The sequence below is a fragment of the Ricinus communis genome, chromosome 5 (assembly GCF_019578655.1).
Source record: "Ricinus communis isolate WT05 ecotype wild-type chromosome 5, ASM1957865v1, whole genome shotgun sequence".
NCBI classification, from domain to species: Eukaryota; Viridiplantae; Streptophyta; class Magnoliopsida; order Malpighiales; family Euphorbiaceae; genus Ricinus; species Ricinus communis.
In genome coordinates, this window is record NC_063260.1 from 22,986,760 (window position 1) to 23,106,345 (window position 119,586).

Below are 119,586 nucleotides of genomic sequence, written 5' to 3' on the forward strand. Positions count from 1 at the left end.
AATAGAATTTAAATTCTCAATAAAATTAAGCTCTAATATGATTCAGTTGCAATTTTATGTTAAACATAATATTAACTCATATTATAGAATATGAGATGTAATTTTTATCAACTATAAGGCTTCCAATGTGATTTTCATACACAAAATATACAATTATAAATTGCTAAATTACATTTTGAATTAGTGAAATGCTGTCGTGTTTTTATGTGACATGGTCAAACAAGGCTTAAAAGTTATGAAGCTTGTCTTATTTATTTATTTTTTATAATTTTAAGTTTGATTTCCTTTTTAAGAAAATAAGAAAAAGAGAAATAATAATAAGAATACGAAGTGAACGATGTCGTTTCTTTTAGCCGCAATTACCTCGAGAGTCTAAAAGAATTGATGTCACCATTTTCGTATAATAAAAGAGGCCTGAACCAAAAGCAAGAAGCAAACACAATCGGTTATATATTATTACAAGATGATGTTGATTCAATTCTATCCACAGCCAAATTCCTAGTCTGAAAATCAACGGACTCTCCTCTGTTTTTCTCTCATGGGTTTCCCCGAAACCGTAAACTTTGCCCGCAACTTCGCCGTTATGGTCAGAGTCCACGGCCCTGTAAGCTTCTTTTTCTTAAAGTTTTTTCCTCTCTGTTTATTATACACAACTAAAAGTGCTCAGTTTTTATGCGTTGTACTGTTTTAACGGAAGCTTTTTTAAAAAAAAAAAAAAATTAGGACCCAAAGGGGCTTAAGATGCGAAACCACGCTTTTCATCTATATGCGTAAGTGAATATGAATATATTTTATAAATCTTTAATTGGTTTGCTGCTTTTGGCTTTAATTTAGTTTATTGAATTTCTCTTTTTTGTTATCTGGGTTGATGTGTAGTTCTGGAAAGACAACACTTTCAGCTTCTGGGATGATATTGCCTGATACACTTTTCCATTCAGGCTTAGTGAAGCAAATATTAGGCAGTAATGGCTTAGAGGGTCAGGTTCTGGTGCTCGTTGTGACTGTTGCTTCTGTTGTCGAGTCTTTTTTGTCATTGCAACAAAGAGAGAGCATGTATCAGGTTCAGATTACTAATTAGCTTAACAAAATAACTCCCATAATTGGATTGCTTTTGCTGCTCTATTTATTTTTGTTTTTACTCTTTGATGTAGTTGTTTGTGGTATTTGTGGTTTGTTACAGGGCCAACCTGAGATGATTGCTGGTGCTCAAATTGATGTTATGTTAGAGGTATGAGATAATAGTTATTTGTTATTACTTATTTGAAATGGTTAGTAGTTGGGGTTTATTATGACACACTGAGTATGTTGATTTTCAGGAAAGGTGGGGGATGGAGAGAGTGGCTGAGGGGAGTTTGGATAAAGGAACTTCTTACTGGCATACTGCTCGACTTATAAGATTGGTAGGTACATATATTACTAATCTCCTATGCTGGAGCATCAAAAGAAGCTCAGGCAAATATGCAATTTTATGCTAAAGCAGCTGGATGGAGTGTTTGTTACTTCATTATCTTGAATCGCAGCACCAAGATCAACTAGTTTTTGAACCTTTTTAAGTTTCAGTTATTTCCTTAGGTAGTTTTGGCACTTCAATGGAATTGGCTGGGAAGTTTACATGAGCATTGCATATGATTTTTTTTATATCTTGCATTGTACCCTTAATTGGAGATAGCCTGTAATAAGTCGGACTACTGAGGCTTATGGAAATGATAGTGAACTACTTAAAACTCTGCTGTTTCATAAATTTAATATTGGTAGCATGCTATTGTTGGTTTTTTCCACGATGGTCATAAGTATTGATTTCTCAAGTTTTTTGATTTAAATGCAATTTTTTTGTGGAGGCCGAGATGCCAAATGCACCTTGTAACTTTTACTATGATTTATAAATATGAATTGATGGTACGTTTTGGCATAAAAAAATTGCTAGATTCTGCTGAACTACCTCCATTTAAAGTTTCTTGTTGGACTTAACTTGGTGCCCATGCTTAATGATAATTAGCTTTAGCTTTTTTTTTTTATACTTGTTCATTTGTGGAAAGAAAATGATTGAATATGTAGATCCAACATGTTATTGATTCACCCATTCAAAATGAAGGTCGATGTAGCTGAATCTTCCTTGGCTCTCCAATCACTTGTAGAATCCTCTTTAGGCTCACTAGATCATGGATGGGAGATCGGTTGGTCTCTGGCCTCGCATGATAATGGTCATCGAAATTCTATGGATGTGATTCAGACACAGGTGAGTAAGGCACAAGGTCTTCTTTTTTTCTTTTCATGTCTCTGTCTTCTGCTAGCAATGGTATTCTGGAATTTATCTCAAGATTGTTCTCCTCTTACCCTTTGTGAAGTTCATCCAACTAAATTAAATTATGCAGCAAAAGAGATCACTCCTTCTAAGAACAAGCCTGAACCCATTAACTTGGTAAAATAAGGCAGGGAAAAACATCTTTGGAATAAACTCCAGTTAGGAAAGGAAATCCACTTAGAGATAAGCTGCCCATAAGCATCATGGCGTTAAGCCAAAAAAATTAATAGAGGAAGCAAATGCAGTCAGGGATTCTGAGTCGGATCCTACTAATGAAGAGAATGGACTTTCTTGATCTCTTTTCATTTGTTTTAGGTATTATACCAGAGTTTGTAGATGAAAGTTTTAATAAGTTTTGTTGCAAGCATTGATTTGCTTAAGCAACTTCCATGCACAGTATGATATTGTGGATTAACAATGTCAAGAATGATCCTTTCAGACTGAGGATGGCAATTCATCTTTCAAGCTGGGCCAAAGGCATTTGACAGTAGGGGAATCTGGTAATCCGACCCTTGTGAGCAAGACAAGTACTAGAATTGCCCTTTTGGGAGTCTCTTTAAATTTAAAGGTGTAGTTTAAATGGCACCATCTTTATCATTTTCATTATGTCGTGGCTTGTTGGCGTAAGCTATATGATACAGATACAGATATGGTTATTGTTATTTAGGATCTGCCAATCATTACAATATCACCTTCGATTATAAGGGGGGACTCTCTTCTAACAGTGGGTTCTCCTTTTGGTGTCCTTTCACCTGTGCACTTTTTTAACAGGTAATTTTTCTTAATTCTCTCATTTGCTTTCTCATTTCCATGTTTCTAATAGGGTCTCATCGGCATCATATGATGATGCAATGGACATTTTAAATCTACAATTATTTTTATTTAATCCTTCACTTTCTGAACCAGCTTGTCGATGGGATCTGTTGCCAACTGTTATCCAGCTAGATCATCTAATGTTTCTTTGGTGATGGCTGACATTCGGTGTCTTCCAGGTGGATATTTCTCTTTAGACTATGACTGGGTTATTTGGTGCTACTGAATTCTGATTCTATCTTTGGCACTAAATATATCAGGAATGGAAGGTGCTCCAGCTTTTGGTGAATGTGGAGATTTCATTGGCATTTTGACTAGACCTTTGAGGCAAAAGAGTACTGGTGCTGAAATTCAGGTAACTGGCGAACATTCTCATTTTAAATTGTTTAATAATCTGGTGATTAATGGATCATGCAAAATTCTAGCCTTGGGTAACAGCTGGTGATTCCTTGGGAAGCCATTGCTACTGCTTGTGGTGACTTGCTGCTGAAGGAGCCTCAAAATGCAGAAGAAGGGATCGCAATTAACAAGGAGAACTTAAATGCTGTAGAGAATGCATACAGCCATGAGTCAGATGGACCCTTCAGTTATAAGTATGAGCATTTTAATTCTCATTGCTCTTCAACCCTGCCAGTTGAGAAGGTGATGGCTTCTGTTTGTCTTATTACCATTGATGAAGGTATATGGGCATCTGGGGTTCTTCTCAATGATCAAGGCCTAGTACTTACAAATGCTCACCTGTTAGAACCTTGGAGATTTGGAAAAACGACTATAAATGGTGGAAGAAATAGAACAAAGTCGGGAGCACTTTTCCTCCCACCTGAAGGATCTGTGATTCCTGGGCATTCCAATGTTGATAGCTACAGGGGGAGTCAGATGCCATTAAATAAAGCTAAGATCATGGATTCCTCTGTATTTGATCAGACCAAGGGAGACCAATTGAGTTTGTCTTACAGTGGCCATCGAAACATACGAGTTCGCTTGGATCATTTTAACCCATGGATTTGGTGTGATGCTAAAGTAATATATGTTTCCAAGGGGCCTTTGGATGTTGCCTTACTGCAGCTTGAATATGTTCCAGATCAGCTTTGCCCTATCAAGGCGGATTATGCCTGCCCAATTTTGGGATCAAAGGCATATGTTATTGGACATGGATTATTTGGACCAAGATGTGGTAACAGCCTTTAAACCTTATATATCTGTTTAGATTGTGAACAACCTTGAAAAAGAATCCATATAGTTAGCATCTTACTTAAAACTTATTCATTTTGTTCATTGATGTATTTTCTCGTTCTTCTTATGTTCTCTTCAGGAATGATGCTTTCAATTATTTAGCATCAGAATTTTATTAGATTTTGTTTCTATTATTATTTCATTATTACATCTAAATATTTTCTTGTTACTTTGTGACCATTCTTCTAAAGTCATTTGCACTTTAAACAATGCAGGGTTTTTCCCTTCTATTTGCTCTGGAGTGATAGCAAAAATAGTTAAAGTGGAAGCACCTACATTTTATCAATCCATTCAAGGGGACTCGCATATTCCTGCAATGCTCGAAACAACAGCTGCTGTCCACCCTGGTGGCAGTGGCGGTGCTGTTATCAATTCAAGTGGTCATATGATTGGACTTGTTACCAGGTGTAGTTTAAAGTGTTGCAAAAACGTTCATTATCCTGTATAGGTTATGTCCCATGATTGTTGTACTTGAGAAGCTACCAAGTTATTTTATTGGCAGAGTCAGGTGGGTCTTGACCTGTGAATAAGTCTAAGAATGGCAGAATGCTATTTTCTACATAATCAAATGGTCTATTAAAACTTGAATTGGTCCTTGGATATCTAGTGGGGATATGTCAAACAACATGGTATGAGCATTTATCTTTCCTTATTTGATGTTTGTGCTGCATGCGAAAAGATTGGTATGATGGGATCTATCGTGAACAGGAGGCAAAGTTACAATAACAGGAGGCAAAATTACAATCTGACATATCATTCATCTATACTTTCCATCTTTATGAGCTCCAAGTACACAATTTCTCCTAATGAAGTTCTTCAGTGGCTGCAGATCGGAGTTCTGTATTTTAATGAGATGAGTTTCTTGATACAGCAATGCGAGGCATGGTGGAGGGAGAGTTATACCACATCTGAATTTCAGCATTCCTTGTGCACTATTGGCGCCTATTTTTGAGTTTGCAAGAGGTGGTTTACCAGAACAAATACTTCTAGAAAATATTGATCATGAAGTGGATCTAATCTCAGTTTGTTCCTGCATGAGGCATTTGTTCAATCATTTCTTAATGTCACAGGCTCTCGTGAATATTGAAAGAGAAAGGTTTTGTAAATGATATATGATAAGGTTCCTGTCTCCTATTTTGAGTGAGTAAAATATATGACATATAAAACTTAAATTGAAAATGTAAAAAACAAGACTCATTCTTTGCATGTTGCCTGAACTTTTATAATTTTCTGAAGGTACATGTGCTTAGGATTTCTGATAACCTTGTTTTCTTTTGACAGGTACAAAGGATATTTCACTTCTGCAGAATCTTGATCGACCAAATCAACAACTTTCCTCGGTGTGGGCATTGATGCCATCGCTCTCCCACAAGCCAAGCCCTCCTCTGTCTAATCTGCCAGAGTCGCTGCTGGAAGATCATGAAAAACAAGGAAGGGTTTCCAAATTTGCAAAATTTATAGCTGAAAGAGACGAGGTTTTGAGAAGCTCGACTCGACTTGGGAAGGTAGGAAGCTTTTCAAATGAGATTTCTCCTAGTAAGTTATGACCTTATGCCAACCTGTAACGGATACCAAATGAAGGAGATATCACCAGCATGAAAGTGGAATCAAGCATTTCCACCTTTTATAGCAATGGCGTTTCATCTGCTTCACCAAAGATTGAAATGGTGGGGTGGATTGGGGGGCGAGACTGCTTTGTGGGCTTGGGATGTGTAATTTCTTTAAATTTGTATACAAGCAAAATAAATATTCCTGCACACAGGATTACACTTTGCAATGTCAATACACAATATTCCTGCTTTGAGGTTATCTTATTCTTGCTATTTTATTTTTCTCATTATTGCCCTTTTAGTTTCAAGAAACATGCTATTTCTTTTCCAAAACCTAAATGCAACTTTCTTAGATAATTTATTTTTCTAATTACTTTAAATGATATTTTCTCTGTCCGATAATAATATAATTCTTTTTAGCTATTAGTTTAGTAAGTAATTATTAAATATAACTTGACCAATTAGTATAAATATTAACACATACTGTTGATTTTTACAAATTATATTGTTAAATTGTAGTTTTACAAAAAGTTTAATAAAGATATTTCAGAGAAATAATGATAAAATGATATTATTAATCAAAAAATTACATTTCATAATTCAAATATAAATTGAAAATAAATTATTTTTCTAGGGCAGATAGTATACTTATATTGAATGGAGTATCTAGAAAAATTTATAATTTTGAAATAAAATTAAAAATTTTAGATGATTCAAATTGGTTGGCATTTTAAGAAATTAAGAGATTGTTTACTTGTAGGGCTTTCATTTTTTAGTTCTTTAGAAAAATGAAATATTTTCATTTTCATTGAAAATTTATAAAATATGTTTGATTTATAAAAGATATTTTTTTAATAAATCTAAGTAATATTTTAAATATAAAGAGTGAACTTGAAATAAATAAAGTGAGAATTTCTTGTTTTATTTGAAAACAAATGATTTTTTATATAAATAAGAATATAAAAGTATGTTAAATTTATTTTTAATTTTTTTAAAGTTTAGTTATAATTTTAAAAACATAAAAAATAGTTTTTTATTTTTATTTGGAAAAATAGTACAATAAATACAAAATTTTATTTTTTAATTTTATTTAAATTTTTTCTGGAAAACTGATATAATTTTCTATAAATAAACAGATTTTAAAAATATTATTTTTCAGCTTCTATTCATTATAATTGAATGCAGATGAGAGAGAAATATAATAAAAATGAGATATTCTATTTACAGTAATTTTGAATTGATAAGTAATGAGTTTTTTAATCTTTGTATAAAAATATTAAGTTGACACTTCTTTTGGAATGAAGTAGTATTTATATATACAAGTGACAGATTTTTTTATCATTAATTATTTAATTAATAATTAAAAATAAATTATAATTTAAAATGGTAAAGAAATTTAAAGTTAATTTATTTTATTAAAAAGAAAGCCATTATTTTTTTTTTAAAAAAAACCAACATAAACTGAAAAATAAAATAAAACTCTTTATAGTCATATATTTAAAATTAAATAAATTAACAGAAATTAAAATATTAAAAAATTATATTTAATATTTAATTTTAAAAATAAAATGATATAAATGAGTTGTAAAATTATATCAATATTTTTTTATATTTTATAAATAAAAATAATAATAGATAATATTATAATAAAATAAAATATAGTATAATATATAATTTTAAAATTATATATAAAAATATTATTATATAAGAAGATGTATTTTCAGCATAAAGTATTTATAATTTATTATAATAAAAATTATTTTTATTTATAATTTATTATAATAACAATTTTATTTTTATTTATAATTAATAAAAATTAATACCGTAATTCTTTTATCACCCTGTACAGAGGTTTTACTTTAGTTGTTAGCAAAGGACAAGAAACTATGCCATCGCCCGTAGTAGAGCTTCCGTAATGGACAGTGATTTTTTGAAACAAGAAACAAACGAAACAGATGGTGCTGTCTCACAATACAAACATTTTTGAGTTCTTGAATTCTTGACCTAATCAGTCACTTATTCATTCTCTTTTCTTTATCAGTACATTTACATTTATACATCCCCATCTCGCATCTTCAACCTCTCTTTCTTTTTATCAATAGATTGGCACCGTTTTTAGAGACAAGACAGAGTATAAGTATAGTGGCTGACTGGCTGATGACTAAGACCAACCATCACTATACTTTTCACTATTTAATTTGCAAGGTATAGGGGTTTAGAGAAAGAAAGAGGAAAAAAAAAAAGAAAAAAGAAAAAAGAAAAACGGAAAAGAAAATGGAGCAGACAGTGGCTTACAAGGAGTACTTAGCCGGTTTACTTGCCGGAGTTGCCACAGTTATTACCGGTCACCCCTTTGACACAGTCAAGGTACATATATCTGATCTGGGTATCTCTTAGATTTTGCTGTTAATCCAATACTTGAAATGGGTTGTTATGTTATGTGCTTAGAGTGTTTTCAGGAATTTTGGATTTTACTGAAAATTCAATTTGTGTTTGTAATTATTTTTGTTTGTTTGTTCTAATTTGTTAGGTGAAGCTGCAAAAACACAATACAGAAGCTCATGGAATTAAGTATCGAAATAGTCTGCATTGTACTGCTAGGATTCTACAGACTGAAGGAGTATGCTTCTTTTTAACAATTTCAAATTAACTCTGTTGTTTATATTTTTAATGTAATTAGAATTCTTATGTATATGCATGTAAGTAGAAATATGGATATTTCAGCATAGTGTAAGACACAGAACAGAGCCCTTGCTATCGTGGCCACCAATTAAATATCTGATGGTAAACCCAGATGCGTTGAAACATTTGCAAATTCTGATGTCCTTGTTTTCCTCTGGCATTATTTTATCAGCATCCATCAATTTGTAAATGGGATGTGATTGCTACATCTTATTAGAGAGTCCAGTCCCATACTTTAAGGTCATAAACTGCTCCAGGTCCTCATTTCAGGTGCAGGGTCCTGCCAATATCTGAGGAAGTGGCATGGAGGTTTTTGTTATTTGAATGCCATGAAAAACTTTATCTATCATAGTACAAGCTAGTGATTTTTGTCTTTTACAGGTTAAAGGACTTTATAGGGGGGCAACATCATCATTTGTTGGGATGGCTTTCGAGAGCTCACTTCTTTTCGGTGTTTATTCTCAAAGAAAGCAGTCCTTGCAGGTATGTAAGTAAATTGGATGAACCTGTTTGCCTATTTCTTTTGGCAATAATATGCAAAATACATTCTGCTAGAGATTGTTGCAAACCCTTGTTATGATGATTTTCTGCATCTTAATTTTACAATCATATTGAGTATATTACATACTTGGATGTAACTCTTTTCTATTTTTGTTACTCATGGAGGGAGGACTGCATAGTGATGTGCCCATTCCCCAAGTTATAATTCCCTCGGCAGCTTATGGTGGAGCAATTATCAGTTTTGTATTATGTCCATCTGAGCTAATAAAGGTCAGGGTAGAGTTCATAAGATGCTGTGGTAGCTCCCCTTCCTTCTGCCCTTTGTCATCTTCTATAGCATTCTTATGAAACTGAGTTTTTCCAGTGTAGGATGCAAGTTCAAGGCACTGATATTTTGGTTCCAAAGTTCAGTAGATACAGTGGCCCTCTTGATTGTGCTCATCAAACAGTGAAACATGATGGGGTGAGAAAAGCGTCTGGTTTTTGGCTGCATAATGTGTGAAATGGTTTCTGGTCTGATGGAAAACCTTTCAGGTTTCAGGCATCTTTCGAGGAGGTCTTGCGACATTGTTAAGAGAATCTTTTGGAAATGCAGTCTTCTTTAGTGTCTATGAGTATGTCCGTTATTACATGCATTTACAATTGAAGGACTCTTCATCTAACCACAGCCACTTGATTGACATGGGAATTGGAATTATGAGTGGTGGCCTTGGTGGTGTAGCTGTAAGCATTGAAACAGGCTTGCATATATCTATACTAAAAAAATCTCATATCAGATATTTATTTTGTTCCTTGCAACATTCTATCTAATGTTTTTCATGTTCTTATTATCCAGTTTTGGTCTGCTGTTTTGCCATTGGATGTGGCAAAAACTGTTATCCAGACTGCTCCAGATAAAAGCTTCACCAGAAATCCATTTCGAGTACTGAACTCCGTAAGATGTCCTTATTTTCTTAATTGTTCATGCGTATCATTGCCAACCTCCTGCACTGGGGAGGATAGAGAAGTTAACTGAGTGCTTTTTGTTAGATTTACAGGAGGGCTGGACTTAGAGGATGCTATGCAGGTTTGGGTCCAACAATAGTGAGAGCATTTCCTGCTAATGCAGCTGCAATTGTCACCTGGGAGCTTGCCATGAAAGTGTTGGGGATCAGGCATGATTAAGTATGTTTTTAGTTACCTAAGTCATAATATTTAGTACCGTTATTAGCTTTGCTGGTTAGCAAACTTTTATTTTGATCGACAAAGCGGACTACAGACTGGGGTGTAACTGATATAAAATTGAAACTTCACTTATTATATCTTGAATTAGAGTGCTCTGACATATTGGTTTGGCAGAGCATCTCATATTACCCCAAATTTTAGTGAAGGAGGTTTGCAAACTAGAGTGTAGTCTGGTTTAAGATGTTGATTCCTGCTAAAGTACATTAACCTAGGTTGTGGGAAGGATTTACACTAAATTCAAATTGTAACAACAAGCACTTTTTTTGTTATCATTATTGATTTTCAACAAGTTTGTATCAGTGCATTGCAATTGTAAAGTTTGCCTTTTAAATGCTGGGATGATATAATTCATCTGTGTGTGTGTGTGTTTTCACGGTAGGAATCTTGTCTAATCTTGTCCCTATTTATGAAATCTGCTGTAGTAGGGACATGGAATTGTGTCCTCATGCAATAGTTGTTTTACAGTATATAATGAAGGAATCTAGGGATTCCAGTTGAGTTAATGTTGTCTTTCCTTATAGACCATGAAAGCAATTATGGATATATGCCTATTGCCTTTGGTGGGGTTTCGTGAGGTGCTGCATATCTAAAATAAGACGTAGACACTCCACCACTATACTATCAGATTAAGGTCCACCAGACGTAGTATTAGAATTTAGAAGTGCAAGCAGATTGATAGCGACTGCAATAGACGGTCATGCCTGCTGAAAATCAGATCAGATAAGATAATACCAAAAAGATTTATTTTCAGAAAAGTGGTCTACCTGATGATACATAATTTAAGTTTTGTATGTTAAATTGACAGAAGAGAGAGAGCATTGGTAGATACTTGGGTCTAACTATCATCTCGGAAGAGGCAATTTTATTGGGAAATAATCTAAATTTTTCTCCCTCTTTAGTAGAAAGCCTATACCTCTCACATCCGGTAGTAAGTCTTTTATCAAATTGAGCCTTCACCATGGTATTCAGATGAGCTTTTTCTGCGCCTCTCGTTATGTCCTGCTAAGCGCCTTCTGCAACTTCTTTTGGTGTCATCAAACTCTGATACCTCATGGAACCTGCAAAGTTTGAAGACACATCCAAAATAGAGAAAGCAAAAAAAGAATGAGATTACTCAAAGAAGGGGAGAAAAAGATATCAATCCTCAACTTGCTATGCCACAAACGCTATTTCTCGTAGCAGATAGAATCCATCTAATATTTGGTTGGCCACTAAGAGCGACTCATTCTAAAAGTATACATCGAAATGAATAGGTAGTACATTAGTGCTGATTAATTGATACTTATTTAAACTAATATAATTATATGATTAAGCCATGCATTTAGAGTAGACAAGGAACAATTGTGCTTTTGTATGCATGATAAATTGCACCCAATATAGTAATGCAGATATATATAGTTGCTTGCAAGATCAAAAGGAATATTCATCTATATCCTGTCACAAACTAAAAATATATACATATAAAGAAATTAGACATAATCTCGTAATCAAGGAGCACATCATTAGTAGCAGTAATTACGGATAAGGTTTCTATAAGTAGAATAATTAGTCTGTTCTAGTTTTGTTTGATAAAGGTAAGCCCTTTTCATTAATCCAAATATGTGTTTCCTTTTCAGGATAAATCAAATTTCTTCCAAGAAAAACCACTCGTAGCTACAAACTCACTATAGCGTATTGGATTAGATGGATTAAAATCACCAACAAACCTCTATTTCTTAATAAAATCATTCTATCACATATGATATTGTTTATTAATTACTATATAGATTAATTTTTTGTTTTAGGTAATTAATAGTAATAAGTAATTCAACCAATATAAATATTATATTTAATAGATAATACCATAAATCAATTAATTCCATTTATTTACAGTGATAAATTAAGTTTATATAAGAATTGCTTTTTTTCCATAAATCATTGGATTTTTGTTTTTTGCTAATGGGGATTAAACTAATACATTACTCAGAACGATTCAGTAATATTCAAAATTCTAACAGAAAAAGAAAGACATTGCTAAAAAGAAATAAATGCAAGTGGGGTTTATCGTGTGCCCCTTTTAATGCTTCTGGAATGATTCATAATTGAATTGTGATCTCCAGCTCAGATACCCATCTTTTTGTTACTGTTTTGTCATGCGTGAATCCTGAGTAATTAAGGGTTAGGTCTCATTTCATCCGATGAGGTACGATCACTTTCTTAAGTACTATAATATATAATTTTGAATTACTATAAACGTTTCATTCTTATTTTCTTGTTCAATTACTTTCATTACTATACGCATAATTCATTTCATTATACTTTATAAATAAATAGTTATAATTAGAATAAAATGTATAATTAACAATGAACATATATGCTATATAGATGTGAGAGTGTTAAATAAAGTAAATTAAATTCTCACCCGAATAGTTTTTAAATGACTTATTCTTAATTAATACATGCGCTCTGTAAAAATTACAGAATTTAGTTTGAGAAAATGAGAATGGTGTTAGAGAAATACAATTACTTTTGGAGTCTCACTTAATAGATAGAAAGATTTTTTGACAGGTTGAAGCATGCAAATTTTAATATTAAGTTTATTGTAGGTATTAGTTTTTCTTTTCAGACCACTCCCAATCATTGTTTTACCCCTTAACTAGAAATAGTCAGTGAAAGAGAAAATTTCCTTTTTCTTATTGCATCTATGTAATATACTATATGCATAGCTAGATAGTAATATTTGTTTATATATATATTGCCAATATTCATGTTCACTCCCTTTCAAAAAAAAAAAAAAAAACAACAACTCATGTTCACTCAACATCATCCATTAATCTTGGGTATATATATGTCTACAACAAGGTACTATATTGTCAAGACTTTTACCTAATTTTTATATCTTTTACTATATTATGTATTTTTCTTCAAGCATCCGTTTATGTGGAAAATTATATCCAAATTAATTATAAAGTATTCACTTTGATTGAAAAATTTTAGTTAAATCTTTGTTTAGGAGGCACTCCAACAATTAAAAGTTAAAATACAATCTGAAGATGTAAGATACAATTCAATTAGAGATGGAATTATCATTTTGATTTAATAGCTATCTATGAAAAAGAGATACAAATCTATTAAATTAATTTAAGTTTGAATTGCATAATAAAAATTGGTTTCATGAGCGGTCGAATTTATGAAATTTAAAAAGTTGTGTCTGAAAAATTAAAGAAATTTTTTGTAATGATTTAAAAATTAGGGTTTTTGCAGTATTACAAAATGACTTGTAGAGCATAACCATATTGGAATTAAGACTAAGACTGTAGTGCGTTGAGTGAGAGATTAGAAAGGAAATGAAAAAAAAAAAAAAAAGAATAAATAAAAATTAGGGTTTATCATCACCTGCTACATTGCTGGCAAAAGCGTTGATGGATTCCAGAAACAAGAACACAAGGAGCCTTGGCATGGTGCTCACAAACTTTATGGCGTCTGTGGTATCGCTTGGCCTCGGTCATATCAAATGTGCAATTCTCTGCTTGGCAAGAAACTGGTGGCATTGACCCACTAGCACTAGATCCTTTCTTGCCTTTCCTTTTCTTTTCATCTTCTGAAAACCCTAATCCACAACCACCATCTTCATCATCTTCCTCTTCTTCATCATCCTCCATCTCCTTCAAGCTTCTCTTTCCCTCAGCTTTGCTTGTAGCCATACTGAGAAGCAAAAGAGAAGACAAAAACAAGAAGGAAAAGAAAAAAAGAAGGAAACTTAAAAAGAGTCAGAAGAAGAAGAAGAAAAGAAAGAATATATACAAAGACCTTGATAAATGAGTGAGGACCACACCAGATTTCAATTTTATTCTCTATATATCACAATGAGGGTAACAGTGATACGATGTGGTAGTAAAGTTAAGTTTAGGCTTAAGTTAATTAGCTTCAGGACAATTAAAGACTTGGTTTGATAGCTGTAGAATACATCAACAACTGTTTTCTTTGTTATTAGCTGTATTTATGTTTAGGGTTCGTACGTATATACTCTTCCATCATGTGATTCATGACAAAAGTTGTCATGTTCGGTATAAATATAGATCAACACTCTGCACTATTTCGGATAATTTTAATTAATTCCACTTAATAATTTTGACTTTTCAAATGATCAACTTGCTATTAATTAGTTTGTTTAGGTGATAATATGCCACATAAACCTCTCCATTTAATATGTTGTTAGCTTCTCATTACTGCTATAATGTCTGATTAATTAAATAACTCTTCTTTTTTTTTATTGTGGGACATAACATTCACTTCAGTTATTTTTCTGTACTATTTTATAAATATTTAATTAGTTATTACAACACTGTTGATGCAATAAGTTATATTACACTAATCAATTATTATGGAATGTCTATTAAAACTTGCAATATTTTTTGTTGCATATGGAACAATGGTCTGCCAACTATAGGAACATAATTTACACTATAGCAGATTTCAAAAAAATAAAAATAAAAACTATTTGGAATAAGACTGAAAGCAGAATTATGTCATAGAATGTTTTGATTAAACGACTGCAAATATGCCTGAATTAAGATCAGCTATAGAAATGTCTTCTAGACTTCTACTAATTTGCCGCTTTCTTTTCCTGCACTATATACATTAATATTCCAGCTATTTTCCATTATACATATCAACATATGGAACCTCTCCGTAGCATCACAAACATACCCTTTTGTTTAAGAGATCAAACTATTGCTATTCATAATGGAAATGAGCATTTATCTATTTATATAACAGATCATACGGTGGGCCATAAATTTCTGCAGTTTAAGTGGTATTATTGAGCGTGGTATTATTGAGCGTGAGAGGTGAAAACCTAATGCTCAATAATTTTCCAAACTTGTCTATCAAAGATTAGATGCGTATGGTACGACCATTATCTCTATTATATGTCCTTAGCATCTAATTCTTTCTTCTTTTTCTTCTTCCTTTCTTTTTTTCCCCACCTTTCTATATATCCTTTGTTCTTCACAAATTTGCTGTAGCCAACAGTTTTTAAGCAAAGTGGGCAGGCACCTATCTATTGTGCATTATTATTGTTTTCCTTCATCAAATATAGGACCACGTTCCTACATTATCATCTATGTTGGTCCCCCTTTGTACTAGGGCAGTTCCACTGTACGTACTGTGCAAAGGGCATCCAAAATTGAAATGAAAGTGAATTTATTTCGAAATCTAATATCTTCATGTGTTTTTCTGCTCACATACAGAATTGAGTACAAAAGCAGAGCACCCAAAATATTCAGTGCGGATCATGGATTCATCAAATCTTTTTTCTTTCTTCTTTTTTTCCAAACTTTCGAAGCAAATGCCATAACCCTACGTACCAAGTGGATCAATTCATATAGGATATTAACAATTCTCTTATGATGCCAGCTTTTGCATGAGAAGAATTTGGGCTAAGGATTAAGTTTTAGAATGTAAAATTGTACGGACTATTGTATTAGATTTAATAATCAATTTATGGATAAGACAACCAAGGATCTGCAGAGAAGGTTGATTCTGAGTCGACTATGGTGGCAATCACTGAGGAACACTTGGCTTTGAGGAAATTAGATGGTTTCGTCAAGGTCTTGGATTAAGTGATGGACTTAAACCAAGTTAAACACAAAACTAACAGTGCCATCTTTTTACCGAGAAAAAGAATCTTTTGAACCTATTAATTAACAGTAGCAGAAAGAAGGAACAAGAATTTGAAATTCCAACGGTACCAATAAGTAAATTAAAAATTTTCTTCCTCAATTGGAAGAAATCGAGAATAAATAAATATCAACATTATTACTTGGGGTGCATGCTAGTTAGCTACCTCGAACTCCGCACTTAGACATCAAAGAAACGACATTAATAATGTCCTTTCTGTCTAGCAACTCGAAGAGATTAAAAAAAAAAAAAAAGGAAAAGCTCAAATGGCCTTTTGAAGGTTTGTTGGTCCTTTTACGGATAACATTGGACTTCTAAGTTAGGCACGTTCTCGGCCATAGACTATAGTCCAATATTGACCTAATTGTGCACCAGCATGGAGCAGCTGCAGCTGCAGCTTTTACCAACAGCAATGGACGAAGCTGCATTCATCACATGGGAGGATAGACCAGGTCTGTTTGCGGGGTAGAGATCACCCAAGAACAGTCATCCTCCGCAGAATCTATAGTTTGTGAGATGCTAAACTTGTTTATTGGCAAGCAAATTAATGAATGTTCGCCTCTTTTCTCATTGAAAACAAGTTCCAAGAAAGCAAGGAGTTCGGTCCCTAATCAAGGATCAAATCCCATGCTGATGAACTACAAATAATTTTGTTCCATTTGATTCAAAGCTAAAATACATTACTGAAAAAGCACAAGGCCTACTGCTAATGCAAAAAGGTTAATAACTTGGTTAATGGCTTCTGAGTTGTGTGCCAAGATTTCATGACATATCTCCAAGGAGCCTATCTAGTATCTACCAAATAAACCTTTGGACCCCAGTTTCATGGCTCCAATAGAATGGTCGAAATAAGAACATCATCATGGTGAAGGAATTGATTACAAAATACGTCAGTCCCATAAGGATCAAACTTTGATTATCACTGATATTGGAATGAAGCATCAAGAAATAGAATGGTATGGTATAGTATCTGAACTCAACTAGTGGAGCAGGAACTAAAACTGCAGCTGTAGCCAGGAAAAATGCCAACACCCACATTTTTTGTCGACTTTTCCCTGCCAGTAAACGATATAGATGAAAAATTAGTGAAGTTAAACACATAAAATCCAGAAGGATGAAGAGAGACAATACTAACCCAATATGCTAAGGATTGAAAACCATGAATAAATATAAAATGGAACCAACAGGTACTTCATTAACCAATGAGCTTTGATGACCTTCCTCCAAAGATAGAATGGGTAATGCCGATTGTCAGCAAGTAGATAGGGGTGAGCTATGCTGAAATAGTAGTGTTAAACACTATTATGGATCGGTGATAAAGAGTATAAAAAAATGTTAAATAAGCACTGAGCTGCATGTTTGGAAGACCAAATCACTACGACGATGTTTGTGTAGGTAACGTTCCATGGTGGTTTGAAACACTTTTATCCCTCCTTTCTCTTACTAAACAAAGCCAAAGATAGATGAATTCAAGCTGATGCTAGACACAGCTCAGACAAATTAATGTACGAAACTAAAGTGTGACTTTTCCACTTCCTTTCCCATCGCTGAACAACATTATTTCTTTACAACAGTCTATTTTCAGGAGTTGTGACAGAATAGATGATCTTTGTGTTTCATTTTCTCAGCTATAGATGACAAGCATCTGAACTGACCTGAAAAAATGTGCTGAGATGAAGCCAGCAGAAAGAGCCACTACCCACTGACAGAAACTAAGGACCCTGCTTTTCCAGAATGACTGGAACATATCTGCCCCACGACTTAATGAGAAATGCAGAGGAGCTGCTGCCATAGTAGAAATAAGACTAAAATACATAACCTGTGCAAAATGCAGTGAAACTGCATGAGCTTCTTTTGCACCTACAACATTAAGAGACAGTGAGAAACAAACTCTTAGAACATCAAATAGACCATAACAATATGAGAGGTACCTAGTACTACACTCCCATTCCATTTGACAAAAGCAGCAAAGGCCACCAATACAATAAAGAAGGGGCTAAAGGATAAGAAAAATCTCCACTTCATACGACATGATATCAAACAGATTTCCTGTATCTCATCAAGAAGACCTGCAATAGAAGGTAAAATGGTGCAATCTTAGCAATGAGAAGGAAGAAAACACAAGGTGATGCAGGACAGACCAAGTTGGCGAGCTCATTTTCCAGTCCCATAAGTATGGGAGTAAAATTTGTGAAATACAACTATGCAAAATTGAATAGTCACAAAAGCTTAATCATAATGTTCAGATGAAAACCTGTAGAATCAGTTCTTGAAGAGCTATTCATAGTGGTTTTCAAATATTTGCTGGGATCCACAGCCCTACTAGGCTTTCGTCTTCTCATGTTTGAGCCTGTTGTGACTGAATTGTAGGGAATTAAATCACCAATTTCTTTTCCTGATTCAATTAACACATCCACTTTCAAATTTTTTGTTTGATTGTTTAGAGTAAAATCTATGATGCCGCTGCATGCGACAAAAACCATCCATATAACATTCGTTTGCCGAATAAAAACTGCAAAGGCTCCAAGCTGAGCAAAAAACGAAACAAAAACAGAATAAGTTCCAAAGGACAAAGTAGCATCCATAATGTTGACACTTTGATAATAAGCCTTTTGAGGATGAGATTGGTTGCTTTTTCTAGAAAGGAATGCACAGTGTGCTGGTGTTGCTGTGTAGGCTAAAGTTCCCAATGCATAGTATATTGATGTTCTAAAAGTTATGTTTTCCTCATTCAACTTACTTCAGATAATTTCTCAATCCACTCTTCCAATGCAATATTCTTAAAGTTTATAAACAACATCTAACAACCACTTTTAAAAAAAATAAAAAATCAAAGGTTACTGAAATAATTGGGAGGATTTTCTATTGTTAAATGAAAATTAGTCTAAGGAAATTCATTTTTACCATGATATTTAAATCTATATCTGGAAAAATAACCAATGTAGATGACCAGCAAAAGTTTGAGATAACTCCTTTACCAGTGCACTGAAGTGGTATTTCTTCTTCAAGCATGCAAGGTACATAGCAAGCACTGCAGTGAGTGATGCAACATCGGTATAGTACAGAAAAGTGAAAAACCAATGGAGTGGGTACAGAGCTAAGATCACAGCAAGAAATGATGCTTTTCTTTCATCAAGAGTCGGCCTCAAGTGGGTGATTATCTCATATACAACAATGCTGCACAATACCGCTAAGACACCATTTGTAGAGCGGAGAATTGCAGTGGAGCATGCTTCAGAAAATAATGACACAAATTGCACAAGAAACATGCCTGGAAACAAACAAGCAACGTGGGCAAGTGAAACAAAGTACCTGCAAGAGTTTTGCACTGCATTTTATCAACTGCTCTAACTACATAATTTGCATGAGAGGATTACATTCCACCTACTTATCAAAAGCTAGTACAAATAATAATTAGGAATTACAGTGTTTGAGAAGCCAGTTACTTAAACGCTATAGGTGCTAGAATTCAATTCTTTCAACTTCAAAATTAAATTAAAGAGAACAAAACCAAAATGCTCATTAACAATGTTCATATAGATACACAACCGGATAATACACAGAATTCAAACGAACATAATTGGGAAGAGGTAGCAGAAAGCATACAATCCAGGTGGAGTAGTAATCATGGGATCCCAACTAAAAAAATTGCCCTTGCAGTACTTTTGAGCTTGAGGTATGTGAAATATCTCATCCTGCAAATTAATTAACAGGGTTCTTCAGATAACATTTTTTAAGAAAATAATTTTAAAAAGAAAAAAGAAGATCAAAGGTTTAGAACTAAAAAGAACTCTTATTACCATGTAAGGATCAGATACAATTTGATTGACAAGGATTGAAATTGGAATTACCCACAAGCTCACTATCGTTGCAACTGCTTTTCTACCCATCTTTCCTTCTATCTCTCTCTGATTTACTCTTCTCTTTAACAGAGTTTAAATGCAAATTCTAACATAAAAATCTATAATCTCCATGTAGCTGCACTACATGCAATCAAATATTTTTCGTCAGTAATTAAGTCGAAAAATTGGAAGTCGGGGAGGAAGAGACTGTCAACTAGAAATCACCAAGAAGAAGATGATAAATCCGACGTCGTTCCGAGAAAAGTAGCTGGTCCAGCGAGGTCCAACAACACTCTCAAACTGGACCAGTAAGGTCCAAAAACAGATTCGAACTCGATTATAAGCATCTCCAAGGGCCCTTTGATTTTAACGAGCATCTGATCTTTTATTCGGAAAAAGAAAAGGGAAAATCTCTCAATTTGGCCCCTGAACTTTTAGCTCAGGGCCAATTGGCTGAATTTTGACCTTTATGAACAAATAATTGCGGACTGTCATTTTTGGGCATTATTAAACACATTTTCTAAAGTGTTTAGGCATGAGTGTTATTATCTTAGTGATCTCACCTCACTAGAAAATAAACAAATATAAATAATTTATAAAAATTAAAATTCAACCAACCAAATGGTTAATTTTAATTATTTTTATATTAGTTGAACGCAAACCCAAATTTATTAATTTGGCATTAATGCTTTCATTCATTTAGTTCTTATTTAATATATTCAATTCAATCTTATAATATGGAATCAGAGTAGGTCGGATTCGGTTCTTTAATTTTCTGACCTCTTATGTAGATGTCCAATCCTAGCAGCTCGGTACTGTATTACAATTGTTTTTCAATTTAATTTCAAATATCAGGAAAAAGGTTTCAATTTCAAATGATAACTGAGCATCAAAATTAAACCCTAATTATACTTAAGTGGAGTTTTAGAAATCCAATATCACTGAAAAATAAAATACATAAACAATTTATAGAAGTACGATACTAAAATTGTTTATAATTCTATCAAGGTAAGTTTCTGGTTGATCCTACTAATGATCATGCGATGAGGCATTTGTTCAACTCAACTCATTTGTGAAATAGCCATAATGGAAGAACTTCTTGCTTGTCTGGCCCTCTTCCCCGCCCTACGAATCAAACATCTCCTGGTATCTAGTTTCTTTAAAAAAGAGATTGGTTCCACTTCAATTGATATTTTTTCACGAAAAGCAAACATGAGATAACAAATCCAGTCCTCGTTTTAAAAAAATACGCCGTCTGGGGACTTTACCGGGACTCACTAGTAAAAGGCCTAGGGCTGGGAGCGATCTTAGAAATCAATCACGCTCCGGTAAAAAATCTCAATATCGTATTCGTTTAGAAGAAAAACAAAATTACGTTTTCATTATGGTCTTACGAACGACAATTACTTAAATACGTTCGTATCGCCGCAAAGCCAAAGGGTCAACAGTCAGTTTTACTACAATTACTTGAAATGCGTTTGGATAACATCCTTTTTCGATTGGGTATGGCGTCAACTATTCCCTGAGCCCGCCAATTAGTTAATCATAGACATATTTTAGTTAATGGTCGTATAGTAGATATACCAAGTTATCGCTGCAAACCCCGATATATTATTACAGCGAGGGATGAACAAAAATCCAGAGCTATGATTCAAAATTATCTTGAGTCATCCCCCCAGGAGGAATTGCCAAAACATTTGACTCTTGACCCATTTCAATATAAAGGATTGGTCAATCAAATAATAGATAATAAATGGATCGACTTGAAAATAAACGAATTGCTAGTGGTAGAATATTATTCTCATCAGACTTAACTCTAACTAAAATAACAAGGGTTTGGATAATTTTGTCCCTTACTACATGAATCCAATTTTCATTTCATTCGGGAAAAGCCATCTTTTTCTCAATAATACCTTTGTCATTTGATCCAATAGCGTTCCGTTAGATAGGAACAAATTTGATAAATAATGATAACTCTCGGATAGAGTATTCGAACGGAAAAATCTATTAGATAATGAACTATTGGTTCTAAGCCATCTCTGGCGATGAATCAACAATTCGAAGTGCTTTTCTTGCGTATTCTTGATAAACCAGCATTTATATATAGATGTAGGAGGATCCGTTTGGGAAGTAAGAAACCCCTTTGACATCTCTTCATCTGCAAAGAATTCTCGATGTGAAAACACAGAGACAAGGGGCTGATCTTTCAATAGGAAAAAGAGTGGATCTACAGGGTCCCAAATGAATTGGCTTATTCGAAAAAAGCCTTGTTCTTTAGAGGATCTATCTCGTATCTGGTACTGCATGGCTCCACCCTGCAAGAACTCCGAAATGGGGCAATTCAGGTGAGATCCAATGTAGATCCAACTTTCTATTCACTCGTGGGATCCGGGCGGTCCGGGGGGGACCACCACGGCTCCTCTCTTCTCGAGAATCCATACATCCCTTATCAATGTATGGACAGCTATCTCTCGAGCACAGGTTTAGGTTCGGCCTCAATGGGAAAATAAAATGGAGCACTTAACAACGTATCTTTACAGACCAAGAACTACGAGATCGTCCCTTTCATTCTGAGGCGACGGAGGGATCATACCATTCGAGCCTTTTTTTTCATGCTTTTCCCGAAGGTCTATACATTTCTTATGTACCCATAGGTACTATATTGGATTTGAATCAGATTTAGGATCAATCCATATTGATTGACTGCCTCCATTATGTTGTTGCTAGCGGGAGAAGAAAATCAATTTATTGCTTATGTAGCTTACCCCTTAGACCTTTTTGAAAAAGGTTCTGTTACTAACATGTTTACTTCCATTGTGGGTAATGTATTTGGGTTCAAAGCCCTACGCGCCCTACGTCTGAAGGATTTGCGAATCCTTCCTGCTTATATATATATAATATGTGATATTATAAAGTTAAAAAAATATATAAATTATTTTAGGTATCAATACGATTTGCTCCGATAGAAACATTAATGGGCACGGCCAAACTTGTCCATTGATCTAATGAGACAAATCACGAACATATAAATAATCTCAATTCAAAATTAAATGATAAATGATATTTTTCTAATCATTCTCTTTAACCCACCATTAATAATGGACAACTAGAAAATTATAATTTAGAGAATTTGGATAACATAAGCATATCATTATAAGATACAACAATAGTTATGAACACATGACATTTTAGATTTTACATATCTCTTAATTTGAATTCAATCAAGATTATATTATAATATAAGTTGAACCACCCGTTCTCAAATATTATATATTTGAATTAAATACTATTGCCTCTTAAGATGTAATCCAGCATACAAGTCGGTATTTAATTTTTTTTTTAATTATATTAAGATTTTTAAGATAATTCATAAAGCTAAGCGCTAATTCTCCATAATAAATCAACCTAGTGCAAGAATTAAGAATATTACAAGTTACTCCTCGAGTTTATCATTATATATCTAATTCGTTTCAATTCTTTTTTATGAAACTAAGATAAGTTCTTATATTTATCAAAATCAATTTTACTATTTAATAGAAATAACATTCTTTTATTTATTCTATTTTTTACTTTTACTATATTTTAATCCTAATAAAATTTCAACATTTTGAACACACTTAATAATATCACTAAATTTCAATATAATTTAATTTTAAATTATAAATATAGATATCTTTTGAATGTATAATTATTATTATTATTTTATAATACATTTGAATTAAATTATAACGAAAGTAAAAACCTTTCTCCAATTCTAATGAAAAAATTAAACAACTATACATTAGTCTATCAAAATTATTTAGACTGATTAATTTCATAAAAAAAATATTAAAGTTGATAAATCCACTATCAATTAAAAATAATATCATGATAATCTTGTAGCTTAAAGATTTAAATAACTCGAATAAAATTAATATGACTAAGATTTTCACTTTCTGGTATGGTTTTGATTTTAGTGCCTAAACAAAAAACCATAATAAAAATTGCAAAATTTAACTATAATATTTATTTTATTTAATAATTTAATATTAATTATAAACTAATTTAATATTATTATTATAAAAAATAAATAGTTTTAAGACATTCAAGTTTTCTTGAATTAAATAGTGCTAAAAATAAAAAATAAAGTGAACAAAAATATTAGTTAATTATTTTTATTAGACACTAAAATTAATTTATACTAAAAATAAAATGATCGAATTTGATAGTTAATAAAAGTCAAATTATATTTTAAATTACTAATTTAGTTTTTAACTATGTTAATTTTGCATAGAAAGATATAATTTTATAAAAATTCAAATTGATTTATAGATTAGACCAAATATTTTATATTGTAAGTTTAGCCCGATAATAAATATCTATATATATATATATATATATATATATATATATAAAAGTAATATTTTAATATTATTTTCTCTCTCGTACATGGAATAATATGTAAATCCTAAGTTTTTTTTTTAAATTTTTAGAGAATTAATTATTTTAATATTTTTTACTATTATATATAAAATATTATATTATAATTTTAACACCTTAATTATGACATATAATTATTTCACTTTTCTCTACCTTTTTTAATTTTTTCATAACTTTTACTTTAGATAATTTTCTTTTCAAGTATTGTGTTGCAATACAATATATATAGTTAGTTAGTTAGAAAGTCAATTAATATATTTTATATTTTTCTGAACTTTTATAATATGGTATTAATATTAAGTTTAGTGATTTTATAATCTTTATTAATATTAAAATTAAATTAACTATAGAGCGAGCAATTGTCTAGTATATTCTAATTCGAATAAAATTTTCAATTTGAGTCTCTCAATTTATAATAAAAAGAATATGATTATGTAACAAGACATATAGTCACAACTCTTTCCTAAATTAAATTTAAAGCAGAAGTTGTATATAATATAATTGTAGAGTAAATAAAAACTGAAAGGGTGTGAAGATTACCCTTGTCCTTAAATCAATTAGGATGGAGTCTAGAAGCATGTGGAATGACTCTCCGCCACCCTATAGGATTGAATAGGATAAATTTCATTTGTTGTTTGTGGACATAAACTACAAATAGAATTGTCCCCCACAACATTCCTTAGGCCCCACTCTTCTTGAAAACTTCCAATTAACAAACCCTCCACGACCACCTTCTTCTGATCTTTCTTTTTTCCTTTTGTTATCATCAGCACCCAAAGGGATTTGTAGAATTTTTAGAGGTTGAAGAAGATTCTTTATAACCATATGCCACCACAAACTACCTCTCTGCAAATTGCCCAACCACATTCCTCAACCTTCTTAGGTTTCCCATTCCAAGATTTGACCACTAAAAGTTTTACCCTCAATTTTGTTTTTACCCTTTCTTTTTGTCGTTGCTTGAACACTGATTCCATTTTATCCAATAATTCAAACTGATTTGGTCTATATCAGCTTTATAAGACCCAATTAGTTAAAGATTAACACCATATAAAGGATGCTAATACTTTAGGCCAGTGCATGAGATCTGGCACGCTGTGAGTTCTAATCAATGGAGTTATATGTAATGATTTCTTTAGTAATAATAATTTCTGTTTGTGGATTTGAGCTCGTAAGGTCCACACACACACATATATAAATCACCATGGAAAATTTACTTAGCAAGTACATATATATTAGTTAAAAGAGAAAAAGTAATCTATTGTTTTTGTTGTTTATCGCAAAGTTTGACCCATGATTTGGTAAGGTGAAATCAAAATGGAGGAGCGCAAAATAGCAATTATTGCTGGGTATCAATAAGTGGGGAAATATTTTTTTGTTTTTATTTCTGGACCCATTGAGGACAGCAATCACATAATAATAATAATATTGATGGAAATTTTATTTGGTAATATTTATATCTCAACGTGGGGATGTATGTGATTACCTCATTTTAGAATGGCATCATCATTTTTATTGCATTTGTCATAAGAACATAGTGCCTTGGAACATGATGAATCACACACGCCATGTGTTGTTCGTTCCACTACATGACCTAACAACAACAACCGGCTTTTGAATAGTCATTTTGATCATTACCATCCATGAACCACTAGCTACTGCACATTTAAGTACAGGAGGTACATTATATCTAATGCAGTTATACATAATTCGCCCACTTCAATGTTGAATATCCTTTCCACATCACCATTTCTTACTTATTTTTCTCTTTCAGAAATATTGATTCTCCTTGTTCTGGAATTTAAAGAAATTGAATTAAAAGTGTTTAACAAGATTTAATTATTTTTTTATCTAATAATCCAATAGTAAATTAGAGTATATCTATTAAAACTTTCATTTACAATTATTAATTTAGCCACACCTCAACACTCAAGACTCCTTTAGAATTTTTATTAAATTAAAAGAAACTGTTATTATCTTATTTATATATTTTTAAATGAATTTAATTATTTATATAATGAAAAATTAGCAAAAGAGAAGTTACTAATAGTGTGTGATCTGGACTGGGGGAACCAGTACTACAGTTAGGTTATATCTGTTGAGCACTAATGAAAGTCATTTGAAATGCCGACGTTACCCTTGCGTTCGTAAGTCCATTGTGTTACTGAGGAAGGGTAGGGGTGAGAAAATAATTAATTAAGCGAAATAAAGAAAGGCGAAGAAACCAAAATGGAGAGGGAGATCTTTGTCTGCACATTGTTTGGAGGTGCGATGTGGTCAGCCTTTGATGTGCACAGTTGGCTTGGATTTGATGCTTTGGTTTGGTCCCCTTAGCTTAGCCCCCCCCTCTCTCTCTCTCTCTCTCTCTCTCTCTCTCTCTCTAATATATAGTGATAAAGAAGTTTGCTTTAACGTGCGTGTTGGGTTTCTTTCATGTTTGCCAAATTGGCATTTTTTGTCCGGTGGTAGTGACTGGTGAGTGTGTGACTGGATGTGGCATGTGTGGGTACGAAGGTCCTACCCTTTCCCTCTAAAATTGACTACTACTTACTACCCAATAATACTCAAACCCCACATCGCCCATAAACACCAAACATTTATACATTACACCCGCACATATATGCATAATCCTCGATTGTTTATCTTAGCTTAATTAAAATTAATACAATATCCCATGCATAGTAATTAATTTGTGCAAATAAAAAAATGAAATATAATTATTCAAATAGACTATATAAACTCGAGAATTAATAAAACATTAGTAATCCTAAGTATTACTCAAGCTAAACCCCCTTCCCTATTTGTAAACTTAAAAAGATACATATAAAAGGAGGATGTGCTTTTCAAATTTATGGACGCGGGAGTGTCTGTAGAGTGTAGAAAATATGAATTATTCCCAAGTATGAATTCTGAGAGGCCCCAATTATGGAGAATAATTCCTTCTATTGGGAATGGGGTGAGTGAGTGTTTAGTGGTTGTGGTTTATAATCGAATTAAACTGTTCAAAACAAACTAAATATATTAAATTATTTGTAGATTTTGTATAAAGCTAAAATGAATTAAACCCCACGTTTTAAAAGGAATTCGGAATAGTACGATTTGTAAATACCGATTAATTTAATTTAAATTATTTTGTAATATTAAAATTAACTTAACTTTCAAAAATTAAATTAAATAATCGAATTAGAGAAAAATATAAATAAAACCAGCCTAAACTATAGATTCTGTTCGCCTAAAATGTGGTAGTCGTATCCTTGAATTATCCATAGAAATACATAAGGATGGTGGTATATGCATATTTATAGAGTAAAAGAAGCTAAACCAAGGTCCTATTATTATGGTCCTGGTATCAATTATAGGTTGCCCATACTGTCGGCATTTAGATGTGCATTCACGGCATAGGGTTTGCACATAATCCAAGATTTTTGCCACTAAACTGGGGCAATGTTTGGTCCTATCCAGGAATTTTGTTTAACCTAATACATTTGGTATAAAATTCATTGTTAGCACGAAAGCTATAATGTTTAGAGTTTATAGATATCCTTTATATATTAAATTCACCAAAATGATAAACTTTAAAGATCCCTTTCGAAATTGAGTTTTTACCAAATCTCTTATATTACTAAATGAAAGATTTTATCTAATTTCGTTTTTTTTTTTTTAATTTCAAGATTACTCTTAAATTCTATAAATTGTGTGTATAATTTTTTAATTTATTAGTTCAAAAACTTATGCAAATTTCAAATTTTGTAATAAAGCTTAATTTATTCATGAATTATAGGATGAATTTAAATGAATTCTATATATATTTAGAGATATTTTCATTGAATTAGAATTTAATGGTTCAAGGGATTTACATTTCAATTTTAGTAACATTTTAAGTTTGAATCTCCACCTCCCATTAATAATAATAAAAAAAACTAAATTGTTTTACAGAGTGGCATAACTGATAATTTTTTAATTTTTTATAGCCAATCAAAATGTCTGATTTCTTAATAACAGTTAAAAATTATTAAAATATTGAAATACTTAAGTTCAAATCAACTATAATTCAAAATTTTTCACCGACAACTATACTTATTTAAATAAATATTCTAAACTAACTTTTTAAGATAGTTTTAATTATTATTGTTTTTATTTTACTAACGGTAACTTAATTTGTTTAACTTATTAAGTAAATAATATTACATTATATAGTATTAAAATCAAATCTTAATGGATATTCAGTAATAATTGAATATATGTTCAGCAACAATTAATAATAAATAATTAAACCCGTAACTTTCATTAGTTTTCAGCTAACTGTCAATTATCAACTAGTAACAAGAAAAAAATATACACAGATTAATTGCCAAAATAATAAAAAATAACCTTTTTTTTTATTATTTTCAATGTTTAAGAAACAATAATTTATCGATTATGTGTTTGTTTCATAACATATGAAACGTATCTAAATTATAATAATTATATCCTCTTTAAATTTGTTAAAGAAAAGGAGAAAACCACAACCGCCCATTCATATCAAAATCATTTGAATTTTCCTAATAAAACCGGCGTCATCATTTTCCTTTTTAGGGGTAACTATAAAACTAAATTGTTAGTTAATGGTGAAGTGAACCATTAATCAAGTGGGGGGAATTTCTGTCATCATATGTAATCAACTTCCTATAGACAACTGCATACTAACACACCATTGCAAAAGATTTTCCCCAAACAGTGCCAAAGCTAATGAATCCTCGATGATGTTAAAAGGGAATATGACATTGGAATGTTAATCAAGTTGGAATAAAAATATGTGAAACCAAATTAAACCTATGATCGTGATGGTGCATATATATATATATATATGGTGGACCTAAACCGTCCGTGCCACGTGTTCTTTTTGTTTTTTTTACAAAGTTTGTATAACCTTTTATTTCTATTATTATTTTCTTTTTTCAGGAAAGAATATACGGCCTCTGGTAAACGTCAATTATCTGTTAATTATGTATTTGTATTTCAGAAGTAATTTTTGTTTTCCTCGTTCCACTGACTTTTCCATTTCACTAATAACTACCTCTATAGTTACATTGCATCGGATGGCATGCACATAGCCCTAATTAAATGTAATAATAAATTAATGCCTAGATTAAAGAGAACAAGTTTGAGATTAAAAAGACTAAAAACTGACAGCCAAATCTGGAAACTATCTTCAACATCCAAAAATTACACAGTGCATAATAATATATTATCATAAGGTGAATACATATAGTATAAGGTAAGAGTAAATGTATAATATAATAAAAGAATTGCAATGATCAAAGATAAATTAAACAAAGGGAGGAATAGGACTGCGCAAGAATAATGATGGGATGTTATATAGGGAGGAAGAGAAGATCCCTTGAAAGACTACAAAATCCGTTTGTTCCCCCGAACTATGCTTTTCTTTTATTTTTTTCTCTTGCCCTTTCTTTTTCTCCTTTGCAGCTGATCTGAGCTGCCCACCACATGCCTATGTACCCTCCCCCAGTGCCTCTCTCTCTCTTTCTCTCTCTATCCCCCTGACATTGTTAACGGTTTCTCTCTCTGTATTTCTTTTCTTTGAATCAGTTTCATATTTTAATTTCTCCAATTTTCTATTGCATACTTCAGATTGGATGTTAGGAGCAAATCCAATTACCATTAATAATAACAGCATCAATTTTATTTTGTTTACTGATCAAAGGCGAGAAGAGAAGAATATAGGCATACATATATATATATATAGCATGCAAGAGCCAATGAGACCTTGGGAACAAAGAGCATGGTTATTCTTACATTTTATGTTTGTTTAGAAAGTAAAAGAGAAGAAAAAAAGTGACTTGATCTCTGATCACATGGAGCCCTCTTGTCTTTTATCTCTTGGAATTTTCACATTCTCTTCTGTTTAGAAAATGAATATAGTCTGGTTGAAAAAGTAGCTATGACAACATTTGTACATGGTTATGTTTTGTTACCTTACAACACCCATTTCTAATCTGATCTTCTAACTCATGAGGATAATGGATATTATATTTACAGCATCCAATGGTTTCATACCTACATGCAATAAAGTCCTCTCTTTTTATTTTATTTTTATAGTTAACTTACATGCAATAAGTTAAATAGCTATATCCAAAACCAATAGATGCATGTTACTGCTTTTTTCAACTTATAACAGAAAAAGGAAGAAATATCTTAACAATTATCCATACATTCGAACTAGATCTTCACAAGCAAGACCTATTTAAGAAGATAAATTATTGTAAAATTTATTTTAGTTAGTTTTAAGGTTTTGAAAATGAAAAATAAATCACACCTCCTACATTATCAAGGGATGAATTTTTCGAAGGAATCCTGTTCAACATTTAACCACACTCATCAGTAATTAATTTAAATGGATAATTTTTTTATTTTTTATTTTTGCTACAAATGATCTAATATGGGAAAACTGGTCAATTGGATTGATATGCCCTATGTGGATGTAGTTGTGGAAGTAGATTTGCTTAACTTATAATAAACTAAATATATTGAGTCATTATAGCCATGAGTTTAAAGGGTTTATAATGAGATTTGAGATGCATATAGCATACAATATAAATAGTTTTTAACTTTAAAAAGAAAAAGAAAACAAAGTATAGATAGATAAATAGGTAAAGTGGAATTAGAAGTGGGATTTGCGGTGTGAGTGCGTCGGGGAATGAGCTCTAGGGATTCCCTCTAGCTATTGTATAAAACAAAGGAATGTTACGTAGTGATGTGGAGTGAGTGAGTAGTCTCTCATGTAAAATGTTCTTTCTTGAACCTCTAAAAGATTCATCTGTTGCTTCCTGCTTTACCTCCCTGTCTTTTTCTTGGAGTTTGAATGCTGTCCCTCCATACATTCTTTTCCCATTCTTTTTATTAAAGTTAATTTAGCTTAACAAATTCTTGATTAAAATATAATAATCTACTCTAATTGCATATTATAAAGACCAATTAAGAAGACCCATCACGTGAAATTCTGATTAATATACTCTCTCTTTATTTTTATTTTGTTGCTTAATAATAATAGTTATAATCTTTCTCACCCGCTCTCTACTCAATCTTTCTTTTCCATCAAGAGAGAGACTCACGTCGCCACCTGCTCTTTGTCTGTTTACTCTTTGTTTCAAGGATTCCTTAGTGAGACAGAGAGAGAGAAAGAAAGGAAAATGCTAGGCAACTGTGAGAAGATGGTTGTCATCTCTCCAACTACTAACGAATGGCCACAGGTTCTTTCTTTCTCTCTCAATTATTATACAAGAACATGACCCCATTTTTTTTTTTGTTTCTTTGCTTTTGGAAGAGAATATCTAACTTGTGTTGTTATTTTACCCTAAAAACGCCACATTTAACTCTTTCTTTCTTTTTTCTCTTTTTCTTTTTCTGCTTTTCTCTTTTCTTTCCTTTGGTGCAGAATCAGATAGATGAGAAAAGCTTGATGGTATCATCAACAAGTAAACTAATGGAGAAACGGGGCCAAGACCCATCACAACCACAGCAGCAGCAGCAGCCACAGCAAGCTCTCAAGTGTCCTCGCTGTGATTCCTCAAATACTAAGTTCTGTTACTATAACAACTACAGCTTATCTCAGCCAAGACACTTTTGCAAAGCTTGCAAAAGATACTGGACTAGAGGTGGAACTTTGAGGAATGTTCCTGTAGGAGGTGGATGCAGAAAGAACAAGCGAGTCAAAAGGCCATCTTCTTCTGGTGGTGAAGGTACTATTAATCAAGTCTCTAGTGTAAACCCTAATAACCCTTCTTCTCATCAAACCCCAATTGATCATATCACTTCCACTTCAAATCATATCAATCATTTGTTTTATGGCTTACCCACTAACCCATCTGAAATGAATCTTCCATTTGGAAGGTTCAATTCAAGAGTCTCATCAAATATGGATACTGGTTACGATCTTCCGCCTCAGTTAAATGCTCTTGCATTAGGGTTTTCATCAGGAATCCTAGGCAATAATGAAGCTAATAATGGCTTTAACCCGACTAAGCATATCCAAGATTCAGTTACTTCAACTTCTCTACTTACTAATTACTCCTCCATATTTGGTTGTTCCTCTTCTTCCACCGCCACAACTTCTCCATCTATAGCCACTTTACTTGCCTCTAGCCTTCACCAACAAAACAAGTTCAGTGTCAAAGACAGTAACAGAGCACCTAACCACTTCCAGAATCTGACACCTTTTGAAGATTTGCAAATGAGTTGCAATAGTACTGAATCTGGGATTGCTATGAAAGAAGTGAAAACTGAACAAGGACAAAGCAGGCTGCACTGGAATATGCCATGCCAAAATCAGATAGAGCAAATGGGCTTCTCATCATCAGAACCTTCACTCTATTGGAACCCTAACACGAGCAGTGTCGGTACATGGCATGATCCAGCCAATATTGGATCCTCAGTCACTTCTCTGATATAGCACCAGCTAAAACACTATTTCTTTCAAATTCATCTCCCTCTATTTTTTTCCAATAATCTTGGTATCTCTGGTTAGGTTTTATTTTTTTGTCAATTATATCTCTGTTCGTAGTGGAGTTTATGGTCAAAGTGGGAGTGTTCGAAAAAACCAAAAAATGGGAAAAAAAATAGAAAAGAATAAAGTATAAAGTTTGGCATTGATGCAAAATTAAAGATGAGAGGAGCTTGGATCGGAGAGATCATGTCAGCTGCAAGAAATCAGCCTGTTGGTTTTTATTTTCAAAGGTTGAGAATATCCCTATTTGCGCTGAGAGGAACCTCGGATCTTCTTCATATCTCATCATGTCCTAGTTACCATCATTATCACGGTCATCTACACAGTGGTGGAGAAAAGGATCAACTATTTTGGTGCAGTTCTTTTGTATCAGTAAGTTGGTCTATTACTTTTTAATTTGTATGTAAATATTTATGCATGACAAGTACTCCTTTCTTTCTAATGTAGTATTTGTTATTAGGTTGGGGATTTTGGTGGGATATATGTTACAATCGTCTAGACGAGGCACTAATTCCTTTCTTGATTCTGAATTATGGTACTCTTTAATACTTTTTTTTTTTTGGGAAAAAAGGTTTGGATATAGGTGGTATAGGAAAGAGGGAGATTTAGCATGGTAATGTGTCTTTTTTTTTTTTTTTTGTTAACGTTATGTTCTTCTTGGGTCTTGGTTATATGTTGTCGACTTCTTTTGTATTTGATGTTATTTGTAAGGAAATTATGGTTCTGGGATGCACAAATGTTCACATTTTCATTTTTACAACTATGAATATATTCTTATAGAAAAAGAAAAAGAAAAAAGGAAAAAAGAATATCTATGAATATATGAAATGCATGGATAATGAGTACCAAACTTGATGAACAATGTTAAGGCTGCTATGTAGTGTTAGAGACCCAGTCACGGAAATATTAGGAAGAGTACCTTCTGAATAATTTAGCTAAGAACTGTGACTAGTAAACACTAGATGTTACAGCTTGGATTTTAGTAAGATATGGCTAATTCGAGAACAGTGCATATACATATATGTATATTGTAGTACATTCTCGGAGAAGACACAGGAAGTCAGAATCTTTTACTGGCAAGAATAGATGGAACTAGATTTCAATTGATTAGGAGTTGGATTGTTTTGGTGATTGAGCTAATTAGTGGGTGTCAGAAGGTTATGCTCACCATTGTATTCTACTTTTATAGAAGCTAGTCCCTCTTCTTCTTTTTTTTTTTTTTTTGATAGTTTAATTTACACTCTCTGCTGAAGAGTTTATGAGAGAGTAGATTTTATTTTATAATAAATAAGGATAGCTAGCAAGCTTTAATAACAACATAAAACACATACACACAGTAATTCATACAGTAGTTCAATCATATTCCTCATCGTAGAAAACCGCCACTGCATGCAGCTCTAGTCTTATTTCATAGTTCTTGATTTTCTTTCTGAATAATAAACTACATGGCAGTGACATCAATAAAACCAGATATAACAATATTAGGGCTCCACGTTCATAATTTTTGACTATGAAACTGATAATACCCAAAATCATGCAAAAGAAATTCAAAAGAGCTAGGGTTGAAATCTTGCTAATGATTTATATGCATGGTCTTTGCCTATGAGAAGCATAAATCATATAGTACGTATATCTACTTTCTACCGTGCCCTTTATTTCCTTAGTGGCACAGACTGTTCAATCACTTGGAAAAATGCTAAGCATTTTATAATTGACTTGATAGGAAGATGAAGAGGAATTTAGTTGAAAATCTTTTACATTTGTAAGGAGAAAACAATTAGAAATCTTTTAGCTATGACCATGTAAATAGAATTTTTACTATAGATAACCAATACTCTAATGTTTCCCCATTGAATTAATTTAAATAATGTGCATGCCGATTGATGGTAGCCATTGAAGCCAGCAGACTTTTATTTACACTTAAACTGGTTTTGGATGCGAATTTCCTGAGATGTTTCTATTTTACTTATCTCTTTTATTTGTGATGCGTAATTAGTGGAAAATAAATCTTGGCAGTGAGTCTTGAACGCTCTTCTTAAATGAAATCTTGTATATTAAGCTTGCGTGGGGGCTTTTCTGAGAAAGTTTATCTTGATGTACTTCCATAAGATGCTTGATTTTTCATGTCTGCTATAATCTTACTAAGGCTTCATTTGTTAGCTTGCCAAAAACTATTCTTTATCAACAGCAATTTTATTTTAGGAATCATTTTGAAGCTAAATTATTAAGTTAAGAATCTCGATAGTTTATTCATGAAACCAGTTGCCTTGAATTTTACATATCACAATGCCTTATTTTTGAACGTTCGTGATTGATATGATATGTAACATTGATTGGCATGCTTAAAAAACAAATAATGGACCCGTACATGGTGCATGTATTGCTAAAAGCTAAAACATGGTGGATGATGGCAGAATATGTCCAAGAAGAAAGTGATAATAGTGGCAAAGCACCGAAAGTATAGAGATGGCAGTGGCTATATGTGGAGAGTTGGTTAGCCACCAATAGTAAAAAGAAAAGGAAAAAGAAAGGAAATAGCACACCTCTTTACTATTGGTATAGACACTTATAGCTAGTATAATGATGGAGATGATGGCAGCTTTAGTTGATGTCTAACAGTACTAGTCACAAATCTAGGCCAAACAAAATTCAAATATAGCATTGATATGCTGATAATTTTGCAATTCATTTACTAGGTTATTATTTTAAAGAATTGGATACGGTTTTTTATTTGAAAAAATATTTTTATGATTATTTTTTTTTAAATCTTTTTATGATTTTTTTCTAAAAGAATTATTTATATAATTTTTTATCTTATTTAAAATTTTATTTGGATAAAAATATTAAAATTATACAAAAAAGATACTGAAAATATATTATTTAACTTGTATTATTGTAAAACTAATCAAATGATGTAGATTTATTATTTTTATTTTATTTCTTTCTATATGATATCCATGAATTAAATGATATTATATTTTTTTTTTATAATAACTAGTGTATTTTGATAACATAAAGATATATAATTAAAATAAAGTCAAGAGGGATACTAATTTTATATTTATCGTAGTATTTAAATTTGTTACGAGAATGTGAATAGAGTTGAAAGATGAATATAATGTTGTCATAATTTTATTAAGAAAAATAAAAATAATATAAATAAAGTATAAAAAAATCAAAAAAAAATACTATAATAAATAAAACTGTATAAATAAACTTGTTTCAAATTTTGTTCTGGAAGAAAAAATTGGAGCCTAAAATAAAATTTTACAGCCTATTCTCAATATATGTGAAAAACCTCTCTAGTTTTCAGAAAAGCGCCAGCCAGACCCTTGAAGTCTGGCCTCAGGACCAGTTGGCCCCCTAATTATTCTTGGAAGCGGTCCATTTGAGCCCTTCCATTACAAAAACCACAAACGCACTGTGTTCCACCGACTCGTACAAGTCGACAAAAATAGACCGGCGTGATTTTAGTAACGGAATGGTTCAATTTCAAATAGGTTGCTTTTAAAAGAAAAAAGAAAGGGCGTATTAGATTTAGAATAAACATAATCAAGTGTTGCTTTTTATTTTAAAAAATATAATTTTATAATATATTATATATATAAAGAATAAAATATTTTATTTAAATCCAATTGACTTTTTATATTTTATTCTAGACTTTGTTTTTATTTCTATAAGTATTAATGACTTTAAATTTTTTTAATTTTTATCAATAAAAAAATAAGAATTACAAATATCAATTAAATCAAATGTATCGAAAGGGAGATTGCATTTATTAAATACAGAATATAGAGTAAAATTTGACTTTCCACGTCTAGAGAATCAAATTGACTCTCTACTTTATATTTAAAAAATAAAAAATACATTGAAAAGTCATTTTATAAAATAACTCACTAAAATAAAAAATTTGACATATATAAAAAGTTGATTGAAAATGCTATTAAAAACTAAACTTCAGCCTTCTCTCTTTATTTTTTAAAATTCCAATCAGGGTTGTGTCCAAAATTGCAAAAATCACAGGCAATTAAGTAATGAAGAAACTCTACCCATTTCTCTTTATTAATTTATACATAATTCATAAATATTACCAATTTAATCTTTAACGGTCTCCAAATATTATTTTAATGTATGACATCTCTTAATTTTAATTTGACTTTTCTACCTTTTTATTTTTATTTTTTCGACCTCTTTTGTTTTTTTTATACATGTATTTTTCTATCCTTGCTCACTTATATTTTGAAAAATTATATAAAAAATAGTAAAAATACATGAAAAAATGTAAAAAGGTTCAGAACAGAATTTGAGGACTATTATAAGTTAAAAGAAAAATAATTGAGAAATGTCAAGAGTTAATGGGCGAAATTAGATGTTAAGCCTCCTAATTAATGTCCACGAATTGTAGAACAGACTTGAGTTGTTGATCACTTATCTACTGAGTTTGCTGCACTGCCCCTAATGCAGTCATCTAATTAAGTTGCACTGAGGATAAAAGGGCTAAGCAAATAATCCATAATTAGATTAATAATGCATAAGGGCCAGTCTATCAGCCGCCTAAGCTACCGGCAGCTCAATTGCCGTTTAGCTGATGCTTAAGTTTATTAGTAGATACTTTTAGGAAAAATAATAAAAATATTCATATTTTTCTTATTTTATTATGTAAAAATATCAAGAAAAAAATATATAATTTTATAATTTTGGTAAAACAATAAAAAAAACAAAAGAAAAATTAGAAAAATAACTACTATAATAAAATAAATTAAAAAATAATATATATATTTTTAAAAATTGTCTTTATTAATTTTATGGTATTGCTGAAGTGTTTCTATACTTTTGCCACTAATTAGGTTTGTGTTGGTTCGGTAGCAAGAAGAGCATATATACATATAGAGAGAGAGAGAGAGAGAGAACCGGAGGCACTATTTTATTGTGGGGACCAGGCCCTTTTGCTACGAAATGGCAGTCCACGCTAATTAGAGTAGATCCGTGCACGTCTTATAGGCTTTGGTCCATCATTATATTAAATGAGATCAAAATATTTGTTGTCGTAAATCGTAAAAACAAACAGTAATCTTTATAGAATTATATATAATATATTATTTTATAGTTTTATAGATCCCATAAATAGATATAAAATATATAATTTTATGGAGTTCAACGAATATAATGCCTCTCTATTTTATTATTTTCGTAATAGCCGACGTTAACAAATATTGTAGTCATAGATAAAATATAAATCTAATTAAATAATAATTGGTTATTTATCTGCGTATTGCATAATTATTATAATTATTCTGACTATAATTGTTAATATAAAATAAATTTACAGATAAAATTGAATAAAAATTTTAATATTTTTATTATTTAAAAGTAATAATAAATTATTTTTTATATTTTTCTTAAATTTTAGTACTTTAGGATCAATATAAATACAATAATAAAAAATTATTTTTAAAATATTAAATAATTAATTGTTAGCATTAATTAATAGTATTAATTTCTAAGATTATAAATTATTATAAAATTATAAAATTAAATTACCAGTTAATAAAATATTAAAAATATAATATTTAGAATTAAAATTATTAGCTAATTAGATATTATTTAGTTAATATAATATTAATAATATGATTAAAATATTATTTTCTAACATTATAATCATTATTTAATTATAAATTATTAATTAATTAATTAATTAATAAAATTTTGATAAAATTATAAATAAATTTAAATACAGGTGTCAAAATAAAAATTTATTTCAAAATATAGTCATATATGTCAAAAGAATTTATATCCTAGAATTTTATATATATAATATATATAAAATACTAAATGAGTTTTATAAAAATCACAAATAGAAGATTTAACCGGAAAAAATCCAACTAAATTAATGTACATAAACTTTTTATTAAAAGATTAAGTTTTATATTTTTATTAAGAAATTTTAAAAAATTTAATTAATTTGATTAAACCAAATTGTATAACTCAAAATCGAACTAAATCAAGTAATAAATGTTTTTCTTGAAAAAAGAAATTTTAGAAAATACAAACAAATGAAGGATTCAATTCATTGTTTAAAGAAAAAGGGACAAGGAACCTGATTGAATAGAAACCAAATAAACAAAGAAAAGAAATTGTTTAAAAATAAAGCGGACCCAGCGGGGGCTAATGGACTTGAGCCCAGAAGAATACATGTTTGAATTGTGGAGTTATTGTTATGGGTCCAGCCCAACTTGCAATATTTTTTATTGCTTTTGGACACATGTATTATGCGCTTTTATGATGGACTTGTTATGTCTTATTTTTTGGTCAACTTTGGCATGGGTTTTGTGGCTTAGGAGAAGCTTGTAGAGGCTATTGTGTAGACACTTAGTGTGTGAAGAGAGCAGCAATTTTCAGATTGAAAACATACACAAAAGAGAGAGGAAACTAGAGAGTTCCAAAGGGTGTTGTCCTGCTCGTTTTTCTCAGCACCAGTTCTAGTGTTTTGGTCGCCGGAGAAGATCCCACCGTTGGATTTTGTCAGCTTGTTGAGGACACACGGGGCTACATTCTGACCGTTCGGATCGTCAATTGGAGCTTCGGTTCATCGGGAATTGTCTCTGGAAAGAGCTGCTGTTTTTAGGTGAATTCTACACTTTTTTGTTCTCTATTTCAATTCTCTTATTGTTGGTGTTTGTTGGTGGGTTGTGAATCCTTTGTAGACTGATTTGGGGTTCTTTTTCTTTAAATTTATAAATAAGAGAAGTTAAGGGTGGACTCCTCAAAAGGTCCCGTGGTTTTTACTCTTCACATCGAATAGGTTTTTCACGTATAAATCGTGTGTGTTGTTTGCTATTTTTTTTTTTTTGTTATAGCTAGTTATTTACTGTATTTAGTTGCTGGTTTCCTTTGTTAATTTGGTTATGTGACAATTTGGGTTGATTGGATTGCATAATTGGTTGGTTGTCTTGATTGTGTGACAACATTGTTGGTGTCGTTGTGACCCCCTTCCAATCCCTACAGTTATTTGGATAATCAACTGTGATTCGTTGAATCTGATGCAGCTCAGGTTAATGAAGGGATCAGAGGGTCCAGATATAATTCATGCTTTCAATGTAGTGCTGGATGATTGAATTGAGTTTGCTAAGCACTTTAGGTTCGCTGGTTGGTCTGCGAATCCTGTAGCTCATCTGTTGGCTCAGGCTGTGTACATTTTAGATCAGGTGCTATGGACTGGTTCTCGCACCCTCCTGATTTTTATAGTTCATGTAATTGATTCTGAATTTTATTTAATGATATGATATTTGATTTTCGAAAAAAAAAGAAAAACACTCTGATTGAAGGCTTTACGTTGTTTGGTTAATCTATAAGAGTTCCTGTTTTGTTTTGTTTTTTATTTTTCTTTTGTACTTATTTTGAGCTTTGATTCCTCATGAAGGGAATTTCAGAAGCTTAGCCTCACCATCCTTATTGACCAACTAGAATATTTTTGTCTCTTAACAATTGTAAGCCATTTTGCGCTGTACCTCTTGCACTGGGGATCGAGCTTGTTGGTCATCCTTGTCCACGTTTTACCTAACCTAATGAGCTTGATTACTGACAACTATATTTCTTGTTTCAAAGATATCTTCAAGCTTCTTCACTTTCTGCAGCTCCTTTATATTTCTTCATTTGAGTAATAATAATAATTAAGTCCACTTAATCTACCACATTACTTATAGGAAAAATTAATTACATATTAATATCTAATATCATTTATCTAATAAGTATTTTCTATTAATTAATTTTTTTATTATGAGTGACTAGTGGTAATAAATAATTCAACTAAATACAAATGCTATATTTAATAAATAATGATACATTACTAACATATAATAACTTTAATTTATATATGACATGCTAAATTAATTTCAGCTAAAAATTTTTCCTTTCTTCTTCACATGATAACTAATCAAAGACTAAAAAAAATAGTAAACTATCTCGTTAGTACCAAGCTTTTATCACATATATTCAAATGAAATTAATTTTTTTAATTTATTTTCTTTCACTACCACATTTATTATTTTTATTTCAATTGATGATACCAATTAAATTAAACATAATAGATATGATGCTAAAAAAAAATTAAGAAGTTGATACTATTAAAATATAAATAGTAAATTCTTAATACTAACCACGTAATTTATCCACAGAGAGAGATTGACATATTTTTAATATATTTAGGGTTGCAATCGGTGAAAGAGATTGATGATTAGAAAAACCTTAGCGAATAAACTGAAAAAATCTCAACAGGAAGGTTGTTAACTAAGTTGACATCTACCCACTACATTATAGACATTATTGTTAGATAAATTTTGAATAATTAGAAGTTAAAACCCAAACCAAAATCATTGTTCCATACTGAAGCACATACAAAAGGACGAGTCTGACCGCATACATGAAATATAATAAAATGAAGAAAGGAATGATGAGTAGTTGGATATTTAGAATTAATGCAACGATTGATATATTATTAGAATGACACGTCTCCTTACTAGCGACCAAGGCAAGTCTTTAATATTCATGGCACTTCCAAGAAAACTCAAACCAAAGCATCTTCTTTAGGTCCCTCTTTTTAGTCACTCGCACTATCCAATTGCATCTCGACACACCTTTTTTTCTGGATAATTTGCATTTTCATTTACCATCCCAATTTTATGTCTCCCATTATAGACATGTATATTGAGTTACAATTATCCAAAGATAATAACTTAGAACTAAATTAATATATACTTGAAAAACCGATTAAATGAATCTATGTATGCATGTACCTAACCAAATACATTAGAATATAAGAATATAAAGAGGGTTTAATTCTTTCATCAATTAAAGTATCATTTATGACAATGGATTAAGATCTTTCAGGAGTTGGTAGTAATTATGCATCAAAGACATTATAATCCTAGAATTGGGGCCATCCCTATTATTCACATTTTATTTATTGATCCTTTTGTGACGTCGCGACGCCAAAGACAAGACCAATGAAGTAAACAAGTAGTCTTAATAAAAATGGAACCATATTAGCTTAATTAGGCTAATAATTTGCTAACAAGAAATAAAAAGAAAAATGCTCTCGAGCATACATACCTCTCATGCCCTTTGTTTTGCTTCTCACCATCACCATATTCATGCTATTGCATAGAAGAAAATATTATTAAATAAAACATCCAGTGTTCTTTCCATAAATTTGTTTGCCTAAGCTCATTTTACAATCGGATTAATGTTTTTGGATTCAAAATTAACATCTCAAGACATTAAAACAAATTAATTGTGTATAGGTTATTTGAGATTATCAATTTTTTCTTAGATTTTACTTAGGGCTGATAATGTGGTAGGCATGGAATGGCGGGAACAGAACGCCATTCTTAACATCATTCATTTAATTATATATATATATCATAAATCACGTATCACATGATATATATATAAAATTATGAAAAAGAAGGACATATAAATTTATTAAAAAATGTTTATTGATTAATTACAATATAATAAAACAAAATAAAATAAAATATTAAAAAAATTCATATAGAGTTATTTATAATAAATAATAAAATAAAATATTAAAAAATTTACAATTAAAATTTATTTGTTCAATAGTGCCATAGGCAATGCGTATTATCTAAAATAATGAATTATTAACTCATCATTAAACTTTAACACTAATTTCAAAGCAATTAACATGATTTAAACATAAAATTTTATAATTTTGTATAATAATTTCAATAAATTCTTTTATATTTTAAAATTTTTTGAAAAGTAAATTGGCAAGCTTCCATTTAATGCTAAACAATGATAATAGTTTAAATATCTAAACCTATATATAAAATTAGAATTAAAAGATTTAACTTTATACTTTTTTAAAGTAAAAAAATGAAAGAAAAGATCTACGGGAAAGTGTTTGCTATATTCTACTTTATTAAAATAAATTATTATTATTATTATATAATTATATAATTATATTAAAATACTTTTACAGTATATGTGAATACTTTTGGTTTTTCTTTATAATATATTAAATTTATTTATTTATATGTAACTATACAGATAATCAATATAAATTTCATAAGTTATAAATAAATATAATTAAAAATAGATTTCACTATAGAAAAAAAGAAATTTTTCATGATCTTGATACTATAAATATTTATGATGATAAATTTAAATATATATACATACATACATATATATATAATTTTAACTTTTAAATTATAGTGAGTCAAATAATTAATATTTACGTGGATCGTACATGAGTAAAACACTAATACAATGAAATTAGAATTGAACCAATCTCTACAACCGGTTCAAGTTAGCTATTTTCAGGTTTGATTAGTTTAATTTCGAACTAGTTTGTTGTTCGAACTATCCCTTGGCCAAGTCTACCTATCACATTGCCATTCGCAAACGTTTACTTAGATCCAATTAACAAATATTAAACTAGCTAATATCATAAAATTTTGTACGAATTCAAATCATAGACCAAACACCACATTAGAATTCACAATAATATTGTGACATTGTCTGTCTAAACTTATAATTTTGAAGTAACAAATGAATAGTCAAATTAAAAGTGAAGTTAAAGGCAAGCTTAAAATTTTACAACAGGATAAAGGGAAAAAGAAAAGAAAAGAAAGCAGATTTGTGAAAGAATTGGAAGTGGCAAACACACGTGGATGTAGTTTCAAATCCACTACAGGAACTACGTTTATAGTCATGATAACTACCCATGAAAAGGGGCCATATGATAGCATTTGATATAGAAATTCAACTCATTGTATGGTCAAGGATTGCTATTCAAGCCTGCATAGATGAAATGTCATTTACTTACTATAGGGCTAATCAAAATGATTAAAAAAATGTAAGTGATTAAATATACAGAAATTCAAGGGGCTTTAACACAAAGAAGCATGACCAAAGTGACCAAATGATAGGGCAATGGGGCCTATAAGTTTCATAGCGATGGGATATTTGACATAATGTGGGAACCCACCACTTATGCATGCTTTAAAAAGAGAAGAGAAGAGGGGGAAAATTAAAAGAAAGAGGTACAACATCATGTAGATGTAGATGTGGTGCTAAAGGCAGACACTGGATTGTTTCTCCATGCATCTCTCTCACCAAACCTTCCGAAGGACATTGCAATGTATAAGGTGTAAAAGAATAATATACAAGAAGGTGTGATTGGTTTTCTCGTTAAATCTAAAGAATTGAATATAGTGAAAAGTGCATTGCGACTGTAATGTGCTTATTTTAAGTTGACAAGAACACAAATTCTGATAATTGTTTGAACTAGTGATAATAACTTTGCAACAGTAGTATAACGTTTTTGACAATAATTTGCACGACCTCTGCTATGTCCACAATAAGGACCAAGACACCAACTTATGAGCGACCAGAATTCAAGAAGTATAGTGTCTCAAGATCTTTGACTGTATAAAGCATAAAATTCTAAGTTGAAACAGGTCTGCAATTCAAACTGGGGAAATTTACTTGTGACTAATTTTCAGCACCAAGATCAAAATCATAAGGAAAGAACTTTTCACTTTTTTTTTTTCTTAAAAAGAAAAAGAAAAACAAGGCATCACTCGAATTGATAAAGCCATAATAATATGGCTATATCAAGTCCAACCGAAACGGAGGCAACTTTTTCTGGTCTTCTGCCTATAAATAACCAAAGTAAAATGGTTATGGAGCTAACTAATAGGGTTCTCTCCAGTTGCAGTGTAAAACACGGTGTGGCGTACGTCAAAAGCAGTGATGGGGTTATCCCAAGAGCGAGTATTGCCTACTTTTATTCTCTGCCCACAGATCTCATCATGGCAGACCAAAGATTTGCTTTGCTCGGAAACCACATCACCCCCACCCCCACCACCTCCACTCCAATAGCCCCCCTCCCACCTGGATATAGTTTCTTAATTACGCAACACCAGTATATATATATATATATATATATATATAAATATAAAACAATTGAAACGACTTGTTTAATAAAGAAACCTACCTAGAGTAGCAGTCAAATCTTCAAAGTAGAGGATTAAGTTTGTTCAACATCATAAAATAGTAGTGCTCTGGGTGCTCCATGCTTGTTGGCTTGTGATTCCCAACTAAATGCACTACTGCTTTTGTTTCTTTCCTTTTGTTCGTTTATATAATAACAGTAGGCCTTATTAATGACCATATAGCAACACCATTTCGTGTGGATTGGATAAAACCATGCAGGAAACTCCATCAACTGTTTGGTCATCTACGTCACTAATTAATGCCAAAATGCTAAGGCAAAATAGCAAAAAGGATGAGAGAAGCATTTATTTAGCTTTGCTGACGCTCTGTGAAAATACTCTTGTCGACTGGGATTTGCGTGAAGATGTAATTGACTGGGAAATTATGAGGTGGGTAGAGCGATTAAGAATCTATAGAAATGATGGCTTGACGAAAAGCATCTTTGTATGTTCAGTCACCCACATGCACAAGAACAAACCGTCTTGTCCAACAACTTTTACAGGGACATCAGCTACCTCCACTATCTCATGCACCCTTACTTTCTTTGTTTTTAGTCTTTCGTGTACTCTCATAAACCCTAACTAGTCCAAAAGCATAATTAAACTAAAGAAATGCTTTGAATGAGAATTGGAAATTGAAATGATATTATGAGGAAATTTTATCTTTTAAAGAAAAATAAAGAAAAGAGAGAACAAATAAGCAAAAGTTTAAGCAAAACATACCATCTTTGATCAAAAAGTTCAAACTTCAAAACAAACCTACCTCAACCCAGCAATATATGATATAAGCATAAAGGCTGGTGCCCCTATATTCTTGCATTTACACCATTTCACAATATACTCCATTTACTTCCCGATCCCCAACGCACATGAAACCATTTTTGCTAATATTGTAAAAAGAAACAGGAAAAAGAAAAGATTCATGGGTGATCTGTATACAAAAAGCAAAGAATAATACTTCTAAATAAAGTCATGTAGCTGTCCGTTGTTTGGCGCTTGGGCTAAAGAAGATGTATATATAGCTCAATCACGGTGGAGGACCATAACCTGGTAGATGATGAAGCCACTGATCTGTCGGGTTCAAAGTAAAAGAGCCACCATTGACAATGTTGCTGCTGCTGCTAGTGTTGCCTGCTGCGGTGCTGGTACTGACACTCCACAAAGCAGTATCAGATACATTAGTAGGGTTAGTGTTGCTAGTGATAAAACCTGCAGTTTGCTGTTGATGATGAGCAGAAGCAGCAGCATAAAAAGGATGGTCTCCAGTATTTCTGTTATCTCTACTGCCCATATTGTAAAATTGCCTTTGTTGTTGAATCTGTTGTGACCCAAAAGAAGGAACAACAGCATTAAAACCATGCAAAAGACTCAGACTTGAACCACCTCCTGCAAAATCTCCACCAAGATTCACAGGTTGATGATTTAGACTAAACGATTGGGGTAGAGTTGGTTGGTTACTCAAAGATTGAATTGCGGCTAAGGAATTCATCAAGAATCCACCTCCACCACCAGCAGAAGAATAATTGTAAGTTCCAACTGAAGAAGCTCCAGGAGTTGAAACCAGATTCCCCGATTCTTTAGCCCTCAAACCAAGACTAACACTTGTACTAGTAATCATATTCTGTGTTGTGTTCGCCAAAGATTGAGACCTAGAGTTCTCACTTGAGGAAGAAGACGTGGTGGTGGTTGATGATGCTGATGATGATGATGATGATGTTTTCACTCTTTTCCCTTTCCGGCAACCGCCACCGACAGGGACATTCCTTAGGGTTCCGCCTTGAGTCCAGTATCTTCTACAAGTCTTGCAAAAGTAACGAGGCTGAGATAAACTGTAATTATTGTAATAACAGAACTTTGTATTCATTGATTCACAACGAGGACATTTCTGTGGCTGCTGTTGCGGCTGATTTTGATTCTCTCCTTGTATCCTCCGATCTTGATTCGGTTTCAAGATATCTTGATCTTGCTGCATACTTTTCTTTTCTTGATTGGTTTTCGGTTATGGGTTTGATTTGTTTTTAAGGAACAGTTGAAGAAATGGATTGTCTTTTGTATTTTTGGTGCATGCAGGTTTTTGAGGGGAAGAAGGGCTTCAAAATATAGAGAAGGCAAGTGAAGGACCAACGTGTCTGCCCCTGGGTCTTGAGAATCTGGTACTAGTAATTAAGAGTTGAAAAACCACGGCCTGATTGTGTTTTACCTTGTGCATGCCCACCCACTTCTATAAACCATTGTCTCCCCCTCTCTCATTAATAAATAGTCACCAAATAACACCAAATGCAAAATCAAGAACTCCATATCTCCCAGAATCCCCCGAGATTTCCACCCTCTTTTCTGTCTCTTTTAACTATCTATATATGCATACACATAATTAAATAGCACCAATAATAACTGATAGCAAAGAATCACCTGTTTTTAATTGTGTGATTGAGAAGTGTGTACGGCTGTCGGGGCAGGACAAAGGAAAGGTCTTAGTCTTGTAAACAAACATGGCATAAAAACAACGGTTCATTGGCTTGATTGAACGACTTTGTGCTTCAAGATTATTATTACTCCTTAGTGTTTACCTACATGTCGGTCCCTGGTTCTAACACATACTCCCGAAGACAGAGATGGCAAATAGGTGATATATGAGAGATTAATCAAGATCAAGAAAGAGGGATGTATAGAATACAGATAACTGTGCGCGCAAGTAGGAGAAGGACCAGAGCAAAGGCGGCAGCCGCGGCCAAGAAGAAGGGTAGTGTGCGGTGGCTGGTGGGCAATGGCTGCGGTGGCTGTTGTGTCAGAGTTGCAACTAGTAGTTAACTTTTTTTTTTTCCTTCTTGTTTGTTCTCGCTTTCTCTCTCCTTCCACTATCTCTCTCTCTGTCTACAACCTTCTATTATCTATTTGTTTTTTTTTTTTTAATTTATTTGTTTAATTTTCTTCTGCTTGTTCTTCTTTACTTTCTGTTCTCTCTGACATGGCGTTTTTGCGCCATCTGGATGCCCACTCTTGATAACTTCGACATTCATTCACTGAAATGACACTCGTGTCCTCAATAACTTAAAAGATGGGCAATTTTACGTGTCGCGTCCACTTTTATTTATTTATCTTTCTTTTGAATCCATGAAATTATATTTTGCTATTGTTTCTTTTAAATGTGCATTCACAAATAGGTTTCTATATAAGAATAAAAAGAATAAGCACAATAATATAGAAAAATTATACAATGAAACCGGTTTTCTAATTTAATAATTCTAGTTGGAACAAAATTCCAGGAGAATAAATACATTTAGCAAATTATATGATAATATAAATTCTCTTTTTTGAGTGTATGGATGATTATTTATTTTGACAGTTCTTTTTCTAATTATTAATATTCAATTAGTTTGTTAATCCAACTGGATATTTTACATGAAATGACATATTCATAATATAAAAATCTTTCGATATTATATTATTTATATAGGTCATGATAGGAACTCCCATGAAATAATTATAATGTGCGACATTTTTTTATTCAGGTGTAAAATATGGTAAGAAAATTGAATGTATGGCATCAGAAATAGCTAAATTCTCTGTTAGAAAATGGGAAAGTTTTAACACAGAATGATACGCAGGTAACCAATCCATTAAAACAAGTGGGAGAAGGGTAGTTTTGACAGTTCAAGAGGTAGAGATGCATAACCTCACCACTTTTGTCATTATCTACAAGAGGCAAGAGGCCTGAGGGTAAGGGGAAGAAGTTTCAGTATTTCTTAAATCTGAGAGAAGAAGCATGTGGCATGAGGCAGGTACCAGAAAGAGGAATGACGCCCATATTCGTCAACTGCTCCTGTATATCAACAAACAGCCACCACCTTGAGGACAAACGGATTTCGTTATCTTCTTGTTCTCGCGATGATGTGGTGGTGGAATTGAAATGATGCTAGCCTAGCTACCATTATGGGGGTCCATCATCCTCTATATATGGCTTAGTTTTGAGTTTTGAGTTATGAGTTTTGACCTTGACCCTCCTACCACTGTCCCCCTTCAATTTGACATGGACCTTTTCCTTGATTATCTCCACCACTGTTCTCTAAAGTTTGAAGGGGTTCGCTGCTCTCTGGACCATCCTCAATCTAGTTTGAGATGTTGAATTAGAAGTGCTGTACAGTTTCAATTAGACCCGTTCATAGTCTGGCCTGAATCCCACCACTGTTCTTTTCTTTCCTTTTTAAAAAGAAAATAATTATATATAATTGACAGATTAATTACCTAAATAGTGACTAAATTTTTATTTTATTTTATTTTTAATAGTAAATTTTAATTTATATCGTCTCAATATCTAAATATCTAAATTTAGTTATAGTATTATAAAAATATCATTAAATATTAAATTTAAACAATTATTTTCTTATATAACAATTCAAAAGTTATATAATAATTATTTAACATCCAACTTATTTTAAATCTGAATCCTGCTAGTTCCAGTCATTTTCTACTAAAATACTTCTAATCTTAACTCTAACATTACTTTTCATATGTGTAAGTAATAAACACAATTAAAATTAGAAGTAAATTTTAAGTGAAAGATGACTAGAATTAGTAAAATTTATGATTTATAACAAGTTAAATATTAAATTATTGTCACATAGCTCTCGGTGATAATATAATCAAATTTTGAATATCAAAATAATATAAAATTAATGCTTAAAATGAAATAAAATAGAGATTTGGCCACCATTTAGACAATTAATCAAGTTTGATGCATATTCATTAATTTAAATTAATAGATTATGTGTCAATTATATAAATATTTATATATGTCATTTCTTATTAGTTATGATATATATACCAAAATATAGGTAGAAGATTTTATAATACATGTTTTTTTTAAAAGAATTATTTTTATTTTTTAATATTTTTTATTTATGTAGTTTATCTTTTTAAATTTTCGTCTCAAAGTATACATAAAAGGTATTGAAATAATAATATTAATTTCTAGTATTTTCAAACTTACCAAGTTAGATAAATCCATCATTTTTATTATGTATCTTTATGTTTATATCATGATTGAGGAATATTTTATGTATTTTTATAATAGTTAGTGTACTTTAATAACGATAAAATATATATTTCAAAAAATATACCATATAATATTATAAATATGTTAAAATATATAAAGATAAAATTAAAATAAAATCAAAAAATCAATTAAAAGTAAATTAAAAAAATTATTTAAAGATGTTGAGAAAGACAATAATTTTTATATTTATAGCAGTAATTTAGATTTTTTCTCAAAACCATTATTAAAATACTCTTTAAAATTCTATAGTTATTTTATACTTTATTTTTGTTTTAACCCAGCAATAGGATAATGAATATTAATTTTGTTTATATTTTTTTAAAAAAGCTTAATTACTTATAATTACATGTTACTAATTAAAATGAGATTTACTAAATAACATAAGATAACTTTAAAAATTAATACACCCTCAAATATATTAAAAGTTAGTTTAATTTGCCAAAAGGTACGGAAAAGATTGTCATTTTTTAAAATTTTGCAATAAATTTCACAATTACAGAAAATTTTAGTGTTTTTTTTATAAATTTTAATAATTCTTTCATAAAATATTAGATTTGAAAAAATTATGGTCTTCCGTAATATCATTTATCATTTATTTTTAGGTAATTAGTTTCACTTATAAAAAGTTAGTATAATTTGCGAAAAAAATATAAAAATAATTATCATTTTTTATAATTTATCAATATATATTGTGACTACAAAACAATTAATATCTTTTGTAAATTTTTAGATATTTCATAAATTATTAAATCACAGAAATAACCATTTTCATATATTTATTTATTCATATATAGTAACACTTGTAAAGAAATTAGTATAATTTATAAAATAAAAATAAAAAAAATATTATTTTTTATATTAGAATTATAATTTTTCATAATTTAGTAATATTTCGTGATTATAGGAGATCTAATATTTTTTATAGATTTATCAATATTTATGTAAACTAATAAATTTTTCAAAAATAATTATTTTTATTATAAATATTAACACTTATTAAAAATTAATATAATTTATGAAAGATGTGAAGATTAATTTAGTAATATAAATTATAAAAATATCTAATATTTAAATCACTAAATTTTAGTATAATGTAAGAAAGAATATGAAAAGACTTGTCATATCTTTATGTAATTATAAAAACATAATTAATTTTTCTGAAATAGCTCTTTTATTTTCCTCAAGTAAGGTTAATTGAGACTTTCACCAATCCAAAGTAGACATCCACATGTTATTTGTTTAAGTGTATATTGAGTAGAGTGGATGGTGTGCGAGGCATTAACAATTCCACTTGTAACTCTGAATACGAATGCATCTACTTGGGTTGTTATCCAACTTCATTTTCTTATGAAATGGCTTACACAATGAGATGCTTGCACATCTTATAAAAAGGAAAATGTATAGATTCATCTCTTAAAAGTATTTTTCAAATCGTTCTATTTTGTTTTCATGTTAAATATTACTATACTACTCTTAAGATTAAAATAAAATATCACCTAATTGAAATAATAAAAAAACTACCCGGTTAAATAACAAACTGAGTGAACATATATCTTCTGTTAAGGTTAAGAGGATTGGGCTTAACTATTTTTCTTTGGGTCCTCAACTCCTATTAAGTATGAATATCCTCTACCATCTATTTCAATTTGAAAGTAGAACAACTTTCTAACAGATCCCCCTCACCGAATTTTTTGCTATATATAAAACACTTATTTTGTTATTATTTTGGGGGTCACCACGTTCACTAGTACTTGTATGCATTGATTCAGCAGACTATCTGAAAACTTAATGCATCGCTTCAAGAAACAAAAGCAGGGAAATTAATATATATCCCTTACAACATAATACAACTAACTCTCCCATGCGATTTATTTTCTCACTGGCAGTGGCAATGTTAACTGAGAGAACATAACCATCATCAGCCAAAAGTCCTTAACTAATCCTTTCTCTTCTTCGCATCATCACTCTGATTTCCTTCACCATCACGCCTCCTCAACTCCACCACATCTCCATCCATCGCCTTTCCCCTTTTATCATAATCTTCCTCGTCGCTGCTGCTGCTGCTGTCTTTCCCTACCACGGTCTCCTTTATCTTCTGCGTAGTATCCTTAGCCGCATCCCATGCACCCTTCACCGTCTCCTTCGCTTTCTCTCCTACACTCCCAACTGTTTCCACCACCTTAATTGTTCCATCTCTCGCCTTATCAGCGGCTACACCCGCGTAACCTTTAGCCTTCTCTTTCACATCGTCTGCAGTATCTGCAACACTCTCTGTCCCTTCTTTTGCCTTCTCTTTAGCATCATAAGCGTAATCTTTTGTTTTCTCTTTCGTTCTTTCTGCCGCCTCTGCAGCTTTATATGCACCTTCTTTAGTCTTCTCTGCTGCTGATTGGGTCACCCCTTTTGCACTTTCTTTACTTTCGTGTGCATACCCTTTTGCCTTCTCTTTCATTTCCTCTGCTCTTTCTTTAGCCTGTTCTTTCATTTCTTTCGATTGCTCCCTTGCCTGCTCCGCGCGTACTCTTGCTCTTTCAACACCTTCCTTGGTTGTTTCTCTTGCCACATCAGTGAAATCTTTATCCTCTTCCGCATTTCGGTCCTGAAACCGTAAAAGGGATTCAAAAACCATAATCAATGAACTTTAACTAATGACTCCAGCGCTCAAGTTCAACCTCCAATGGAAGCTCAATTAAGATAAAAGCAAAATAAACCATAACATACAATTAAAGACTGGTATTGTATATGTGCTATCAAAAGCCAATTACGTGTATATGCTAAATTATATTATTACCTTGTTATGTTTAGAGGCAGATGCAAAGCAGACCCGAGAGACTTTGTGGGGGGAACCGGGAAAGAGAGAAGGGGGATGGGGGAAGGTTTTTGAGAGAGTCAAAATGACGCTTTTGGTTATGGAAAATGCTGCCATTGTTGAGATGATGAGTTGTTTTTCTCTTCAAAAAATTTCTGCCCTCTGAACGTTTCGCTGCTGGGTTCTAAGTTATAATGTGTCAAGAAGAAATTGTGGCGAGCTATATAAGTGACACGTAGGCCAGTCTTGGATACGTGTCTGTGAAGGGCTTATCATTCAAACCTTGTCGGTTGCGGGTTCAGCTTGTCAACACATGCTCTCTTCAAAGGAAGGGGACAGTGGGGATTTCAATTGAAACGAGTTTCTCTGATTCAGTTAACTTAATCTGCGTTGAAGCTCATATTAAGTTCCCAGGTGCAACAGCCAAGAATGCAATGGGTTGGCCCATTGATCCATAATGCAAGCCCAATTTTCCTTCAAACAACTTTTCAACACTTGAACTAAACGCGGCATTATTCGAATCGAGCTTTAATGTTATTATTACATTGAAACGCCAGATATACCTTGCGTTTCTTAGTGAGCAGCGCCAGTCAAACTTCCATTGCATTCAAGACACCGAATCGGGTTTGTCATCTTACCAATCTGTGGTGTGTGGCTGTGCGCTGTGATCGGCATGCATCGCAAATGCGTTAGGATTGTTCAGCACGTAGTCTGTTTGATGGAATTCCTCACAGAAGAAATATAATGGAGGTAAAATGTGTTCGGATTACTAACAGGATAATCAAACTATGAATATGCTATATGGGGAAACAACATCAAAGATCCAGAAACTCTCCTTGATGACCGCTTGAGAAGACCGTCTATATTTGATGAGCGTGGCTTTTGTAGATGATCGCTATATTAATTAATGACTACCTTTTCTGCTGGCATTGATGTTGATAGGTATAATTCTTTTCACTTTGATCGAAGCGTAGCTGTATCTAATCTTTCAACCCCTTCGGCAGTTTATGGGTAATTTGCCAAGCTGGTACCAATCATTGGCGCTATATATCAATTTGATATCAAAATTCTAATTTGAATTAATTTAGTATCAAACATACATAAAAGTATATCAATTTAGTCCAAATATCCAATTTCCGACAACCGGTGGTGACGTGGCATGCTGAGTAGGTATATTCCGGTTGTTTTGCCCCCTCAGCATGTGCCACATCAATTAATGAATCTGACTCAACAATATCCCCAAATTAAATCCCAATTTCCCTAATTTCCTCTAAATCAACTCTAATTCTATTCCCCTTTCTTCTATTTCCCTCTCCTATGAGAGCAAGGCGCACAACTAGCTTGGCATGATTAGCAGGCATTGTTACCCCAGTAACATAGTATCTCCAGACAAGAAGCGCAATAGCCACAAGCATGAAGATGAACAGAGTAGAAATTGACAGAAGGTTAGCAAGAATATCCATCTTCGTAAAGAAGGCAACAATAGCAGTAGCAATGATCATTACAACTGTTGCATTAACTGGAGTTCCTGTCTTCTCATTGAATGAGTGAACCATGGCGGCATCATATGAGTACGAGCAATGTGTGTAGGATAACAAGCTTGGCCTACTGCTCTGACAAGCATAACAGTGGTCATACCTTGCAGCGCACCCAAGGCAACTATGTACTTGGACCAACTCATACCTACATACTCAAACGCTACTGAAAATGCAGCATCATGATCGATCTGCCTGTATGGAACCATAAGGCAAAGTACTGCAGCTAATAAACAATAGGCTAAGGCAACTACTATCATTGAACCCACAAGCCCTATGGGAATATCTCGAGTTGGGTTCTTAGTTTCTTCTGCCATTGTAGAGATAACATCGAACCCAACATATGTAAAGAAAACTACAATTGAAGCTACGAAAATACCACGAGAGTTTTAAGGTGCAAAAGGGCTATCGGCGTTGGTAAAGCCAGTGATGATGATGAAGAGGATGGTGATGACGTGGACAATGGAAGTAACGTAATTGAAGCGAGAAGAGCCCTCTGTGTTAAGAACGGCGAGGATCTGATTCTGAAGCAAGCAGCGGCGATGGGGTCTAAGTGGCCATAATCATCAGGGAGGCTGTGGGCTGTGATCCTGAAGTCGTCAGGATCATGGTTGCAGAGAGTGGCGAAATATGATGTCTATGAACGGGGGTAATAGGAGTTACAGGGAATAGGAAAGGGGAATAGAAAGGGGAAATTAGGGGGAAAAATTAGGGGAATGAGATTTAATTTGAGAATATTGCTGAGTCAGATTCTGAGGGGGCAAAACAACCGGAGTATACTTACTCAGCATGCCACGTCACCACCGGTTGTCGAAAATTGGACATTTGGACTAAATTGATATACTTTTATGTACGTTTGGTACCAAATTGATTCAAATTAAAGTCTTGGTATCAAATTGATATATAGTACAAATATTAGTACCAGCTGGGCAAATTACCTGCCGTTTATATTTCTTACTCTCTACTCCTTAACTTTTAAAATCTTTTCCTCTTAAAAAGAATTTCTAAATAAAATACAACTTAAATGGTAATTATATATTGTCATTATTAATTTAATCGTCAATTATTTAGTCCTATCAAATTTTTTTTTTCTTTTCAACTTTTTGGATTTGAAAAATAAAAATAGAGGAAACAAACCAATAAAAAGGAAACCAACGAGAATTTAATTATTTAAGGGAATTTTATTCCCTTTTCTTTTATTTATCTTATCTATAAGGCATTTTAGCTTTCATTTTCCACTATTCAAGCCGCAAAATAATATTAAATTGACAAATTAAATAGAGAGTTTTTTTAGTTAACGGAATGAAACCTAAAGAACTCATTAACTCAAATATAAAAAGAATGAGTCGCTTATAATTATTACCCAACTTCATAGTTTTGGCAGTAATTTATCTATAAAAATAGGAGGAATAATTGTGATATCGATTAGCTTCTTATATTGTAAAAATTCATTGGAAGATGCTTGATGATCTATTTGAACCTTCAATTTATGTCGCAATTTTATGATGTGCCCTCTCATAATGTCTTAGATTTTTTTTTGCTTCACATTTTCTTTCTATTTATTAAAATATTTGTTTTGAGTCATATTTCAAAATGCTATATATATTTGTCTCGAGTTGAATATACTGTTTTAGTAATTTCTTTTCCTTTAAATGAAGTGCTTCAGAGTATTATTTTACTAAAACTTCTTACATTAAAATTAATAATCATTTTCATTTCATAATAATTATAGATACTAGAAAAACTTAGGAAGATGACGATTTTAATTCCGAGTTCAAATAACAATGCAAATTTCATTGGCTGGCTAGACTATAATTTCAAGAGAGTATGTTCTCGTAAAAATAATATTTTATCTAGAATTGACAATATATATATATATATATATATATATATATATATATATAATATTATTTTTATTAATTTCAGTATATACAATAAATCTAGCTAAGTATATCTAACAAAATTTATATAATTTTAATATAAATAATAGAAGTTGAACAAAAAAAGGAGGGGCCGGGGCTAAACTTTGCCAACATGCCATTTCTTTTTAGTTTCTAATTTTCAAATTCCAAGTGTTTTTCAATTTTATCCTTCACTTCAGTTCTTTTTTTCTTTTCTATTTTTTTTGTGTCTTTTTTTAGGGATAAGAAATCTCTCCTTCTTCACTTCTCCACTTAGCAATGGCAGCAACAACGATAACATCATCAGCTCTCTCCTCACTCTCTCTGCACACTACAAGTACTCCTCGCTTTTCTCTTCTAAAACCCATTATCAACAAACCCTTCTCTTCCTTCTCTCCCAGATTAACCCAATTCCTCTCTCTCTCTTCACAACCCATCACAATTACGACAGCCAGTTCAAGTGACATTGACACTACATTCTTTGACAATCTCAACCCAGAAGACGACATCGTCTTTGACCCACCAACCCCACCTGAAGACTTCGTTCCTCCACCTTCTTTCGATGAAGAACCCATGGAAACTGAAGAAGAAATTGCAGCTGCTTATGAGGATCTGTACGGAGCCGGATATAGCGGAGTTAGTTATTTGGGTAACGATGTCTACGTAATGGATTCCAAAGTGAAGAAAACAACTGGGTTTGGGTCAAAAGGGAAAAGAGAGAAAATTAGAGATGGATTTGAAGAGAGAGTGGTTCAAGTGAGAAGAGTAACTAAGGTTGTTAAAGGAGGGAAACAGTTACATTTTAGAGCAATTGTCGTTGTTGGTGATAAGCAAGGCCAAGTTGGTGTTGGTGTTGGTAAAGCTAAGGAAGTTATTGCCGCTGTTCAGAAATCTGCTGTTAATGCTAGAAGGAACATTATTACTGTACCTATGACTAAGTACTTGACTTTTCCACACAGGTGTGTGTGCAAAAACTTTGCTTTCATTTTTTGGGCATTTGTTTTGTGTTTAAAGTCTCGTTCTTTTCGTTTACTTTCTGTGTTCGTTGTGGGTTCTTGATTTCTTTGTGCCTAAAATTTATGTCTTGAAACTTGAAATTAACTGTGAGATTAAATTTGTTGAGAGAATGGTATCAATACAGGCGTCTGTAATACAGCAGTTTTTGCGGAGCAAATAATTGTGTGAGATTTGATTTGATTTTATTCAAATTACAGTCTTTTGATTCAGTCTTAGCGAAAAGTAGGAGTCTTTGAAGTTTGGCTGATTTTTAACTATGCTTTATTTTCTTTATCCAATTGGACTGATTTAACTGCCCTACTTAAAGTTCAGAGTCTTGTTTTATAAGTTTCTTCACCTATGCAGTGCAGATATATGTCCTTCAGTTCTGGTTTAGCGTTTGTGTCTTCTAGAATGTAATGACCGGATTTCTATATTTTTCTTAAGGAATTTGATAGCGGCTCTAGTAGTACTGCAAGATCACCAGTAGTATCCTAAGCCTTTGAGTTGGACAATGTTTAGCATTGTTGAACAAAGACTACTAGGTTGGTAGTTGCAAACGTTGTGGGTAGAGTTGGCTGCAGTGGGTTTTCAGTGTTTTGTTTTACTTATTTAAAATGTTGCTCAAAGGTTTTGGTTTCTGTCATTTCAAAGGGGTATATGCTTCAGTAGCCTGGTTTTCTTATTTGTCCAAACTTTTACATGGACAATTCGTCCCCTGGCTTCATGGTTTAATTAAGCTATTTTAGTTGATCCCTCATCTTGGATGGACAGGAAATTGAGATTCCTGAGGATTATTTTAATTTATTTGGAATGGTTCAAATACTCGTCATCTTCTGTTTATTATATAGGTCAACACCCCTGCGTTATAGCAGTTTGTGATCCATCAGAATGATCAGATTAGCCAGTAGTTTGTTGGAGCTGTTTGAAACCTAAAATTGGATGTCACTGCTGATATAATGTCAGTAATTCAGTATCATGTTATCAGAACTGCAGTTGTTATGTAAGAAAGCTAGAGATCTTAGTCCGAAGTACATTGGATTATATATGTGCGTGTCTTATCCTCTGAGGATAAGTAGGATATGCATTTTTTGGAGGGTGTTAGGAAGATAAACATAGAATGCTTGGACAAAGACTAAAAGGTAAAAGAGTTTTGCATGCTAATTTCTATTTGTACTGGGACACATTTAAGGGCATCATAGAATTATGAGCATGGTGGACATTAGAGCCTGTATTTCCAAAATGAAGTATTGTGGTGATGGATTTTTATTCTCTATTAGATAGCAATTAATTTATCTGGGTTTATGCAATTGCAGATCTGATGGAGATTATGGGGCAGCAAAGGTGATGCTTAGACCTGCCTCACCTGGTACTGGAGTGATTGCTGGAGGTGCTGTGAGGATTGTTCTAGAGATGGCTGGTGTGGAGAATGCTTTGGGAAAGCAAATTGGGAGTAAGAATGCCCTCAACAATGCCAGAGCTACTGTCGTTGCTGTGCAGAAAATGAGGCAATTCAGTGATGTTGCTCGTGAGCGTGGGATCCCAATGGAAGAACTATGGAAGTGAGGGATGTAGGATAGGCTTTTCTATTTGCTATGCTCTATTTTTTTATTTTTCTTTTCTCAGATGAATTCCTGTTTATCATGTCAAAAGAAAATTGCCGCTCTTATTTTGCGTTGGCATTTAAAAAAATGGATATGCTGATCGACCTAAGATGTCTCATCCAGCTAACATACATACAGTCATGGAGAAATATACACACATATATATGTTACGAGTTGGAACTCCATATTTATTATGCTTAAAGATGGCTCGACACCAACCAGAGACATGCGAACGAGGCATTCAATAACAAAATACTGCTCATATATAAACTGCTTAGTGAACAATCGAAAAAAAGAAGGTAAAGTGAAATGAAAAACAAAGAGAAAGAAAGAAAAAGAAAACATTTCAGCATCTTATTGCAATCTTTCTTTTCTTGATTCCTACATTTGATTATATCTTTGAGTATATTCCTGTATAAGATATACGATTGAAAAGTATTCTACTGTTGCCTGTTTGGCTATGAAACAAGTTCTATAGGCAGCCTATTGGCTTTTCTTTTTTCTTTGATAAAATGGAATTCGTCAAGATTGCCATGTATGCCTGTCAGAAACTGTGAAAGCAATCTATTCTGAAGCTATAAGATGTATTCACAAACCCCCACATGGGTGGGATATGTGAATAAAGCAGACAATGGGAGGTCTCATTTCCATAACTTGACACACCGGTCATGGCTTGCTGATGCAATCATTTCAGTCTCCAGTGAACCAGCCAGTGCAGAAATTAACCCATTATGTGCTGAGATTGATTGTGTCTTATTATCATCTATTGGATTCCACAGCTCAAGGGACTGCAAAATATAAAATCAAGCAATTAGGTTTTTACCGGAAAGGAACAATACGTAGAAAACAACAATAAAAGCGTAAAGTGGGCAGAGCTAGGGTAACATGGAAAAAACTGTCATGCCCATGGAGGTTCATTTCTGTTTTTACAGTAAAGCAAAATAGGAAACATATATAGAAAAAAAAAAAAAAAAGAAACTGGCAACAAATAGACAGGGTAGCTCCAGTAAAGGCATAAGTGCAGCCTCAAAATTGGCATGCCCTTTCAAGGTATTTATCATTATTATCAGCAGCAATATTATTTAAGGGGCAAGTACCTGGTAACCACCAATCATCAGGAGTTCCGGATATCCAGGATGAAAGGCGCATGATTGGAACTTGTTGCCATTTGAATGCAACTCGTTCATGCAATTTCCACCCGATGCAAGTGACCACACTCGTGCACTATCTTCACTGACAGATGCAATATATTTTCCACTGATATCCCAGCAAAGTGACAGGATTTGTTTCGCATGACCCTGGAAGGACAAAGAACTCAGCCAGCTAGAGAGCCTGGAAGGAATTGCTACATAGATGTGGAACAAAGACAATATTCTCCAAGTAAAATTTTGGAATCTTTTAAGGATTACCTTCAAGTTGAATTGGATGCGGCTATTATTCTCAACATCGATTACATTGATACTATTTCCAGAGGCAGTAGCCAATAACTGGCCACATTGAGGCTGGAATCTGACTTGTTTAGTGGCTCCCTTCAGTTGCTCCAAGGAGAATGAGATAAGATTAGGGGTAATAAAATTTTAAACAAATCTTGATTATACCATCATGAACTAAGCAGAACATTATGTCAGAATAGTAACTGTAACTACTAATTCTACAGAGAAATACTTCAGAAATTGCAAGTCAGGGAACATGGAATTTTAGCAGAATATATTCCTTTCAATTTGACAATCGAGAATATGCTGACCAAGAAATGCACAGAGGATTACTTATCCTCTTGCAAATTGCTAGGGAATATGTTACAACGTAATCAAGTTGCTTGCCAACTAAATGTTGAAAAGCATCGGAAAGCTAATATGAACGGGTAAATAAACCTGCTATTCCGCAGTGCATTTGCTTACATTTTCACAGAACTCGAGGTAACAAAGCTATGATCTTTGACAATGAAGTCAGTAGTTATTTCTGTACTCATTTCAGTAATGGCACTTCATTATGATTGTGTTTAACAAACACATGAAAAGAAAGTAGGATTTAACACTTATTGACAGCATTCCGCCCTCAACATGAAATAATGCATGGAAAACATCTAGTTGTATTTCAAATGCAAAACTCAAATTGATGTTGAAGACTTTGTGCAAACTATAGAATACCAAATAATTAGCCATTTCAGATATTAGCATACACTCTAATGTTATCGTGAATATAAGAATCAAGATTAACCTTAGAGACTTTTATGCAAGCACCACGGTTGACATTCCATAATCGGATCTCATCATTACTGTCGCATGAACAAAGGACGTCCCCGTTTCTTGGATGAAAATCCAATGCCATCACTTGTTCAGCATGCCCAAGAAGCTTAAACAATGATTTGGTCGGCTGCGGTGTATAGGAAACTCATACTATGTTAATGCATGATAGGAGTCTGGTTAGTTACAACTTAAATTGAATATTAATAAATACACTAAAACAATGATGCATGAGAACTTTTGGACTTTAAATCACAGAAGAGATCAAGTTACAATGACATCAGACACAATGTGATCCAGCCTGTGATTTGAAGCTCCTTGGTTAATCCAAGAGCCCCAATTTTGACTTGCAGAAGTAGAATGACCCGTTAACTGCAAGTAGACCAAACAAAATTTGAGTGCTTCAATACCTTGATGCTCACTTCTTTGTACAATGTTGCTTGGTTTTTCTAACCTGCACATAGCATTTTTATGTCTAATAGGAGAAATACAAAACAAGTAAGTCTCAAATCAACCTTTTCCATCAGAAGGTCCAAGAAAGTTAACTCACAGGTAATTATAAAGTCAAGATTCTAATTTACTTCATTAACTACACTCTGGGAACATTTCAGTGATAGTCAGGGAGCAGTGAGCGAAGCATTCTCTTCCAATGTTTAATCTTAAATACATTCAACAAACGCTGAAGTGGCCAGTATCTTGTAAATTTGACAGAGAATTACAGTCCTTGCAACAATTTTTAACAATGATTGAAGTATGCTCCATAGAAATAGCAAGGAAGAATGAAGTTTCCATCTTGGAACTTCATACTAAAAATACAAGGAGTTGATTAAAATAAACTAAACATGAGATGAGCGTCCGTCAAAAAAGAAGAGTAAGCAGCAAGGTATATTGTGAGTCAAGAGAAATTTAAGAAGAAACCCAAAATTTTATAAGGGAAAGGATTACAGAAGCAGTACAGTCAAGATAGAAGGAAGAGACAAGGAGTATTAATATTACTTTGGTTGCATCCCATATTTGCAGTGTTCTATCAAAGGAAGATGTGGCGAGTATAGTTGAATCTGGTTTAAATCGAACATCTGTAATTAGAGAAGAATGTCCTTCTGATGAATCATTAAAATCAAAACTTTCCATATTCCAAAAGAAAACCTGACAACAGAAACCGAAACATGAGCCAACTCTTGTGAAGTGTTGTAAATACAAAAAAACGCTAAACATATAACTTAAAGAGATTGATGGCCTCAAGATACCTTCTTGTCATGTCCAGCACTGGCTAATACTTTCCCGTTAGATGAAAATTGGCAGCAAAACACCTTGCTTTTGCTCGAGTGAAGGCAACCAATCTCTTGAAAGGTAAAGCCTAGAATATGGTAATAAAACTTCATATACGTAGAACACTAATGAGCACAGAGAATTAACAAAACATACAGTCATCATTTCATTTTGACAGTTATTTAGTTTACATACACCAGCTGTAAACCGCTCAGAAGGTTCACTGCGTTAATTTCATATACATCTTGTGGGAAATTTTTTGTCTAGGCTTGGTATGTATCCCTATTTATATACCAAATTGATAGATGATTGATACATATTCATTAGTTTTAAATGATTGAATATTGTGTAAATCATCCAATACTAAACTATAAAACACCCATACATACGTGTTATTCTCCTATTAGTTGTGGTGTATACACGAAGTCTAGATAAAAATATCTTTATCAGCCTAAGAGATATACCTTTCTGACCAGTTCTTCTACAAGCTGAATCACGATATTTCAAAGTGCCAAGAGGAGTGCATTCATTGTCGCTTATGTAATCATCAACAGTAGACAGAAAGGATTCGACTTCATCCACAGGTTTATCGACTTCAGCCTCCGCACTACCCTATGAAATGCACATTCCATAAAGAATGGTGCAATTAGCCGATAAATAAGCTTCGTAAAGGTTCATATTGGCAGAAAGTTTTTATTTATTTATTTATTTTGAAAAATAACAACATGGTGATATGATAGCGCAATCAAACTTTATGGCCTCTTTAAGAGGAAAGGCCGCCATGTTTGTATTTAAGGTGTTTGACCAACCAAAATGTTGCCTCTGGCTCTTGAATCTGATAATCTTCTTCGCTTTCTTCCATTCTGAACATAAGCGAGTAACATCAGAAGAACATAAATCAGCAAGAATGGAAAGCATAGCAATTGTAAGTCAAAATTTGCCAAAGCATTAGTGCCATCGCTATCTATAGTTTCCTATCCTAATCATAAAAATTGGCTTGTTAAGAATTAGTACGTCTGGTAACTGCTGCCGCGGATGCCGATTATGACCATCTTGGCGCTCTTCAATTTGCTTCGTTTGGACCATCATCTAGTTCGTTGCAAGAGAGTAAACAATAATAGAAAAGAATAGTTAGAACTTCATAAAGATGACTCAATAAGTGCATTGGGATATACATGAAGCTATTTCCATCATCTTTCTTGTCAAAATTTTGTTGGACAATGATTTGTAAGTGGAATCAGAGAATAAGAAAAGTATATCTGAGTTAAAAGCATTAGACGTGTCACAGAGGAATACTATTATCGAATAATTTCAGAGTAAATATACCAAGTATCTGAATTTTGCACTTCAGTATAGTCACAAAATTTTGCTTTGATTGATTTCAATTAATGAACTTCAATTGCATTTCATTTTAGTCACCTCAACCATAGTGAGATTTACTATTTCTCTCCTAGTTGACTTCAGGTATCGGGGGTTTGGACTTTTGAGTTGGCCCTGACTGAGCATGTTTAGGCTAGTTGTCAACATTTCAAGATCATTCACTATCCAAACCAACATGTTCTAAGAGCATCCTGCATTCAACTTCAGTCAATGTTAGATTTAGTACAGAGCTAGTGATGGCTATGTTCTGGAATATCTATAAAGTTCACATCAAAATGCTTTTCATATTAAACACAGATTATATAAAATTGACTTATTAAAGACCAAGTTTTCTTCAATGAAATGAGTTATATGAACTAATAGGTCCATGATTATTATAAGGAACAGTTGTTTATGTTACTTTTGTAAGTTGGGCTATCCCTGTTATAGAATTTTATGCATAATAATCCAGAACAAATTTCCTACTTTTGGCATGCATTCGAATTTTACTTGGCTATGACCAAGTTATAATCAACTAACCTGTGCGCCTTTTCCACTCAAATTAGTCTTGGGAAGTATCAGACATCGACCATAAAAATTAGCAGGTGTCAGTGCCAAGGGCTGGCCCAACAGATTCTGTTGGAGTTGGTTTGTTGGCGTGGGAAACTGTCGCGCACCGTTTGGTGTCTGCATAAGTAAATTTGAAAGCCACCCGTCCAAAGGCACTTGATTGACTCCTTCATTCACACATGGAAAGATACAAGTTATCAGATATAACAAATAGAAAATCATAGCTCATAGCTCCTTTTAACAATTAAATCACGGTTTGAACTCTGTTAGTTTCCAGAGGAATAATACCCGTAGGATTAGCTCCAGCGATGCTGTTGGCCTTTCTATTCTGCTGCATATAAGCAAATTGTTTAAACTTCATCAAACGTTAGCACTTTGGAATTTTAACTAAGAGACTACAGAATTAGGCCATACCGTTACAACTAGCTGTGTACCCAGATTCCTAGTTTGCTGCTGGAGATTGCTGAAATACAACATAGGAGTCAAAGAAAAATATGGTAGGCAATTAAGACGAAATACAAGTATGTCCCGGAAATAAATACGTAGGAGTTAAGTTGCTGATAGGCTGCCTAAGTTGCTGCTGTTGATCATACATTCTTGCAGGCAGAATGAAAGTAGGAGGGCGGCCCAACATTTTATTATTGTCAGGGCCAACAGGATACTGTTCTGGCCTCTGCTGATTTTTGGCCAACGGTGGCATAATTGGATAGACATTTTGCAAGTCGTTGTGTGTCATTTGTCCAGCCTAAGAAAAAATAAAGTTCAATAAAACGAATGCACCATCTTAATACTAAAACAACCATGAAAAAACTTTTCATTAAGCAACTATTACCTGAACAATGGAGTTTGGTTGGGCCTCCTGATGCTTAAGTTGCCTAGACGCAAAAATTTCGTAAAATACTGACCACCATTCAGTTAAAAACCCATCAAATGAATCTATCGCTGAAAACCAGAAACATAGCAGCCACATTTTATTTTCATTCTTAGAGAAAGATGATACATATAAATCCTCCAAAAGAAATATAGAAACTAAAAAAAGAAAAAAAAAAAAAAGAAACTGCATACAAACAGGACTTTTCTTAAGAAAAGTGATCTCAGCATAAGAAAAATGGGGTAAATTTTATTATCATAATTATAAACATCAAGAATGCACATCGATTGTGAAGATACTATTTTCCCTTAAAATAACCCAAAATCGATAAGTTCATCCATGAGATAAGATTAAATTACTTCATTAAAAAAATTAAAGAGAAAAGAAAGAATCGAAATATATATACCTACAGAAGTTGAAGCAACATCTGCTTCTTTTCTGAATATTGCAGCAGTTTTATGTAGCTTCTTTTTCACCAAATAATCGTGCAAGTACAAATCAAGCCTATGATAAATTAACCCCAATCAAATTAAGAAAAGGAAAAAACTTAAATACTATATAAATACACATTGAAAGAAAAGAAAAGAAAAGGAAACTAAACCGAGAATACTAACATATTTTTAGCATCCCAGTATTTGTAATCTTCATCTGATGAAGCCATGATGATCAGCGTTCAGCCAGAATCACACCGCCAGAAACTCTAACGCTTGCAAGCTAATGAAACCAAAGAGTCAAAGAATTATATAAACATACAGGTTCTACGTATAAATCACGTAGAATGAAAAATAGAAGAGACCCAGATGGAGATAGATGAGTAAAGAAAAAACCCACCCGCTGGTCATGGAAAAAAAACGCATGGAGATAGAGAGAGAAAGATGAAGATAAATAATACCTGATGAAGACTAACTAAGCAGCAAGTGACAGTGCCATGCAAAAGCGAAGCCTGAAAAAAGAAAAAGAAAATAAAAACAAAAGAGACAAAACTAACAAACTTTGGCTTTTTGTTGAGGAAGAGAGAGCGAAAGAGAGAAAAAGACCCGAGGAAGACGGTGTGAATTCTCTTTTCTTTTCTTTCTTCTTCTTTTAATTTATAGAAGCAGCTGCTGCTGGCCTGGTGAGAAAGGGGGATGGCATTGGTGGCGGCTAGATTTATACGGCGTACGGACGATGATGTGGATTACAATTTGATGGGTACGTAATAATTGATAATTTTCTGTAATTTATTTCATTATTTGTCAGCAGACCAATAAAATCATTCTATACACCGTACAGTAAGAGAGTTAATTTACTCAGTTATTTGTTTCTTTTTTTAAAGCCAAATATTAAGCTATCAAAGAGATTCGAGTTTTTCAGTCAATCACTTCCGTCTTTATCCAAAAGGAAAAGGAAATTACCAGGCTAAAAAGTCAAATTGACGGTATTAAATTTGAGAATTCTAGGGCATACACTCTTTAACTGTAATTACACACAAATATTTAAAACTATTTATCTCTTCACTGCCATTAAAGACAATATCAATATTACTAATCCAATAGTAGATATAAAATTTGAAATTAATTTTTACAATTTTATTTCGAGTCCTCACTAATATTTAGAATATATTATGAATGCACAAATTGATAATGAAAATTTTTCTTTCTTAATTTGTCTAAGTGGCCAACTAAATAATTAATTGATTGAGATGTACATGAAATTGACTCAAAATAATTGATTTTTTTTTTTATAAAATAAGAAAAAAGGCAAAAGTTGGTTAGTAATCTTCCTAAATTAGGTTTGCATATATGGTAGAGATTCGCCATAGTTATATTTATATAGGAATAATTAAATTTCTAATGGTTGGGTTAGTTATAAACAAAAATAAATTCCACGTAAATCATAATTTGTTGAAATTTTTTTATATATATATATATAAAAAAATTTAAGATAAAATATATTATTTATGTACATGATTTGGTATAATAATATATATTTTTATGTAAATTTCATGTATGAACTTGGGTTTATCGACTAACTTGCTAGAACAAATATCTTTTTTTAACGAAGTTATGTAGTTTTTCAAAATTACGTGTATGTTTTTTCAATATATATTTGACTCTTTACCAAAATTGTATGCATGAAGAGAGAAACTCAACTGTTGGTGGCTACGCCTGCGTTTGAAGTATTTCAACATTTTTAATTTTGTTCTTGATAATTACAGAGTCCTAATGACTTGTTCTGAATGGGAGCTATGAAGATTGAGGTTGGCCAACTCAATTTGCAGGCGCCAGATAAGAGATAAATAAAGTTTCCATGTAAACATCATATTTTTATGGTATGTATATCTCATACTCAATCAAACATGGCAGATAATTCTTTAATTGAGCATATAACAAGTTTAGCTTGATATACATCTCGACCACCTCTCTCCGGCCACTTGTCACCCATCTTCACTCCATTGGCCATTCTCTCCTCAATTTCTCATTCGTCTAAACCAGTCTTTTTTTTCTTTCTTTTCTCTCTTTCATGGCCTTTTCTCTCTCTACACCGACCTCTCTGCACCTCTTGGCGCGTTTCTCTTGCTTTTTCAACACCTGGGTTCTATCTATTGGCAGCAATTTGCACCCCCCATGACCGTCTCTCTCCAGATTTGCACTGACTAGGAAATGAAAAACACCCACCAGCCCTCCCACACAATTCTTTCTGATCACCAATACATTCCCCCAAAAGCCCATTGTCACCATTCAGTGCCATTTTGATAAATGGAGAACCTTTTTTCACCTTTATCTACAAACAGCAATGGCAGCACCATCATTTCCACCAATTGTAGCAAAGAAACAATGGATTCTTTCCAGAATTCCCAGTTCTCTTCTATCCGTAGACCACTGTGCTACTCCTCAACATCTTCTAACTCATCCACTCAGACTTACCATTGTCCAGCAGAAGACAACATGCCAACAACTCCTTTTCAGAGCCCTCATTTTCAACAAGAATACCGTCCAGAGCAGGCTGGCCAGAACTCAACATCAGCATTTTCAATGTGTCCTTACTGGTTAAGTCAGAATGGGACTGAAATTCAAACATGGCTTTTACAACAAAATGGGTTGTCGATAGATCAAGGAAAGAAAGTTCTTGATGCATACAAGACCAAGATTGCAAGGAATAAGCGGAAATTGGCACGCCAAAGGAGCCTTAGCAGAAACTCTTCTTCTAGTGCTAATTCAATTCAAGTGGATACAAGGAGATTGGCATTCAATATGCAAGACAGCCAAAGCACCAGTAAGAGAGATCTCTATAAATTCTGCACCCCAGATAACAAGGTGGATATATTTAGAATTGGATATACTAAGGTTTATGTTTCCATGTGTTTGATTTTTGTGCTTAGATCTTTATAGTGTCTAATTGTGTTTTTCCGCTTGGCTTGCAGAAACTAAGAGTGTTGCTGAGGAAGGACTTAAAGACCAGTGATGTTGGTTCTCTTGGGAGGATTGTCCTTCCAAAGGTGAAGTTTCCTTGATGAATAAGTGCATTTTTCTAGGACCAGTAATTTTGTTTTGCAGACTTTGCTTGTTTCAGTATCTCTTCTAGATAGAATGAAAAGAGGTTCAATACCCAACGAATACCTTTGTTTGACTTGCCCTTTTCTTGAACACTGAGATTATTGTGATTTATTTTAGACTGCCCAATAACTAATCTCTTCCTGACCTATCTATTGGTGCACAAAAACAAGACATGGGCAAAAAAGATAAGAAAGATATAATTACATATCCTTGCGATGATATAGTAAACAAGAATCACTATCATTATCTGGCAACTTATTATTAAGGATTTTCTTCATTGCTGTTTACTATTTTATAATAAGATGTGGTAATCGTCATCTTCACTGATATCTTATGTATATCCTATTTGTGCTTCTTGCATGTCAATCCAGAGAGAGGCAGAGGAAAATCTTCCTATCCTCTCTGATAAAGAAGGTATCCTAGTTGCAATCAGAGATGTATGCTCTACAAAAGAGTGGAGCTTGAAGTACAAGTAAGCATGTGAATGTTATATACCCTTTCCTCTTATTTTCTTACAAATGTTTTCTTTTAAGCTGCTACGTATATTGGGATGATGTTACCTGATTAAGGCCATTTTGTTTGTCTGTCGATTACAAATATAGATATTGGTCTAACAACAAAAGTAGAATGTATGTTCTCGAAAACACAGGTGAGTCTGAATTTTAGTCTCCAACATTCTCTTTCGTGTCCATATTTATCACTATATAAAATCTCTCTTACAATGTGTAGGAGATTTTGTGAAGCAAAATGGGATGAGGATTGGAGATTCCCTTACACTTTACGAGGATGAGAGCAAGAAACTCGTGAGTTCATCTTATCTTCCTTGTACTACAATTATAGTAATAATTTAAGTTTATGTTCAGTATTATAGTTGGATTAATAATTGGGAAAGGGTGGTCTGTTTAGCTATGTGACAATGTTACCCTTGACCTTTTCTATACTGCTGACACATCTTTGGAAGGATATGAAAGGATAAAGCAACAACGCTACTAAGACAAACTTAGAAGGCCCCTTTTTACTGCTAAGTTGACACACATAGCCAGTTAGGTGTCAATTGTTGAACTGCCTTACGACAGAATACTAGGAAGTAGGGGCAAGTGAGTTTATGCACGAGGGCTATAGTTGTATGGTAGGATTTAAGACATATCTAGTTACCTGGTTGCAAGCTGCATGCAGGCCATAGAACTTGACCTTAACTAAAAAGCGAGCGATTTCTTCAAATAGATACATCAGGCAAACAGAAGGTTTGGAGTTTATATAATTTTATTGAGTCTGTTTTTAGCAATTGAAAGAAATGATTGAATGTAGCTTTGCACTCATTCTACGGAGGAAACTGGAGAGGGTATTTAGGATCAGATGCATCTTTTCTAATCTTCCTTATTTTTCATTCCATCGCTAACATCCCAAATGAGTATAATAGCATAAATAGAAACCTTCATTTGCCCATTTGCATCTCTTCAATCAACACAAATTTCATAATGCTTGAATCTTTCAATACCGGTTGCGCCTTCAATTTGCTATATTCTGACTCCCAAAGTCTTTCCTCATGCGAGGAGGCAGTATTTTTCCATCAAGAAGGTTGAAGAACTAGAAGCTGAGCCATCGTGCAAACAACACGCTACAAACCAAAACTACATATACATACCACATACATACCAGGCTAGAGATGAAGAAGAAGCATCATTAGCACTACTTATAGAACAACTTAAACATAAAGAACAGCAAGAAGAAGTTAACAGCCTTGTGACTTTGTCTATGGATATTGCTCCTTATAGACACAAAGAGGAAGAGAAGAATTATGGTCCATTCAACAATCTCACCAGCATAAGCATCTATCCCCAATCGACAGCTGCAGCCATGGCCATACAACCCTCGTCTTCAGCACACAGTACAATGAGAGTTGTAGATGATCACTACATTGATGACTTCTATACTGCCCTTGATGTTCTTCCTGATGTCAATAGGTATAATTTTTCTCTTTGATCAAAGCCTAGCTATGTGTTAGCTTTCCAAGCTATCAAGTTCTGTGGCATATAAGTGCAGAAACATATGTTTGTTAAATCATAGCAGATATGGCAAGTAATTATAATATGTTATTGGCTTTGTAATATTTACTCATACCTGATTATATCTGGGCAGTTGTTTCTGTTTAGGTCATAGGGAAAAAGGACCTTGTCGTTATAGGATATTAAATTTTTGAAAGTTACTCCTTTTCTTTTTCTTTCTTTCTGATGGGGAAAGATGGAAGAAGTTAGTGTTATTTATTTAAAAGACCTGTTGTTTTGGAATGCCTTGCCTAATGAATTGAAATTACTACAGAAAAAAAAGTATTGCATGGATAATTCCTTACTAGTTTTATTTTGAAACAAGTCTAATTGAGTTCTAAATGTATGTAAACGCATTGAACGTAGAATTCACTTTGTGATATTGGTTGGTTAGCCTCTGTAATTGTAAATTTTCTTTGGCAGATGCTAGATGGTCAATTTATGCTGCAAATTTTTCTTAGATGCGCCATGATAATTTTATAGTATAATGTCATATATATATATAAAACATATTGTTTTCAAGCATGAAAGCATTTTCAGTTCACATTAACTAGAAGAAGTAGAAAAGTTTTGGGAAAAACGAAGTAACAATGAAAATGGTATTGGTTGGTCAGATTATAATATCAAGTCACCATTATTGATGTGTATCAACTTTATAGAAAGGGATTAGTTTTTTCTGGCAAAACCTACAAAAACTTTAACCGACATGTTAGTTTTTGTGAATTTTATAGTAACCATCACCGTCATGTTAAACAATGTATAGATTAAAAAATGGAACTCAATTGTTAGTGGCTATGCCTCTTTTCAGCTTTATATATTGTCTTTTCCTCGATCATTACAGTTTAGATCTGGCCAAAGAGCCAGTTTGAATTTGTGAAAATTTGGAATCGGTTCTAAATTGGCGGGGTTCCAATTTCTTAGAATCTTAAAAGGAGAGAAAGATTAGTTAATGGTTGAACTTTCTATTGAATTTTAATAGATTCTATTCAATCATTAAATGATAAAATATTAATTTAATTAATTAAATTTTTAAGTTTATAAATTTAAATTTATGTTTAAAGTTGATCCAATTACAAAATAAAATATTAACTGTATATAAGAATATTATATTTTAATTAAGCCGATTCCAATCTTATATTTCATACAAAATTAAATTTTAATAACTATTCACATAAAAAAAAAGTTATATAATTTAAATAATAATTCTGTAACTCAATAAAGCATATAGCTGTAATAAATGATATGGAAAGTATATATGAAACAAATTAAAAGGTCTAATAATCTTAAAAAGTAATAATTCTATAACTGTTTAAAATCAAGTTTAAATTCTTTTAAGATTTGGACTAGAATGGAACCATGACTAAACTGAAACAGAAACCATATATAAGTGAAAAGTGTAAATTAAGTCTGAAATATTCGACCGTTGATCATGAAATGGACCTTCTACATGCAGAATGATTCTTGGTTGAACCACCTAAACGACTAAAGACGATTGTCCAGGTGTGATTACTTGTGAAATTGAGGTTGGGCCCAGATAAGATATGACTATGTAAACTTTCAAGTCAGACTAATATGGCATGTATATCTCATATTCAATAAAATATTATTTTAATTTCTCACAATTTTAATCTCCTCCAACGTCACGCTTTTATTATTAGGTTAGAGATTTCCCAAATGAATAAAAAGAAAGAAAAAAGTTAAAAAATTTGATCAATCACTTAAGTAGAAGCAATTGTCTTTTCTTTTTTTTATTTTTTCAACACCACTAAAAATAATTTAGAGGTTAATTTTATATATGTAATGAGAAAGAAAAACTATATAAATCTGGTTTCTTTTTAAAAATTAATATATTTGAATAAATTCATTAGTAAAATTTAATATATTAAAATTATTGATTTTATTGACACGAGTCATTCTCTGCTCACGTTTCCATTAACGATGATCACTATTTAGTAACATACCACATTTTTCTCTTTTGCTTTATAAATGGTATATCAATAAACTAATGGCGTTATTGCAATATATTTAATTTTATTAAGAGAGTCAACCACATACATTGACTATTTGTGTTATTTGATCATTTTAGATGGCATTGTTTAGAAATTAGGAAGCCGAACAGCAATTCGGAACCTTGAAAGCATACAGAGAGTAAGCCTTGTCAGGTCTATAACCAGTCGACCACAAAATATTATCCTATTGGAGAAACGACTTAACAATATCCCAGCATTTTCACCCTCTATATGAAACCAGAATCAGCAACAGAGTAGCAGAAGTAGAATGGCATGTATTCCTGTTCTTTTTCAGATGCCCCTCCATTGTTGAACCCACTTCATGAAGGAATATATTCTCTAGTCCCTATGCTTTTCTTTATAAAAAAGCTTTGAAAGCTATTCCTTGAAGTAAAGCATTATAAAACCAACTCTCTTTTTAAAACTTTTCTTTTTTGTTCCTTTTGCCCTGTCTAATGCCAGTAGGAATAAGGCCAAACGGAGAAGCTTAAGATAGATACCAATAGCCATGAATATGAAAATGGAGAAGTTAGGCATCTTTGCATGTATAGAGAGATAGGAATGGCATCCAAACAGATCATATGCTAAATAAAACAGCCAAGGGCGGAGCTATATATATGGCAAGTATTTCCAAACATTTGAAATCAACATCAAAGAGATGAAGTTCATGTTTCAGTTTCCATGTTGCTCATGTTTCTGTTTCATCAAGGCCAAAAAAGACAAGCATAAGGAGAAGGAAGGAAAAAGTAATTGATAGAACCAAAGCAATTATGCACGCCAAGATTTTCTCGTGAATGCATTATGAAGAGCTGTATGGTTTCCTTGCTGCACTTGTTTTCTTTTCTTCTCATTTCTTTAGAGATGAATGTGTAACATGTAACCATCTTTTCAATTAAAATTATCATGAGGTGATGTCTTACAGCTACTACTTTTGCTGATGGTGTCTTACTTTGTCTCCTCTGCCAAAAAAATATAATGAGAACTATCTTCTCCTCTCATTCATTATGATCATTTGGGACCAAGTCCATTTCTCGCATTTGATGTTCCACTGAAACCAGACCAATCTGAGAAAGAAACCTGCAGAAAAAAATCAACTCTGCTTTAGGAATACAAGTTAAAGTGTTCCTATCAGCCATATACGAGATGTGATTTTCATTTGAATTATCTTTTAAAAGCCCCCCACTGAAACTCAGAAGTACAGGCCAAATGAATCTGTAAGAAAGCACTGCTTTCTCTTCTCTTGCATTTACCACTTCGCTTATTAATGGTTGAATCTGAAAACAAGGAACCTGCAATTCCAGGTTTTTCAAGAAAATTGATAAAGTACTCTAATATCCCTACTAACACATCACAGACAGCTTAATTTACTTCTTATTTCTCAGTTCTCTATGTACAATTTGACCAAAATAATGATGACCTCCAGCTTAGCAATGAATAGATAACATCATAACAACATTTTGATAATGCAGTGACCGATAAGGGGCGGCTAATTAGCTTTTTATTCTATTAGAAAAATAATTAAGGACAATTACATTTTAGAAAGCCAATACAACAGCCAGTTCAGACAGCACTGAGGCCAAGTAAAATCTACAAGAATATTCTCGTCAGAGGACCATTGACAGTGTAATTGATCGGTTTTAATCAGCAAACATAAAATTAATAAAGTAACCCTTAAATTTAACACCATTCATCTAATACTGTATGTTTGCAAATTTTAGGATCTAAAATTTCCCCAGCATAAATATGAAAATGGAGAGAGATTTGGGATGTGTAACTTTTTATAGCCAAAGAATGCTCATAAATTTAGACATGGTTCATACAGCAATGAAATTGGAGACACAGATCAATTTGGAGTTGCATTCTGGTTCTGAACACACTATAATACATCAGAAAACAACGAAAACGAGAAATGGTCATAATACAGCTCTACCCACAGCCTACATGGAGAAATCTAAGCATAGAGTGGAATAAACAAAATAAATAACACCACCAAAGTTCTTGGAACTTCACCAACCAAAAGTACCATACTTCAAACCAAAACCAAAAGAAGAAGTAAGACGACCCAAAGTAATCCGTTGTTCAATTGATACAACTTGGTCAAAAAGTAGGTTTTTTTTTTTTTTAAGAAAAAAATTACATACCAGCTAAGTAGTAAAAATAGGGTGGCAGTGATTAGAACAAGAAACCCAACATGAAGTACCAATAAAGAGTCACTTGAAGAGAAGGCTAAACCAAGCATAACAGCAAGGCATAGACCCAGTAACAAAAACGCAGATTTTAGTGCATTCCATGTAGGACCCTGAAAATTAAACAGCAAAAAGATCAGTAATTTAATTGAAGATTGTAATATCACTGCCCATGTTACATTACATGAGCATACAAAAATATGCTAAAGATTATATCAGTAGTAGCACTAACGTTGACACCAGAAGCTAGAGCTCCTAATAAGACAGCTTTTGCTGATGAAATGTCCTGATGCTTCTCTTCCATATATTTATTTATTTATTTTCTCTTTTGGTAGCTTTGGATATTAGATCCACCAGTTGAATTTTTCGCCAAGGAAGAGAGGTTAGAGAAGATGAAGTAGTAGAATTGGGGCATGCTATTTGGATACCTAAAAAGTGAAACGTCGTCGTATTGGGCTCGAGGCTCGGGGCTAAATTGCATTTAACATACTGCGGCTCAAGGGCTTACTTGCCGTTGCTGTGGATTCCACTGGTGACAAAAGCACCAACTCGAAGATGTTGATTAGACATTTCAAAAAAAAAATGTCGATTAGAGCTTAATATATTATAATTTATGTTGAAAATAAATTTAATATATTTGGGCACAAAAGCTTGAAAACAGCAAAATAATGAGTCTGGTTCAATTTCCACCTCAAATCTTTCGAAAATGATCAGTTCACTTCTTTTGTCGATTTTTGTCCAAATCAGCCTAAAATTTTACCTTCATAGCTCAATTTTCTTCATAATTGAACTCCCTCGATAAATAAAAATAATTTAATAATTCTTAAAACTTATTTTATTATCTAAATATAATTTAAATATATAATTAAAATATATTTTATTAATTCAAAAATTTTAAATTATTTAAAATTAATATTCATTTTTTTATAGCATCGCTCTTATATTAGAGATTGTGAAATTTACTCTCCTAAATATAGATTAAATTGAGCCAAAATGATAAAATTTTATATTAAATTATCCTAAAAGTTTTAAACTTTACTTATAAATTGAGAGGGCAAATTAAATCTTATTCCAATAATAATAATTTGAAACTGTTATTTTCTAATAGCATTAAAAAGGTATAAATGAATTTAATTGTTTTAGAACATAAAAAAAACTCAAAAACAACAAAACCTAAAGCTACTTTTAATAGTGTCCAAAAACAAGTAATTTCAAAATAATTGCCTTCAAAAGTTATTATTTTCTGAGTTTATAATATTACTAGCACTTTGCTCATGCTACTATACAATTATTTTATTTATTTTGTATTTAGAATTTTTATTTAATATATTATATAATTTAATTTATAATTAATTTATTATTAATTTGTAATAGCTATAATAATTGTTATACTATATAATAATTTTATATTTAAATAAGTCATAAATACCATATCTATTATTAGCGTTTAAATCACACTTAATTATTTTATAAAAATTTATAGTTAATATTTTTATGAATGTGTCGTATGGTTATTTTTTTATTGAAATATAATATATGACAATGACCTTATAGAATCTTACCACATGAAATTTCATGGAGAAACTTGGTCTATATATATATATATATATAATAGATTAGTAGCTCTTTTGGAGAACAAAAAAGAGAATACATATTTCTACAATTTATGATAGAATTGGATGAATTAGCCATAACATATAAAATTAGGAATATAAAATTGGAATTGATTGTCCATAATGAATTAAGTTGAGGACTCAAATTGACATCATCTTTTAGTCTCTTTGACGCAGGATGGCGACTCGTTTTATTTGGACGGATTGCCTTCAACATTTCTATCTCTTTTATAAATCAAAATTACTTTTCCAATGTGATTTTCGAATTTCTTGTTTATATGTATGAAAAAAAACATCTTGTTTAGCTGAAGATCTTTAAGAGCTTGTTGGGCAGCAGGAGATGGTCCACAATGTTTATAATACATGATCAATAGGAAGCACACAGCTGAATGCTCATTCTCCCTGACACTTTCTAAAGCATTTTTCCTAACTCATACTCTTATCATACATTATATGTACAACATATCCATTTATTAATAAACACATGTAAATGATTAGTTAAGGCCTACCAAAATCATTATGTGCCACACGAAGTTCTAATGAAGCCTCCGTAGAATGCTCATATTTGCCTGTGTTTATTTTGATAGTTTCAACCTCCCATAAATGTAGGACCTCTCAAGGTTGGATCTTGCTGGAGCAGCCATTCTTTTTCCTTAAGATACTGCAGAAGTGGCTGTGGCTCATTCGCGGCACCGCATCCATAAGGGCTTGGTCTTTGATAACCATGATAGAGCTTCTCCCTCCTGTGCTCAACAGTGCCATAGCCAGGAGGAAAACCAGAATGCAATGATGAGCTCTCCTCGTAAATCAGTGGGTTAGCAACCAAAGGAACTCCAAATTGTTCAAAAAGACCCGACTTTGACATGTCATTACCATATAAGTTTCCTGTATTCACAGCAGCATAAGCATTTCCTGGCCATACATGACTTGGGGTTCGCTCAAGATTGTGATTTTCCCTATATTGACGAAGCCATTCGGAAGAAGTCATTCGTCGCATTGGGGGGCACCCATCTATGAAACCTGGAATGTTGAGACCATAATCAAGCGGCTGATAAGAACCTGTCCAATTGGAGTATCCACTCACTTGTGATGCATCAAAGAGGTTATTTGTTCTGTTGAGGTTTCCTGCGCCATTGTAGTTGGACAAGGTAGATTGAATGCCATTGATCCAAACAGCATCATCAGGCAGGAAGGGGGCAGACGGCACTGGTGCTGAGTAAGCAATAGAAGAGTTATGGATGGTCACAGGTTCATGCCCAGAACTAATGACAGAGTTAACAGTACTGCTGATCGAGAGATAGTCCAAGGATGCGGAGGCTACTTCCTCAATAGGTGGAATGCTATGTTTATTCATATCTCTTTTCCCTTTCACTCTGTCATTACTTAAACTTCCTCTATCAAGGACCCACGCGTTGAGTGAGGGTGGTCCAGTAGAAAGGGAGGTGCTGAATGAGGGAGGCCCCGAAGAGTTGGAGGCTTCTGAACATAGGTGCACTATTTCATCCTGCTGTTGCACTGATTTGTTGCGTCTGAAACTAGAAAAATCAGAATGAAATGCTGAAGGATCATCCTGAGCCTGGTTTTGTGCTATTAGTACTGAAGTCGCACGTCGCAGGCATTCATCAGCAAGTACTGTCTGGTCAACTGTATCTTCAGGTTTCATTTGATCATTAGCCATGATACCACCATAAAGTGGTGCTGAATTGTATCTTGTCAGTGGCTTGAAGAGAATGACTTCTTCATCCTCTGTGGCAATAGATTTGCTAACCACAGGAGAGTTACTTGGTTTCTCCTCCATCTTAGATTCTTTAGTCATCTTGGGAATATGTTGATCGCAGTCTTTCAATTCATCAACACCAGTAAGGGACTTCACCATCTCAGTTTCTTGCCTCTGTGGACATTTATTCGACTCTGGTACATAAAATTTTTCTCTTAACTTGTCATGGCAAATCCACTCCTGGCTACTATTTGATCTGTCCGAAATCTTTATTGCAGTATTAATAATGCGGTGGGCACGGCACTGAGTTCCACTTTTATAACTGTCTGCATTTGTCCAGTGAGTTGAAAAATCTAAGGAAACATGAGAACAAGCTACTGGTGCAAAGCCCCTCAACTCATAGTCTTCCCAAAGAGCAATGCTGCCTGGAGCCTTCACTTCACCCTTATTATTATCAATCCGCCTTAGAATTTCAAGAAAAGCACCAAGAAAGTAAAGCATATCACTTGTACATTTCTCATCAGATCCATAATTTTCTGCTTGATCAAGGATGCTAACCAACCACTCTGAGAAAACAAGTAAAGCTGGTAAAAGAGGACAAGCGTCCAAGACATTTGCCTTCAAACATCTATTAGCAAGGCGGCCCATAAAAATAAAGGCAGCAGTCCACGCCTCCCGCATCAACTCAAACTGCTGCAGATCATTCTTGTTCCTGCAATCCCTTGCTTCTGGGCTGCTCATCAGATTTTCAATGACAAAAATAAAAATAGATACAACTTGAAGAGTTCGAAAAGGACCAGTTCTAGCTGAATCCATAGCCTGATAAGACTCCAATTCAGCATTTAATTTTCTATCATCCAGGGATAACAATATGTCCAGCTCTTTTAAAGTAGATGCTAAAGTACAAGGAAAATCCTTCAAACTGCATATCAAAAAGTGGCAGAAACATCAGCAGTTATGTGTCGGAGTGCATTGTAATAAAAGCAGGCAAATATATGTGCAAATAGCATAAACTATCATTTCAGAAACAACAAAGCATTACTAGCCAACTTTGGAAGTACCACAAATCAAGAACAATCATTACTTAACCAAACCTAGTAGGATATGCTTCAAGGAGTACCTGGATTTAATGAAGAAGAAGCTTATCATTCTGATGAAAAGAGACCATAAATGAGTTTCCCTTGATCCTTCATATGCACCGTCCACCATCTTACAATTTGATGTATCATTAGATGATCGAGTGTTACTCTGAGAAGTACTTTCAGAAGGATTTAAAACATCAAACTGAACCTCATTAGAAAGGGACTGTAAAGGAGATGCCCTATTCTGCAAGACCATAAGAAACAATTGTAAAGCACAAAAATAAGCATTAGTCATCACATCAATCCACAGATGATAAAATTTCTAAGAGGGAAGATAAAAATGGTTCTTACTCTTTCAAACAACAAAATAAGGTTATTCCATGCATCAGGGAAGGGCTCCCTAACAGCCAAACTTCTTATGCAGTGGTATAGAGCTAGGAACTCATCACCAACATATGTAGCCAACACTGCCAACTATGATGAACGTACTTGGTCACAAACATATATAATAACCATGATAGTAGCTTTTGAAGGAAAAATTTGAATAGCCACCAAGGACTCAATATCAAGCACATAACTAGCACAAAACAGATATACAAAGTAGGTTGAAAGCACCTGATTTTGGGGGTTTCCACTGTGTGGCCAGATCTTGGTTGCTTCCAAGTAATGCTTGACTGCCACTGACCAATCCTGGTTCTGTACATCTGACTTTTCAAATTGTTCTCTATATCTAGCAAGATCCCCAAGACAAACTAGAAAGCGATGGCATAAAAATTGCAATTTCTGCATTTCCCTTGGTTCAACAGAAACAGAATTGCCACCTCTTTTACAGAAGCAAAAGTCTCCTGGAAGCCCATAATTTCTTTTGATCTTTATGCTCAGATTCTGATAAAATCTAGTTGCTTCTAACAGAAATGACTTAAATCCTTCTGCATGATTGTGACTGCTTAACCTTGAAGCACCTGCACCTTCTGATGTCACACATTTTGTAGCCTCTCCATTACCCGAACTTTTCTTTATTCTTTTACGAAATTCATCAATGTGCCTATAGTGAAGCTTCCACAACGAATATTCAATATCTTGAAGCTCTGACACTTCATGATCACTAAGGATGATTTTCTCGTAAGTAGAACAAATTCTGTGGTACAGGGCTTGAACATCAGAGTGCAATAGACCTTTGATATGAATCAGCGCCCACAGCTGTTTTTCTATGTCAGCAACCTAAGTCCAACACAAATTTTCGAAAATCAAGAACTAAATTTGAAAGAGAAACAGAATTTACTGTAATAATTGAAGAATCCCAAGCCAAAGAAGTTGCAGAAATTAACCTCAATGAGAAATGCTGGTTTTTCCTTTTGATCCTTGAGTGAATTATTTGTATCTTTGATTGGAGTTGGAAAACCACTCTGGCCTGCCATTTACTACACAGTGAGAGGGGAAATGTGAATCAACTACTACATCATAATGTTAAACGCGGATCAATTCAAGTAGCAAATAAGTAATCTAACCCACAGTGCAATTCCAAGACCCAACTCCAAGAAGCCATTTAATAAGTGAATATCATAAAGATTTTGTAGGTATTCAATAGCATAATATATCACAAATACATCATTTACAATGATTCACCACAATTGGGAAGATGACAAGAAAGAGAGAAGGAGCTCACTACCAAATAACCCAACTAGTGACCAGCAACATGGAATCATACAGTACGGAAGCATAGGCATGAATTTTAACAAATTACAGCTGTTTCCTTTAATTAATTTGGAAACATGAAGAGCAATTGGCAGATGCAGCACAAAATGGGCCTTAGAACGTTCTCATTTCAATAGTATATGAAGTCAAAGATTAAGCTCTTTAAGTAAAAGACATATAATGGCAATTTTAAAATCAGCCAAAGTAAAACATCCCACATACCGACACCAAGCCATACACTAACCTCAAATATGCAAGAAATCAAAGTCTAATCTTGAACAGACAACTATCTCACCAAGAAGACGATCATCATCTTCACCTAGAAGAGTGAACACAGCATTCTTTAAATTCTAGAAGTGAGAATTGTTCGATTTCTAGATGCCATAAGCCGTAGAAATTAGAAAATCAGGTTAAAAAGTAAACTAAGAACACACTCTTTATTCCGTAAATAGACTTCCAAGAAAGAAACAAGAAGAGAAACCTAAAGAAAATAATTATAAGATAACAAACAAAGACAAACTAACTAACCCATCAAAGTTGAAAACAGCAACATGAAAGATTTAGTGTTATGACCTCTTAAGGATCATATAAAGAAGGAAGAAGAAAACCAAAAGAAAAAGGTACCTAAAGAGTATATGCAGAGTCAAAAACCATCCACGAAAGGTAAAAGCTTTATCAAAGTTAGCAAGTTGCAGCAAATGTTTGAAGCAAAAATTTGAGACCAAACCCTCCAAGCAAAAGTAAAGAAACAGAGAGAGAAAGATAGAGAAGCGCGGGGATTGGGAGAAGCAAGAAGAAGGTTATAGTTAGCCACTTGCACTGCTTAGTTGTGAAACAGACAAAATAAGAAAAGGTGGCTGATTATGAGGTTAAGTGTTTTGAAGTTTTTTACTCTTGTGTGTGTATATATATTTTATAAAGAAACTCAAAACATGACTGTATGTTTTTCCTGCTCTAACTCTTTTCTTTTCTTTTGGGGGGAATTTACAAAAGTCTGATCGTAGTGATAATGATGATCATGAGTTATTCTTGACTAAAATGGGGAGGATCCCTTGCAATCTAAGCTAAGCCATGCTTTTCCTGTCTTCATTCTTTATTAAGATGCCACTTCTAAAAGGTCATGTTACAATTTATTCTAATGCTTTCTAATTTCTTTCTTTACTCGACAAACACCAAACTATTATATTGATCTCTTATAAATAAATTATGAAAATTTCCTATTTGGTTTAGTAATATATGTTATAATAAATAAAAACAATTTATATTTAATGTTAAATAATTCATACATATTTTATTATTTTAAATTAATAAATAAGTGTTAATAATTTATTAATTTAATATATAGATATGGATACAAATTAAGCATAAAATCCATGAGCTTTTTTAACGAACTAGAAAAAGTAAAAATAGATCCAAATTGTGGCTTTAAAAAGTATTTAGGACATTGTAAATGGAATTGTAAAAAATTTGGATAAGGTTATTTGGCAAGTCAATAATATGGGTTTGAATAGCATTAGAATTTCTTTTGTGTGTGTTGAATTTTCTGTTTCTATTTTAGTTAAAAATGTGATGATAGAGGAAATTATTGTTAGATGAACATGTGTGCAAAGGGTGATGGGTTGTTGAGAGGTCAGGTTACTATCAAATACAAACAAAGTCATAATATATGCCTAGTCATACAAGAACAAATTATTTAAGAATGATGCCAATACCATGCTTAGTCATAGCATTATTAAGAAGAAACTAAATAAATAAAATAATAGAATTTATTAAGCTCACTTAAACATACCCCACCAGTTAGTTGGAACTCAATAATAAGCGCTATCCATCCACAATGGTCAAAACCAAATGCATCTTTGCCAAATAAACTATAGTTGAAACTTGTTAACTTTTACAAGGAACGGAGCAAGTTTGGCTCATCTATTGCACAATTCTTGTTAAATAGTTTGAATTTGACTCGTTTATAATTAAAAAAATTTAATTACTGTTATAAACTGAAATTAAGGAAATTTATCTTACTTAATATGGGATCTTCATTTCATTTTTGTGCATTCTATTTAAATTAAAAAATAAAAAATAAAAAAAAAGTGGGTCGCTTACCAAAAGAGTGAAGGTCTTCGTGGGTAAGAGAAGTTTTAAAGTTTATGTAATAAATACGTGTACGCGTCACACACACAATTAATTAAGACTATTCTTAAAAAGAAAAAGATTGGGTTACAATTTAAGAAGTCTGAAGCTGCTTTTTGTTTTTAACCTTATGATAATAAATGATACAAATATCTCAGCCATCATCCGTTCTGCGAACATCAGTTTTTAATCACTATTAATATGATTACCACTGACAAGTAAGTCAGTCAGGACTTTGTTTCCATACGCACAGAAAGTCAAAACAACTCAGTCTACGTTGCAGCGTTTGTGTCGTTCGTTAGGTGAATGATTGGACCATATTTTCTTCAGATTAATATTACGACATTTTATTTTTATCATATTCATTTTTTATATGTTAATCTAATTAAAATTAAATAGGATTATAATTAAAAAATTATAATAAAAAATATTTAAACCTCAATTTTAAATCATCTATTTAATCTTATATTGCTGAAAATATTGATATAAATTTAAAAAATTTACGATAGTTGAATGATGGTACTGAGATATGTATTGATAGAAGATCAAAATAAAAAAGTAATTAAATCTTTTAAGAATATAGCGCTGAAAATAAATTAAGAAAAGAAAAAATAAAAGATATATGAATTATTTAAAAATATATTCAACCGTAAAATCGACTAAAATACCATACTGATCTTTTTTTAGCATATCTAGTTTTAGTTAAATAAAAAAATAATTTAAATACTGAAACTAAAACATTAATCTGTAAAATTTTCAAATATTAATAAAAATTATCTTGTAAAACTCTAGCATATAGTTATCTCTTTTTTTACTTTCTCCTAATGTTGTCTTGCAATTGGATTTAGGATGCAATCTTCTCATTTATGGTCTGATTTAGATATCATGAATGTGGATGGCAGGACCCTTTATGGTGTAGTTAGCAAATAGTAAGTCTTTTTGGGGGCTCCATTTCATAATATCTTGGACGAATTGAGGACGTGGATAGAACGTTCACATTATTACGACTCAAGTTACTGTTTTTATGTTTGACGTTTGATTTATTGTTTATATGCTTTAGCCAATGACAAATGTTTGTTTTGTCACGGCTTTAGTTTAAATAAAGCTGATTTTTAGGGTCTCTTTTTTAAAATAAAATAACTTCACTTTTATTTTAAACATCATTGATTCTTAATTAATTTAAATTTTTCAAATAAAGATGATTGATAACCCGTCGAATTATTTTATAATTTTATAATTATAAAAATAATTAATATTTTATAAAAATAGCAATATTTTTTATAATTTTTCTCAAATTATGTTAATTTTTTATAAGTATTAATAATTATAAAAAATAATTAATATTACGGAACGATTATTACTTTTACAAAATTTAATGATTTATGAAAAAATTAAATATTTTATAATCGCGAAATATATTGCTAAATTACAAAAAATGATAATCTTCTTCATATTTTTCACAAATTATACTAATTTTTTGTAAAATGTTACAAGTTGTAAAAAAATAAATGATATTACAAAAAAAATGATTACTTTTATAAAAAAATATTAAATTTTTTATAATTATAAAATTTATTGCTAAATAACAGTTTGTTCATTTATCAAATTCAAAAGGACAAAACTCTTCCCTACATTTATTATCAAATTTAAATCCAAAAGAAGGGATAACAATCATGCTTTCGTAGAGAGCAGCATTAGAAAAAGAAAATCTAATACAATTAATCGTTAATGGCAACGATGTTTGATGGTAAATAATTGCTCAACTCAATTTCTCCCAATTTATGATTTTTCTTTTGCGAGGTAACACAGTTTCGATACAAATTCGGAGGGTGTTTTTACGAATTTGAGAAACAACCCAAATAGCTTTGCAATCTGCTACCAAGTGGAAAAAGGAAATAAAGCACACAATTCACATCACCTTAGTGTCTCTTATCTTAAAATAACTTTTAATGAACTCAAGTTATCTATGCCGATTACTATTATTTATTGTAGAATGGATCCATTCTCTTCGTTTCAAAAGGATAGTCCATTTTTTTATTTCAACAAAGTTAGTTTTTGTTATGATTAATAATATTATTTATTTTTATTGTTGCTTACTAAAATACCTTTCTTTCTCAGATATTTTGATAGGAAAATTACTATTACTTTTCTGAATTTGCCATAATTCACAATTTCAATCTTGCATTTTCTAAAGATGAATTAGTACCTCTTTTATATATGTTTTCATTGACCATTACCACCCTCTTCTCCCTCCTCATTCTATCTAGTTTTTCATTAGTCAATCAAGTTGAAGGACTTAATTGATTAAGAAAATTCAATTTAATTCTTAAATTTGTGAAAAATCCAAATTTTATCAATATTTTGTATTAGATTTTCAATGTTTATGTTTATCTTTTTGGTTATTTTTGGTACATTTTAGTGATTTTGGTGCAGGGTTTCATTATGGTGGCCATTATTTGGCCAAATCTCAGTACGCCGATGTCCGTCTCCTTCACCGGCCTTAGACCCGTGGATTTCCGTCAACAAATGGTAGTCGGAGAGGGAGGGGAATAGTTGTTGGCTTTGGTGGAAGAGACATAATAATTCTATGCTTGAACTCAGATCTTCTATTTTTGCTCATCTGTACCAACATTAATGAAAAGCTTGAAGGTCGCAGGGCCATGGATAGATGGTGATAGTCTGTTTTATCATGCCTTAAGCTTTTGTTTCTTGAGCTTTATTGTGAAAAAATTTGTAAATTTAAGAATTTGGCTTTTGATCTGACAGTCTAGATGTGTCATTTTGCTTATAATGGGTTTGGTTAAAGTGTGTGCTCCATCTTGTTGGATGGTGCTAATGGGGAAGAAGAAGGATCTTTTTGGTAGGGAGAAGTATCTGATTTATAAATATTGTAAGCTTATAAGCCGAGTTTCACTTGGGCTTTAAGTCTAATTGCTTGGGTTTAATGATTATGCACTCTTTTGGTTAAACTCTTTAATTCTATTATAAGTTGGGCGATTGACCGAGTGCCTTAGTTTAGACTTATCAGATGTAAAGCTGACCATACTGTATTTGTTTAGACTTATCATTTTAGGACAAATGAAGTATCGTATTTACCATAGATGTGATGAACTCCCACTGTTATTGGTTGATTACGACAAGATTACTTGTTGATTAGCACAGAATATGCTTTTTCATTTGACATATCCACATTTTCTTATTAATTAAAGAAACGATCTAAATAAGGGAATTCATTCCCTTTGTCTAGATATTACAAATAAAAACCAAATTATCCCTAGTTAATGCGATAACTAATTTGTTGGTAATTTTCGTCTCAATTCAACTAAAAATTCATACCACCAATTCAGTGGGACTCAAACCTGCATTTGGGGTTTTAAATTGGTAAAATATACATAGAAGAGAGCCAAGCCTGTCCAGCAATAGCCCAATATGAACTGCCTGCGCTGCAATCCAACTCCAGTGAGTTATGTCCTCTCTATCCATAGCTAAGTATATTGGTACTAAGATGTGTCTTTCTTTGCTTGGCCACACATGGCATATGAAACAAATTACATATAACTTGTGGGACTTGGAAATTTCTTAAAAGGAAATCAGGCTGTCAAAATGTTGACCCTAAACCTCATAGACTGCAAGTAATTCATCTATGGGCTGGCTAACACATATTTCCTAATCCAGGGTTTCACATGTCTTAAAGTTGTACCATATGATTGGTTATTCTTTATTGGCCATGCATGTTACACATGTGCAAAATCATCCAAAATTAAGTGGAGCAATGTAATATGCATAGTGCAAATATAGGCACATAAACAGTCGAGGAAACAAACATAAACCTTTCCACCTTTTTATACTGCAGAACAATGGGTTATCCTATCATACTGAGTACTGGCTGGGGCTTTTCTAATGTTGAGGCAACAACAATAACTCAAATTTGATGTTGGATAATGAGATCAAATCATCAGCTACTGACATCAATGTTGAGCATGATACTTCATACTCATAAATGAGCCTCAAACCATGCAGACAAGCTTGATAAAATAGAGACAAGTAATTAGGACTCCTTAATTTACTATTATCATTATGAATATGGGTTATCATCTGAATTAATTTATTTTGCCATTTTAAAAGGAAATACATGTAAGAAGACTTTGGTTAGGCGCATTTCTAATTTGCCAAAAGTCTATGCACATTTACAGTCTCTGCGCATTTCTTTTGGTGTCACCATGAAGAGCTTTGCATCTCATTTACTTACCGCCATTATTCATTGGTTGACGAGAAATATACGTAAAGAAAACACTTCGCTTTCGCTACTGTCCAATACAAAATAAGGGTTTGCGGTGGTCCAATCTTGCGGCCCAACTTCCACTAAAATTGTTCACTCCGTAATTCACACTTTGACCCCTTCCTCAATTATTTTGATTCCACCAATCCTTGTCAAACAATAAATATGTTTATACGTATATAATATTACGAGTTTCTTTCTTTTAGAGAAACACAAAAATAAAAATTGAATATCCTTTTGTAAAAAATAGCGTTAATATTCAAAATCTTATTAATAATTGTAGGTTCCAATTGGAAAAAGGCATTTTCTTTTCTACGTAGTGGGAATAATAATAAGCGCATGCTTGCAAATTTTCCAGTTGTTGCTGTGTTTGGTTGGGTTTACTTTTTTCTTTCATTGATGCTATTTAATGTGAATTTCCTTTACACTTCAATCATCCAATTGCCTCAGAATCAACCATTCTCCACCACCATGCCTTGTCTTAATATTCTGGGTTAATTAGGTTCTGCCTCTTAATGATAGCAAATCTGCCATTTTACAAATGAATTAAGAGCATTGTTATAGAATAACACTCTAATGTATTTTTTTATTTTTTAAAATATAAAATAGAATGTTGAGTTGGCTTTTTAATATATAGATTTTACTCTTTATTTTATATTTAACAAATTCAAATAATATGTCAGCATCCATCTAAATTTTAAAACACTGGTTAAACGTAATTCGGATTTTAATTCCATAAAAATAATAACCTCTAAATTCAATGGGATGAAATCTATGTCGATAGAGGATTTAAGTAATCAACACTCAAATTTTGTTTTTCTTTTTTCTTTTTATTAGGCTTGGTTTAATTCTCTATTTTAATCTCACTAGTGGGATAAGCTTATTCCACTAGAAAAAAGCAAAAGCGGATTAGATTGCTATTATTATTACTATTATTATAGTGCTTCATAATTCACCATTTTTTACCCTTTAGATGCCATTTCTCTTATTGATCAAATTGGAGAAAGCCATGTGTTAATTGACAAGGTAAGGAAAGAAGATCAGTTTGATGGATGATGATGATCGGTAAGAAAATGCCAAAGAAAGTTTTAAAACAGTGCACATGAGAAAGTTTCAAAATTTTCTCAAGATAGTGGCCCACCAAAAACCCATATGATATGGTGCCAAGTCTCCTAAACCAGTGTCCACAAAACATGCAAACAAACAAAGACCACCCCCACACCATGTTTTCTGGCTTTACCCAAATTCTAATCACTCGCTCCTTTTTTTCTTCTTTTTTTCTTTCTTTGAATTCTTCACTTTCATCATCGCAAGTCCCACTTTCCCTACCACCTTCACTTTCTCATGTCCCCATTTATAAACAGTTTCCCAAGTCTCATTTGAGTCAAAAAAAAAAAGAGACTTTTAAAAATCAAAGTGGTGGATAGATTCAAAGAAACAGGAACTACATTTGCATGATTGCTTTTACAGCAATTCAAACTTCCTGTGCATTAAAGTACCCCCTCACCCAGGAAACTTAAAATGGGTCATTCATTCCCTCTCCCTTTCTTTTCCACCATTTCTTCTCACAATTGGGCCCAACAAACTCAATTGGGTCCCAACAAAAAGATCTCATGTGGCTAAAAATTATTCCAATCTAGTCATCAAAGACCATAAACATCATTAACTTCCTCAACACCCTAATCACACCAATGCAGCAAACTAGCAGCCCAGCCAGCCATCAGCCAGAAATTTGCAAGAGATAGCATGCCTAAGCTAGCTCCATCTTTAGACATAAAATCCTCACAAGGAAAAATTTAGAGGGACCCATCAAGAATCCAATGGTAAGTTAGTTTTCCACAATAACTAATACTGGTACATATGCAACAAAGTCTAGCATAGAGTTGGTTAGACTAGAATTTGTCTTTTAGAGAAAGTAGAAATCAGATTATTAAAAACTAAAAATCTTTTTAAAAAAAAAGAACAGAATGCTTCTGATACAGAGCACATAGAAAACGGCATCTTTTTTTCTCCACTTAGAAAACAAAAGAAAAATAATAATAAGAGAGGAGGGCAGGGTCAAGATTCCTTGCCCAATTATCTACTCTTTCTTTGACAGCTAACCCAAAGCTGCTTTTGCCATTTCACACAAGCTTTCTACCATTACCGCCTCTCTCTCTCTCTCTCTCTCTCATGTTCGTGTCCAATTGCCTCACTGCTGATGCTTACCACTTGTTTGGGAAGATAAAAAGAGGAGCAAGAAAATAAGGGGAAAAAAGAAATTTCTTTCCACTGGAAAGGAGATCAGTAATTTATTTTCTTTTATATACAAGAAAAAGTCACTCTCATTTCTTATTTTCCAATTTCACTTTACTTTTCTCTTTTATTTTCTAATCTCCCAATCATAATAAAGCTACAAACTAAACACAACTATATTTGATTTCAGTCAAATTTTTGCATTCATTGAAGGGAGAATGAAAAGGAGAGTCGGTCATTCACCCATCAAAAAAATAGTCAAAATTAGACACAACTCTATAGTTTACTTTTCTCAAGATTTTCGCAATTAAAATTCAAGATTTAAATCAATAACACCCTAATTCTCGAGATTATGTAAGATAACAGAAATTTAAAAAGATGGTTTATCTTCAGATGCACAATATTTATCCGATTGTAATTCATCTCTCAGCTTAAACAGGTATTGAGCTTTAAAAATTAATTATGTATTATTTTACATACTTAAATTACAACAGTAATAATGATAATAATCAATATCTTCTGCCACTTTACTCCGCTTTTTCTGTTTTGGCTTTGTAAAACTTTATTAGCAACCAAACAATTAAAAAGAAGAATATATTTGCTAAAAAACTAAATTATACAATTGAAGCAAAGATAATTTCATTCTCTGCGAATATTCAACATACAAGATTATATCAATGCCAGCAATATATTATATAATAAAAATCTTACACAAGACAAAGAAAGAGAGAGGAAAAGATTGACATTTTGATTCAAGAAGAAGGATTTGCAGAACCTGAAACTCTAGGCGAGGTAACAGGAAAGAGCGGCAGCAATCGCGGCGGCTCAGCTTCTCGTGGGGTGGATGCTGGTGACGGATGCAAGAAAAAGCCTTTCTCTTTAATTGCTTTCTCCTCTGCATCAGTATCTAATAGATTACCATTATTGGGATTACTCTTATTATTATTACTCATAGGACTGTTATAGCAGTTAGTAGTATAATTTACTGCGCCGGATCGGTCAAACGGGTCAGGAATTAGCGGAGTGACCGGGCTAAGAACAAGAGCTGGAAAATCAAGGATACTAGGAGAAAGGATCTCGGGCTTTCGAGGCGAAAACCCGGGATTATTAGGAGCGAAAATTGGGTTAAGAGGGTTGATCTTAAGGTTTTTAAGTGAGTTTCTGCGTTCGTAGAGTTTAAACCCAGATGAAGTTTGGTTCTTTTTGGGAATAGTTTTGATGGGAGGTATGTTATGGGTATGGGACTTGGGCGGCGGCTCGGGTTGGTTGGAGGTGGTGGTGGGTCTGGGGGATCCGGTTAACATTTGAACAACTTGTTTGAAAGATGAAGTGTCTGCTTGGACGAAGGTAGTTGGGTATGGGTTAGTGATTTCGGATCTGGTGATGGGCTTGGGTGAAGGGAGCGGTGGTTGATTGCAGTGGTGGAGGGCATTGTTAGTGGTGGTGGAGCTGTTGCTGCTGCTGGTGCTACTGTGGCTGTTTGGGGAAGGGAGGAGAGATTGTGTTTGTGTATGTGGGTTTTGGTTATCTTGGTGTTTTGGTGAGGTTTCCATTGATGGTTGGACTTTTTAGTAGGGAAAGCTCTCTGCTTTCTTTTACTTTTATTTTCTTTTTCCTTGGTCTTAGAAGTAATACTACTTCCTCTACAGAGGAAGAGGAAGAAGGAGAAATGGAGGAAAATAAAAAAGAAGGGAGTTATAATTTTGAAGGAGAAGAGATGAGAGAGAGAAGAAAGACTTTGTTACTTTGTTCGGTTTGGTAAGAAATGTTTTGGTGGGGACTTTAGGGCTTTGAAGTTTCCTCTATTCGGTTTCAATCTCACGCACCTGTTAGTGTTTGTCAACCACGCTCCAACTCATCCACCTTTTATATATGCAAGTAAAAGTGGAATTTGGGATTTGCAAAAACGCTTTTTTTTTGGGTTTGACCTTTTTTTTTACAACCAGTGAAAGAATCCAACAATCTATGAAACTGCCAGATATTTTTTACACTTTTTTATTTTCTTACAAGTTTGAAGTTAGTTTCTTTGCTATATTCATTAAATATCTATTGTTAGCAATATTAATTTCTTACTACATTAACAAAATTTACATAAAATTCTTTTATCTTTACTATAATTTTTTTTGTTATCATCTGAAATAATATTTAAATTTTTTATTATATACTAAAAATTCAATCTACTATAACATTCTATGTCATTGTATATCAATAATAAGATTTTGTGACATAATAAAATAATTGAATTTAAAGTTAGATTTTATTCATGAAATTTATAAAATAAATAATGATTCAAATCAATGAGTCATTATTTGTTGACAATTTTGCAATTATAATAAATAACGATTCAAATTAATGAGTCATTATTTGTTAACAATTTTGCAATTATACATTTAAAAATTATTTCTCTGATTTTAATATATATCCTTATAAATATTAAAATCAATTCGCGTAGAGGATTTAAATCAAGACTATATAGGTATTACACAATTATTCATATTTATATAATTATTATAATAAATATATTTTTTGAATTGCAACATTTGAGTATTAAATAAGCATTCTGAGTTCATAGTTATACGCATTGTTTGTCTTTATTAGCAATAAGGGATCATTTTATTTGTTTTTTTCCCCTCTTGTTTAAGCTATCTTAGATGCAGTGGAAAAGGGGAGAATATGCAATTTATGCCTATCATATTCAGTGTAAGATGCATATCTGTCCCTCAACCGATATCTTGCACAATTAAGCACGAGATTTGCAAATAAATTATAATTTAAACCCTTCTATTATGTGAAATTTAACTTCCTTAGTTTTTATATGTCAAATGCTAACATGGAATTAAGAGAGACCCCTTTATAAATTTTTTTAAAAATCTTTTGTTCTTTCTTTCACCACCGGTCTTGACATTTCTTTTACTATTACCATTATCAATTTTCTTTTACATACTAAATTCAAATACCCAAAATCAAATAAATGCCAATAACAATGACAAAAGAAATCAATAAACAAGTTATAATAAAAAAAATTGACCAACTTTTGGAACAAATCCACAAAGCCATGGTGTTTATATCTATTGTCAAAAACAAATTCAATAATCTCAACTTTCCTTTTAAATTAGGCTGTAAGAAAAGAAAAAAAAAATCAAAGTCTTGAGTCCACTTAAGTTCAAAATTACCAACATTCACTAAAAGAGTCCCTGCAATAACTCTAAGTGCATAGAATTATCCATTTGAGCACCATAGTAATCTTTTATTAAGATAACACTTCAAAAACTCAACACATCTTATGCATTCAAATAAAAAGTAATCTCAAGCTCATATTTATAAGACGATACAATAGCCTGCATTAAAAAAGATAGAAATATATGTGAATTATACATAAAAAAGAAATCAATCAAAATTATACTTTAAAAAATAAGAAAATGAAAGAGACAACTCATTATACAAATGTATATATAAATGATAGAAACATAAACTAGGTAGTTTTTAAGCTTTCCTCGTTGCACTTGTCATGAGAGTAAAATAAAGAATGTATGTCTTTTTATGATAAGTGTTAGTATCATTATAATAGAAATAAGAGTCTATTTAAATTTTCAACTAATGATGATAAAAATTAAGAATTATACAATAAATCATTGATTAAATTTTAACTTCTAATTGAAAATAATAAGTATTGACATTTATTAAGGATTAGCGAATTTTTATGATTGTTCTTCTTTTGTAAATCATCATACGTATTACTTACTAACGCTAGGTCCAACAACTCTTTACACTTTTATTGTTTTCTCTCGTGTTCTTTGCCTTTTTTCGCTGAAGCAACATATTATGTTAAGATCAAAAGAAAAGTACTTATTAAATTCAAACAAAATTTTTTAAAATTCATCACGTGGTTTTTCTTCTTGAACTGGTAATGACTGCTACCCATAGCAAAGTAATTAAAGAGAGCATTGTTCTTTTTGATTTATAAAGGACCTAGCTTTATTCAATAGCAGTGTTTGACAAATGAAAATTCACGCAAGTAAGTTTTTAATTCATAAAAAAGGCTTAAATTATGAATTTTGCAAAATATATGCTTTGTCTCGCTAAAAGTAGCAGGGGACACGAAACATGAGGGGCAAAAAAGCGTCTTCCCTCCCACTGAGAAATAGAATGGACGCGCTGAGGAAGGAAGATGGAGAACGGAGGTGAAGGAAAGAGAGAGTAGGAAGATGCGATTGGTGGTGTGTGGAATTCTAGACAAGAAAGAGTGGGCCAATGTGTGCCCTTGTGACCTCTTGGCTTTGGGAGAAGAAATCGTCAAAAAAGAGTTCAACATTTTCCATTTGACTCGTACAAACTCCAACTTGAGTCTGACTGCGGCAACCTCCTAATTTCATAACATCACATTTCTTAATAATTTTCATTTTATCCGAGTGTTGATGATTAATGATGCATTTAATCTGTAACTCAGATAAAAAAAAAGCTGATTTTTTAACGAGTTTTAATATAATCAGATGATTCCTAGATCCATCCCTTTCTTTCTACTCATTTTGCTCGTGGTCCCGTTAGCCGTCCAATCAAAATTATTTCAATCGAATTAAATCGTAAAATCAGATGGTGTGTTTTTTGTCATGTACACAAATTTTCAAGTACAGAATCAGTGACCATTTATTACACTTTCATGTCCCCACTCTCTTCATTTTTTTTTTAACTTTTAAATAATTTCTGGACAAATATCCCAGTGATCATTCCGCAGTCAATTAATATATATGCTAGAAAAGTAATTGTATTTACCCTTAAATTAATATGCAAGGCAAACAAAAGTCATAAGAAGAATCACTAATTTTGTGCTAAAGTTATACACAATACAGAATGCAGTCCATATAAATATTTAGATTTCTTATTTTAGAGCTACTTTTATTATCTTCTTTTCTATTATTCTTACAAATTATTTTAAATCTGTGGATTCAGTGATCAGTTATTGGCCTAGTAAGTTGACTCTTTGGATAAATGGCAAACACTAAAAGAGAAATGCACTTGATGTGTCAAAAAATCAAGGAATTAAACTGAATCAAATGGATGGGAGAAGTAACGATCAAGCAAAATACAAAAAAGATATAATCAAGGATCAACAAATTACTGATCAGAGATTATGAATCAAAATCCTTTTACTGTATCTTGATAATTACATGTCTAATGACTTGTTTGTCAGGTCAGACTTATTCATTCAAGTAAATTTGATGCTCATCTCTCACTTGTTTGGATCTCACGCTCACAGGCCTACCAGCATACTTTATTTTTTTCTTCAAAAAGAAAACATAAATGAAGAAAGAGGTGAATCCAATTCTCATTTTAATATAAAAACTGAAAATAAAGTGAACAAAGAAAGGGACCACTTCAGTCTATTCCTAATTTCCTCTCCTCCCTTTGAATCATGGATGAGACTCCATTTATGAAGTGGAAAGTGGTGGATGCATCTCGTACTCCTCGCATTTACCATTTAAATTTTAGATTCCCATAAATTGACATATCCGGTTTTAATTTTATGACAAATAAATTATTCAATTGATACCTGTTGTTTACCAATTTTTTTAAGAAGAAAAAAATATTCAGATAATACTAAAATAATTAATTTATACTAAAAAGTCGTGAAATTCATTAAAAATTTAAAATACAATTAATGAGGTGCTAATCGAGTTCATCCCTTGAATTTCCAATTAAATTTAAATATAGTCTAAGGCAATAGTATTGATAATATGAGCTGGCAAATTGACATGGGAATTTGATTATGATGCTAGAACCACAGTACAGAACTCGAGCCCCGAGCACTTGATGTTTTCAGTTTATGATTTAGAGATATGGGAAAATGGTGAATTTGCGCATTCAAAACTAACAAGGAGGTGCTATAGTGGCACTGGACCCAGCAAATAGCACGAGTAGTTGAAGATTGCTATGGATCAAAGACAATTAAAGTGGCAGCCAGCAGCAACAAATTTTTGCTCTCATAACCCACAAGACTTTATTATCCAGCCAAATACTGCTCATTGGAACAATAAAATGCCACATAATTATAGTTGGTGATACTTTTTTTTTTTTTCCTTTCTATTGATCTCTTACTGTTGTTGATGGCAAAATGCAGGGTTTCTTTTGCAATAACTGAGCGAGAGGCAAAGAAGTTGCACTTTGTCCCAAATTCATAGTCGTTGAGGGGATTGGGTTTGGACTTTGGAGTGCAAGAAAGGGACCATGAATAAATTTGAGTAGTGGTCCATCTTGTAAGAAGCCCATTTTTGTAATTGCCTGGCTTTTGACTCTCTACATATGTTTGTCAATATTGCTATTCCAGAAATAAACTATTTTCTTTTTAGAAAAAGAAAAAGAAAAAGAGAAAAAGAGAAAATCAAAACTGCTCTAGAAAGGCACTGGCAAATTATGAACCTTAAGCAAGTTTATGGTATGGGCCAAACAAGGAGTTGTGTCCGAGAGGGACTCATCTCGGATCCCAGATAGGTCGAATATATATTTCTTTCTAAGGAAGGTGGAACATGGTCATCACTATTTGTTTAAGAACTATTTTAAATTGATATTTACTTAAAATATGATATTATAACATAAATATATCACAAACAGAAAACCTAATTTAAATATATTTTAGAAATAAAAATCAAAGAATCAAATCAATCTAAATTAAGATTATTCTCTTTATTTCATCTAATTTACTGAATAATTTAATTCAACTCAATTTAAATGAAAATTAATTTATAGTTTTCAATTGGATTTGGTTAAAAATGAAACTACCAACTATTTGATCAGTGCGTGCAGTAGTCCCAAAGTTTGAAACGAATCACCAGAATTATGTTATATCATAAATATTTAGCCAATTTGCTTTAATTAGATATCTCTTTAAATTAATAAATTAATAGGGAGTTTTCCATAATATTATGTAAATTAATTTTTTATTTAATTATTTCAAAAGAGAATAAAATCGAAAAAAAGGAATGATAATCTCGGATATAGAGTTAGTGAGGGAGGATCAAAATGGAACCTCACCGTACGAGTGGCTTTCCAAAGTGACTTTCTTCTCATGCATAATATTCTCAAAGGATCTAATCTCTCACCACAAAAGCATCTGCTTTGAATATGTAGAGAGACGTCTAATATTACAATTGGAAAATCATGACAAGTGCGACACCCAACACTGTTGTAAATAATTACCAAATAAATAAAAATCAAAGTGTGTCGCCTGCTATCATTCATTTTTATTTGCCACACAGCCCAGAAAATTATGAACCATTCTCATGCAATTGCTCTGAGTTTCTTTTTGCATACTGAAAAGGTTTTGGATAATAAAAGTTAGATAGAATTGTAAAAAGGAGTTTCTGAAGTGAACCCGTAAACAATGTTTTTTCTTTAATTTAAATAACTAATTTGCGAATTTTTGTTGGAAATAAAAGGATGACTGTTTGGACCCTTACACAACAGCACCATATTTTAAAGGAAAAAACGAAAATATTTTTTAAATCAAATTTACAGTATTTTTTATTTTTATTATGTTAAAAATATCAATAGTACAGTTTTTAGTTTTTTTTTTAATTACAATTTAGTTGTTTTTTTATATTATTCTTAGGTAAAACAACCAGAAAATAACTAAAGAATAATTGAAAAATAATTAAAAGGCTAACCAGAACATAAATTTTAAAAAAGTTAAAAAAATAAATTTGTACAATAAAAATAGTAATTTTTATTAATTTTAAAATATAAACAAAAAATTTCTATTTTAAGCTGATCGAATGAATAATTAAAGTCGCCTTCTAAAAACCAATAAAAAGGTGTGATTATTAACCATATCTTAGAAATTACTTAAAATAATTTTGCTTATACAAAATGGGACAATTATAATTCTTTTCCCCCGTGGTTAGCAAACAAAAGCTAATGTCTGAATGGGCATAAATTCGTCTTTAAATAAAATAAATAAGAAAAATTAATCAATCCATCATCATTTTAAACCAAAAATCAGATGGAATTGCCCGGAATATGAGGGGAAGATTCTCTGTTTGTGGGTCATTTCGGCTCTAAAATCCATCCTTCTTCAAAACGAATAAAGCAAAGCCGAGGCCATTTCTTATCAAAATTAGGCCCACTGACATTCGCAATTAGCCATTTGGATAGAGTATTAATCACAAGATCGATTTGCCACAAAAATAAATCTACCATAAGCGAAAGGATGGCCGAATCCCAAGCTGATTTCCAATCATTTTCATTGCCAATGTACTTTGAGAGATTGCAATTTCTTTATCAAAGATGATGTTCAGTGAAAAATAATGAGTGTCTGCCACAAGGCATACCGCATTATATTTATGATTTCATTATTCATCGTCCTTTATCCCTCTCTACAAGAAGCAGATTCCTATTTCTAATTTACTGTCATAATACAAAGTGTATCCTCCATCATGAAAACTTTAAAAAGAAATAATCCAAAAGCAACCGGTTGCTTACTAATTATTTTATTCTATAAATCTTTGTTTTATAAAGGGTGAAAAATAATTTAAGAATTTATTTAAATTGAGATGTGTATTTATATCTATTAAATAATTACTTTTTTTCTGTCATAATGATGCTCTAATTTTAATTTATTCACAGGTTTTTAAAAACTTAGATCTTTTAGTCGAGGATTTAAATTTTTATCCTTTTTTTAACTAAAATACTATTATTAAGCAAGTCATATGCTCCTATATACTTTGTTAAGCATTCACGTTAATTAATATTTAAATAAAAAGACTTATTACATGTAACTCAACAAATTATTTAATAAAAATTACAATTCAAAACAAAAAGGTGAAATTCAGTTATAAGTGATGATATTTGTGTTAATTAATAAAATGTATTTTTGATAGCTAGTCATTAAATTTATAATTAAAAAATGAACTATATTTTAAAATGTACAAAAAAGAACTAACCAATTAATTATGTTCAATCTTTCTATTCTATAGTTTAAATTAAGATATTTATGCCTATAAATTTTGAGAAAATACTTGCTTAGTCTTCGTCTATGTTTTTCCCTATTAGCACTTGACACATAATAAATCATGAAGTGTATTAGGTGATAGGAACTTTTAATATATATATCAAATATTAATTGTTTCGGGTATTGTAGAATATATATCAAGATTACACAAGTATTTGCCATGAATTCTTTTTAAATTGAAATATTAACTATTTGTTTGAACTTGCAAACTGAAATATCAACTTCTTTTTGAACAAGAGATGTTTCATTAAATTCACGATACAGCAGAACCAGTATCAGAGTACAAAAGCCGAACAGGACAGGTTTGCAAGTGGGCGGGATTGGGACCGAACAGGCAGTCAGTTGCCGATCTCCTTATGAACTTGAAACTAACACCAAAGAAATACTTGGGACAGGATGGTCTCAATTTCCCACGGAGCATTTTCCTTTTATTATTATTATTTTTTTTGTTGAAAAAAGAAAAAAAGAACCAAGTATTAATCAACAAAATGGTATTGGCAAGAACAATCTTTACTCATACTAGGCAGTAGCAAATTGATGGTGAGGGTATCGATGAGTAGCAGCGGCACGGAGCAGTTTCCTTACCTCTGGAGATTAGCATCAATAAGAATCTTGAAATCTGACTCAAAAATGGCCTTATTAATTGCCCATGTCTCAACGCCAAAGCCTCACTGACCGAAGCTGAACTTGCCGGTCTTCTGCCTACTCTACCAGTAATCACGGTACCTTGCTCATCCCTCACAACTACACCATAACATGACATCTTATTATCCCTATCGCGAAAAGCAGCATCCACATTGTACTTGTGAGTTCTCTATATGAAATTTTTCAAGTTGAGACAGGGACTTATGGGTATGAATAGATATTTATATGGTCTGAAAGTTGATTAGTTGCTCCTAATTAATAACGACATCAATAGATTCTAATATCTAATTTATTTCCCAAACAAATTAACATCACACACTGATTAATGGTAGCCAATGAAGTGCCATTACAGAGTACAGATCAAACACACAGGGGAAATTCAGATTCCAAACTATAATCTAAAAACGCTAAAAAGAAGGACTATAATTAAACTGGTGCACGCAGAGTGACAGAAAGATCGATGAGTACTGCAACTACTACTGTCACGTTTAACGTGGGCACTTGGGCTCAAAGGCAAAAGGGCCAACGGTATAGAGGACGAAAGGCAGCTTATTAGCAACAAATTTCTTCTCTGGCCTCAAGATTCCACCGCTGAGTCCACCATGAAGATCGGTAATCTTGCTGCACGCAGTGTTTGGTGCCGAGACCAATGAGACTTTGCACTTGTGGGCCCCGTAGTTGGTGATGGATTTAGGTGCTTGGAGATAGAAGTAACCATTCTTGTCAGTTGTGGCTTTGGCTTCTTGTGGGTACTTTGTATTATTGCATTGTAGTTTTACTGTTGCACCTGCAAATTATTTTAAAAAAATATCGTTTGGTTCAGTATTCAGTAATCATTAGTCAAAAACTAATCACATGTTTGCCCTTTTTTACTTTTACTTTTACTTTCTTTTAATTTTTAAATTGGTAAATAAGATTGCAGCTTGAATTGACGTTTCTTGAAAAAAGTCATGCATTGGGCAAAAATGAAAAAAGGTAGTTCAAGCATAGGGTTCCTTCCTGATTCGTATAGGATGGCAAGCAATTGGACATTGTACCTAGAAGAAAGAGTAAAAGCTGTTTACTCGTAGCCCATACACTGGCCTAGAAGAAAGAGCATCTCTCTCTCTCTCTCTCTCTCTCAAAATTCCAAAATCCAGAGAACCCAATGCATTTATGAGTTTCCCGAAAAGAAAAAGAGAATGCACATTTTCCATGTAAATGCACATCTACTCCAAACAGTGAAAAATATACAGTATTTCAAGAAGAAAAAAAAGATAGAACTAGCCTTATTTCTTCACAAACAGAATATTAATGTAAAAGAAGTGCAAGATTGAGGAGTTATGAACTAACCAAGAACTGGTGAAGCTCCCAAGAGAGTATCAACCCCAGAGTATTTGCACGACTTGCAATAAACAACACCTTGCACTGCTACAAAACTTCTTGGGAAGTGGGAGCTAGGAGACCGAGCCGGTGGTTTAACCGGTGGGTGGGGTTGTGCTGGTGGGGAGTGCACAGGAGGATGAACTGGTGCGTGAGAGTGTGGCATGGGCGAGTGGGCTGGAGAATGCATGGGAGCGTAAACGGGGGCGTGGTGGCGGTGATGGTGATGGTGGTGAGTAGGTGCAAGGCTGGGTGCGACAGTTGGTGGATGGGCATGGTGGTGGTGAGGAGGGTGATAATTAGGTGGTTGAGTTGGTGACATAGCTGGGTGGTGAGAGTAGCCATGATGGTGTGGCGGGATAGGTGAAACTGCTTCTATTTCTTCATCACTAAACACTGTGAAACACAGCAGTGAAAGTTGCAGTAGCACAAGTGCTTTAGCCATAGCAAAGACCATCTTCACTGACCAAGCTACAGAGAGAAAAGATGACTGAGCAAGAAAGAAAGAAAGACAGTGAAATGGGTTCTCAAAACTAAGGAATTTATAGGACTTTAAACCGTGATTCTCTGCGGTTTTTATTCATAAAATGTGTTTCTTTTTCTCTTTTAAAAATAAAAAAGCTTTTCCTTAAACATTTGTGGGGTAGCCTACTAGACAGACTTATATTATAGAGTTCGGAATGGTCTGTTTAATAACGGTCAAAAAATCTGGTAAAAACGTAATTAATGACTACGGCTCATGAAATCATATTTGTTTAAAGAAAAAATTCAGTCCTCTGCGGCATCATTCCAAATGAAACAATTAATCTTAAATTTAAGACCCATTGCACGTCATACTAATTATGAAATATTTTAGCAGTTTATTTAAATTAAAAAATATTTAATAAATTTAATTATAAGAAAAAAAATAAATTAAAGTAAACTAATTTATTTTTTATAGATATTATAAAATTTAATAGACCTATTAACATGATGATAAAATAAAAAAATTTATAATACATCACATATATAATAGTTAGAAACAATTAAAATTCTTTTGATTTAAAAAAGACACAGTTAATATGGAATAAAGGGAGTAATATTTTATCAAATTAACATAATATATTTAATATTTTTTATTTCTAATTTTATAATTTTATTTATTTTTATTTGAGATATATATCAAATTGATAAATTTAGAAAGTATTTATGAGATAAATAAAAATATAAAAAATCTCTCATATATGAGAAAAATAAATTTTTAAAAAATCATCCTCTCCATGTGACATTTTAAAATATCTCACTTTTAAAATCTATAGTGAATGAGGTTTTATATAAAATTATGTCGTTTATCTATCGTTCGCACTGTTATTATTATTTTAATTATAAAATTAAGTTGATAGATATGATTTATTAATTTTTTTAAAATATTAATTTATAATTTTTAAAAATAATAATAAATTAACTTTTTAAATTTTTTAGAATTTAATGATTTATTAATGTAATAATATAAAAAATATCTTAAAAATACTTATTAACTAATTTTTATACTATATAATTTAATATTATAATTGATATCATTATTTTCAAGATTAAAAACTTATTATATAATTAAAAAGCAATATTAAAAATAATTTTAAAATAATTTTTAAAATTAAAATTATTATCTAATTAAAAACTAATCTATTGATTAATATATTATTAAATATAATTAATATACTATTTTTTATGATAGAATTAGTATTGTTATTTGATTAAAAAACTATTTATTAGTTATTATAATATTAAAATATAATAATATTATTTTTTAGAATTATAGTCGGTATCTTATTATGAATGTAATTTATTAAATTATACATAAATTTAAATTTTATATATCAAAAATAGTATATGTTACGTGTAAAAGATTAGATATACATATAAAAAAATTATTTAGATCTCATATATAAATTTTTTTTTCTCAATTAAACAACAAAATTTGAAAAAATATATGTTACAAAAATTTCCATAAAAACCTTCAAACAAACAATGCCCGAGGATAAAAGAAATTTGTGTTGCTATTAATGAGATCTATAACTTCGGTTAACAGATAATTCCAATTTGACCTTTAAAAATTAGCATTTTCATAATTAATAATTTCTGAAGTTATGAAACTCACGTATTATATAGCCAAAATTAATAATCCTGTTATGTAATAATCAATATTGAGAATATAGTCGCTTTATGAAAAAAAAAGGAAAATTGATTTAAAGCAGCATGCTTCTTTTTAATAGTTCTAATCATAAATTTATACGACAAAGTAATTTTTCATTTAATGAAATTATTTTTATTAAAATTGCATAGCATATTGATTGGTAATGTTCAAATAATAATTTTTTGATTAATTAAAAAAATAAGTTACTATTAGTAATTGTATGTATATATATATGTAATAAAAAATATAAATTAATGAGAAAAAGGAAAACTTTTACTATCTTTGCTAAGATTTTTGTCCTCATTCCCTTTATATATTTCCAATTATATTTCATAGACCAAAGAATAAAGGAAACTCAAATCCTTGGCCTTTGAGCTTTCTTTGTACATGAGAATATTGCAAATCTCCTTTCTTTGTCCATAGGAAGAACCCATTATTATCACTTTCTTTTGCTACTGGGCCATTGCACCAACGAGGACTTCTTCTTCTTCTTATTGTTACTGCTACTTCATGTCTATAAATGATTTATGTATTATATTTTTATTGACTTAATTTTATTTAATAACATAAATACTAATACAGCTTTTGTGATACTAGTACAATTTTAAAATTCTTTTATTTTGAATTAAACTTTTATTTATTTGTTTTACATTTTTTTCTACTTTTCTAATTTCTTTTTCCATTTTTTTAGTATATGTTTATTTTCGGAAGAAAGTTTACTAAATTATTCAGCGAGCCAACACCACCTCCACCATCTGATTGTCGTTCACTGTATCATAAGAAATGAGTTTAAAAGAGGAAAGAGAGTCGCTGGGAAGGCCAAGCAGAAACCCAGCAGCAGTAATCGCAACACGACGCCGACACTTGGAAATGGTCAAGATATTTAAGGTTTTGATGCTTGAAAGCAAACTAAAAGATAACATATTTAATTAAGGCTTTTTAAGGAAAAAGAAAATCTTTGATAGGGATTTCTCGGAGTTTTCGACATATTTAATTAAAAGTTTTTTAGACTATATTAAATTATTATTTCTCTAGGCAACACCATTTACAAAAATTAAAATTTCAATCGAGTTAATTTATTTTATTACTAAAATATTATTATTTAAATATATAAATTTTTCTATTTATTAATTTTAAAATTTTATTAACCTTACGTGCTTAAATAATAATATTTTAGTAGCGTGAGTGCTAACTCAATTCTTTTATTTTATTGTTATTGCTGAAGTTCACATTGCGTTAATAAATTGTATTGATAAATTTACTGGATGTTAAAATTAAAATCAATATTAAAATTTGATGCTAAATTTGAAAGCTTGAATAATATGTGCTAAATTTAATAACAAGTGCAAAGTATATAATATTTTTAACAATTACGCCTATTAAAATATCTTTGATAGGGATTTTACAACATGAAAATATCTTTTAATTAATATAGTTTTATCATGTTTCTCAGTTCCGTTAGTTTAGTTAATGGCTTCATTAACACTAACCTGTATAATTGAGGGGCTCAATAGCATATGAATTTGGTTGAAAGGCTCAATAGCAAAATGTGGTAGAGTTGAGGGGTTGGTCTAAGTTTAAAACTTTGTTGATTAAATACCCCTTGAGAAAATGGAGAGAAATTCTTAGATGATCCATCCCGAATAAACTTTATTCTATACATAACATATTTTTATATATTTATATTGTTCGGCTCATACTGTATCCATTATTAAAAATTCATAATAAACTTTTAATCGTGATTGGTCAACTATTTATGCACCAACCAATATAAATATAATAAATAATAAAATACAGTATATATTATAATTTTGGTGAAATTTTCATATTCTCAATCCTCAAAACTTGCATAACAGTTTTTAAATTTGTTTACATCTATTTTCCATTATTCTCAATTTGCTAAGGTTGCATTAGTGTATTTTTGTCTTCATATTATGTCTTCTATTAGAATGGCAGAAAAGGACACCGGCATGCTTACAAATTGTTGGGTCGGCCTGGAAACCTTCTTCGCTCCCTAAAACAGGGCCACACTAATTTCAAACATTACTCTGATCATTTTCTGCCATTTCCTTTTTCCACGCCTTTCTGTTAAACCAATAAATTCAAAAAATTGTTGGAAATGGAAAGTTTATTTGAAACAACCCGGGTTTCAAAAACCATAAACTTTGTTGGTTACAGCTGATGGAGTTCACCAGCCATAACAATTGGAGCATATCTGCTTGCATTAAGGGGCTTGATTATCCAATAAATGTCGTTTCAATAAAGACATGTTTGTATTCTAACATCTTGAGAAACACCCAAATGGCTATAAATTGATAATAGTAATAAACATGGACAAAAATGAATTATTAGGAAAAATGGAAAATAACAAATTTACGACCTGTGGGACTAATGAAAGAGTAGCAGAGTTAACATGTGCCGCAAAGTCAGACCTTATGAAACAAATTAGCTTTAAAAATGCCTCTAAAATTATTCCATTGTAGTTACATTGGATCCTACAAAATTTTCTATTGACTTTACTCGCGGTCATTGATTACATAAAGCAGCATTAATGGCAATTTCTTTCTCGACCCTCAAAAAAAATAAAGAAGACTTTTAGGGTTTATCCTATGAGTTTCGTTTCTTTTATCTATGAGATTATTTATGTATTAGAGTGGCATCGATCAATGAATTAGCTAATGATAAATGTTATTTATTGATCCTTATCTAAAAGACAACAAAGAGAATCGGTTTAGAAGACGGGCTTGGGGTGTTTCAGTGATGGCAAAACTGAGTTGGGCCTGTGAACGCCTTGAGCCTTGATGTTCTTTCTTCGAGCAATTAAATTTGCCTCTCGTTACCAGTTGTATATCAACGTTCTGTGGCCAACGGTAATTTGTTATTTACTACTTTTGTGGTAAATATTTCATGTCCTTTAGGGAAAAAATGGAATCAATTATTTAAGTGTACCCATTTGGATTGAGGCGGGTTTAATATTTTTGGGTTCACTTATGGAGAGCAGCTACATGTAGGGGTAGCCACAGACCGGTTTGGAACCAGAACCAGTCAAACATGGATATGGGCTCGAACTGATACAGAATGTGGAGCTCAGTTCCAGTCTGGTTCTCTTTAAATGAAAGTAGGATCCGCGACTTTTGGTTTTGAACCGGCAGTTCTAATTTTGAATAATAAAATAAAATATTATTTCAATTAATTTAAAATTAATATAATAATTATGTAAATAAATTCAATTACTTTCTATTAATTTTTTTAAATATGTATGAATTGGTCGAACCAAAAACTGCTTCGTCTAAATCCAATAAATATAGAACTATAAACCGACGGTTTTTGAACCGCGGCCACCTCTAGCTATAGGCGCCTCATGCTTATATTTCTCCACTGCAAACAATATTTCTTTGAGGGGTCGATCTCATTCTAGCAAATGAAGCTGAATTCTGCAGGGCACATCTAATCAATGATATTCACCTTTGCTGGGTCAATAACTCATGTCGCCATAAAGTTCTCAAACTTGTCTGTCATTACATCATGACCAATTAAGCAACCTGAAGAAAACTGAAAATTGCTCAAAGTAGCCTCGACAATGTATCAAATTGGATTTGATATAGCAATGATATATTCTGCAAGGGCAAATGATATAAAAATTCTCATATTTTCACCATCTTTCTCTTTATAAATGATAAATTGTTATATGTTTAAAACAAGTTCAACATCAATTAAAACAAATAGCTGTCCATTTTAAAGCAATTTGAACAAATAAGTACATCCACCAAATTGTTAGACAATGAGTGAATGTGGAGAGTGTGGGTACAAGTTAAAGGACTAAACTAAAACTCTTGTTCGCTTTTTCTAATATGCCATCATACTTGGATATTTAACATAAACCAAGACTAGTCTATAAAAACATACATCAGAAAGAAACATAGAACTTGATTCTCATAAACTAAAAAAAGATAATAGATATGGTAAAGAGAAGCATGCATCTTAAAATAATACAAAAGATTAGCTTGCAGAAAAGGAAAAAAATCCAGATCCATGTACCCACAAGCTGAATCTACAATCCTCCTTTAACCCTGAATTTTTCTTTGGATGGCTCTGAAACAATGACTAGTAGTCCCAAAACTAGATTGGACCACTTTATGATCAATGAATCCCCAGATGGCATTCCTTTTTCCGTTTAATGTCTGTGCAGATTCCATTTCTGCTTGAATCTCTTCCTTGAAAATATAGAGGAAACTGACGATGCTCACCAAAGAAAAAAAGAATTTTCAATCTTGAGCTGAAGATATACTAAATTCTTTTAATATTAAATCAAAGGTTTTGCTTGTGATTTTCTTTTAATGTTTTTTTTTTCGTTCTCTGTAAAGGCACATGTGACATGACAATAATTTTACTTTTCTTCTTTAATATTCTCTTTCCTGCTTTCTAAACTCCATTTTAAAGATCTTACATTGCATGCTTAGGATTCAACAGTTAGCTAAGTCTGTAATTGGCCTTTTAATAGAGTTCATAATATCTAATCCCAAACATCACCCTGTTCTTTCTCTATATCTTCACTTTTGATTTTACTTTTAAGACTGAAAAGAGAAGAAGGCGTAACACTTTGATACAGAACTTCCCTACGGTTATTTATGAGTGTAAAGAGAAACAGGCATGCCATTACAAGACGTGTAGCAAAAAATGTTTCAAATACATTAATAGAAAGAAGGGCTTTCATGGCCAAACCATCCTAGGGACATAGCTGAAAATACAGATAAAAGAGAACCACATAACAGTAAGGAACCCTCGACGATGACGACTACTTTAATAAGCTATCCATTGCATCAATGAAAATAATTAATCACTTTCAAATACTGCAAAATTAACGTCTTTGTTTTTAGCAGCTGCCACAGCGTGGCGCACAGCCAATACTGAGAAACGATGGGTAAAGGAGACCGACACACTGCCATCCCAATTCCTAACAACAATACCAACGGCAACCCGCCCTTTCTTTCTTACAAACAGCCCCATCAAAGTTGAATTTATGGAAAAGTATGCAAGGAGGGCACCAATCCATAAAGGGGACTGGGGATTGCTTGAAGAGACCTCCACCTTGACTGACATGTTTCCTTAACTGATTCCCAAAAATGGGTTATTTTTGACATAGTTATAGTTATTTACTTATAGACTTTTGAATTGATATAGTTATTCTTAACAATTTAGAATATGATAAAAAACAACATATTAATTATTTAGATTTAGATTATATAATATTAAAAAATTAATATATTTCACATGAATACAATTTAATTTATTTTTAATATATATGTAATTATCAATAATTTTTATATATGCATGTCTTATATTTTTTTAATTCCTTAAAACTAATTACATTTGTAAATATTAGGGAATAATTGGATTAAATATTTAACTTTATAACTAATTGTTAAATTTGTGATTAAAAGTGCCTAAACTGTATATTGACTATGTCCATGCCCATAAAATAGTAAAACATGTTAATATTTATAAACACATAACGAAAATATGTCCATGTCAACAAAATATCACACTTCCACCTCTTAGAAACGCATATGCTTCCTAGGCCATAAGTAACACTCTGATTTTGGAATCATCCCTTACCAAAGCGATTTCTTTTTAATATGTGAGCCTATTGTCACAGCCCACCTCATCTTGGGCGAGCAAAGCCTGTTCATAGTAATGCACGTGGATAGAAATGTGCCTAACATATGCTAAGAGTGGGCTGCTGCCTAGGAAAACAATGGAAGACATTAGAAGGTGCTGAAATGTTGTGCAAGGCTGTGTGCTGCCAAGCCAAGCCAAAGAGCTGCCTAGAAGCTTCTCATAAAGGAGTAGCTTCCTAGGGAAGCCATGTACATGAGATGCTTGTAGAAAGATCTAGATGAATTAATCCTAGTCACATGTTAAGGAGGTGGAAAACCTATATAAAAGTCACCCCACATACTTGTAAATAGGGTTGAGAAATTCAATAAAGCTCTCCATACTTTTCAAGCTCAACTGCTCCTAACTCTACTCTACATTAATCCTAAAGCCTTGTTGCCTACTTTGCTTACCTAAAATCCCTTTCAACTCACATCTAGGTTTACTTAGTTTGACTTTGACACACAAGTTAACTAAGTGCCGCGCGACTTGGCTAACCTCTAAGCCTAAGTTCGTGACACTATGCTCTTTAACGACTATGATCGACAATACTACATTCCTTTAGGTATGGCGCAGGGTGAGTTTGAAAATTCTTGAATTCTATCAAATTTGAGGGATTTTAAAATTGTAACTTTTAGAGATGTGATCACCTCACTTCGAAGATTCGAGTATAATACAAATGTTCGATATATAATAATGAATATTTAGAGATTTTTCAAATTTTGTTTAAAAAATTACATCTTTTTAACTTATTAACTTGAAAATCTATTAAAACACTTAAATTAAATACAAAAAAATTAATAAAATTACATATTGTATTTTTTTTTATTTTTTAAATTCCGTACCATCATTAAAAATAAAATAAAAAAGATAATTTTTTTTTTTTACTAAAAACAAAATCTTGCTAAGAAAAGAGAATACAACTCAACACTAAAAAACCTTTAGTCACGACTAAGGCATTTAGCCAATATAAGACCATGAAGTTAATAAGAGCATTCTTTCCATTTATAAAGAAATTACACATTACATACTTGTCTCTAAATGCTATGTAGTAAATTGATACATATCCACCTTTAATAGAGAATGAATATTATAAAATTAGAAATCCGCACTTACAGTATCTAATTTAGATTTGTCAAATTTAGAATAATAAGACTAAAATTACTTAATTTATTAAGCCTTTAACATTATAATTATAAGTTTGGACTTAATTGATTAGACTATCGGTTTGGTATAACATGGGATAGTCAGTATTAGTTCTCGGTATGCATAATGAATGAGATAAAAAAATATACCAAAGATATAATTTTGGTATATAATTCTGTTCGGAGGAAATCAAAGATCAACTTATATAGTTTCAGTTCTAGATATTTTGGAATCTTATGCTCCACCCTAGTATCAGACATGTTTTGAATTATACTGGAGTATCAAAGCATATTTATGCTCTATTTCAGTGCCATTAGGTGCGAGTATGTCAACTTGAATGCTGACCAGGAAAGATTGTGTCAGCCAAAAAATAATGACTGACGAATTTTAGGAAGATAAACAAACAAGAAGCATGATACTTGGATCTAAGGAATGAGAGCAAAATTGAAAAATGCAGGCGAACAAGGATTCCAACTGTCAAGCTAACAACAGAGCGATCAGGTGTATTAAAGGAAAAGTTAGAGAAGGAAAGAAATCAGAGAAAATTTGTCTCTTCTTTTACATACCATGGTAGAATAGTCACATTTATCAACCAACTACTTTTGCCTGTAACACCAGCTCATCGTCTGAATGATAATGGTATTTGTTTATTATAACATTCTGATGGAGCCGCCACCGTCTACGAAACTGTTTACTGTTGATGTGGCTTTTGCATGGCCAGCCACCGCAGTGAAAATCTTGCCTTCTACAGAACACTCAAGAGTTATTTTCTTGCATCCTGCCTACTAGGCGCGCACGTTTGAAATTCTCCACCATTCAAAAGAAGAACAAGAAAGCAAATAAGCATAATGTTGGAGCAAAACTGCTTCTTCATTTCCCTTCCCTCTTTCTTCTTTGTTTCTGGTGGTGAAACCGGGCCAAGATCTTCAAAATAGCGGTTGTTTCAGAACCTTATATTATTATTTTTTATTTTTTATTTTTAATAAAATAAAGGGCAAGGGACAGAAACGACGGATGGAGACAATGTAGAGTTGAAAACTCAGAATACTGCAATGATTCTAATCATTAATCAAGCATCATTTATGAAGTAGGACTTTTAACATTCTAAAATCTCGTTATAGGCACATTTATTTAGCAACAGAACCAGCAAGACAAGGGATTCCCCTATAACATGGTAATGAAACGTTGCCTTTTGATAACCAACTTCGTAACTCTAGATTACTACTAGAAATTATGCATTTGACAAAAGATTGCCTGGCACACCACGTCTGCAATTAAGGATTCGCAAAAGGGTTTGCTGGTATACCATGTCAATTCAATAGTCCACCCATGTACAGAAGTGAACTCTGCAGCAGATGTCCAGATGTGAACAATTAAGGCAATGCATAAAAATAATAACAGAGATTGAACACGGTGAAACAAGCTCAAAACAGTATTTCCACAACTCTCTTTAGTTCGAAATGCAAGGCGTGATGTCAGCCTATAAATCTCAATTCCAGACCTCAAAAAAGAACACAGCCAAAAAATGAATACATAACAATGGAGTATCAAAACAACTAAGCACCTAATACGTAACATCTTTGTTCATATATTGCACATCAGGTCCAAACATCGTGAGTTGGGAAAATAAATTGACTGGAGGCAAATGGAGCATTATTTTTAGGTGCGAAGTTTGAGCTGTGAATATGCTCTAATTGCAGGCATCATTACAGCCAGAGTTCATTGTCAAACCAAAAACACTGGTAATCTGCACTACAGAATCAATTAAAAAAAATGATTAGCAGAACAATTATGTAGCCAAAAACCAGCAAATTGGCATGTTAAGCCAGCAAAATACAGCAGGAACAAGATGTTGCATTCATGTAATAGTACAAAAAACACAAGCAACAAGACATGATTAGAAGGCAACAGCAGAAAAAAAAATCAAAGATTAACAATTCTATACTAGTCCAAGGAGTAACATAGCATACTAAAATAGCATGAACTTTATTAACTTTAAAGTCATTTGTTTAAACGTACAGATAGAATAACTAGGATCGTTAGAGCTGCTTAAGTAAAAATGGATCTCTGGTTCCTATGATGAGTGGATATTTACATGATAAGGTAGAGTAAAAGCATATAGAAGCATCATATGCTTGCAAGAAATTATAAAGCTTGGTCAGTAAATGTATTGGAACCAACTAATAAATAAGAGCAGTAATCCCTATTTGGGTTGCTAGACGACCTAAATATACGTTTGCCACCGAACCGTCTATTGTGGTAAAACAAGGTCACCAGTGGATCATAGTCAGTAATGACTAAAACCACAAAGGAAGGCATGATAGAGATAATCATCTATCAAGAAAGCAGAAATTGACCAGCCAAATTATGGCATGCCAAAGACAAATAGATGTATACATAATACCATAATTAAATGGCGTGGACATATCCCCAGATTCTGTTTTGTAGATAAAACACAACTAATTCTTAGACTCAAGAAGGGATAATCATTCAAATTAATCAAGGATAGATATTACTTTACTATTTGCTTTACAATGCAAGAGTAGATCTCAACTGCTACTTCCATTCGAAGTTAACTTGTAAACCACTTGCATTCAAGTCATCAAAATACCGTAATCTCTCCATCTTCATATCACTTTTACAGTGTAATCACACATTTTATAAAATAAGATGACAGATCAAAGCTTCTTTAATCAATTGGAAAAAAGAAAATTATAATATTATTTATAATACCTTTAAGCTTGAGCATCAATGTCCTTAGCTTCAACATCAACAGTACCTCCATTTGCCTCAGCGTTCTCAGTGTCCTCACCAGGCGGCTGAACTTGCTCCTCCTCAGGTAAAGGTTCCTCCACATAATCATTCTCGAATGCATCAGCAGGAACCTCATAAATTCTTACTTGTGGCTTAGAGGGGTCTTTTACCAACACATATTTGCCCTCATTCAATTTCATACACAAGTCAACAATACTTTTCACAATCCCCCACATGTTAGATGTATTCAAATTAATCTGAGCAGCAAAATCCCTAGGCTTATACCCCACAACAGCTAAAATCACATGATTGTAATGGTCCCTAGGATGAACCCTGGAAACATAACCCAGCTTCATCAAATCAGCACTGGCCAACAAAGCTTGGGCAGTCCACTTAGCCAATTTATTAGCATTGTTCTTCAATTCAGTAGCTAAAACAGCACCACGTTGCGTCTCCAACTTCTGTCTCCAATCAACACCAGAATATTTAGGATCAAACTCATTAAGTGCATTCAGGGTCAAAAAGGATCTCTGCTTATTAACCTCAACAACACTCTGCACCTCACACCTAGCGACAAGATGCATATCATCATCAAGCTTCCACCTTCTATACCTATACGCCACAGAAGCAACTTCCTCACCTTCAGTTGCAAACGGGTTAGGCTCATCAAAGGAAACTTTATTCCCATCCCTAATCAAAACCTGCTGCGAGAAATTCTGATTAATATAAGCAGCTTCAACACTTAAAGAATAAGCAGAATTCATATCATCCTTAGCTTCAGGTAAGGGTTCTTGAGAAGTTTCGTGAACGGAAAGCAAGTCAAGCTGAGAACCATCTCTCTTATCAAAAAAGAGCTTATTTCCGACTCTCTGAATCACAATATCCCAAGAATAGACAGACCGTGGGGCACACATCAAAGTAGCTAAAATAGTATCAGTGGCAAACACAGTAGCTTTATCTTCATTTGCAAGTCTCCTAATCACAGGATCATCAGTTGTAGTAACTTTAAAGAAATTACGGTTTTTAAACCTTTCTAAACGACGCTCGTTTTTAGGAGTAATTCTATCAAACGACCTGTCGTAGAATTCGAGACCGCCGCATAGAAGTAAATCCTCTGGCTCCGGAACTGAAAAAGAAAGCTTCGAAAACGTCGAGAAAGGGATCTGATCAAGCATGTTCCATTCTGGCTGAATATCAACTGATGATTTAAATACTGCAGCTTCGCGACGTGGCTGATTCTGATTTGACCGGTTCATATTATACAAACGATCACGTCGAGCGCGTTCCTTTTCGGCTTCTCGCTTACGGGCTTCGACTTCCTCGTCGCGCCGCTGAGGGAGTTGCTGTCGGTGCTGGTTGAACCGCCACTTAGGACCGAATTTTGGACGCGGAGGAGGTTTTCCGTCCACGAGACGGAAAGTGGAGTCATCGTCGCCTGCTGCGGTGGCGGCAGGGAATGAATCGTCAGCGGTGAAGTCAAAAACGGAATCGGAGGCATTTTGTTTGGAGTTAGGGCGATTAGCGTTCGGGTTGATGTTTCGGGTCCAATCGGCAATTCGGCCGAGTTTGTCGGAGCGGGAAAAAGGAGCGAAAGGGACGTTTAAAGGGAGAGTGGAGGTGGTTGTGGCGGCGCTGGCGAAAGCGGCGTCTGGTGGACCCCAACCGTCGGGGTTGAAAGGAACGAAACCTACTTCAAAGCCTACCATTGTTGGATCTGAGAATAGAGTGAAAGCTGAAATTAGGGTTTGGGGGAGACGGAAGATGGATAAAAACCCTAGCTTGGTTAAAAGATTGCAAGTAGGATTACGTTTTTATCCTCATGTTGGTTGTTGAATTACAATTTCTATATATTATTTTGGGCTAGGCTGGATTGTAAGATTGGTGGTTGCCCATAGGAATGGTCTTGGTCCAACTTTTCCTGTTGGGATTAGATAATGCTGAGCAATTTGGAAAGATTGGGCTGTTTGAATGGGCGTAAGGCATTCTCAAATTCTTATATATAATTGAATTCACTGACTGCGTTCTCTATAGTGTATTTTATATAAAAATAATATTATATATTTATAAAAAAATTAATTTGAATTTAAACCGGTTATAAAAAGAATAAATTTTATATTATAATAAATTATAAATTTTTAAAATCTTATTTTAGAATAATAATTTTCTATATCATAATATTTATGTATATATTTTTAAAAATTATACTATATTTTATTTTACTATATTATTATTTTATTTTATTAATTTTTATTTTTATTATATAATATAATACTTATATATTTTATCTCTAGTTGCTATTATTTTATCCAACATGATTGAGTATTAAATCGAAAAATTTTATAATGTTCAAACCTCCATTAAGTTATATTTTATAGATAAAAAAAATTTACTTAGTATTTTAAAAATCAGAACGGATTGGTCGGTTCAATCGGAAACCAGTAGCTAACTCTAGTATTGACCCCTTTCTTAGACTTTTAGAATTTTAAATAGAAATGATAAGAAAAAATGTCTATAAAATATTTAGAAATCAGTTACCAACTCTAGTATTGACTCATTTCTTTAAGTTTTTCTGAAATTATAGCCACACTATAACATTTTACACAATAAAATTTTTAAATTAATATCAAAATATTTAACTACAATTAAAAAAAGAAGAAGAGAAATTGCTAAATTTAAAAACAAATACACATTACATAATTTATTTGATGGTTAGGCTTAAAATAAATGTTATCTATCTTAGTTGAAGCAGAAAAAATCCACGTCAAACATGTTTAGTAAATTAAAGAATTTTAGATTTGAAATTTGGGAATGGGAAGATGATAAACTCATCCCTAATGTTGATTTCATTTCTAATAATTAGTCAAACCTTTTTAGATTAAAAACTGCCACTAACTATTCAAGAATATATAGATGAGATGTTAAGAATTTTTTTTAATATATGTTGTAAATTAATTAACTATGTATATATATATATATATATAAAAGACCACCTCTAACCCCAATTTGACTCATTCGGAATCCATAAAGTTTGAAGATATATATATCGTTAAGTACACAGAAAAACATAAGTAACTAAAACACAATATTTTATACGTAGTTGATTTTCTACCCAGGCTTATATTCCTAATCATGTACTATTAATACTTTACATCAAAATATCTTTAAAGTTTAAATTGTCTTTCAACTCATTAATCTAATTACACCTCAAAATCACTCTTAAAATTCATTACTCAACTTTACATTTAATTTAACCATATTTTGATTTTTTTTCATTTCGATCATTTTACTTAATTTATTTAATTATCTCTGCCAATAAGATATTCTTTATCATTAGCGGAAGTGACTAAATAAAATTAAATAAATTAACTAATTGAAACAAAATAAATTAAAGTAGTAATTACTTTGAAACTTAATGTAAATTTTAGTGATCATCACAATTCTCACATACATATAGAATATGTATATTTATATGACATCTCAATCTCCTACATAATTATGATGTTTTTAGAAAAAATATAGATATTCTATTAATGAGAATTAATAAAGTACATTTTAATATAAAATATAAAAATAAACATCAGATATCAAGAAATGTAAATAAAGAAATATCCTCGTAACAATCATTAATTGTCTTGACGGAGTAATAAATTGTAATTTTGCGGGAAGAATGCTCCACTTAATATCACTAAGCTATAGATCGACTTTATAGATGTTTTTTTACGAGCTCGATTGTTTGAATATCGGATTTGATTTTTTTTTCTTTGCCATTCCTATAGAGGGTAAACTTAACACCAATGTAAGGAATGACTATAAAATTCCTATAAGGAGAACTCAAAACTCTCGTAATATAAAATTATAAAACTCCTCAAAAAGCAGTAAGAAATTAATAAAAAAATTACCGATCTACAAATAATCGGTAGTGAGCACAAATAAAACTTTGATAAAAAAAAAAAAAAAAAAAAAAGAGAGGAGAGGATGCTTGTTTTTTTTTTTTTTTTACCACCTCCTACATAATCATAATTAAACTAACACACAACTATACAATTGTACAACTACTAGTAAATATAATGACATGCCCACATAACAATTCTGTTTACTATGTCAACCATATTACTATATATCAATTGTGATAGCCCTTTAGTCTTGAACAAGAGTTACATAGCATTTCCTATAGTGCTCTTATTTATAGAGTTAATCATACACCATTAGAAATCCATATCCAATAACTCCATAATAAGACGCACACCATAAGACTTAATTTAGGAATATTTCTTCCAATTAAACTAGAAATTTATCTTTTCAAGTCACCCTAGAATTAAATCCTACCTCTATACATATATAATAGTGAATGATGCAGTGTACTTTAAAGTTTAATGGTAGGTCAATCCCATATATCCAAGAAAGTGGCAAGAGTACGAAGAACTAATAGATCTACAGTATTTATTGACATGAAGCATGCATATTTTAAAACTTTTTCAAGTACTTTGTCTTTAAAAGAAAATACATAAATGAAAAAAAAAAAAAGAAGCTACTATACTAGTTAGTGCATCTCATGGCACTTTCTCCATTAAATCTGCGAAACTTCAGTGACTAGGGGCAGAATCTTCAGCAAACTTCTTTAACCTCTTAGAGATCCTTGCAGCTTCATAACTAGGGGCAGAATCTTCAACCTGATAAAATTTAATTGAAAATAATTTTAATATATCACTTAAAACAAACTCGGTATATAGACCATACCACAATAAATAAAGTGATATATATATTAGAGTTTATTGCACTTTAGCATTAAAAGATTAATACATTTAATTATTTAAAATTAAATAATAAATACGTGTGAATTTAGCACATAGGTCATGCACCAAACCCATGAAAAAAAGATTCGTTACTTAATCACAACTTCTCAGTGTAATATACGGGCATGAAGAACATAAATGTATAAAACAACAGATCATGCCCGCCTACCTTGGAATGTATGATGTGGAAAACAGTATCATCTAGAACAGAAAAAGTGGCATTAACAATCTCAGCTCCCTCCTCTTGAAGAATGCGGATAGTCTCGTTGAACAAGAACTGACAATCCAACCCTGTCAGTAAAACAACCTCTAATGCCGAACCTATTCCATTAACCTCAATTTGTGGAGATCTTAACCGCATTCCTGCTCTAGTACTGCAGCCTGCACTTGCATTTGGCCTTTCGATTCCCATTAAACTGTCTTTTCTTTCTTTCATTTTCTCCAACTTTATCTGCAACTTCTTTATATAGTTTGCTGCCTCATCTAGCTGATCAGGCAGAGACACTGATTCCTGCAACTCATGCATATTAATTTATTCTCAGTTGTTGAAGTTAACAATAGAAAAGGAGAAAGAAAAGGAAAATGATAGATCATCAGAAGTTAGATAATATATAAATATACAACTTTTCTGATGCACCAAAAGAATTTTGTATGGCTCTATATTGGCATATATATTAACATTAAGAAATATACTGAAAAGAAAGAGAGAGAGAGAGAGAGAGAGAGAGAGAGGAACCCTGGAGCTGTGATGGGGCACAAGAGAATTAAGCTGGGAGTAGAGAGCTTTCATTTGATTTCTTCTATTCCTCTCTATGGTTTTCCTATCAGTTGTTGAACAACTGGGGTTGTTCTCCATCAAATGTGGTAGCACAATTCTTTTAAAAGAACGAAACTGATAGTGGCTTTTATCATCAATCCTATAGAAAGAAGCAAAGGCATAAATAAAAGCCAAAAACAAAAAAAAAAAAAAAAAAAAAAAAAAAAAGGAAGAAGAAGAAGAAGAAGAGTAGAAGCTATTGATAAAAAGTTTGACGATTTGATTGAGAGGGTGGTGGTGGGGTTTGCCTGATTTTTTTTACCATTTCCCAGTGAGTGGCTACGTGGATCTTCTATGACCACTGAATTTTTCAGAAAAACTGTACATTTTCCGGCTTTAACCATCTAATAAGACATTTGAGTAAATCATTTTCATACTTTTGCACATGGTTTCGATGGTTAATTTGGTGCTCCGGTGATTTTGCTTATTTTATTTTCTTAATGTCTCTAATCCCCGTTATTCATGCTAACATAGTTTAGGATGTTAAAACTATTTTTTTAATAATTTTAATTTGTGTTATTTATGAATTTAAGATTTTTCTCACTATATCTAATAGCAATATTTATGCGGTTAATTCTTACTTAGACTTGGTGTATACCCTACAATTAATAAAAGAGTGATATGTATTATGTGTATTTTATATTTTAGTATTAAATGATTGATATATATACTTATTTTTAAATTAATAAATATATATAATATATATATCAATTATCTATTAATTTAATATGTGAGAATATCCACTAAACTTAGACAAAAGATTTTTTATTTGTACCAACATAAAATTATATTTTTTTGTTGAATATTTCTTGTCCACATTATTCATTTCTAGCGCATGATTTGAAAAAGATTATTAAAAGAATTGAATTTAAAATAATATTATTAAGAAGATATAGTTTACCAAATCATTCTATAAATCAAGCTATTAGATTTATTTTGTGTGAAATGTTTGACTGTCTTGAATACGGATCCTGCACTTTTCCAATACCGAATATGAAACGGTTTCATTGAAGCCACACCGACAATGGCGATGGACCTCTACTTATTCAATTAGAATTGACCAATTACAATTTGCATGTGAACATAAATAACACAAACTAGCTACAATGAGAATATTCTTGACAGTAAAGCTAAAAGACCAAAAGAACTTTCATGCTAAAATAAGAAAAAATAAATGGTTGAATCTGATAGTTTGACTAAAACTTTAACTATATATTTGAACTCATATAGACAGCCGAAAGCTCAATATAAATCTGAACCTGTATTAACTAAGTATATTATTTGGAGTTCTTCTTTCATTATTAGCTAGATTCATGAATTAGAATTTTGTAACTTAACTAAGATTTAATCTTAATATGTACTTTATATACAATATGTTGTATTTTGCTTATTCTAACTATATTATTTTTTAGTTCCAATCGAAGTATATACTAAATAATTACATATTTAAAAATATATAATCCATTCTTACTAAAAGAAATAGTCTTTTTTTTTTTTTGTTTTAGTCAATAATCTTTTTATTTTATTTTATTTCGATCATTTAATTTTTAATTTCATAGCAGATTGATCACCAACTACTACTCACGGTGATTTTTACTAATCGAATTGCTTATGTGTCTTAAACAGCCTATGAGCAAATGACACGTCTCTTTTCTAGTCATAATTCTAGTTATCTATAATTTGACCCTCTTAACTCAGATAAACTAACTTAACTGTTGCTCTAAATGGTTTACCTAACCTAACGCAAAAGAACCCCATC

The 119,586-nt window shown here is 32.2% G+C and overlaps 16 protein-coding genes and 1 pseudogene across 30 annotated transcripts; 5 read left to right on the plus strand and 12 right to left on the minus strand.

Annotated features, from left to right (window-relative positions):
- The first annotated feature begins 407 nt into the window (after positions 1–407).
- On the plus strand, positions 408–6,157 carry LOC8258443 (glyoxysomal processing protease, glyoxysomal). Of its 4 annotated transcripts, none has more exons than XR_003079921.2 (14): positions 408–604; positions 724–770; positions 877–1,060; positions 1,181–1,228; positions 1,317–1,400; positions 2,093–2,236; positions 2,742–2,870; positions 2,970–3,073; positions 3,209–3,294; positions 3,376–3,470; positions 3,554–4,289; positions 4,564–4,753; positions 5,178–5,311; positions 5,630–5,777. XR_003079921.2 is itself a non-coding variant. In XM_015715540.3 (14 exons), exons 1-14 carry the CDS (start codon positions 539–541, stop codon positions 5,893–5,895), a joined length of 2,271 nt encoding a protein of 756 aa, XP_015571026.1. In that variant the 5' UTR covers positions 410–538; the 3' UTR covers positions 5,896–6,157. The 4 variants fall into 4 exon arrangements, 3 of the variants coding, with proteins under 3 accessions (XP_015571026.1, XP_015571031.1, XP_015571037.1); XM_015715540.3 differs by having other exon boundaries at positions 410–604; positions 5,220–5,311; positions 5,630–6,157; XM_015715545.3 differs by lacking the exon at positions 724–770 and having other exon boundaries at positions 447–604; positions 5,220–5,311; positions 5,630–6,157.
- A 1,599-nt stretch (positions 6,158–7,756) lies between these two features.
- Positions 7,757–10,604, plus strand: LOC8258444 (mitochondrial arginine transporter BAC1). 3 transcript variants are annotated; one of them, XM_048374860.1, is made up of 8 exons: positions 7,757–8,265; positions 8,429–8,518; positions 8,962–9,063; positions 9,247–9,351; positions 9,446–9,544; positions 9,616–9,804; positions 9,917–10,003; positions 10,111–10,604. In XM_048374860.1, the coding sequence occupies exons 1-8, from the start codon at positions 8,173–8,175 to the stop codon at positions 10,243–10,245; spliced, it is 900 nt and encodes a 299-aa protein (XP_048230817.1). In that variant the 5' UTR covers positions 7,757–8,172; the 3' UTR covers positions 10,246–10,604. The 3 variants fall into 3 exon arrangements, with proteins under 3 accessions (XP_048230817.1, XP_048230818.1, XP_048230816.1); XM_048374861.1 differs by having other exon boundaries at positions 7,758–8,265; positions 9,917–10,015; positions 10,119–10,380; XM_048374859.1 differs by having other exon boundaries at positions 7,760–8,265; positions 9,917–10,015.
- A 422-nt stretch (positions 10,605–11,026) lies between these two features.
- Positions 11,027–14,124, minus strand: LOC8258445 (squamosa promoter-binding-like protein 3). Its single transcript, XM_002509404.4, has 2 exons — positions 13,681–14,124; positions 11,027–11,363 (listed from the first exon to the last, which is right to left on the minus strand). Exons 1-2 carry the CDS (start codon positions 13,986–13,988, stop codon positions 11,246–11,248), a joined length of 426 nt encoding a protein of 141 aa, XP_002509450.1. The 5' UTR covers positions 13,989–14,124; the 3' UTR covers positions 11,027–11,245.
- A 2,386-nt stretch (positions 14,125–16,510) lies between these two features.
- LOC8258446 (dol-P-Glc:Glc(2)Man(9)GlcNAc(2)-PP-Dol alpha-1,2-glucosyltransferase) lies at positions 16,511–20,169 on the minus strand. 2 transcript variants are annotated; one of them, XM_048375041.1, is made up of 9 exons: positions 20,034–20,169; positions 19,767–19,944; positions 19,573–19,661; positions 18,945–19,278; positions 18,221–18,494; positions 17,898–18,035; positions 17,622–17,826; positions 17,102–17,244; positions 16,511–17,021 (listed from the first exon to the last, which is right to left on the minus strand). In XM_048375041.1, the coding sequence occupies exons 2-9, from the start codon at positions 19,854–19,856 to the stop codon at positions 16,762–16,764; spliced, it is 1,533 nt and encodes a 510-aa protein (XP_048230998.1). In that variant the 5' UTR covers positions 19,857–19,944; positions 20,034–20,169; the 3' UTR covers positions 16,511–16,761. The 2 variants fall into 2 exon arrangements, with proteins under 2 accessions (XP_048230998.1, XP_048230999.1); XM_048375042.1 differs by lacking the exons at positions 19,767–19,944; positions 20,034–20,169 and having other exon boundaries at positions 18,945–19,237.
- Positions 20,170–31,187: 11,018 nt separating this feature from the next.
- Positions 31,188–33,456, plus strand: LOC8258447 (dof zinc finger protein DOF1.4). 2 transcript variants are annotated; one of them, XM_002509406.4, is made up of 2 exons: positions 31,188–31,474; positions 31,660–33,456. In XM_002509406.4, the coding sequence occupies exons 1-2, from the start codon at positions 31,415–31,417 to the stop codon at positions 32,671–32,673; spliced, it is 1,074 nt and encodes a 357-aa protein (XP_002509452.1). In that variant the 5' UTR covers positions 31,188–31,414; the 3' UTR covers positions 32,674–33,456. The 2 variants fall into 2 exon arrangements, 1 of the variants encoding a protein (XP_002509452.1); XR_003078164.2 differs by lacking the exon at positions 31,188–31,474 and having other exon boundaries at positions 31,481–33,099; positions 33,188–33,456.
- A 12,038-nt stretch (positions 33,457–45,494) lies between these two features.
- Positions 45,495–47,897, minus strand: LOC8258449 (dof zinc finger protein DOF5.4). Its single transcript, XM_002509408.4, has one exon. It carries the CDS (start codon positions 46,717–46,719, stop codon positions 45,775–45,777), a length of 945 nt encoding a protein of 314 aa, XP_002509454.1. The 5' UTR covers positions 46,720–47,897; the 3' UTR covers positions 45,495–45,774.
- A 3,602-nt stretch (positions 47,898–51,499) lies between these two features.
- On the minus strand, positions 51,500–52,793 carry LOC8258450 (late embryogenesis abundant protein 76). Its single transcript, XM_002509409.3, has 2 exons — positions 52,592–52,793; positions 51,500–52,399 (listed from the first exon to the last, which is right to left on the minus strand). Exons 1-2 carry the CDS (start codon positions 52,724–52,726, stop codon positions 51,737–51,739), a joined length of 798 nt encoding a protein of 265 aa, XP_002509455.2. The 5' UTR covers positions 52,727–52,793; the 3' UTR covers positions 51,500–51,736.
- Positions 52,794–53,853: 1,060 nt separating this feature from the next.
- On the minus strand, positions 53,854–54,935 carry LOC112534553 (annotated as a pseudogene).
- A 1,292-nt stretch (positions 54,936–56,227) lies between these two features.
- On the plus strand, positions 56,228–58,754 carry LOC8258452 (30S ribosomal protein S5, chloroplastic). The gene is made up of 2 exons (XM_002509411.4): positions 56,228–57,004; positions 58,358–58,754. Exons 1-2 carry the CDS (start codon positions 56,325–56,327, stop codon positions 58,605–58,607), a joined length of 930 nt encoding a protein of 309 aa, XP_002509457.1. The 5' UTR covers positions 56,228–56,324; the 3' UTR covers positions 58,608–58,754.
- Positions 58,755–58,976: 222 nt separating this feature from the next.
- On the minus strand, positions 58,977–66,104 carry LOC8258453 (transcriptional corepressor LEUNIG_HOMOLOG). Of its 5 annotated transcripts, XM_048374666.1 has the most exons (19): positions 65,995–66,080; positions 65,850–65,900; positions 65,572–65,671; positions 65,364–65,461; positions 64,919–65,028; positions 64,629–64,831; positions 64,501–64,549; positions 64,375–64,417; positions 64,057–64,253; positions 63,172–63,246; positions 62,967–63,020; positions 62,622–62,769; positions 62,136–62,245; positions 61,885–62,034; positions 61,162–61,260; positions 60,863–61,018; positions 60,055–60,174; positions 59,743–59,943; positions 58,977–59,433 (listed from the first exon to the last, which is right to left on the minus strand). In XM_048374666.1, the coding sequence occupies exons 3-19, from the start codon at positions 65,616–65,618 to the stop codon at positions 59,287–59,289; spliced, it is 2,007 nt and encodes a 668-aa protein (XP_048230623.1). In that variant the 5' UTR covers positions 65,619–65,671; positions 65,850–65,900; positions 65,995–66,080; the 3' UTR covers positions 58,977–59,286. The 5 variants fall into 5 exon arrangements, with proteins under 5 accessions (XP_048230623.1, XP_025015561.2, XP_025015549.2 ...); XM_025159793.2 differs by having other exon boundaries at positions 64,375–64,414; positions 65,850–66,104; XM_025159781.2 differs by having other exon boundaries at positions 65,850–66,103.
- Positions 66,105–67,773: 1,669 nt separating this feature from the next.
- On the plus strand, positions 67,774–70,476 carry LOC8258454 (B3 domain-containing transcription factor LEC2). The gene is given in 6 exon segments (NM_001323686.1): positions 67,774–68,253; positions 68,361–68,435; positions 68,865–68,965; positions 69,096–69,142; positions 69,223–69,296; positions 70,054–70,476. Coding segments are annotated over 6 exon segments (1,200 nt in total).
- A 2,656-nt stretch (positions 70,477–73,132) lies between these two features.
- On the minus strand, positions 73,133–75,353 carry LOC8258455. The gene is made up of 3 exons (XM_015715344.3): positions 74,966–75,353; positions 74,689–74,846; positions 73,133–73,624 (listed from the first exon to the last, which is right to left on the minus strand). The coding sequence occupies exons 1-3, from the start codon at positions 75,035–75,037 to the stop codon at positions 73,543–73,545; spliced, it is 312 nt and encodes a 103-aa protein (XP_015570830.1). The 5' UTR covers positions 75,038–75,353; the 3' UTR covers positions 73,133–73,542.
- Positions 75,354–76,646: 1,293 nt separating this feature from the next.
- On the minus strand, positions 76,647–81,718 carry LOC8258456 (nonsense-mediated mRNA decay factor SMG7-like). Of its 2 annotated transcripts, XM_015715336.3 has the most exons (7): positions 81,465–81,718; positions 81,085–81,159; positions 80,474–80,566; positions 79,761–80,366; positions 79,497–79,619; positions 79,184–79,389; positions 76,647–78,985 (listed from the first exon to the last, which is right to left on the minus strand). In XM_015715336.3, the coding sequence occupies exons 3-7, from the start codon at positions 80,561–80,563 to the stop codon at positions 76,936–76,938; spliced, it is 3,075 nt and encodes a 1,024-aa protein (XP_015570822.2). In that variant the 5' UTR covers positions 80,564–80,566; positions 81,085–81,159; positions 81,465–81,718; the 3' UTR covers positions 76,647–76,935. The 2 variants fall into 2 exon arrangements, with proteins under 2 accessions (XP_015570822.2, XP_015570819.2); XM_015715333.3 differs by lacking the exon at positions 81,085–81,159 and having other exon boundaries at positions 81,465–81,717.
- Positions 81,719–90,103: 8,385 nt separating this feature from the next.
- On the minus strand, positions 90,104–91,223 carry LOC8258457 (VQ motif-containing protein 4). The gene has a single exon (XM_002509416.4). The coding sequence runs from the start codon at positions 91,032–91,034 to the stop codon at positions 90,234–90,236; it is 801 nt and encodes a 266-aa protein (XP_002509462.1). The 5' UTR covers positions 91,035–91,223; the 3' UTR covers positions 90,104–90,233.
- Positions 91,224–99,400: 8,177 nt separating this feature from the next.
- On the minus strand, positions 99,401–101,092 carry LOC8258458 (non-classical arabinogalactan protein 31). Its single transcript, XM_002509417.4, has 2 exons — positions 100,460–101,092; positions 99,401–99,914 (listed from the first exon to the last, which is right to left on the minus strand). The coding sequence occupies exons 1-2, from the start codon at positions 100,944–100,946 to the stop codon at positions 99,616–99,618; spliced, it is 786 nt and encodes a 261-aa protein (XP_002509463.2). The 5' UTR covers positions 100,947–101,092; the 3' UTR covers positions 99,401–99,615.
- An 8,839-nt stretch (positions 101,093–109,931) lies between these two features.
- Positions 109,932–114,115, minus strand: LOC8258459 (eukaryotic translation initiation factor 3 subunit D). Of its 3 annotated transcripts, none has more exons than XM_015715747.3 (2): positions 112,197–114,115; positions 109,932–110,387 (listed from the first exon to the last, which is right to left on the minus strand). In XM_015715747.3, the coding sequence occupies exon 1, from the start codon at positions 113,921–113,923 to the stop codon at positions 112,199–112,201; it is 1,725 nt and encodes a 574-aa protein (XP_015571233.1). In that variant the 5' UTR covers positions 113,924–114,115; the 3' UTR covers positions 109,932–110,387; positions 112,197–112,198. The 3 variants fall into 3 exon arrangements, with proteins under 3 accessions (XP_015571233.1, XP_015571225.1, XP_002509464.1); XM_015715739.3 differs by lacking the exon at positions 109,932–110,387 and adding an exon at positions 110,868–111,215; XM_002509418.4 differs by lacking the exon at positions 109,932–110,387 and adding an exon at positions 110,868–111,210 and having other exon boundaries at positions 112,197–114,109.
- A 2,519-nt stretch (positions 114,116–116,634) lies between these two features.
- Positions 116,635–118,241, minus strand: LOC8258460 (transcription factor bHLH162). The gene is made up of 3 exons (XM_015728922.3): positions 117,747–118,241; positions 117,180–117,521; positions 116,635–116,887 (listed from the first exon to the last, which is right to left on the minus strand). Exons 1-3 carry the CDS (start codon positions 117,864–117,866, stop codon positions 116,801–116,803), a joined length of 549 nt encoding a protein of 182 aa, XP_015584408.2. The 5' UTR covers positions 117,867–118,241; the 3' UTR covers positions 116,635–116,800.
- Positions 118,242–119,586: the final 1,345 nt, after the last annotated feature.

Excerpts from the sequence above, each read along its gene's own strand:
- LOC8258443 (XM_015715540.3), top strand. The coding sequence starts at position 539 with ATGGGTTTCCCCGAAACCGTAAACTTTGCCCGCAACTTCGCCGTTATG. Across the intron at positions 2,237-2,741 it reads TGGATGTGATTCAGACACAG|ACTGAGGATGGCAATTCATC; the intron begins GTGAGTAAGGCA and ends TGATCCTTTCAG. Across the intron at positions 4,754-5,219 it reads ATGATTGGACTTGTTACCAG|CAATGCGAGGCATGGTGGAG; the intron begins GTGTAGTTTAAA and ends TTCTTGATACAG.
- LOC8258444 (XM_048374859.1), top strand. The coding sequence starts at position 8,173 with ATGGAGCAGACAGTGGCTTACAAGGAGTACTTAGCCGGTTTACTTGCC. Across the intron at positions 8,266-8,428 it reads ACCCCTTTGACACAGTCAAG|GTGAAGCTGCAAAAACACAA; the intron begins GTACATATATCT and ends CTAATTTGTTAG. Across the intron at positions 9,352-9,445 it reads GTCCATCTGAGCTAATAAAG|TGTAGGATGCAAGTTCAAGG; the intron begins GTCAGGGTAGAG and ends GAGTTTTTCCAG.
- LOC8258445 (XM_002509404.4), bottom strand. The coding sequence starts at position 13,988 with ATGGCTACAAGCAAAGCTGAGGGAAAGAGAAGCTTGAAGGAGATGGAG. Across the intron at positions 11,364-13,680 it reads TTTTGCCAGCAATGTAGCAG|GTTCCATGAGGTATCAGAGT; the intron begins GTGATGATAAAC and ends CAAACTTTGCAG.
- LOC8258446 (XM_048375041.1), bottom strand. The coding sequence starts at position 19,856 with ATGGGTAGAAAAGCAGTTGCAACGATAGTGAGCTTGTGGGTAATTCCA. Across the intron at positions 18,495-18,944 it reads AATACCACTTCAGTGCACTG|CTTGGAGCCTTTGCAGTTTT; the intron begins GTAAAGGAGTTA and ends TTTTTTGCTCAG. Across the intron at positions 17,022-17,101 it reads TTCAATCCTTAGCATATTGG|GGAAAAGTCGACAAAAAATG; the intron begins GTTAGTATTGTC and ends GTTTACTGGCAG.
- LOC8258447 (XM_002509406.4), top strand. The coding sequence starts at position 31,415 with ATGCTAGGCAACTGTGAGAAGATGGTTGTCATCTCTCCAACTACTAAC. Across the intron at positions 31,475-31,659 it reads CTACTAACGAATGGCCACAG|AATCAGATAGATGAGAAAAG; the intron begins GTTCTTTCTTTC and ends CCTTTGGTGCAG.
- LOC8258449 (XM_002509408.4), bottom strand. The coding sequence starts at position 46,719 with ATGCAGCAAGATCAAGATATCTTGAAACCGAATCAAGATCGGAGGATA.
- LOC8258450 (XM_002509409.3), bottom strand. The coding sequence starts at position 52,726 with ATGGCAGCATTTTCCATAACCAAAAGCGTCATTTTGACTCTCTCAAAA. Across the intron at positions 52,400-52,591 it reads CTGCCTCTAAACATAACAAG|GACCGAAATGCGGAAGAGGA; the intron begins GTAATAATATAA and ends TTACGGTTTCAG.
- LOC8258452 (XM_002509411.4), top strand. The coding sequence starts at position 56,325 with ATGGCAGCAACAACGATAACATCATCAGCTCTCTCCTCACTCTCTCTG. Across the intron at positions 57,005-58,357 it reads TACTTGACTTTTCCACACAG|ATCTGATGGAGATTATGGGG; the intron begins GTGTGTGTGCAA and ends ATGCAATTGCAG.
- LOC8258453 (XM_025159781.2), bottom strand. The coding sequence starts at position 65,618 with ATGGCTTCATCAGATGAAGATTACAAATACTGGGATGCTAAAAATAT. Across the intron at positions 63,247-64,056 it reads TGAGTGGAAAAGGCGCACAG|ATGATGGTCCAAACGAAGCA; the intron begins GTTAGTTGATTA and ends GCAACGAACTAG. Across the intron at positions 59,944-60,054 it reads GCATCCAATTCAACTTGAAG|GGTCATGCGAAACAAATCCT; the intron begins GTAATCCTTAAA and ends TTGTCCTTCCAG.
- LOC8258455 (XM_015715344.3), bottom strand. The coding sequence starts at position 75,037 with ATGGAAGAGAAGCATCAGGACATTTCATCAGCAAAAGCTGTCTTATTA. Across the intron at positions 74,847-74,965 it reads CTCTAGCTTCTGGTGTCAAC|GGTCCTACATGGAATGCACT; the intron begins GTTAGTGCTACT and ends TTTAATTTTCAG. Across the intron at positions 73,625-74,688 it reads CTATTTTTACTACTTAGCTG|GTTTCTTTCTCAGATTGGTC; the intron begins GTATGTAATTTT and ends TTTTTTCTGCAG.
- LOC8258456 (XM_015715336.3), bottom strand. The coding sequence starts at position 80,563 with ATGGCAGGCCAGAGTGGTTTTCCAACTCCAATCAAAGATACAAATAAT. Across the intron at positions 80,367-80,473 it reads AACCAGCATTTCTCATTGAG|GTTGCTGACATAGAAAAACA; the intron begins GTTAATTTCTGC and ends TGTTGGACTTAG. Across the intron at positions 79,390-79,496 it reads TTATTTTGTTGTTTGAAAGA|AATAGGGCATCTCCTTTACA; the intron begins GTAAGAACCATT and ends ATGGTCTTGCAG.
- LOC8258457 (XM_002509416.4), bottom strand. The coding sequence starts at position 91,034 with ATGGAAACCTCACCAAAACACCAAGATAACCAAAACCCACATACACAA.
- LOC8258458 (XM_002509417.4), bottom strand. The coding sequence starts at position 100,946 with ATGGTCTTTGCTATGGCTAAAGCACTTGTGCTACTGCAACTTTCACTG. Across the intron at positions 99,915-100,459 it reads GGGAGCTTCACCAGTTCTTG|GTGCAACAGTAAAACTACAA; the intron begins GTTAGTTCATAA and ends AATAATTTGCAG.
- LOC8258459 (XM_015715747.3), bottom strand. The coding sequence starts at position 113,923 with ATGGTAGGCTTTGAAGTAGGTTTCGTTCCTTTCAACCCCGACGGTTGG.
- LOC8258460 (XM_015728922.3), bottom strand. The coding sequence starts at position 117,866 with ATGGAGAACAACCCCAGTTGTTCAACAACTGATAGGAAAACCATAGAG. Across the intron at positions 117,522-117,746 it reads TGCCCCATCACAGCTCCAGG|GAATCAGTGTCTCTGCCTGA; the intron begins GTTCCTCTCTCT and ends CATGAGTTGCAG. Across the intron at positions 116,888-117,179 it reads TCCACATCATACATTCCAAG|GTTGAAGATTCTGCCCCTAG; the intron begins GTAGGCGGGCAT and ends AAATTTTATCAG.